This window comes from Ciconia boyciana, chromosome 3 (genome assembly GCF_034638445.1).
Source record: "Ciconia boyciana chromosome 3, ASM3463844v1, whole genome shotgun sequence".
NCBI classification, from domain to species: Eukaryota; Metazoa; Chordata; class Aves; order Ciconiiformes; family Ciconiidae; genus Ciconia; species Ciconia boyciana.
Genome location: NC_132936.1, coordinates 106,266,687 through 106,410,865, shown reverse-complemented (window position 1 = coordinate 106,410,865; position 144,179 = coordinate 106,266,687). Strand labels below are relative to the sequence as shown.

At 41.9% G+C, this 144,179-nt stretch overlaps 2 protein-coding genes across 2 annotated transcripts in view; both read right to left on the bottom strand.

Moving 5' to 3' along the window:
- Positions 1-58,050: 58,050 nt before the first annotated feature.
- TGFB2 (transforming growth factor beta 2) lies at positions 58,051-124,925 on the bottom strand. The gene is made up of 7 exons (XM_072856964.1): positions 124,014-124,925; positions 81,551-81,714; positions 67,008-67,140; positions 66,779-66,889; positions 64,239-64,413; positions 63,515-63,668; positions 58,051-61,585 (listed from the first exon to the last, which is right to left on the bottom strand). Exons 1-7 carry the CDS (start codon positions 124,354-124,356, stop codon positions 61,427-61,429), a joined length of 1,239 nt encoding a protein of 412 aa, XP_072713065.1. The 5' UTR covers positions 124,357-124,925; the 3' UTR covers positions 58,051-61,426.
- An 11,862-nt stretch (positions 124,926-136,787) lies between these two features.
- The window catches only part of RRP15 (ribosomal RNA processing 15 homolog), a 24,933-nt gene continuing 17,541 nt past the window's right edge, over positions 136,788-144,179 (bottom strand). The window contains exon 5 of the mRNA XM_072856962.1: positions 136,788-139,241. Coding sequence (XP_072713063.1) covers positions 139,089-139,241 — 153 coding nt within the window. The 3' untranslated portion in view covers positions 136,788-139,088. The remainder of the gene's footprint in view (positions 139,242-144,179) is intronic.

Below are 144,179 nucleotides of genomic sequence, written 5' to 3'. Positions count from 1 at the left end.
TAACATTTGCTATGTACTTTTTTCATCACTTAATGAGATTATACAAGGCTTTTCTACTACTGTTTCTAGAATATTTGTTATAAATGGTTTTTAGACCAGTTTTTAAAGATGTAGACTTAACATACATGAATATTGTGGTAAAGAAGGATTTTTAAATAACTAAGATTGGTAAACACCTCTGGGTCTAAGGCACATATTTACCTGTGTCTATTGCACTTGATTATCTCGTTGGATGAGTTAAACACTGCTTTGTTTTATTCTTGTGTACAGTATAATGAAATAGAATAATAATAATAGAACAGTTATATCTTCCTATCCTCCTCTTTCAACTATGCCATCGTTGCTCTTTTCTCCTTATACCCTTCTGTCACTTTGAAAGTCTTGTTAAGACCTTGTTTGCTCCAGCACAGAACTGATAAGAAAAGCAAAGGTTTACATTGTAATTGGATGCTGGGAAAGCAGAACTGCAGAAAGCACTGGGAAGATAATGGCATCCTTTCTCTGAGCAAGTCCTACCTTATCGTCGGAGAAATACTTTTGATTTCAATGAAGAAGAAGAAACTGCTGATTTAGTTTATATTAGATAGGACATAGTACTTTTAAACACAGCTGCCAATAGAGAAGATTTTTATTATAGTTTGAGCTTATAGTTTGAAACACTGCCCAGTTTTTAATTTGTCATGAAACACAATGAAATTGCAATTAATGCTCTCTTTCTGTGAGTCACAAGGTCAGTTTGACACTGTGAATAGTTAAATCATCCTTGGCAAGAGTCTTATTCTGGCATAAATTCTATAATGAGAAATCCAGATTACTAGCATCATTTGAAATGTGAGTGCCCAGCACTTAATCTAGTACCATTTGGTTTTGCACTGAATAGTAACGCCTTTAATGCAGTCATTAGGGATGTCTATGAGATTAATTGGTTTGACATTAGGTATTTTCCTTTTAATTGCGCCTTTTAATATCTGTTCTTTTCAATAAACAAGCAATTGCAAAGTCTTCCCAGCTCTGCTTCTTCAGCTTCTTCAGCTCAACTGCTGCACGGGTGGGAGGGACTCATTTCAGCTGGCTTCACACACCAATCAGTAAAAATGCATGAACTGTCCCTAAAGGCCTTAAACCACATTTCATTGAAGAAAACAGAAACACAAGATCTGGCCTTCTCCCCCTTCATGGTCTTTGGATTTTCAGTGATTGCCTAATTTAAGTCTTCAACACTAAGATCATCCTGTGATACTCTGACTTAATAAAACCTTCCTCTGAGAACCGAATTAGAAGTGCCACAAGGGAGAGCTTATGAAGCAGAATGCTACTGGCTATGAGTAAGGGTATTAGTATCTGGCGTTATGCTGTTTGGGCCACTTTCTCATCTATGACTTGCGCTGCTCTCTTCCTATACCTGCAGCGTTCAGCTTGGTCGTGGCTCTTGCAAGTGCGAGGGAAAGTGAGTTTCTCTACTGCCTCTGGAGCATCCTTAAAGACAGAAGCCTCCCAGAGTCAGTCGTGGTCCACCCAGTACGCTGGGAAAAAGGTTTGCTGGGCTAAGACTAGCCTCGTCCCAGCGTACACTTGCCCCAAGCGACAACTGCTGCCACAGCGCAACCTGACGCCCCATCACCTTCCCCGTCCCTTTTGCCCACCTGCCACACAGAGGAGGCGATGCAGCTCTGCAGAAGCTGTGTCACCCCCTGCACGGGGGGAGATGGCACAGGGAAAGGAAGGGCCAGATGTTTCCCCTTATAACTCCACAGCTTTGTGTGGTCTGCCTGCATTGCCATATGTGCATTAAAGATTAAGACTATGTGGCTCATATACTTAAAGCACTTAGTCTGATTAAAAAATAGGGTCCTCCAAAGTCTTTGTAGCTGTACTAGTCTCTTCATAAATTGTCGACATGCTCCAAAGTTCTGTCAGAGATGAGGAAAGAACCAGAAGGGTTTATGTCCACAAAGCAACTTTAACTTAGCTGTTATCCATATCACACACACGTAATATCTTGAAATAATTTGTGCTACTTCCTTCATTCTGTATTTCAAAACAATGCTGCACATATTGTTTGGCTTAAGGAATAGAATAATTAAGTGCATTTATATACTAATAAAAGGCCAGAAAAGAAATGCCTCCCATTTTTAATTTGACTCTCACAAAACAGCTGTGATTCTTTTGCATTCCCATGAACCATCAGTGTCTAGCCAATGAATTCATTCCTTAGTAATATGCTTTCAAGTATATGTCTAAAAGTGTTTGCAAAATGAAGGTAACTGCTGTCTAGGTCAATCCTTCAGTGTTAAAATGGCTATGTTTCCCAAAGGTATTGTCTGTTCAGATTACACCCTCTTCCAAAAGCTAATGACTTTAGGAATATGAATGTCTAATTCGGCAATGCCCTGCTTGAGGTAATTTTTACTATTGCCATTAAAAATAACAGGAATGATATTGTGTCAGCTCTAGGGCCCCCTGAAGAGGCTAGAAATTGTAGGGTGCAAGAGAAATTATAAAGTAAAATGAAGATGGAGTACAGAGAAAGCAGCTGAGCAGTGCTCTTGCACCCCACGGGACTCCACCGACTGTCATACTTATGACTGCCACACCGGTGAGTTTTTAGCCAGTGCATCTGCCAGACAATTCAGTTGCTAATAAACCCGTCTGATGTCCATGCTCAGGCTGAATTCAGCAAAACAGGATCGAATAGAAACAGCAATGACATGTTTTGGAAAGTTGAAAATTACATTTGTGGTTTTTTTCAGCGGAGGTTTTCCATTTTTCATCCATCTGGAAGCTGGTGAGGGTGCCCTCGCCTTGGCTGCCATGAGCTGATCTTGTCAAGGCTTATTGCAGCTGTTTGACTGCTGCCAGTTGCAGCTCGGGGGTACCTGTGTGACGTTGATCTGGCTCTTCTCCTCATCTGCCCTTCAATCCAATGCAGCAGATGCCCTCTACTAGGATTTGGGGGCAGGGGAAGGGGAAACAGCTGGAGCAGGACCCAAAAACCAGCAGAAGATTATTTTACCCAAGACCATTGTGATTTCAGAGGGAACTATTTTTTGTTGCTTGCCTGGTCCTTAACAAGGTGCAATATAAACCTAGAGGAAAGGCAGTGTGGTTTTCAAAGTGACTATGCTGTACATCAAATGTTCTTGATGAGACAGATGGTCTTGGGATAGATGGTCCAAAAGTGCTGGAAGCATGTAAAAGGTCTGTACATGTGTTTTATGGACCCTGAGCACACATACAACTAAATGTAAAGAGATGGTGTCAGTGAATTATTGACCTCTGTGGAGCAGCTAGGAGCAATCACACAGCAAAAGCAGATGTTCCATGTGTGCAAGTTTGTAGGCTGAAGCATGACACTTCTCAAATTCTCTGATTTGTTTTGTGGCGGTTTTTTACTGCTCCTGCAACAATATCTTATGGAAATTTTTCTGCTCAACGTGTAAAGAAATGTCTTTCCTTCGGTTTTGCATTTCTTGTTGTTAATAAAACTTTTGAGCTAAAAAGCTTTTAAGTTTCAAAACTCTTCATGTTCATGAGTGTGAATGTGTGTAGCAAAGCTGAAAGACTGTAGTAGCACAGTGAATCTTATGAAGGTCCCCCATTAAATATATCTCCTAATTCTGTTGACTTTTACATACTTATAAATGTTACCATTAATTTCTGAAGTTCTGCTCAAAACAACTGACTCTGAATCAAGCAGTTAATCTGAAATAGGGGGATGTTTAAAGTATGAATGGATGGTGTCTAGGGTCTCAGCATCTTGGCCCTACAAATACTAGTGATCCCTGTAGCAACAAAAATTAAAGGACAAGATTTTCTTGAGGAACAACTTTGGAAATTGCGCTCGGGATAAGAAATCTCTGTATCTCCTTCAGTGAAGATCAAGATTTTCTCACAATCCCCTTAATGGTCACATCACAATAGAAAAAATCAGCGGAAGAGGTCAGCTATGGGTAGTACAGCCACCCTTTGGCCAGCACACACAGAACTGCAGAGAGGATCTCTAGGACTAAAGTACACATTGCAGCAGGTGCTAAAGAGCTCTGGTTTTTAGGGATCAGCAGGTCATTCACATCCCTCTGTGGGTATCAGCACAGCCAGGGAGGTCTTTTAAATATACTCAGATGTATAATAAAAGAACAATGTCTTGACACATTTCCCAGTAGGCACTGGTAAATGAAGCTTACCATTCCAGCCCAGTCCTGCCCTGCTCCCCAGCTGGGGGTGGTGGGATGGCCCTGGCTGCAAGACCCTCCCCCATGGGAAGCCCCCGCGGTCCCTGCGCCCTGACCCCAGGGAGCCACTGGCCCACACTGTGCCCTGACAGCTTTAATCATATATGAAGCTTTTTTAATCCAAACTCAGCTAAACCGGGGTGTTTCCACCCTTTCAGGGACCACACATGCAGAGTGATTTGCCTTTGCCCCCTCTTTTCCCATCCCCAGCAAGCTTCCCCACCTCCCCGTCAGCTGCTCACTCTGAAATATCCATGTGGAAAATGCAGTACTGAAAGTACGTGTGTTAATTTAACCCATCATGTATTGTGATTTCACAGGTGGAAGTCAGTATTGAGCAATCGAGTAGCTTCAGGCACTTTTCAAGCTGTAGGTGCTTTTCAATCATTTAGGGAGCAATTGCTGTCAAACAGCGGGAGGCAAGTTTGGGTTTACTAAGCGGTGCAATATGTGTTCCTCGTTGGAGGATCTCACAGCACAACGGCGAAAATATGAATATGTTTTAAGTATGATCATATAATTGATGCTACACGTATATTATGTATGACAGCAGTAGTGTATAATGCTACTTAAGATCCATCCTAAGGTGGATTTTGAAGCCATCTCAAAGTATTTGAAGGTCATAAACACCACACAGGGAGACAAATTACCTAGGGTAGTGTAATACGCTTATAACAAGGAGAACTAGGATGCAATGGAACAAAGTAAAATTCAGGCTGCATATCAGGAAAATTTTCCTAACAGCGAAGTCTATTAGCCTGTGGAATAGCCTCCCAGGGGAAGTGGTGGAAGCTCCACAGCCTGAGTCATTTAAAGCTAGACTAGAAAACATTCGAGAATAATCCTGAATTGGCAGAGAATAATCCTACATTGGCAGGGAGATGGAAAAGATGACCTAATAGGTCTTTTCCATCTCTAGCTTCTATGATTCAACCAAGGTATGTTGCTGTGTGTTATGTACCGGGGCATGCCCAGCCCATTAACTCCAAGTTCCACTTCAAAGTGGAAATCTTGAAATTTTACTTTGGCTGCAACTAACTTTGCCATTTCAGCAGACAGTGAAAGCTTTGTGTTCCTAAAGCATTTGTTCATTTTTAAGGCCTGTGTAGAGAAGGAGAATATTAACAATAAATTTAGAACAAATTGTGGTTTCTTTTAAATGAGAAAGATCTTTTCGTTTCTTTTGATTTTTTTTTCTCTTTTCCAGCATGGCACTATGAGAGGCAGCCCTCTGACCAGGTTCCAGTTCTATCTATATATTTCCACATATGTTTCCATCACGATCATGTTTGAGTATCTGATGCACATAGTGTTGCAAGGAGCAGCACTTGGTTCACAAGCAGGCCTGAATCTTGCAAATGGCTGAGCATTTATAGGCATATGAGTCCACATTGCTGTTCCCACAGCTATGCTGGTTAAATACATCGACTCAATGGACCAGACTCTCAACTTAGTGTGAATCACTGCAGCTCTACCCACTGAGGAGCCGACTGGCATGGTTTTATTGTAATAAATAGTGTGACTTTTGATGTGCTGCTGGTAAAATGCACTGGAAAAGATCCTCTAACTGGCCAGGTTTACCTTGCATCACTCGCGCAGCACAACGCAAATGCGATCTGCCCAGAAATGGCTCGTAGGACATGTCCCCTGCCAGGAAAGCTCTGCACTTCCAGAAAACTGGCAGATATATCACAGCTGCTTCCCGAGCCCTCTGCAGAGTCGGGGAAGGGCCAGGGCCAGGGCTGGCATCAGCGAGCAGAGCTCCTCTCTGGTAACACTCATCCACTGGCATGGCTCTCCGCTGCGGAGCAGTGGGGCATGGAAGGGGGAAAGCACCTAGTCCATGAAGTCCTGTTGTTGAATGTACTTTGATATTGTGAGAAATAACCCCTTTAACATCTGTTCCTAAGGAGATGGGTCCTATGCCCAATCCTGATTTCAGCTATCTCTCACTATTGGAAGGTGACAGGAGAGATCCAGTGCCCCATAGACCTGGTTGTATCAAGGTCTTCAGCTTGGCAAAGAAAGGATAATAAGTTCTGCTACTGATGCTCTGTGCTGGTCTTATGTGTCTCAATATAGGGCACTTATTTTGCTTGGTGAGGCCAACTCACCATGGGAAACACTTATCCAAGTGCTGTGGGTATTACTAAAACTTCCTGACATCAGAACTGGATGGCTTCCTAGTTCAAACCAGAGTTACCTCGAAAGGGTGCCTGCAAGGCTGCCTTATGCTCTCACCCTTGTGGAATCTGTGGGCTGCGTGAGTGTGAGGACACTTAGCAATTATTTACAAGACTGAGTGTGTCGTGCTGGAGGAGTGAATACCCTGATACTTCTCTAAGCATCCAGATCTTCATTTCAGTCTTCTCAACCCATATGCTTAACAAGTGACATCTGGCTCTTCTTGTCTTTATAGCACATATTTCTCTCCATCCTTTTCCAAGGAGGCCCTTATTTTTTGGAATAGCTTTACTGGAATCACAGCATTTAAAGATCAAAAAAGTATTGCTTCTGATATTGCATGAGAGAAAAATGGATGAAAGGGAGGCTAGACTAAAATGAAATAACCTTCTCTATCAGGAAAAATATGTATCAGTTCAGAGGTGTGCTTAGGCAAATTACTGCACAATCTTCCTCTTCGCTCTTTCCCTGCTTCTTTCTTCTGTCACCATCCCTTCTACTTGCCTGTCAATTTACAACAAATTCAGGTTCTATTTCTTTTTGCAGTAGAAGCCTTCCTTGTTTATAGGATGCCTGACATAGTTCCAGATATTCGGTATCTAGAGGAGGAAGAGGGAAATAACAACTGTCCCAGGAGTCTTCAGTTGAAAATGGGTATATTGCACCTGCTATTGCATGCTGGTTTCGACAGGGACCCAGGTGAGGAGTCCAAGCTCATAAAGAAAATTTTGAAAGTCAGTGCATTTTCTGGGTAGCAGCATAAACATTATATCTGGCTCCCTGTTTCTTCACCAGATATTTTGATGGCTAGTAAGGGTGGGATTTTTTTCAACCTCTTCTAGTTTTGGCAGTGACTTCAGGGGGAGAGGGGTTATTCCAACACTGAGCCCATTTGGAAAATCTCACCTTAAATAATCAAATATAAATTAGATATCCAGGATATTATCTGCCACATTCAACATCAGCTGCAAGTGGATCAAATTTAAGTCCAAAATAGGAAATAGTAATCTGGAACACTGCTTGCTCTCAAAGCAAGCTTCAGTGCCAGGCCTTGCCTCAACTCCAATTGCCAGGTCAGGAGTGGTAATGCAATATCTTTTAGGTCTCCATGCTACAGAATAAAAGCTTCTCCATGTGTTAAACTTTTACTGTTTGACCTCCTGATGCTGGAAATGAGCACTTGTTAATGTTAGAGCAATAACTTGCAGCTTTTGCATGCAAGGAAGTTTAACAACACTAGCATTTAGACTTTAAGCCATTTCTATGAACCAACAATGATTTTGGGTGTGAAAGAACTGCTTAAGTTAATGCAATAACATATACTTTCGAAGTCTGGAAGTGAAAATTCTACATAGGACCAGCATCTTTCCTAAATCAGGATTAGTTGTAATTACAGTGTTACAGCACCAGATTGGACTCTGATCATGCAACAGGGTAACATCAATTAGTCATAAATAACTTCAGAAAAAACAAAATCAGAATGAGTGTCATACATTCCTGCTGCAATATATATCTGCAAAATTTTTGTTGTGCAGAGCGTTGTTATCTGACAAGAGAACTTAAAGAAGGAACAGCATAGCATCTCCTCATTTTTAATTGCAATGCTTACTGCTAAATAAAAACTGTGAATGGTGGTTTCCATAATACTAATTTATGATAGCAAGCCTTTATTAACATAAATATTTCATTGTTCAATGAGGACATAAAAAAATAAATTGACATTTTGGCAGTCATTCAATGTTTTTGGGATCTATTTTATAAGATATTTTACTGATGAAAATGTGTCTTAAAGCCTTAGCAATATGTTTGGCTTTGGTCTTTGGCAGCAGAAAAGCAAGAATCTGAAAGCCAGAAATGTCCCCAGAGCATGCATCTATATTCCTGCTGTAGGTCTTTAGAGTTCTCCTTTTACAGACAATTGGAAAAATGTTTCAGTGGCTGTTTTCTGATACATTTTGATTTGTATATGAGCAAATCTCACATTTCTACTGTCAGACATTCCCATGTTTTATCACATTTTTCTTAAATGATTTTAAAGAAATTGCATTAACTCTTCAAGTTGACAGGAGTAAATATTGGCATGATAAAAATTTAACACTGATTTCACAGATATCACCATCTATTAACTTTCTGGGGAATTTTGTGTTGGCTAATGAAAATACAACAGGGGAGAATCACTTATGCTCAACGTACATTTTACTTTGAAGTTAAGTTTATAGAAGGCATAATATACAGTTGCAGAGAATATTTGGAGATAAGTATACACATTAAACTTTCTTGAAACTTTCTATATCTGAATATGTCTAAAAATAAGGACACATTAGATACATTAGCATCCTAAGTAAGCCCATTATGAGTAGAGCTTAGCACTTTCTTAAAAGCTTAATATAATGCAGTGCTAACAATGAATGACAAAAGATTAATTCTGTACGCTGAATGTCGATTGGAAATTTTCTTCTCTGAGACTGTTTTCCAGTACTTACTTAGGAGAACAGCTTTCTGTACTGCTGGTAAAAACTTGTCCGAAAGTTGACATACATTTACTGTAGTATAAAAATCAAGAAAGGGAACTGGCACTCAAGAGTCATGAAAACAAAAGCAAAAGTCAGGAGAGTTCATCCTGATTTTAACTCTGCATTGATGTAGTGATTTGGATTCTCCATCACCCATATTAAAATTTGGTAGGCAGGTCCACAAACAGCAGGTGTGTCAGTTCCCAGTATGGTGACACCTGCTATATTTTCCTGAGCAAACCCTACACCTGTGGTGTAACTATTTTTTTGTTTGCTTATTAGTTTAACTGTTTAATTGTTAAATTTTGTGACAGAAACTGTCTTCCACCATGACATACAAGTTTCTGACATCTAATTGCCTAATATAGTTAGGCACTGTTATTCAAAATTTGGCTTTAAAACATTTTTTCATAAACATTTTTTTATTTTATTTCCTAAATAAAAATCTAATTAGCTAATGGCTTCAATGAAATTGTCTGGCTGTTTTGTTTGGCTTTCTGATTTCTGTTCTCTGATTTCTGCTCTTTTGGGGACAATAGCGCAGAGTAAATTACTGCAGGACCACGTTTCCAATCTCTTTTCCGTACACAGTCACCCAGAACCTTAAAGCTTGTTCCATAACAGGAAAGGAGCTTAGTGACATCTCTTTAATTAACAACAAACAATATTCTAACTAATAAGGCGTGTGCTTACTCTTAGCACTCTGCTTCCATGTCACACCCTTTCCTCTCACAGTTCTGTTTATTTCTGGGACAAGATATTCTCTGCAGCACTGTCTTTTCCTGTGTTTTGAAAGCACCTATGCCATTTTTTTCACTCCTGTAATGTAAAGAATTAATACTTCTTTTTCAGAAGTAAGTAAAAAGAAAAGCGTTGGGAAGACAGGGAGGTGGAAGGCTATTTCTGTGTGCTGGAGTGGCTTGCAGCCTGTAACAGATGTTCTTGCAGCAGCTGAGAAGAAACTAATAGCTAAACAAAGAGGTATTTAACTTCACACTACATATGCTTGGACAATAGGGCCTTAGGCTTCAAGTCTCCAGATACTTGCGTGCATTTAAGCAAAACATTCCAAAGGATGCATTACATATAATTTGAATGCCAGGCAGAATGATATACAACCCCAGGCTCCCCTTGTCTAAAAGCTGAAGTATTAATACTCAGGTGTTCATGCCAACGGTGCAGAGGTGAGAAATAGCAGGTGACTGGATAGGCTACCTAGCACAATAAACCCCATTCTGAGCAGGAAAAAATATGCCCCCTGGAAAATACTAACTGTGCTAAAATCTGCTCAGCCAGCTTGCTATTGTTTGTTATAGTTAAAATTCATGCAGAATTTTAAGATTTTCGTTCTATTCTGGTGGTAGCTTGGGACAGGAGAGTTTGAGCAGCATTCAAGTGGGCACAATCTATCCTTTACCTTTTCCAAACAGGATGCAAAACTTTTCATGGAGACCTCCCTGTACAAAAGGTGAGTATGAAATTCCTCCTCAACCCCAAAGCAGACAGTGCTTGGGGCGCATGATGTCTGTTTTACTAGGTGCGTGCACCAAATCTCACTCTTTGCTCCTCTCAAAGGTACTTTGCTCCTTGATAACATCGTTAGGCTGGCCTTTCAGAGTGATATTTATCAGGTATTGGATCTCCTTGGCTCAGAAAAGGTTGTTTTATCTAAGAACCGTGCTGATTCTGAATTGGGTCATTTATTTTTATGACAAGCTGAAAAGATGAGGAGACTATGTCTAACAACTGCAAGAAACATTGCTTACACTATTCTGTGGTGTTAAGCACGTTGTTAAGATAGTTTCTGTTTTATATAGTCATGGAGCAGAAGCGAGGGTGAAAATGAAGGAGCAGAGTTGTGTGCCAAAAAAAACTTTAATATTCTTCAAACATATATGATCTGAAATATGTCATCATCATCTGTGTCATTAAGTGCTTGTGGGAGATTGCAAATCTTCAGGCAAGTGCTAAATGCTGTTTTCTATTTTCCTCTAAGTCAGTTATAAGAATTCTCTAAAGTGTGGGAAACATAAATCTCATTTAGGTATGGTAGGAAAATTTGTATTGGCTTCTGTTTCACAGAACCACAGAATCGCTGAGCCTGGAAGGAACCGCCTAGATCATCTAACCCACCCCCAGCTCCAGCAGGGTCAGCTGGAGCAGGTGGCCCAGGCGTGTGTCCACTCAGGTTTTGAATATCTCCATGGAGATATTAATTTAAATAGGCTCAGCCATAAAATAAAACAAGCCTAAACCTGTGGAAAGCAAGACACCTGGCAGGAAGCATGGTGAACTAACAAAAGAGGGAAAACTACTGTGCACAGAAAAAATACGTATCCTATTGTTGTCTGTAAGGACAAGGGCAGGCAAGTGCCCGAGAACCGCATCCATTTCTCTACAGAAAATCTGCCAGAGGGATATCCTTCATCTCTTACGTGCTCTTGAGATCGTCGTGGAATGAGACATGGCATTCGAATGTAAGGCCCCTGACACAAAGCCTGGAAATGCCTAAGATCATGGTGAAGCAGGAATATGCTCATCAGTGTTTCTCATTAGGGTGGCACGTTGCTATCAAGAGAGCTTACGTCATGTCCACCCTCTCCCAGAAGACGCTCCCTTTCACTTATCTTGCACCAACAGTATGGGCTTTTCACAAATACAGAGCATGGTCATGGGCAGAGGAGGGGACTGCAGCTGTGCAGAAGGTAGGGTGGTGTGGACAAGGTGTACAAGGGGTGTGCCACGGCACGGGGCTGTGACGTTGTCCATTGCTCCCTGCATGAGGATTTGACTGTGTAGGAGCCTAGCTGTGGAAATGTGCATGTGTGCAATGCCCTTTGCAAGCAACAATCACAGAAATCCCACTGTACCCTGAACAGGGTCTTCAAACAGGAGTAGTCATGTGTTTGCATGTTTTGGTTGGGTTTTTTTTTATTCGGAATGTAAAACCCTTTTAGAGGTAATTCCCTGTGAAGGTCATTTTCTTAGGAGAAAAGTCTTCTTGTGTTTTACTTTAATAGAAAACATGAAAGAACATGATTTCACATTTCTGCAGAAAGTACAATATAATGTTACAAATAACTTTATGGAAGCAATGCGTCTGAGAGCAAAGTTTGCATGAGGGCACACAGAGGGTTACAAGCACAGGTCCCTAGTCATGTGAGTGAATAGCTTGTGACATTTGACGGTAAAAATGTGAGCTGACTAAATACCTAAATACCTTTACTGACTAAAGCCAATAAAATTATTGACTTTCAAAGTGTACAGGCTGGCAGATGACATCTAAAGGGAATCCCATTATGTCTGAAGAATATCTTCCAGCTGGAGTTATGGCATCCATGACATCATGCTTTCTACCTGGAAGAAAAGAAAGAACTAAGAAAAGGGAAATAGGAAGGTCCTCTCTGTCAAAGCCATGAAAGAAGGGCAGTGTTACAATAGAAAATAACATCAAAATGGTTAAAAAAGCACTAAATTTTTTCCATCACACAGATTTCAGTAATCATGAATCATACTGTTGTGCAAACATACATCTGGCATTATTTCTTTCAGTACTGAGTGCCCACATATGTCTGAGTATATGACACTCTGTGCTTGTCAAAGGTCCTCAAATTTTTTTTAACACGTCAGTTCAGTGACAGCACAATTGGCTAAAGAATGAGCATAATTAACAATGGTATGTTTAATATTGGTTTATGATTGCCTTCTATTAAAATAGGATCTTAAGAAAGCATGACAACACTAACAATTGTAATTACCAGCTTAGCTGGACATACTACAAATGTTGGACCAGAAAAAGAGATCACTTCCAGGTGCGACAGGGGATTGCATTTCTTACTGATTCTGGGTGAAGAAAACTGAGGTTGCATGTGTTTCAGAAAAGTTGCATACAAAACTAAAGTGGATTTTCTGAAATAACGTTGAAACCAAATGTCTTTGCAAGTCTATGTTTTTAACGAGTACGGGAAGGCAGCAGTGGTAATTTCTGCAAGCATATTGTATTACTTATTCTTTACACAATGACACAATAAAAAGATTGAACAGCTCCAGCCTTAGTGGAGGCAATATGCAATACTTCACTAAACTGGTTGCCTGGAAGTGTTCTGGAAACTTCTTAATTATAGACAGGGACAAGGGTAACTACAGGACTTACAGACCATTTAAAGGATAATACACAGTTCCTATATGCTAACAGCTAGTACAAGACTTCTGGGGATGAGGGACTATGGGGAAAATATAAACCTCATGGCTGCATGTCATAGCAAATAAAAGTGGCTTAGAGGTGAAGGAGCAGGATGGAAATGATAAAGTCCTATTCATGATATTTTTTATTTATGTATGTCTATCAAACACAAATTATGAAATCAGTAGGGATGACTGGAGGTTTCTCAGTTGCATGAAGGCACTCAGGTTTCTGTTGGTGGCCCAGGGAGGAGATGGGTGGGAGTGAGGACACTGAGGAGACAGCTGTGGTCCACAAAGGCATGTGGGGATGTGGGTTGTGGAAGAGCTCTCTTTTTCTCAGATTTCCTCTTTTTTCTCCTTGAATCTGCAGCACAGGCCCTTCAGTCTCAGCCTCCGTCTGTGCATGGCCTCTTCCTTATCTTGTGGCCTACCACCTTCCCTGTCCCTTCCTATGCATTACCTTCTGCCTGGGCTTCCTATCCAGCCCACAGGGCAAAGAAGGAATTGGGAGAGGAAAGGGAAGAGATATGGTGTCCTGTTGCCATGATGCCTGAACACTGTTTGGATGGAGGAGAGGTGGAAGGAGTGTGGGTGCAGAGAAAAAGAAGGGGGAGAAGAGGAGGCAGCAGTCCCATGGGAGTTCAGCCACTGGGGGTAGAAGCAGGAGTGCCAAGCCACCCGCCCTGCCCTCCTGCAGCAGCCCCTGCTGCCCCCCATCCCTGTCCCTGTCCCTCCTTGTGTGCAGAAGCAGCAGAGTTTGAGGCAAACACACACACAGACACGCTTGTTCAGCGTAACCCTGTTGTCTTGGGCAGGCTACATCAAGGTCCCACTCTTGGCAGCTACATCCTTCAGTGGTACACAACACCGCTGTCATGGTTTAGCCCCAGCTGGCAACTAAGCACCACGCAGCCGCTCGCTCACTCCCCCCTGGTGGGATGGGGGAGAGAATCGGAAGAGCAAAAGTAAGACAGCTTGAGAGTTGAGATGAAAACAGTTTAATAGGGAAAGCAAAAGCTGCGCACGCAAGCGAAGCAAAACAAGGAATTCATTCACTCCTTCCCATGGGCAGGCAGGTGTTCAGTCATCTCCAGGAAAGCAGGGCTCCATCACGCGTAATGGTTACTTGGGAAGACAAACGCCATCACTCCAAATGTCCCCCCTTCCTTCTTCTTCCCCAGCTTTATGTACTGAGCATGACGTCATGTGGTATGGAATAGCCCTTTGGCCAGTTTGGATCAACTGTCCTGGCTGCGTCCCCTCCCAGCTTCTTCTGCACCTGGCAGAGCACAGGAACCTGAGAAGTCCTTGACTAGTGCAGCAACAACTAAAACATCTCTGTATTATCAACACTGTTTTCAGCACAAATCCAAAACATAGCCCCACACCAGCCACTATAAAGAAAATTAACTCTATCTCAGCTGAAACCAGGACAACCGCTTAGTGAGGTTTCCTGCTGTCCGAAAGCCTGTCGGGAGTACTGCACCACCCTGTAGCTGAAGAACAGCAATCCAAAGATCAGGTCCCTGTACCTGTCGAGGAACCTGGATATGAGCTGTGGCTTGTCTGCTGGGCAAGTCCCTTCACTCTTCTGTTTCCTGTCTTAGTTTTCATCTGCCAGGTCTATTCAGACTGCTGTGCTTCTGAGTGAGGGACTGCATGCTAGCACAGTCATCTCGGTTCAGGCTGGGATAGCACTGACAAAAAAAAGGCATTATTCAGCCTGAATACACACATAGCAAGTAGAAGTGGTAGCCCCCTCCCTGTCACCAGTCAGAACTGGGGTCCATCAGCTGGAGTCCTTGCCAAGTTTAGCAGATGTAGGTAGGAATTAGTCATTGCGATAACAGGGATTTAGCCCACGCAGAGCTCTGTAGAAGAGGAAAAAGCCTCTTGAAGTGGACCGATTGTCATGGTAGGCAATGTGGCGTGGGGAGAACACTTGTGTGTGGTGAGTTCCCGTCAGGGGCTCTGCTTCGCTCCTCACAGCTGCACTTGCAAGGCGAGATTGATTGATATATGTGTATTTTACACATTAATACAATGCAAGAACAGCCTGTGTCATGTTCCAGTACCTCAGGAGATAAAAGATTACTGCTGCCAGATAATCAGATAAACCAGGATGCCTTAGGTAACAAAAGATAATTGTGTTAGGCAGTAAATCATACATAGACAAATCAGGTAAAATTAGATACCCATTAACAAGTGTATTTGGCATCAATTAGCCAATTTCATTTTTAAGATATAGTGTTAACTTTAATTTACAGCCATAAAGTGTTATTTTCTTACCCAGTATTTATATGCTGTCTGAGGTTTACTGACTGTTGACCGAGGAGGCGAATATATAAACTTGTGCATGGTAGGCTGCAGGATTTGTCCTATGCATTGTCCCAAGAGTGTTTTAATCCCTCTTCAGTTCCTTTTTCTTAAAAAAAAAATCTGTCACAAATTGCCAAAACTCTGTGCATTGCTGGAAATCCCTCACTTGGAAAACTTTCAAAAGTACACCCATTCCCACTGAAAATTCTTCTGGGCTGAGGAGGATGGATTTCCCTGGAGGTAGCCAATGCTGGGCCAAAGTCTAATTCTACCAAAGAGAGGTCACGTTGACATAACTCTTTCAGAAATTTTTAAATGAAGAAATGTACCTGAGGTGTTTATGTTAAGGAATTTGTGTAAAGAAAAAAAAAAAGAAGATTTTGAAAACTTTTAAAACTCTATAAAAAGAAATTTCCAAAGGGCAAATTATAGTGTTGTAGGAAGGGGTATATTTGTGCATCAGCTCCAGCCTGCAGGACACAGCCAGGAAAGCTCCACAGCGTGTTGTGAGGCCCATATTGTCAGCGGTTCCTGAAGGTTCCCAGTTTGTCAAGGCTCTTCATTTCTGGAGCAGAAGAATTCAAATTCTGTTGCATATACTACTGTGAAATGGCTCTTGCGTACAGTGCAGTAATCATAGTTCCTGCAGAGCCACAGCTTTATTAATTGGCTGCAGACTTTTAGATTTTATTTGTAGAGTTTTGTAAATGTTTTTAATAAATCTTACGGTCTGATTCTCATTGCTATAACAGCTCCAGTATTAAGCAGACACAAGGCATGTCTGCGTACCTGCTACGGAGCCAGGAGCAATGACCCTGGTAATCCAGCTCTGAATTCTGGCCATGTGTCAGTGCATATATCTATAAACATACATCTACATCTATTTCTATCTCTAACTCTACCTCTATCTCTATCAACTATATATCTATCGGTATCTGGGTCTGTATCTATATCTATCTATATCATCTGTATCTACATCTATATCTAATCTACACATACATATGAGTACATCTCCACTACACAGTTTGCAAAAGCAAGTGTGGCTGTGTAACCGCGATGCTGAGCTCAGGCTCATCAGGTCTTTGGAAAGGTCTAGACAGACAGGTCAAGCAAAAATGTATAAACCACTGACTCCTTAGACACCTCTATCCCTGAACCATTAATGTTGTTTCACAGCTGAAAGCAATGGACTCAGTGGTTTTGGACAGGGAGAAGTATTGTGCTGCAGGCTAATTTTAGATAGACAAATGTAAATATATGAAATGTAGCACAGCCAGGACACTAGGGCTACTGGCCTTATTTTCCTGAAAAAGGCAAGGGGTACATATTAACAGTTACTGGTCAGGATCCAGTTTTCTATGTGATGAGCATAACGTCCCTAGCCCTGTACTGTGTGCCCTACCACCACTCTGGGACTTACTCATCAGTGTCTCCGGGAGGTGAATGCTCCTTCATGAATCACCGGCAGACACGGCTTCCTGCAGCACCTTCCTCGCAGCCTCCCAGCCAAGCCCTGGCCCAGCCACTCCGCCCCGGCTCACCAGCTGCTCTGGCTGTCAGCCACCCTGTTCCCTACAAAATGTGGTTTTGTTTTACTGGAGGTAGACAGCTGTCAGTCACTTCATGACTTTAAATAGCCTCTTTAATACCTAAAGTAGTCTGATAATGAGCAAAATAATTTGAGAACGTCAATCTTTATGACAAAAAATACTTACATTACCATTTAGAGAAAACTATATGAACCATTAGCTTACCTAGTTTAAACAACCAATGAAGAAAGGGTTAATAGAACAAGCCAATAATTTATTAAATGTTATTTGCAAAATTTTTCTGTACAATGTTAGCAAGAATTCCAGTTCTTCAGTTGCCTGGCAGAGACCAGACAGAGTTCCTTGTGTATATTGTTTTGTACTCTGAATATATTACAAATTAACTGTTAGGTGTTTAGAACTTGCAAAACAATCTATTTGAAAGAGAGCCTGGCCGCATGAAATGTGATTTGTAAAAAGAAAAAAAAAGTTATATTATGTTTTTAAACCAGAATCTTGTTGGCTTTTCTTTAAAGTCAGATAATCATAAATGACTTGACTGAAAGGATAAATAATATTTGTACTGCACGTTTGGATACAGAATGCCACCCACAGATCAAAGATTACACTCACACAGATTTGCAAGCCTAAATATGAAGTTATATTATGGACTGAGAAGCCAGTCTACTCACATGTGTGCAATCTGTATTTTGTAGATATCTAACATTAGTTAGATGAGAAATTTTTTGGATGAAACCTTAATAAAATAGCTAAAGGGCTTTGACTGCAATGAGTATTGATGCTGAGTTCTGGCTATTGTTCGGAGACAGGACATTACAAGACCTTGAACATATAGGACAAAACAGTCCCTGTGCTGGGAGACGTTTAGCCTCTGGCAAGCTTTGTGCGTATGAGCAGATCATGCTGTCCCCACTGGGATGCAACTGAGCTGGAAATAAAGATGGGATGACTGCTTGCTATGCAGTCCTGTAATAATCAGAGGGGCCTACAACTTAGCCTTACATATTATTCACAAATTAGTTCAAATGCATTGTACTGAATGTTGAATTCTCACCACACATTCTTCCAGCATGGAAACATATGATATAAGTGCCAATGATTGATGAAACCTAGGGATACACAAATACAAAAAGTAAAGGGAGATGATGTCCCAAAGACTAGACTGTGATGACTGGAAAAATAAAAATTAAAAATAAGGGTATGGGATTCCCTTTCACATACAGTATGGATTCTTGAAGTACTCCTAAACTGTCCAACTGGCTGAAGATTAAAGAAGACTGGATGGAAGCTCAGTCTCTGCGGAGTTTGCCTTGGGTATTGTTTACTTCTATCTGTGGGAGCTAAAGCCACAGCAGACACAGACACAACAGTGTCCAGTTCACTGGCGCCCATTAAATGGAATGTAATATGAAGGTGTGTACTACTGCTTGTCAGTTTTAGATTTGGATAAACCACATGATATGTGATGGCAGCAGGGAGTCTGTGTATATTTAACATATATACATGGTTAGAGCATTGCTACCAGAACCAAAGCTCCTTCTGGAACTGGCAGGAGAACAGTGTAAAATGATTCACCTAAAACCCAAAACTCACTGAATCTTTTTTTTCTTTTTTTTGGTTTTTGGCAACACTTCCCAAAACTAGATGGAAAAAAATTCCAGTCATTTAAACTTTTTTTTTAAATGTAAAAACCTTCAAAAATTCTCAACATGGATAAAACTCCAACATTCCTTGGACTTGCAAAACTAAGGTGGAAGTTTCTTAAGAACTATAAAAAAATATTTCCAGGCTAGTTTTTCTTATGAAATTTCAGTAATTTTGTTCAATAGGACTGTTAATCTTAGGTAGAAACAGGGATTACAGCGCTAGATGCTTCAGAATAGAATGACAAAGAGTTTCAGGGAAAAGTATTCAATCATGCTTTAAATTTCTTGGAGGGTCAAGATGTGACATATTAATACAGGATAGGAATGATCTATATAGCCTTCCATACTATCTATGCATTAAAAATCAATGCAAGAATCTGCTGAGGGGCTACATTGTGGCACCACATAGCCAACATCATTTCTGTGCATATCTGTTTACCTACATTAAAGTCTAACTTCCTTTCATGTAAAAAGGAAAGTACACGGATACTTAGTACATTGTGGATAAATTACCATCCATGTCTAACAATTTTATTTACTACTTATTTGAGTTCTTGGCATCCTTTTATTTATCAAGCACCAAAAAAATAATTCTTCAGTCTCTTTTTAGTTAACTACTATCTGTTTATCTATTACCTTTCCAAAGGTTTGCACCATAACCAAGTCACTGTACCTGCTAGCTGTTGTTCTGCATTTGTTTCATCTTGTCTTTTGGCTCTGGGGCAGAAAGAGTGATCCAGCAACAAGCCATTCAAATAATGACTTTAGTTTATTTTCAACACAGCTAGCTGCTTCCCCAGGTTTCTTCACTGGAACTAAGAGCCCAAATAAGTCTCATTGTTTCATGGTGATGAGAGTTGTAACATAAAAAGAGTGATGGTGAAAGAAAAATAGCTTTCCTTTTGGAGACACCAAGAGGTCCAAACAGCAGCACAAAATAGCAGAACAGGAACTTTTCTATGACATTAGTTAAGTTCCATGAACCTAAAAAAACTTAATTTCTTTTGGTGCATGCCCTCTCCAAATGCTACACCAGAGCAAGGACAAGCCAACAGGGAGCTATTTACAAATTACTTAACTAGATCATTGCAGACTGCTTTCCTTCTTGAGTACTTATTTAATTACTGGATCCAGAGCAGTCTGGGACAAAAGCTGCCAAGACATGGAGTACCGTGGAATTGTACCTACTTCCCTTGGGTCTGAGTTCAACTCTCTCCTTTAAATGTGGAATTGATAGTAAATAACTAGTAGCAGTATGTTTTGCTTAGGTGAACAGTGAACATTATAAAGGCTTTCAGGGGGCACAAAGGCCTTCGTCTTCAGATACACACCCCAGTAACTGCAACTATGTAGCCTAGCATATGCATTAACTGGTGCAAGACAGGAAGGGAGATGTTTGCCCATGTATGAGAGCAACACGCTTGCCTGTTCATGGCCACTGCAAGCACTGAGATGCTCACGCACATACACACACGGCATTGATAATGGGGTTCAAAAGTTTGCTTAAACATTACCAAAAGGTAACACTTTAATGAATAGTAAAATGCAATAAACCATCAAGACAGGGTTATTAAAAATAAGTAGTGAATGAGGAAGATGATGTCTTATGAGTACAGTAAATTCCAGAGTTTTAAACACACATTGTATGAACACTAGAAAACCTGAGACCTAAACGTTTTCCTTGTTGTTACTAAGAAAGAGATGGGAAATAGGCTGCGCACAGCCAAATAAATAAATAAATCTATAGCTTTTCACTGTGGTTCCTGACAAAATGAATTGCTACTCCTATGTGCTCTGACAATATGGTGCAGTGCCTCTAATGAGTCATCGGTATTAGCTCCACATTCGGAGAGTATCCACACTGTCTACACCAGGGGACCGATCCTGGAATAGCACCGCACATCTGCGAGACGTAGCGTGCCTTCCATTATCATGGTTTTAATTGGCAGTTGAAAGTACACAGTTCCTCACAGAACCAGACCCGAACAAGTGTTTATAATATAAAACATGGGAAAGCAATTTGCCTCCAAAACATTAGTATGAATTGCTAAGTAATCTATTACAGCAAAAAACACAGAACATTTAGCGCATGTTGGAAGGAACAAGCCAACTACACGGTACCTTTTAAATCAAAGCAATAGGTTCCTGAGGAATGGTGTACACATGCAACAAGACTCATCACTTAAACCTGTCATCTCCCCAGGCATATGTCTATCTATGGATTACGTGGTTCAGGCTGTATCTCATTAAATAGTATTATTTTGTGCAATTTTTTTTTTTCCTTTTAGGATACTGGACATACTAAGCCACTGCGGTGAAGCTGCAATACAATAAGGGGTAAAAAGGTTCAGGGAAAGTATGGTGTTCATAAACTGCTGACAGACAATACAGATAGACCAGTCCAATTTTTTGTTGTTGTTGTTATTGCCTCTTCTAACCATTGGCTAGGAATCAAGGTAGTGTTGCTCTAACAGTAGGCATATGTCCAGGACTTGCTTGATGGGCTAGTGTCATTCCTCCACCCCGATCCAATCAATGGACTAGTGTAATTTCTCCAACCCGATCCAATCGTGTCCCTGAAGAAGAGATGCTCAAATGTAAGGGCTGTGAAGAATGTTGGTCAAGTTGGTAATGAAGGGTAGAGAGAGGAATTCGTACTTTCACTAGCTCCTCTTTTTCTCTTTCTTTTCTGCTCCATATTTGAAAGCTTGGTACTGTAATCAGTGTATTGGATTTGTTCTTGTACAAGCACCCAGGGGAATAACCCAGGGGAGAAAATGTCTGGGTACATAGTGAAAGAATATATACTGTCAACTTTAAAAAACCTGAAAATTATGAGTTGAGCCCAAAAAGTCATGGGATCAGTGTGGAAATTACATGGGCTTTTGTCTGTATGTTAATAATATGTTTGGGTTCATTGCATTTGATGCCTTGTTTTTGAGATTTTAAAATTACTTTTTCAGACAACTCCTCTCCCCATGCCTCCCAAAAATACTCAGCTCAATGTGTTTTTCTGCATATAATAGAATATGCATGAAGCAGTGCTCAAGATAACAAGTAGGCTGGTAAGGGACAAAGGCTGTTGTTACAGTAAATCTTTATGCAAGCAGGCTGCTCAGGCATGCACATCATCACAGCAGCCTCTGCTTTCCATCCATGGTTCCTGCAGCACCATCGCTGGAGATCAGACACCCCTTCCATGTTCTTCTCCCTGGCAGGTACTGAGTTTGCCAGCATGCCAGGAAGTAAGTGGGATTTCAAAGCACAGATGAGAAGACAGATTCCTGACTGCTTCAGCAGCTGGGCATGTGTGTGTAGAAGAGCTCCCAAAGAAGATGGGAGAAACTGAGGCTTATTCCAGACGTGCTTATATTGCAAGAGGTGGTTCTAACAGTCTTCCCTTAAGATACTTCATGTTTGTGATCCACACCCTTATTCAATGGCACAGTGCTTTGTATAGCCTATGGGTTATGCAGATGAATATAGTACTGTCCTTGAAATGAAAGCAAAGGTTTTCATGTAACACTATGATTCCAGCACGTAGAAAGAGAGTCAGTATCATGAGACTCCAGATAAAACTGAGAGTAGGAAACAAGCAATACAGGCGGGGATTGATCTTCATCAATATTCAGCCAGGGACGGAACAAATTTATTAGGACTACACTGTGACAGCTAGGACTGCCACAATAGCGTACGCGAAGTGCAGTCCCTAGGGATGTATGCAAAGGGGATATTTCTCTGAGGTGCCACTGGCATGTGCTGTTCTTTTCCTCCTCTGTAAGGGTGGCCCTTTAAAATCAACATATACTGGTAGTTCTTGACCTTTCTAGGATCAGCCACGATGGCCAGAGGTTGGGAGGGAGCCAAGCCTACACCCATTCCCTGACCTTCTTGCACATCTGCTGTGAGGAGAAGTCCGCTCCCAGCGATCAAGGTCCAAGGCCTGTTTAACACACACGGTGTAATAAGATTTCCTAATTTTTCTTACTCCTGCAGTCTTTCAGTCCAACTCACAACCGAGTCCCAAGAGTTGTCTTATTAGAAAGCTGAACTTATTACTGACATTCCTTTTACTTTAAAAGTTTAATTCAAATAGTTCTCTGCAAGTGACAAGTTTTCTCCCTTCCATGTAAAAGTGATACAATGTGCTGCAGAACAAAAGAACAAATTTTACAAAATTAAACATAAGCAAAGACTCATCCATGTGAATTCTACATAATCCAGCACATCAGCACGTCCTGATAAGCAGAGCTGTGATCTCAGGTTTTAGACCCATTAATTTTAAAGACTAAGCATTTGATTCCTTCTCGCTGAGCTCTGCGAAGAGATAACTGACATCAGTTTTCTTTGCGTCTTTGCAGTTGTTGTAACCTCATTATTCTTTGAATTATCTTGGCAGTTAGTCATTTTTTAGGTTTAGTTGGTGCCATCTCGTCTGTAGAGCTCTACGGTTGAAAGTACAACACAAAGAAAGGTCACAGCACAAAAGCAAGTCAGTCTCCATCTTCTAGCACTTGTAGGACTCCTTTTATTTCATAATTGTTCATTTTCTACTACTTGCTTTTGTTTCTTGGCAATTGCATGATTTCATCCTGCCCATGCAGCTCATGTGAATGTCCCGTGAATGCTAGAAAAGTTCCCTTTTTTCCTTCATGCTGCCTGTTTTTACCATTTTTACTGGAGCTCTGTAATTGGGGTGAGGTAACACACCCTCATGACTCAAAACAGCTAATCTCCAAAAGCACAATAACCAAGAAGCATAGCATACATTGGCTTGTCGCTAGAAGTTGATATTCAGCAATGAACTATTAGAGGATTTAAGTAAAAGATTTTGCCCTCCTCCCCCCACCCCTGTCTCTCTTTAGAAAATAAATGTCTGATTCATGCAAAAATAATGTATGAACCATTTGCACTGCATTAAAAAAATCTGCTTGTTATTCTGAGACAATTCTGCCTTCTTCTGCCTGGAATCACGCTGCTCTGCTTCAGATAACTTAGGGGTGAGCCAAAAATATAGGGCAGTATTTGCCAAAATATAGAAGCTAAAATTACACAAATGTCGGGATAAAAATGGGAAAATGCAGTTTCTAATAGGCTTTAGAGCAACTGCGAGAGCAGGAGCAACATTCCTACAACAACTGCTTCCCAGTGGCAAGTATCATTTCTATACATGCAGTAATTGCCATTAAATGTTATGCTATCACTTGCCAACAGCGTCTACAGAGCGGTATCAGCGTGACCGCAGCATTCCACTGCACTTAAAATAGAAATTAGCAGCGGTAGGTTCATTCTTATGGTCTAAGGGTGGGTAACAATTACTGGCCATTGCAAGGTCATTCGATGTGAGATGGCTTCTTTGTTCCACGTCCACTGTAACAGGGAGGAGGTAGCTGCACTTATGCTGTCTCAGAAATTTGCAACCCTGCTTCTCCTTTCATAGCTCTGCTGCCTCTCAGATGGAAACTGTACTATCAGAGGACTGGTTAGTCATCAATATTCGTGAAGCACTTTTTTCTCATGAGATGGAAGGAACTCCAGAAATATAAAGTATTAGTAATGCAAATTACTGAGCAGACATGCTCGACCATCTATTGTTTTCTGTGTTTAATTTCCATCTCCAGCTGAATTCGGTGGGTTTTCAACATATGCTTAAGGTTAAATAGGCTTAAAGGCCTTTTCTGAATTGTGATGCTTTCTAAATTAGGAGCCCCATTAATTGCTCATCTTGCAGAATGGAATTTAATTTATTTGGCATATTCTAAATCACTTTCCAGGAATAAGTTAAATTCTGATTACATGCATTCCCAACTTCTATAAAACTCTTTTTGCACAGATTGCTTTCTTCTTCGTAAATCCCTATTGGATTCACAAGTTCTTATTTCATTTCACTTCTCTTCATATATTTTTAAGCCTCTGAGGTCTAAGTTCACTTCTGAAGTCAAATGGGTGAAATGCTGTTGACTTTCTGGCAATTCTGAAAGTGACAATTTTCTCTATCACATAAATTACTGTATTTCCTGTTATTTATTTTATGATACTGGTATTTCACTCACACAATTTTTTCTGTACCCATAAAATTTTCCATCTGGGATATAATTTTCTAATCCTTCTGTAAGCCCATGTATTTTGTTTCACCTCTTACAGAAATTTAATATTGTCAATCTGCAGTATTCTCTCTCGGACACAGATGATCTAAAGCTTACTTCTCAGTAAGGAAATCATTGGCATACAACCCGCCTGCACACATACCACCTGAGAATGAGGAAGGTGCTACAGTTTAAGTTATTCTCATATGAAATCATCATCATATGCATGAACTTCTTGCGGTTGAAAACAGAGTCTTTTTTTTCCATGCAAAGAGGAAAGTGTGGGTATCCCTGGAGTTCTTTTGCAGGGTTAAGAACAGAAGCCAGTCATGGCCTGACTGAGAAAAAAAAAAAAGAAAAGAAAAGTCAAGTAGATTTTTTAATAGCTGAAAAAAGTACAAAGCTTGTGCTTTTGCTGTTTTGTCCCAGAGGAACAGTGAAGTCTATACAGCCAGAGACCATGCAAGAACAAAAGCAGAGGCATCATGTGGATAAAGTTACATGCTGATAATAACTCATGTGATGCTATTTTATTATTGACAGAACAAAAATGGGAATAATTTCTCTTTGTTAGGTCAGTATTTCCAGTGGCTTTATCATACAGGCCTTATTTTTCCCTAAAACAAGTTTGCAGTTCAATTTGTTCTGCATATAGTAAGATCCTATTTGAAATTTCCTTTTTTTTTTCCCCTAACAATAAATTCCCTGATTAATTTCTCTTTCTTTTTCCTCCTTTAGAAAATACTAGTTATTTTGCCACTACTCCTCAAGACTTTTATGTCATCCTGAGAAATGTTTGTTTGGAAAAGTCTCTTAGTAGTGGTAAATTTATTAGCCTGATATTATAAAACTGTTTGAGAGCATTCAGCTAACAATGATCCAAACATGTTCTTTGTCGAGGCTACAACTCACTCAAACAGCTGAGGCAATGAAGAGAGAAGGCAGGGAGGGTCACGATTAGGGATGAAATGTGTTCTTGAAAGTGCTGCCTGCCTCCACTGCCTCCTGGCATATTATTATAGGGAGCTGTGATCGAAGTGCTGAGTGTCACAGCAGTGATATATTTGCATTTCACCAAATAATATTAGATACATATGGTGCCCTTCGCTTTGAAACTTTACCCAAAGACTTCAGAAACCTTGGGCCAGTTTTTTTTTTTCCTCAGAGAAGATACTGCACACTAGTTTTACTGTACTAATTTCAGTGGAAGAATTTCCAAATTGTTCCAGGAGTAAGAGAAGAGGATTAGGTCTCAGCCTGCTCCTCAAATATTTTTGCTTGATGGACTATGGAGATACTTAAGGTAGCTTTAATTGAATTATCTCAGGTACCAGAAGTAGTCTAGCCAGAACAGCATGCAGCATGGTACAGGCTAATTCACATTTGCAAGAAGCTAGGGTTATTAACTTTTCTTTATTATTTGGTATCTGGCACTACAGAACATTTTGCAATTTCAATTAAATGGAGCATTTTAAGATTATGCTAAACATCTTGCTCACTTAGAACCTTGAAAACATCTTCCAGCTTTCAGCAGCTTATCTAAAGACAGCAGTGTGCAAAACAGAAAGGTAATAAAATACTGAGTTTCAGGGGATTCAAAATCACCTTCAAATTCATTTTCCTGTTGATAAACAATTTTAATAAAATAAACTGGGAGGGGAATTTTAAAGAATCCAAAATATTTCATTCTGGAGGTTTTTAACTGATTTTTTTTTTTTTTTAACTTGTCATTTATTTATTTATTTACATTTTAAGAATCTGAAAATTCATTGGAACACAATTTCAAGTTACATAAAATATTTCCAATGGACCCAAAACACATTTCTTTTTCTTATTTTTGTGCGTGATTTGCACATCATAAACATACATCATCAGTAACAATGAATTCCTATCGGGGAGACGCCTGGCTCAATCCAAAGCCTTTCTCACCTCAAGCAACTCTTTGAAGCCAGGCAAAAATGCAGAGGGAGAGTGGGAGGGAAGCACATGGGACAGTAGAGGGTAGAGGTTCTGTAACAGGAAGGTCAGTAAAAGCGGCATGATGAGGGTATTTCACTAGGTGAATATGAGGAGTATCATGCTTCTCTCACTAATTCCTTAAGGCAAGTCTTATCTACATAGTGCTGAACATAAAAAATAAATAACAATAGTCACTGCTCTCTTAAACTGCTCAGAAGAGTCACTGAGTCAACTCAGCTGAGAAATGAAAAAACCCTTCTGAACCTGCAGCAAAGAAGCTAAATTCAGGAAATCTTCCCAAATTCTGTTCTTTATGGCAGGACTGTAGAAAAATATATTTTTTCCTCTGAGGTTTTAAATTGTCTTCTGAAGAATATTGTTAACAGAAGGAAATCATCTGTTGAATGACTTATAACAAAGCAGTATTTGGCTTGTGCAGTATTCTCAAAGACATGTAGAGTTTTCATTGTAGTCAGCATATTAATATATGAAATTGTAATAATGATTTATTAATTAGCTGAGACTGTCATCACACTTTCTATAGTTAATTGAAATGGCAACCACATTGGAGTCTGTTTTGTCTCATGTTCTCCCTTTCAGTAAAATCAAGCAGAGACACTTTGTTGGCCATCCGAGATACTTTTATCTTTGCCTTCAAGGACCCTGGGGGAATGGAAACAGGGAAAGAATATGGAAAGAGGATTTCTACCTCATGATTTTGAGACTTTCCTTCAAGCCCTGCATTTTTTTCCCCTCCCTTTTCCTGTTCAATAAGATATCAGGAGAGAAAGTGAGCAAGGGGGGTGGGAGGGGAGAGAGAGAGGAAGAAGCATTGGTTTAAACTTTTTCCAATGTCTAAACACTCAAAACAAAAGAGTTATCTTTTAAGTTTTTCTGAACCAGGATTAGAGATGGATTTTTCAAACTATAAAATGAAGAAAGTGAGTCTGGTTTTCATGTATTCACAGCAATCATCTCCAATCAGTAATTAAAATAAAACAGGGGAAGGAAGGCGTTTCAGTACACAGGGAAGCAGTGTCCCTAAAAACACCCAACGATATAACAAAAAGTATTTGCAGAAACAGATGCTAAGTCAATTAATTCAATTTCCTCCAAAATACTTACTGTGCTTGCCAAAGTATAAGACAGGGAGAGAGCTTATCATGTCACAGTTCATACCTAAAATATATTCTTAAAATTTTCAAAGTGTTCCTTGGAGACTCAATAGTGAATCTTATCCTTAGGTAGTTACTGAAGATATATGGGGGCAGTGAATGCTGAATTTCAAACAGGATCTACTAAAAGCTGGTCTATCTTGAAACAACTTTAAATAGTCTTTATTTAAGTCCAAGTGCTCCTTTAAATTAACTCTGACAAGGTTTAGCAGAGAACTGGAGAATGAAGCAAGTAGATGAGAGTAGATGAGTAGGATGAACAGGGAAAACACACATACATTCATGAGTCACATCCATAGACTGCTGCCCACAAAGAAGGCAGCAGCTGTGCTACTGGAGCTTGTTTTCAGTGCTTCATCTAACCAAGCAGCAGAAGAGGCAAATCTTCATTTTGGAAGAAGGTACGCAGTGTATTTTTCCCCACAGTCAAAACATTCAAAACTATGCTTACTTCTGATTAAAATGAGAAATTCCACAAAGCATATGAGATCACCAAAGGCGTTTTTAAATACATGTACAGTTACTCTGCATTAATGAAACATCTTGAAGTATCAGGGAATGAATGGCACTGCACCACTGCATCTTCCCCCTGTCAGGAGCTCTTTTCTATTACACAGTCTAACAGACACAATCAAAGATGGTTAAAGCATCCCACAGATTTGTGCTTTGTCTATAACCTCTTCCCACATTGTAACAATTTGTTAGTTGAGTGTAAATCTGATACTTTTGGCTTGAAAACAAAGTGTTAGACAATCTGCAAACATGAGCTCATCACTTTGGGCAAGGTGAAAAGGGTCTCTGATGTGGTATACTCATTGTTGGCCCCCAGATATTAGTCAAAACTCTGAAAGGAAACCAGTTTTTAACGTGGTGTCTATTTTCCTTTTTGTTAGCCTTTTTTCCATCTCTGACTCGTTCACACTTTGGTATGTAGCCACTCTTTTCTTTCTCTTTTTTTGTGTGTGTGTTATGATTCAGACTTCTAGCATGTGTTATCAAGCAGCTGTGTCTTGTAGGGAGTCTGTGGTAAACTTGAGTGAGGACGCATTTTATTTCACCATTTCCCATACTCTACCCCTGCCTTTCCTTAGCTCAAGTAGCCTTCCCTAGGAGCAAACATTTACACATACTGTGAAAAAAACCCAAATATGGGAGAGCATTAGACAGCAGGAATTCCTTCCCCATCCCTATACACAAAGCAACTACTTTATGCACTGCTGCAGTTTGTTGCATCAAGCAATCTATGCAATCATTTATATAGGGCTATATGTTAGATGTTTGCACTTCTAGATGGAAGTGGGAAGGGTACAGGCAGTACTGAGCATCCTATATGTGTATGTAGGTAGGCTGCGAGTGTGAGGCACCCTTAGTCCTTGTGGCTGTCGAGTGCAGCTCTCAACGTGACAGGAAGACAACCCACAGTCCTTGTGGAACGAGGCTTTCCCTTTGGCAGGTACACAGGATGACAAGGATGACAAACTCACCAAAGCTAAAATTCATAACAGCTGCAAAAAAAATGACATTTCCTGAACATAAGAATTTTGGTGAAACCTGGTTAAATTCTCTTCAGGTGATCTACTAGCACTCAAGTCTTTTTTTCACACATCAGAGTGCAAAGTGCAATATATTCCATCTCCAAATACAAAGAGTACAAGTTTTCTTAAATCATCCTAAAGAGACATACAGATGTACAAAATTCAGGTATCCAGACATAGCTTATGGATTTTGATCAAAATCTTAGAGCAAAGAAACCTTTTCTTTATTCATGGTTTCACCTGGCTCTCAGTTTTGTTTTTTTTTAAAAACAAGCAAGCAAGCAAACAAACAAAACCTTGACATGAACTTTGAGTTAGAAAATACTTTTTCTTTTTTTTTTAGTTTAACTTATCTATTTCATTTTTCCCTTTGTTGCACCTTTTTCCAACCAGGTCTACAAACTGAGACATCTGTCTAAACTCATTATTGGAATCCTATTAAACAGGACTACTGCCTCTCTGCAGACTTGTTACACTCAGGTTCTTCCTCACTAGATCCCAGGCTTATCAGGTAGAAAGGACATCCACAGCTGGCCAGCCTTAGGTAAACCAGTTAGCAAGACATCTTTTTGACTGACCTCCAACTTCTTCAGGCTCACGATGAAGTCATCATTCTGGCAAACCGGGAGAGAGAGGACCCTAGTGTCAACAAAGCTCAGCTCTTACTAAGATTGGAAAAGTCTGAGACAAAATGAAAGTCAGCAAAGCCTCAGATGTCTTCCGTGGAGACCTCTCAGTAAGGAAGATTGCTGAGACAGAACTACTGCAAGAGACATGAGTTCTCCTAACCGGTTTACTGAAAGCCAGTAAACTTGGATCAGAAGCTGGCAGTAGACACCCTTATACATTAATCATTTTCCAGCACCTTGAAGCACAATAGCATGTCACTAATAGCACACATGCCCAATGTTTAGAATAGAAAAAAATAGGAAACACCTGTGGTAACCCTGTGGGACTTGGCTCCTGTATGTGGACCACTGCAATAAAAAGCATTGCAACAGTATAGCAGTTCCCTTTAAAGTCTGTGGGTTCCGAAGGTCTGCTATTGCTGTCTCAGAGTATCCCCTGCTTAAAAGTGTATAGTCCTGGAAAGGATAGGAAGGGGAAGACAAAAGAGACAGAACAGGAACTTGAGCTGTACAGCTACCTACAAAGGACTATTAAAAAAAATGGTCTTAGCATTGTCAAATGAGTGTCTGAGACAGAGTGAAGACTATGATGAACTGAAGTTTTTTTTCAAATCCAAGTACAGCTTCAAGAAGAAGAGTGGGGAGAGTCTGTGCCTGTGCAAGTAGGAAACGGCCGAAGGGATCAGGCTAGAAAGAGACTTGGAGAGAGGTTCTCTCTGTCAGGCTCTGGGTCCAGACTGGGAATGGAATGGACTCCTGCTAAGGAACTGGGGAAACAAAAAGAGAAACAGATTTTAAATGAAGCCCTAAACCCAGGAAAAACTGCAAATTATAGAAAGGAATTGTCAAAGAAACTGTCTCTTTTTTTTTTTTTTCTGTGAGACCTTTATGAAAGCGTATTGTTTTACAGCTGCTGTATCTGCAGAGGAGGAACTGAAGGATGGTCGCAGTGCAGCACCACGCCACAAGATGGCAAGAACCAGAAGCTGACCTCAAACTAGAATTCAGCTATAACAATGCAATTACATTAAAATTTTAGGATCCAAACTACCAAAAATATAACGTTAATGAAACTGGAGGTTGTTTCAGAAAATTTATCGTTTTTTCTTTGCTCTTTGGCCTGTAGTTCTTCAGACAAAATCTAATCTTTACAACACATCACACACAGAAGTGACTAATACCCTCTGCAGTACAATATCCTCTGTGTCCTCCTAATTGTCTGTTTCTTTGTTTGAAGAAACATGTGGAAAATCTTGTTTTCTCCATCACCACTTGTCTTCTTAGTTTCTTTCACCTCCACTTTTCCTCTTTTTTTTTTTTTTTTTAATTTCATGCCATACTTTTTCTAGGTCTCTCCTGAACTTTAATAAATTCTCATCCTTTTTAACAGCCTTCTCAAGTCCCTGAGCATATTTACTTGCTGTGTCCCAACATTTTCCTTTTTCTGTCCAACACCAAGTGAAAGACTACTCCTTTGGTCTTTAGGGGATGCTGAGTCCAAGCTAAGGGCAATCACTCATTGTAAGATTAGAATCTGGAATAAAAGTTCCGGGAACATTATAAAAAGCCACAGCTCCATTCATGGTTTCAGTTTAGGTCTTTGGGGACAAATGTCTACACTGCAAACACAGCAAACCCACATAGCATTAAGATTCTTGGTCCTGCCTCAATACAGTGGTTGCATTAGATCATCTCTTGCAGTCTTCTTCCAGTGGTATGGTTCTCTGATAATTAGCAACTGTGTTGATAGAGTCAATGCAGAGGCCAAACACCACAGAGGAGCTGCTCTCCTCCCTAAGGGTTGGATTGTGGCTGAAATGAATTGACAGGCCCGTGGTAGACAGTTTGCACAGTTGCATGTGTTCCAAGAGATACTCTGCAGCTGGCAGATTTTGCCAGCTCCACATTTACATGCAAAATACTGTTCTTAATGAGGTTGGAGTATATGACCTCCTGAGGTGTTTTCCAGCCTCATTTATTCTATGAGTCTATGAAAATTACATTAAAATTACATTTAAAGAACAAGGATTCCATAGAAAGCTTTCATTTCATTCAAATGACTTGATTTCTTCTTAATAGCCTCTCTGGGGAATTTCCGAAAATGTTGAGAACGAAACTTTCCCCACCTCTGCTTCGTCAGGTGACAAATGCTGGCGAAATAACCCTCAAGCAGGAACAGGCTGCGGCTCTCACCATGCCTGACTTTGCAACCCTGAGCTCACGCTGAGTGGTGCTTGCTCCTTAGAGTCATTTCGTCGAAGCCAGTGTGAGTCCAAAGTACACTGCCCACGCTGTGGGTCAGGACTGCGTGTGCTGTGTGTAAGGGCTGAGGAATCTGGCACCCAGCACATGCAATCCGCTGTACAGTCGGTCCCAAGCCCAAAACAAATACAATTGGTGCACTTTAAACATCTCGCCCCTTTTGTGAGCATCTAGCGACTACAGCCTTTATTTGTGTGCCAGCCTTTTCACATTGCCTGAAAATTTCAAACAATTTCATAGCCATGGGAGTGCTAATTAAAACATTCAGCAGTTTTACTGTCTGAGCAGTGTAAATATGATGTAAAAAGAAAATCAAAGAGCATTTACACAGATGCATACTTGTTCATTGTAGCTATAAAATCTAGCTGCAGGGACCTGGCAAGAGCAAGAGTCTCTTATTCTTCAAAACAAGTTATTCAGCAAAAAATAAGACACCAAGCTTTAGCTTGGAAGAGTTATTCTTTGTTAGGTTCATTTTTTATTCATTCCTCCAAAGCCACACTTCCCTACTTTTTTCCTGGTTTATAATACTGGTCACTCAATTTACTGCTGAAATGGGTTAAGAGATGATTTGAAACAAAATATTTGTTTCACACTCTTGAGGTCACAGTCCACACACAAAACTTTTTTCCCTTTTACTCATGCAACAGCCTCTTTTGGTCACTGAATCCCAGTCACAGGGAATAAAATCCCCTGAAATATCAGTGACAGGCTATGCCTAGGGAAGGCATTCTGGGGTATCTTATTTTCCAGCGCTGGTTGATGTTTCAGTCTGGGATTTCAAGAACACTGACTACAGTTGTTTACACTGCAAAGAAAGGAGCTTTTTGATCAGGGGAAGCTGAGTCACTACTCCCTGTTAGTTTTATCATTTTGCAGAGAGCGAGAGCTGATGCCTGATCTTTCTCTGACCTTTTATTCAAACTTTTTTTCTACATTCCCAGGCTGTTATATTCTGTTTAATCATGTCTCTTTGATATTCAGAAGAATCAGATACTTTTTCGTTTGGTGTTACATGATGTCATAGGCAAAAGCAGCATAAATCCCATGAGGTTACCCTCCGGTCAAAATGGTTCACTGAGAGGATGAGACTCAGTCCTAGATATCTTTTCTGAGTCCCGAGCTATTTTCAGGGCTGGGGCGGGGGATTGGGGGGGCGCTGTTTTTTTGTTTTGTTTTGTTTTGTTTTCCCACAGACATCATAAGACAAACAGATCATGGGTCAGGTAATGTAAGCAATAGGCTGCAAAACCATTGCCAAAAATTGTAACCACCCAATCGTCTCTGAAGGAAAAAAATTCATTTAAGTGACACATGTTAATAGTATTGAATTCAAAACACTTGTTTTGACATCCAGATGTTGGAAAGTGCCATATCCTGATTAACAAAAATATTTTCTGGTCTTTCAGATCTTCCTTCCTTATTTTGATCACAATTCAAGTTTTGGAGAAATTCTTTCCCACTACTGTCCACTGATCACATCACTGAAGTATTTCAAAATTTTAACTTGTTTCCTATAAGGAAAAAATGGAAAGCATAACCACAAATATTTATGTTAGTGTCAGTGCTTATTATTGGAAGCTTAGTTCAGTCTGCTGCAGTGCCATTGCAAGAGCATACCATCAGATATGGCATACAGCTCCTCCAGGCATTTAAGAACAGCATCAACACACACGATCTTTATAACCTGGGAAAGACAGAGTATCCTAAATGGAAAGGTGTGAGCGACATGCAGAAATGTCCCCATGCAATTACTTCTAATTGGAAAGCTTTGAAAAAGTATGGCAGTATTATAAACAGGAATGAACTCTAGGCATAGGTCGGCTTTGGAGTGCCTCGTTCATAGAAAAAATGAGAGAGCAAGATTTTGATGTTAACTCCTTCAGAGCAGCCACTGCCACTAGTGATGCCCTGCAGCTAGGTGGTTGCTTAGCTGTCTGCTGCTATATCAGGACGCTGAATTTTCCCGTAAGATGATGAGGAGGGAAGGGGGGAATTTCAGGGAGAGGGAATTTAGGCCACCATACAGTAAAGCCTGTTTTGCTTTCAATACTTTCTAAGGATAGAGCAGGTAAATGGTGAAATTCCCAAGTTTATAAAATTGTATTGACTGATAAGATGTGGGCTGTCTTTTTAAGAGGAAAGCATCACCAGTGATCATGATGCCAATGCAGAGTTCCCTTTCCACAGCAGGAAGCCTGTGTTTCCCTAGCTGAGTGCTGTGTGCTCTCCTTGTGGTTGTCCATTCTTGTGGGGATGGCATTACTCTTAATAGTGATAAGAAATGAAAGACACTTACACTACTGAATTCTACAGTAATAATGAAGAATATAATTATCTAAGAGAAATAGGTTTGGGATAGGAGGCTTAGTAATGTTTCCACTAGCCTGCCTACTTTTCTCTTTTCCTTTAAATATGGTAGCCTAGATCCCAGTGTTATCCCTGTGACAAAAGATCCTCATTGTAGTCTTACTGCTGTTGTTGTAGTCTTACTGCTAACTGTATTTGATAAATAAAGCCTTACAACAATAGCGGGGGTTTATACAATGTTCTAGCTTGCCTTTTATTCAGTGTCAGACTGCTTTACAACAAAGGCACACAATATTCCCCTATTGCAGGAAAGCCTTCTCCCACTCCTCCTTCCCAGGTGGATAATCTCTTTTCAGCTGGGACAATAAAGGCCCTTCTTTTGTCACAGGTTTTCAAATCTACCAACAAAGGGAGCTAACTGCCAGGAAGTTATTGAAATACAAGGGCAATAATGACAACAAAGACAGACAGCATCTCAGTAGCCTAATCAAAAGCCAAAAGAAGTCTGGGGCATGGTCAAGAACAGAATTCAAGTTCCTCCCATCCTCAGATCAGAGCCATAACCACAACTATATTCAATTTCCCTATTTAATATATTTTGGTACATTTTCACCTATCAACCAAGCAGCCTCATTTTCCGGAATTTTAAGGTTTATGGCCCATTTCAGTTTCTTCCTTTACTTTATGGGAAAGACACATTGCAAATATTGGGCAATGTCTTGCAAAGTCTTGTCCTAACCTAACACGATTGAACAGTGTGGGAGGAGGAAGTAATGACTTCCCCCTGACCTGTGTAGCTGACATGAAGTCTGCCAAGAATCACAGCCTCTTTGCTCAAGGGAACACAGAAGCAACTCTTCAGAGAGGAGGAGGGGAAGGGGGGACAGGGGGGGACGGGGGGGGGGGGGCAGAAATATGTCTCTACCCCCTTCTGTGCTCCATGTGGCAGAAGAGAGTGGCTGCACCACTTAAAAAGAAGTAGTAAATTCCTCTCCACCTTTTCTCCCCATCAGTAGTTCACTTGTGAAGGGTGGGGCGGTGTAGCTTTGCGCTGCTGCTTCCCGGATTGGTACGGTTTTGCAGTGCCCACAACATGGGGTAGCGTATAAAACACAGTCTAGCCCATTTGGAAAAGAAAATGGTTTTCCTGCGTGGCCAGAAAGACAGAGCTGTGCTGTAAGGATGGAATTTCACAACAGAACAAAAATAAAGCACAACGCTGTTCCAGAATTTCTCGATTCTTATTCTAAACAGTAATAAACCCACCTCCCAAACCCCAGTCCGGACGAAATATTCGCATTCCCTCCACTCTGGTTACAGCTCACATCCCTCTTAATACCTCTTGCTCTGCCATGAACTATTTGTATAAGAAAGGCTTATGTTTGAACTGGAATTGGCACAAATAGTTACCCACTGGATATTCCTTTTCTGCAGAAATCTGATCTCTTTCAGTGCTTCACAAATCACAGAATCCACTGAGGACAGAAGCCTGTGTTTTCTTCTCCTCCAAAGAGAATAAAAAATCGTCAGTAACCCTGACAGCTTCCTGTAGTGTGGCTCTCGCAGCTTATTCCAGATGAGCCGAACATTAAACTTGCCATAAAAATGTTATGATGGGAGGATGTATCTCCCACAGTACTCAGAAATTATTTAGTGAGTTTTACCATCATCACCCCCAGGCTGTAACCATTTCCCAGCTCTTCTGAGAAGTGAAAACAGTAAGAATAAACTTAAAAACAGACCATAACAATGACAAATAATAGCAACAATTATCATAGGCAGCAAAAATGACCCAAACTGAACACAGAAATGGCCATTGCTTCTGGGTGCTTTGTGAAGAACTTGCCCTCACCTACTTGGGCACAGGCAAGCCACTGAGAGCAGTTTGCAAGGATTCCCCCAAGTCTGTGTGCCGGCAGGACTAAGTGGCGGCAGGGAGGCTGGCCCTGTGCTTTTAGCAGGAGGATATGTTTTATCCCTGCCTCCACCACATACTCGCTGTGAGATCTTAGTGACTCAGCTGGCCCCAGGTTCCTCGCTGTGTAAAGCAAGGCATGCTCTCTTTACTCGCTCTCAGCTCACTTTACAGTGGTATGTACGAAATGCCCAGCAGAAAAACGAGTATTCGTAGTCTTTATTGATCGCTGTGAATGATCGGCCGCTGACATCTGTCAGGCTGCCTCTGATTTTGCCAGTGATTGCCAGCTAAGGATCTGCCCCCTATGGTTTTCTTCTCACTGAGCAGCTGCTGCTCCTTTATAGTCTATTGGTTATGTCATCATTAGCTTTTTAAATACGGGTAAGGAACCTTAAAAATGCTTTATGCTCTCAAGAGATCTGGAATTTCTCAAGAAAAAAAAAGTTCTGATGTTTCTCAAGCCTCCCTCCCTTTCCCCTTCTGAAAAGGCTTTAAAAATGTGGAATGTTGTGGGAAATTACTCAGAAAGTAATAAAAATGTACATGTAAAAAAAAAAAAAATTCTAACTCACAGCTTCCTTGGCTGGAGTGATGTCCCAGGGCTGGATCCAGCTCAGCAATGCTCTTTGGCCTTTCTCTAGTTTTCTCTTTCCAGGACCACATCCCTCATTTAGTCTCTGCTTCCAGGACCCTCTCTCTCACCCACACACACCACATAAATACACAGACACATGTAGCTCTGACACACATTTCTTTCTATGGCACAGGATACCCCCAAAGCTTCTTTTCTCTTTTACAGAGTTCAAGCAGCCCCTGTGCAGAGCACCTCCCTTCTCTGCTCTCTGGTCTCCAGCTAGATACAAACAGTCCAAAACAGAGTTTATTTACTGGATCTGCTTTTTTAACCATTTGGTCACTGCATCATTCATTTCTCCTCCAAGAATATCTTATCAAAAGCAACAAAAACCCTTCTGGAAAGTACCTGATGTTCAGGTTTTTTTGTATTTTGCAATGTTATTTTACACATACAAGCTTATAGCTCACCAAAATTTCTCTGACAAATAACAACTGAAAATAACTTTAAAAAACGTGGATGTTGTAAAAAACTTTACAAAAGGACTTACTAAAGATTAAAAAATATTTAAATATATAAAAGGGAGTTACTTCAAAGTTTTGCAAAATAAAAACAGCTCTGAATTTTATGATTTTGGTAGCAATTTTAACTTTCTTATCCAGAAGTCACTTCAAGAAGTGCAGTGTTCGGAGCTATATATATGTGAGTCACTCTCTCCACCTCTTTTATACCCCTAAATACTTCTGCCATTACCATTTACCAAATAGCATGCTGTTAACGCCTTTTCCATAAAAAAGAGAACATTTTTTTAATTGAAAGATCTATTGAAGACGATAATTACTATCCAAATGAATATTACAGACTTAAGCTTGCTGACTTGAGGGTCAGGCTGAATTGAATGACTCACATGCAATTCAGCGGTGTAGAGATGGGCTTTCAAAGCCAGTTAAAAGCATGAATTGAAAAAACATTTCATGATGAGACCCAATTCTAAGCATGCAATAGGAAGTTGATTAGAGTGCTTGCATGCTTAAATACAGGCTTTAGTACCTTGCTTGGTCATGCCATAAATGAGTATAGCTTAGATACGTAAATAGTTTAGAAAACACTGTGTACTTAAAATAACTTTTTACCCTTTAAAAGCTCTTGTCCATTTCAAATTTTCCATCTCTTAGGCGGTATTGCCATTGAAGGACACAGAGCGGAGTATGCTAAGCCCCTGGGGCTGCACAGCTCCTGCAGTAACCTGCTCGACGTGCCCCTTCCCACCACTGCGCGTGGCCTGGACTTGCTCTTAATGAGCAAAATTCCCACCACACTCTAGGCACTGCTAAATTCCCACTCAACTCTGCCCTGGGAGATTTAGAGAGGGGGTTAAGGAGGAACCTCCACAAAGGATGAGTTTCACCCACTAAGTGCTTCTGTTTTGCCACTGCTGTTGCAAAGCCCAGCTTGCCACTGCACATGGCCTGCAGCCCAGGAAAGGGAGCTCCACAGCTGAACACAGTAGCAAAGGCAGAAGGTCTCCCAGTCTTTTAAGTCTTATCATTTGCAGTCATTTATTTAAATTTTGGAGGCACTGCTTTAGGGAACACAAACACTTCTGGATGCATAAGTCCTCGCAAGTCTCCCGTGCTGATGGGAACTGAAAAGGGGTCACACTTTCTCTGCACTGCGCTAGTTTTTCCAGGTTGATGGCCAAGACTGACACTATCCTGTTTTCCAGGATGGGTGTTCTTCAGATGAACAGCTCCCCAGTAACGCTACAAAAGCAGTCGCAAAGAGAGAAAGCTGTAGCATGTCTCTGCTATTCTATCACATTATGACACTGATGTATTTACAAAAGTATGGTGTTAAACTTAGACACAAGCCCAAAGTGCTGCTAGGCATGCTACCAGGCTGAAGCAAACTATCTGCAGACAAAAAGGAGCCAGCAACTGCCTCGCATGGCATAGTTTCAGCAGAAACCCTCTCCTTGGCATGTGGGAGCTGGCTGGGGTCCAGAGCCAGGGACAAGGTAGGGCTCAGGGGGTCCAGGGTTGCTTCGTCCTCTGCCTCTCCTGCTCTTCACAGCATGACGAGCTCTGTGCACAGAGACATGGAGATGGGGAAAATCTGTTCATCACTAATATGGAATCCACAACTTCTACAGAGGCCATGTTTTTGTTGTGAAATGCAATAAGAAGAATGGAAAGAGGCTACACTCAAAGCAAATCAATACCTTTTCCCCTCATTTTTAAATTGTCTGTGTAACTAAGTGTGTTTAGAGTCTCACTGGACACTTAGAGGAAGGGCGTTTTCACACAGCACATTTACTTCATAGCTGCATTGCCGGTGTGAGGGTTCATACCAGGTACCAAACGCTTCCTAGCAGGGAAGAGTGACCTTTCTCTGTACTGTGGCAAGAAGTCTCTTACAGATGCTGATGTGACCGCGGTGGACTCAGAGTAGCTACACATGGGCACCTTGTCAGCTGTGATCAAAGAAGCACTTGCCAGAGCTCAGCAAACAGGGATGTAAATGGCTCTTTCCAGTCCCCAGTTTTTGAACCACCCTTCATAAGCCTTGATCTGGATGAGCGCTACAGCAGTGGAAGGTCACCCAGGTGATTAGAAACCCTCTATTTCTGCATCTGCTTTCCAAAAATTCTTCCATCAGAAGAGACCTTCCCAAGACCAGAGCCACATAGGCTTGTAGTAGAGGTGCGAAATGGCAAGAGAAAAGTACACAATCAGGTGTCCTGATACCAGAGGGGTCATTTCAGATCTACTCATACATCTGAGAAGAGCATTGCACCCACTGACTTCTTGATTAAAAATGCTTCAGTCGCTTTCTGGAAAGACGGAGTTCTGTTAAAAGCTGCTGCCACAGAAATCCTTTGCTAGTTCCTGCTGCCAGAGCAGGGCTAGAGTTTGCAAAGCACATTTTAGGCACCCAGCTCCTACTGGCTTCTAGGGACTCTTGGAAGCCAAACTCCTTGAGGTGTTTCTTCTCTAAGACACCGTGGGGTAATTCAGCAGGCTGTATATACCAAGTAGAACAAACTCTGACATCTCTGCTCCCTGTTGTAATAGTCCCTTCCTGTGTGCTGTTGAGTACTCTGACATCTAGAACACTAGACAACTACTAGTGCCATCACTAGGAAGATGTCTTTTCTAACAACTCTTTCTGAAATTCCTGGGATGGGGCTGAGAGTGTGCTCTAGGGCTTCATCTGCACTAGAAGCAGTTTGCTGGTATATAAGGTGTTGGCTATGCATACAAAAAATATAGGCTATTTCTGCCCCAAAATGACTACAGTCTGAGTGAGAGGAGATTTACAAAACCTATTTGTACTGATAAGCTTTTGTGCTTGTGCAGCAAAATAATTCTCAAGGAAATTGTGTTGAGGTTTGACTGCAGCTGATAATTTAAAGTTAATCTAAATAATATTTGCAGATGAGAAAACATGAAAGTATGCAAAGGAGTACCAACAGTCCGCTACAGAGAGTTCTCAGAGCAGCAGCCCAAAATTATTATGGTTTGCTGGTAATGCCACTCATGCTTTGGTAGTGCAAGTCTAAATATAATATTGGTGGGCATTGGTGGGCATTATTCAGCTGCCACAGCTTGTCACTACCACTATATATGACACAGAAACCAAAACAACAACTCTGTACTGACATCCAAAAATCTCAGTGCTTTTTACAAATACCAGCTACATCTCAGCTACATAAAATGCTCAAAGCCTCCCAGAGAAGAGCCTGGAGTGGACAACAGCTGTGCTTGTCTTTTTTAAAATTCTAAGTTCGGGTTTTGCAGTTCGTCTGAAGGAATGACAGTAAGCATTCAAAGAAAAAGATAGGTAATTCTATAGCTGATTGTACTGGAATGTCTTGGAAAAAGAAACTCGTGGAATCACTGAAATGTGATTTTAGTGCCAGTGTGAAAATTACATCCAGATTACTTCGCTTGAACATTAATGACACCGGAGAGACAGGCAATATTAATTGCAGTTTGTGCTATAAGCTAAGAAATTAGTGAATGCACCTGCCTTGCATAAATGGCAGTGCTCTGCCTGCTATGAAATTACCTCTAAAACAAACATAGGCACAATTTACTGAGGCTGCTTGCATGTCAGAGAGAACTGCTCCACATGGCACAGGGAACTGAACTGCGCAAGGTGGCTAGTACTACAGCATTTGAACTTTATAGTGGATGGCAGCCAATCTAATGGGTAATTAAGCAAAGGGCTGTTCTACTACTTAGCTTTAACGAGGACCGTATTCCAAAGGTTGAAAGTATGGAAAAGTATTTAGATACGATTTGCTGAGAGAATTACAAGCAATCTCAGTGCATACATAAGGACGATGCCGAGATGGAAGAATAGCTGACCATTTCATCTGAGCAAACTATTACATAACAGCTAAGCTATAATAAAACCCGTATTCCAAATCAAATAAGTCTCCCAGACTGCTTAAAATGAGTCACCAACAGCTTTATAAACATACAAAATACTTGACAAGGAAGTCTCTGATAATTTTTTAGTAATTATGTCTGTGAATTGTTCTCTGTTGACATCACTATTAGAAATGGTTTCCCATAAGTTTGCACTGCCTGTTAACATCTGCTCATTAATCACTGAGGCTTTGAATATTTCTTTCATTACAAGTTTATTAGAGAGTTTACATGATCCTGAATCTGTTTGTTCAGAGAGATGTTTAATTAGTACAGAAACAATAGCTGAAGACAATACAGTTTTATTTTGTATGGATTTTTATGGCCTCAAAAGCCTCTTAACAAGACATGATTTCACAAGACAGTCACAGATGATGAAATATCTGTGCATCTCAGAAATTTGTAAGGAACAGAAAAACATTTTTCATGGACTTCAAGGACACTTTCAAGCCTTGTCTGTGGTCTGAACAAAACAATAAAAGTTTTGCACTGAAGTATGATTTGGAAGCAAATGCAGAGCCAAAGCTAGGAGGTCAAGCAGTGTTTTCTTAAGACAGTCCTACAGGGCTGATACAGTGAACAGATAAAACTGGTCTAAAAATGAACATGAAAAAGGAAGGATATAATCAGGGCCCGAGGAAAGAAGATCAACCCCAGGAATATGATTTTTGAGGATAGAGGAGAGTCTAACAGTTACAACACAGTGTTTTGGAGGCAGGAAGGTCCTAAGTTCAACGGCAGCTAAAGTATCACCACAGGCAGTTCACTTGACCTCTGTGGTACCTCAGTCAGCTAAGCTGTAAGACTGGCTTCCATGGAAATCCAGATGTTGCCTCTGAATTAAACTGCCCTGAGTAAATAAGTTACCAGAAGAACTGCATATCTGAAAAATGCCTTAGCCAGAGGTTACTAAAGGATATTACTAATGACAGACAAATGAGGAACATCAGAGACTGCCATATTTGTAGATACTTCAGCCAGGGATGCTACTTTATGTAACGCTTGGAGGAAAATAAATAATGAGTTTCATTACACTTTTAAGAAAAAAAAAAAGCCCCAGTGCAAAGACAGATGCTACTGTTAAATGAAAGCTAAAATGCTTTCAGAAACAGCAAACCTATAGTGGTAACTCTAAGTCATTTTAATAGGCTATAAAAGTGCAAATGAAATCCCACAGTCCATCTTGCAAGACACAAAACTAGGGCCACTCATGGGCAATGCTTATGGAAAGAAAATGTTTCAGATGCCCCAGTAAACTCTTGTTCTGCACTACCTACGAAGAGGCAGATGCCAGCCTGCTCTCACACAGACAGAGAAAAGGAATTGGTGCAAAGAGCCTCTGAGGAGCCAGACGGGAAACCATGGTGACTGTCCCAAGGCCCTGACCCCAGCCCAGCTTCATGCTGGGAGGGTGTATGTGAAACCTTCCTACAGGCAGGTCAGGTTGTGTGCAGATAACCCCACTCAGTTTTGCATTTCATAGTCCACCTAGCATTTCAGCCTAGAAATTACTGGCTGGCAGCAGCTATCTTTCGTCTAGTCCCACAGGAAAACATAAAGACGGTTTCAAGCAAGTGGGAAACTGGAGCTCTGTTTTCCTTCATTATCTGTAACCTGCTGGGTGAAACCAAACCCAGATCATGGCACAGTGGCTGCACTGCTCTCCTCATTAGCACAATTAAGTACCAAGCTGAAATAGATTCCTAAATAAATAAAAGAAACACAAACTACAGGACAGCAACCAAGGCTGTCAGAAGGAAATGTTCTTAGTGGTAAGCTCTTTGTCCTGATGTGGACCCACTGGTCTGTGGCTCTGGTAAGGGGATGGGAGTGGGGCTGCCTGCCATTTGCTTCCTCTGGAGAACAGTTTTGTAGGAAAGAGTGACAGTAGAGGGCAATAGATGATGGTAGCTGGATGCAAGGTACAAGGGACAGGCACTATACAAGGGACATAAGTTATTTTTGTCTTTATCAGGACCAAACTCCTTAATATAATAGTTTGCAAGAATAACTCCATGACAGTCACATTTATGCACTGTCCACAGCTGAGGACTATATGTAATGTCATAGCATGACCATATGTAGCACCTGCATCATGGACTAAACCACAGAAGGAAGAAATGCAGTCGATGGTGATCATAAGCCCAAAGACAATGGGCAGATCTCTGGGTCTTATGATTATGTTTTTCAAGTCCTCATGCTTGCTTAACTTTTATTCTCTTTTTTTTTTCCCTGTAACTCCTTCCTTCAACAAGCAGAGTGGCAAGAGCTCCACCTAGGATGGGTTGCTATACTGGAGTGGGATGGACTTCAGTGTTTACAACTTTCTTCGACACAAGCAGCTTTGGTTTGAAAATAGTGTCTAGAAATGAACAGGGATTTTGCCATTTTTTTTATTACGTGCAAAATGCTAGGAATGTTTAAAAGTAACAGTAACCAAAGTAACAGGGAATAGGAAATAGGAGAGACATTTATCCCCTTAGAAACAGCTTTATTCCCCTTGCATTTCTACAGGAGCATAGACGTTTTCTGTCTGCTTTGGCACCAAAAGCAACTTTTTCAAACATCAGGAATTTTTCTGCCTTTTACAAGGGCTGCATATATTGGATGTGAGAGCAAGAAAATGGACTTCAGTTTTTAAAACACTTTATCACTGCTACCAGCAGGACAGTGTAACAAATACGACATTCTCTTGAATGAGACAGGCTGCTGAAGAAATATGTAATTTCACAGCACTCCAAAGTCTTTTTTGTGCTTTGCAACTAGTTCCTGCTTTGTCAGATCCTCTCATCTAATGACATCAAAGCAGCTCAAAAATGTGGACTAGGTTAAGATGAATGTATGTGTCACTTGTACTCCCCTGGTTGGGAGGTAAGTACAGTTCAGCATTGGAAAACAGGCATTTTTATTGCGACAGTGATCCAGCAAAATCAGTCACAAGGGACCTGATCCAAAGTCCATTAACATCCACGGAAGATGGAAGTTTTTCCACTGATTTAACAGGCTTTTATTCAGACCTGCTGCCTCTTCTACAATATCCATCTACTCTGATCTTTCAAAGAGAAGATTAGCACAAAACAAAAGATGTACACGCTGCCGTGAAGGTCATACTCACTGATCGGCTATAGCATATGCTGTAGACAGAATTTCGTGTACCTCGAGTTGACATCAGGAGCAATTTGGACTTAGAGAAGAGTATTGAATAACAGGCTTTTAAATACAGTAATTATAAGCTCTTTGAAACAAATACTAGCGTTGTGATTTGGGAAGCCTGAGGAATTTAATCAGCCATTCTTGATCTAATTGCCAGTGTGATTTTCACTCTATCAGATGTGAGTTGTAATCGGTTTTGAAAAGTTTGACATATGATAGGCTTCTGGGTTCTCCTTATTTATATGCTTTATTTATTTTATCAGACAACTTTCTAAGCACAATAGGTAACTTGGTCTGAAACTCTCACCCTTTTTGCTAGGACACAGTGAAGTAGGTGCTGAAATGACCAGAAGAATGGCTCTGGAAAGCTATGACAGCTAGTAAGGGATGAAGTTTTGATAGTTACAAAGGGCCAGAAATCACTTTCTGTTAGCATCCAGTATTTTAACTTTAATGGAGAGAAAAGGGATTCTTTATCTGAAATCCCACAGTACAAGGACAACTTCAGGAAAATGAAAGGAAATGCTTCTTCCCAGAGTGGAATTCATTGCTGCAGGAAACACTGGAGTCAAATACTGTGTCTGGATTTCTACAGGACTGCAGTGGCACTACTAATAACAACTGTAATTTCAATATACAGGCTCAATCCTGCACAAATAGAGTCCTTGCAGGATCTGGGCTTAGATCTGCAGATTTGCTGAGGCAGGAATCTGTGTTCAGAATTATCTGTGCAGACAATGGAAAGAGATAAGGAAGGCTGAGCTGGCACAAGTGTTGTGGGAGGTTCCAGCATAAGTTGATGCCCCCCATCAAAATACCAAGGGTTTTTACTACCTGGCTCAGGTAAAACTCTCCTTTTTCAGGTGTGGAAATTGCAAGCATAATTGTAGTTCAGGGGTAATACATATCACAGTCTTCTGTCTCTCCTAAATTCAGCATGACACAGGGACTTTGAAAAGAGCAGCAACCTGGTCGCATTATTTGGGTCTGATCATGCATCTGCACCTCTTCCTATATGGCAGAAAATGGGCAAGTGCTTTCTGTCAATGGAGGAGTGCAGAGAGGGGAGCGTAAGAAGGCTCTAAAGAAATGTGATGCAACACGACCTGGGCCTGATCCAGAGCTCAGTGGAGCCGATGGAAAGACTCGTAATGAGCCTTGGATGCCGCTCCGGAGGGATTGTAACCGTGCTCCGCGGGGAGCCCAGGACCCACCTTCACCAGCTGCACAGCGTGCCCTTGTCTTCACAGCAGGTGGAGCCGAACCGTGCTGAAATGTTGTTTGTTATTGTTATTGTTATTGTTATTATTATTGAAAGAAGTATTTTCACAGCAGTGAAGGTCAGCTACGAATGATGACTCACTTGCACCGCAGATCTACACAAATAGCATGTGCTAAGATTACCATCTGGTATAACAATCTACATCACAAGACTCCACATTTCCTGTTACCCAGGGTAAGTAAATTTCAAGCATGAGGGAAAATTTTAGCAAGTTTCCCCAAGTACCTTTGCAGAAAGAATAATGTGGCTTACACAGAGGGGGGAAGAGAAAGGGAAATTATGAGGTAAACGCTATTCCCCTCCCTCCTGCTCCCTCATCTCCCAAGAAGAAAAACATATTAAGTTTGCAGTTCTCATTTCTATCGTATTTAAAAAGTCAAATCTATGTAATGAATACCTGCCTGGAGGGAGTCCAGCGGGATGCTGACAGCCAGGCTTTCTGGACACTGTGTGAAATGGAGGGTGTACGTTTCACTCGCTCCCTGTCTCTCCCTTTTTCCGTCTCTTTTTTTTAATTATTTATTTAACATCAGGACCGCGCCGTGCGTGCCACCACTGCGAAGGGCGTTGGATCCCAGCGGCACTGACGGAACTCTCCTCTGCACCCCGTGGGGCTGAGCCTTGTGGCAGGAGCACCGCCGGGCCCATGCTGAGCTGAGCCGCCCCCAAAATGGAGGAAGGGCCCGCTCCTTCTGCCCTGCCACAGCCTGGCCTCAGGGGATGCGCACACAGGCGGCCCGTCTCACTGGGGATGCTAGGCAGGCAACTTTCTAAGCAAGGCACAGATAAAAACACAGACATGGAGCAAACTGGTGTGTTTCCGTGGATGCCATGGCCTGGCTGTGGTGGCAGCTGTGGGTCTTGTCCCGGCCAGAATGGCACTCACTAGCGTTGTGTCTGCCCAAGTGAGGGAGGGGGGAAGAGGCTTTCTGTGACAGTGCTTAGCTTACGCATGCAAGGTGCTGGAGGTGATATGTATTCCCTGGCAAGGTTTCCCAGTGCCACTGAGCCTCGCCCTTCTGTTTCCATCCGCCCTATCTGCCCTTCCCATCACGCCCACGCACGGGAAGGCCACATCCCTGCTGGAAGCTCAGCCTGGGGCTGAAGCCGCCTCCCAGGGTGAAGCTTCAACCCCGCAGCCTTTGTGGGTTGCCGAACACCACAGCTCCGACCCTCCATCTTGCCCTCCAGCCGCGGCACTGCGTCCCTCTTCTCGCGGGTCCCGGTCACCTCCCATGAGCCGGCTGCTGGCCGGCCAGCCCAAGGGACAACGCGGGCCGGCTCCTCCTCCAAAGAGGCTCCCAAAACACATGGCTCTGGGATTTGGCAGGAGCTGAAAGAAAGACCCGAGCCCCGGGAGGAGAAATAGATAAGTCTTTTCCAGACAAAACAGAGGTGAATAAAACAAATAAATAATTAAACCTGGGCAAGCCACTGGATGCCAGAGGCGCTGCGCATGAGTGAGGTGGCTGGGAATCCCCTTTGGGATGCTGGCAAGCGTTTCTTTGGCCTCTGGGAGTTAATGATGTCTTTCACCATGACTCAGTGCCGTTGAACATCAGCTGCAGAGAGACAGGCCTCTGCAAGGACAAGACAGATTTCATCTCTTGCTCACATTTCAGCCAAAATCTAGCACTTGGGAGAAGGCTTCTTTCTTTCTGTTCATTTGTTTGCGTGGTAAGGGCTGCAGCTTGCACTGTGGCGGAAATACCAGGAGGCAGGGAGACAGCTGGGTAAAAAATACAGAAACAAAATGCAGAAGCAGAAGTGCCCTTCTTTCCCAGCCATGGGTACCCCTCCTGCCTGCCCTGCCCTGCCCTGCCCTGGCACACCCCTTCCAAATTTCCCATCCAAAACTCTCCTTTCCATGACTCACACATGTTTTAAGCCATTTCAGGGTCAGTGCTGATGCCCAGCCTTGAGCAGATCTTCAGCCAGGATAAGCTGGTGTAGCTTTGTCAAAGAAGCCTGAGATCAATGGGGGAGAAAACCCTTCTAAGTGAGGAACTTTGTCTCGGTTTCCTCCACAGATTTATTTGTCTATCTTGCAGTGAAAGGGAAAAGGTCAGATCAGTGAAAGGGAAAAGATCAGATCTTCCTCTATGCTCTGTATAGATCTAGGACTACTGTCAATGCCTGCAAAATAACTGCTGCTTTCTGAATTAAAAAAGCAGTAAGTAACGCAAAGATCACGAGTTGAAACTGCACAGCCCGCTTGCTCCCCGTTTTAATCCACAGCATCAACATAACTGTAACAAAACTGGGATCTATATATAATGTAAGCTGGCAGACCTTTGCATATCAGCTTCTGAATCTCCATGAAAACTGCAGCCCAGTGGTGCCAAAAGGAGAGATTTCCCATCCTGCACGGGCCATTCGGTCCAAATAGCCTGCCAATGCAGGGGCTGCAGCTCAGAGTAAGTAAGAAATCAGACAGCGAACATGAGAAAAGACTCAATTGTTATACATTGGATTAGATATGGCCACCTTTTTTCCACTATGTGATCTAAGGAACCCTTAGAGAAACTTCAAAGAATGAAATGCAAGAACATGTATTTGCATGAGCCAGTAATATATACAAAAGCACAGTAGTGTTCCCTGTGACATGCAACACCTATTGAATATATAAGCTAGTACCACCCAAAGTCAGGCCAACAACAATTTTGTTTCTCATTCTGGTTTATCAAAGCCTGGCTCAGACTTGCACTGATGTAAATCAGATCTCCCTTGAAACCACTGGACTGAACTAATGCAGCAAACGGAGACCCAGTGTGAAGGCTCAGCATGCATCAGGACAGTTTGAGATGCGATACAGTCGTACATAACTTCACCTCTTAGTGAACTAAGGCAAAAGCTCCCAAACCCCCAATTAGTTTTATATAATTTCTTTAAAGGATGATGCACTGGACACAACAGATGGGAAAAATTTCAAAGCAGGGCAACTGTAGGACATTACACTTGCCTTGAGGCTGAAAATTGGAGGCATGGGGGCTGCATTTTTAATGGTATTTTCTTAGTTTGTAAAAACATTGCCTAAACCCATCTCTGAAATCTCAGTACCAAGAGTACAGATTTCATTAGCAACCCTGCAAGAATAAAACTGTGACTTCAGCACTTCTGAGTTATTCTTAACATGTGAGCCATTTTCTGGAGAATCCAAGCCTTTGATCAACTTTATGAGAAATACCTGTGACAGAAAGAAAACATTTAATGAGCCAGAGATGTCAATTATGAGCTTTCAAGCAATTTTATACCCTATATAATGCATATAAACCAATATAGTTTAAAGGGTATTTTACCATTCTATAAATGTCCTAAACTATCCTTTTTAATATTTCAATTTTTTTCATTCGTTTGTTTCAAAGCATGAAAGATAAACCGTCTTCACATGTTCATGGTCTTTCATGGCATAAGGGAAAACAAATTGGGAACAAACCAGCAGAAGTGCACAAAGATTGTTAATTTCAAACAAATGAAACACTTCTGTATTTTTTATTTTCATCAAAATTTGTTCAGATGGATAAGCAACTGATGTTGGTTTTGTGCTTTTTATGTTTTGCTGCTTTTTTTATATTCTCCTTTTTTGACCATTGTGCTTCAGGACCTGACCCTGCATCACCGATATTAAGGAGAAACTTACCACTGACTTTCGAAAAAACATGTTCATTGGTCAGCATCTTTGAAAGATGATTTTAGATATCTTGAGTGTTGGTGTTTATTTTTAGATGTCTTCCAGTGCCTTGGTTTTTAGAAAATGCTGAATTCCAGTCTCCTGAACTGCACAACCATTATGTGACTCAAGGACAGACATCCCAAATATCTGTTTGCTTTGGTAAGTCTTGCTCTTTAGTCCTGGAGTTTCGCAAAGCTGTCCATCAGCATACTAAGAACCCCTGACCATAGATATTATAAGGAGTGATAAAATAATTTTACTTTAGCCATTCAAAGCTCATGTAGACCAAATTCCACTTTTTACCATTATCAGTACACTTTGAGAAACAACAGGATGTTTCCCTTATGCAACTAGAAAAATGTCCTGGACAGAGAAAATGTTAAAACTTCCAAATTAACTTAGGTACTCAACCAGCAGACAGGCTAAATCCAGCTGCTTTAAAAGTGCTTTCATTCCTTCACAGTCTCTGGGCCTATCTGTAATACCTTATGCTTCCATTTTGTGAGGTTTCTTGCAAAACATATTAGCCTCAGTAAGAAATCTTCCAATTCCCACGGAGAATTACATTTCAAAATGATGCTCCGTGCTAGTAAGCAATATTTTTCCTGGGCTTCCACATATGGCAATATTTATCTTCAAAGTTTTCCTCTTTGGCTCGTAGGCTGGTTTGTAAACCAGATGGTCTTGTGTGGCCTAATTGTAAGATGATTTGTTGTGTGATTCAGTAGCATTGTTTATTTGTACAGTGGTTTGATGGAATTTGTAAACTGCATAATATTGTTTTACTGTGTTTTCTTTTATGAAAGAGCCACATCTTGCTCTGGCATTTGTGGCGGCGATTATAATTAAACGTAGTTCTCAAGATACTTTGATCTCTGTTTGCTTGCTGCATTAAACTAGTAACATAAAAACACAATATTTCTCATTTAAGCAGGGAACCGGTGCTGGATTTGAAGGCTGAGTGAATGCACCAAATTTTATCTTAAAAAAACAGAAATACAACAATCAAACAAATAAGATGTTAACTGAATGGTGGAAATTCGATGGCTTTTCAGCAGTCTCAACTTTATGATTTACTTGGAGCTAATGTTTTTGGCCCCCTTTTACAAGCCTCTTTCATATGGTTTCTGCAGAGATGTCTTCTTTGCTTTTTTGAGACAGGAATAGTTTTGCCCTACTTGATCACTGCATATGGTTACTTGTATTCATATAAGTATTCCTTAGCTGTGAATATATTTAGGCTGCCAAGTCTATAAAAAGATCTAAGAGCTTTCTGGCCTTCCCACTCTGTTTCCATCATGAAAGGTGCCTTCAGCGGTCTGGTTGGTTTCTGGTAGGCAGACTTGTGGAGGGGTGACTGTGACTGGGAACCCAAGAAATACTTTGGAGAACAGGGCTCCAAGCTTAGGAGATCGGGAGGCTTCTTTCACTTTGAGGAACCCAGCTTCAAGCCAACCCACTTTACTCAAAGCCACATGTATGTCTCCTAGCTATCAATGGTCTATATGGCAAACTGATGGACACAGTTCAATGCCGTACTCTTTTTCAAGAGATGTCCACATCAGACACAAGAAAATCAACACCATGCATTCATGGCATTGATACAGCCAAACCTCAAAAGACAGGCTGCAGCAGGAAGAGATACAAGAATCAGATTTGTCCTTTAGCCTCTGGAAGCAGTTCCCTTAAAGCAAATAAAAAAATTTTAGTATGGATTAGGAATTATTTTAGTACAAAGATGCTGAGTATGCAACCTCTAATAAGCAATTTACAACAGATTTGGAATAAAGCAGAAGAATCACAATCTTCTAAACAAATCCTGTAATTATTCCAGCAGGAAATATGTGTGCAATGATGATTCACACAGAAAGAGTCTGATTGACCTTTATTTTTTATTTGGACTTTTGCTACTTTTCATCCCTTTATACAAACACATTCTGTGGCAGATTACTCCTGAAAAGATTTCAGAGGAATAGATCAAGATTCAAAGACAGACAGATACCAGTAAGTAACACAAGTTCATGATGAAGCTGAAACTAGACTGCGATGAAGCTACTCCCACACAATGCCTAGCCAGCCTAAGGATGTGTCATCATTTTTTAGTGCCTTGACAGGGATAGTCACAGATATGGCACTGCTCTTGCACTTTCCTAAGCAGGCCTTTGTTTGGTATAAAACCTTCTCATTCTGCCTGTTCGTCTCTGGAGATGCAGCCTACAGTTCTTGTTCTTTGTGGTAATTTTTTGCTGAATGAGATTCCTTCACGCTTAGATTTTCTCTTAGGTCAGGCAGTGGTTGAACATCAAGACATGTCTGAACACGGTTTGTCTTCTGCTGGGATCTACCTTATCTCAAAGGGCCATCATAGCTTTATTCTATTGTCAGGTTGCCCCTACTCGGCAGTGAATAAAAGCCCAACTGGAATTGAGAAGCACAGCTAAAAACTCCTTTAAGAGGCATCTGCCTTCCCTTCCCATTAGCTGGTGGAGAGTATGGGCACTGAGGTGCTTTGCCCTCTTATCACAGACAGGAGGACTGGTCTGTTTCTGGAGAGGATTCTCATTAGGACACTTACACAGGTGGACCAGTTCATGCTACAATTTTTTATTTTTTATTTTTTTTTTTAAATTTCTGGAGAGAATATTGTCAAGGCTGTAAATAGTTTAGATGATTAGCTATTTCTCTTTCCTCAGATTTTTTTTCTCAACAAGAACATGAAAACCTGACATTTTCATTCTTGTTTCTTAAGTACCAAAGAAAGAAGACGACAACTGTTTCACTTGGGAGATATTTTTGCTGTATGCCGGAGGCGTGGGGGAGAGGCCATTCCTCTGAAGAGAGCATATTCTCCATCGAAAAGCTGCAAAGAGCACAACTTCATTCAGTGCTCTGTTTTGGTTATTCTGCAGACTCAAGTAGATGTTGCCGTATTACTTCAACACAGCTTATGGTTTCAAGCATTTCTTTACAGTCAGGAACACTAGAAACTTGCTTTCATGTTTGAAATGAAAACTGATATACTAATCTAACTATATGACTCCAACAACCTAGAGTGTGAATGACTGAATTCTGCTCTCAAGCTGAGCTATGAGTGCACAGCATTTCTGATTGGAGAGTATAAGGCAAATATACTTACCTGTTCTCTCAGAAGTCAAAGATATCTCAACAAAGTCTGATAAAACTTTGCAGATAAATTTATCTCTGGGCTGAATTCCAATATCAAAAGTTCAGCCTGAAAATTATTTGAGAAAGCTATAAGCAACTGAAAAGGACAGTCTCCCCTAGCTATAGCCATATAATATACCCATGCAATAAATACAGCTCAAGAATTGAATCCAACATTAAAGAATGTTATTGTCAATACTGTTGGATGAGATAAAAATGACAGCAACACCTTGTAAAATATACCAATTTAAGTGATAATAAGATCAATTTCCTTCTTCATAAAATTGTCATATTCTTCATTTTTCTAGATGTCAAATATAAACTCAAATGTGTAATACAGATGCCTTCATGTAGGCTACTATGGCAATCAATGTTCAAACACTTCACAAACACACATGCTTTGTGTGAAGCCACCAGTAAAATGGCAAACTGAGCCTGACTGTTCTTAGCCAAATGACTTTAAAGCCTGGTTTGTCCCCTGTTGAAAGAGTTGTGCTGGACTAAAGCTAAAGTAAGAGAGCTGGGAATAAGACCAGTCAGTTCAACTCAGTTGCCTCCCGAAGTAATTTCCTGCATCCAGAAACACAAGTTACAAAAACAACCTGTTATTGCTGGAGTAATCCAGAAGTGAAACAGTCTCTGAAATTTCCTTTTTACCTCCCAGGAGCCATACAGTAAGACTGCTAAGAATATAACTAGTGAAGCTGTCCAGAAAGTGCAAAGACACTTAGCAAATAGAGGGAGAGGCTTACGAATACAGAAAAAAAATTATAAACATTGCAGTCCCATGCAAATTTTAAAGAGGTCTTTAAATTTATATGCACCAGATTAATCTATGCATCCACAGAAATTGATCAAGCATGAATTGATTCTTTCCTTTCTTGCTATGTGCATTCTGGTTTGCAGGTGCGTAGATGGGGTTTTCATATCTGCAGCCTGTGACACATATTTTTGCATATCCATATTGATCGGCTTCTGAGGATAGATTTCCCCTGGCGTGAGTGAGAGTCACTGATTACTCCTACACTGCTTACAAGGGGGGAGGAGGTCTGATCAGTGAGATAATTGTTTGAATGAGTCCATGAGGGTCTTGTGGAGACCGAGACACAGTATTTTTGCATTATTTACATGGATGGCCCACTGTTGAGGTTGCATTTGTGGTCCTGCTTTGTGCCTAGCCTGCAGAGCACCTGGCATGTTACAGCACTGCTTTAAGGGTCCTGGCACTGGAGAAACCCAGGGGTTTAATGCTTGAGATCTCTTCCTCAGTCCTTGGGATACTCGCTGAGATTTCAACTACCTGATAGACACCATCTGTTACCACAAAGCAGTGGAGGAACTTTAATACTAAAATAAGAGATAGAGACCAGGAGAGAAGTTAGGGCTGCTTAGCTACAGGAAAAGTTAATTAAGGTCTTGTTAACAGCTCATTTAAATTATGTCTCCTGACTAATAATGATCTCAAAAATGTATCGGTGACTTTCAGTTATTCCTAGGTAAATTCCTACCTCCCTAAAGATGCCCCTATTCCAAGACAAAGGATGAGAAATGGGAACAGCCCTTTGTGCTATGGAAGCACAGCCAAGTTCAAAGGAAAAAGTACAACAAAAACCAGTCCAGTTTTCCTGTGGCTTTATGTAGGGCCTATACTTTACACTGACATAAACCTTCTGTTGTGTTCATCTTTCCTGCTCCGCTTTCTGTGACCCGACTTTGCATACACCGGTGGGCTGTATTTGACACTCAAGAGCTGCAGTGATTCACCTCCTATATTATCCATCATAGCTGGATATCAATGTGAAAAAAATAAAGTCAGGTCATATTCTTATTTACAGTCTTCTGGCTTTTTTTATAATTGAGTGTTTCATAGAAGAACCAGAGGAAACAATGTCTTTCAGAATATCTCCAAATCCAGCTTTCCCTCCCAAATATTCACAAATTGATCCAGACCACCTCTTTGAGAAAAGGTTACACACTGCAGAGGAATGCATAACTTGCCCGTGAACTGCTGCATATTTTGTCCTTTGTATTTACATTTTTCCAAAGGGAAAAAAAAGCAGGTTTTTCCGGATAAAGATATTTTCTGCTTTTGATGGATGAAATTAGTCTGCATATCCTTGGAGACTGCCAACAAGTTTACACTAGGAACTGGAATGAAGCCATCAATTTGTTTCATATGGGTTCCATCAGATGGCAAAAAACCCATCACATAGTCCCATAATGCTGGTCTTTTAGTCACTGAAGAACGAGGTCACCTAAGGTGTGGTGTCCCACTACTGTTTCTCTCTGAACCACCTTGATATGTAGGGACACTTTGACTGTCTCTGACTGCCATTACTATGAACGGCAATTAGATTTATGCTTGGGAAAAGAAAATACAAGACTATTCTGTGAGACCTGCATCTGGCACGCTCAGAGCTATTTAAGTGCAAGAACTTCTGGCATCTTAAACTAAAAGCCTTACACACCCAGCAGTGAATTTAGTGATTAAAGTTTGGTTACAAACCAGTTGCAGGGATTGGACTAACTGAATTTTGTAAAAGTGGTTCAGGTTTGAACACAACATCAGAACCCCAAACACCTGATTTTCGACTTTGGTTAAATGTGGACTCACATGTTAACATCTTGGTTTGATCCATCTCTAATTAGCTGGATGAAATAGTATGTAAGAACTGCTTTCTGAGCCTCATGGCATACTTCACTGAACAAAAAGAGACTCGGGTCCCATTTGCCATTTGTATCTTCCTTGTTCCCTTTCTTGTGGCAAATGTTTTTGGTATGAGTTGCATGGATCTTTTAATTGGGACCTGCCTACCGTATGTGCAAACACTGCTGAGACCCAGAGATCAGTGACCACTCACCCTTCCTCCATTCCTGCCATCATCTTGATTTGGCACTAAAACACCTCATTCAAAGGAAATATTTGTTTCTTGGACCACCATATGTTTTAAGAAAGGTTTATACCCCAGGGGTTCTGTATTAGATTCCAGCAGGTTACTTCATTAAACGAGCATATCAAATTTGATTGGAAGTTCTCATCAGCTTTCTGTTCCATTTAATTTTATTTTTATACAGATGAAGAAATTACTGTTACACCCATACCCACTGACAAGCCAACTACATTACTTCACATCTACTTTATAACCACATGTAATTACATAACCTCTTGGTTTATTTTCTTCCAGAACTCATGGCTCCTCATAGAATCTGTTCTGTCTGATCTAAGAGGCAGATTTTGGCCTAAAAAATGGTTTTCAAGACATTTACATGGTTTGGGTTTTTTCCTGTATTGAATATTCCACATTTATTAACCACAATTTGATTCAAGCAGAGCAGCAAGGGCTTCACTGATACAGTCTGGAGAGGCTGTGTTAGTGAAAGGAAAAGACAAGCCCAGCATCAAAATACTCTGCATAAATCTCATTATCGTGGGAGAGCTTCCATCTTTTCAGCCCTATGCTATAAAATCTCTCTTAGCACACTGTGTTCCCTCTACTTTGTTCCTCTTCAGTTATAGGCACCACAAGCACTCTCACATCTAAAATTTCCAGTCAACATTCCTCCTCAAACCCTTCTGCTCTTCATTGATTTCAGAAATACAGCAGACTGAATTGCAAAGTATTCTCACCTCACTGCGTGAGGGCTACCTTGGATAAGAATGGGGCTGACAGATTACATTCATGTCAAAGCACATAGCTGGGTAACTAAAAATAGTTAGAATGAAAATTAGTATCTGGCAGTTTTTGCAGGGCCATAGTTTTATGCTAGTATAAACTCACTGAAATCAATTAAGGCAGATCACTGTAAGGCTGGAACGTACTGTGGTGAAGCGGCCCCTAAGATTGTTTTTAATGCTCATCCCAAGTTGCATTCTTAAACACATATTCACAGACCACAGGGTCCATTTGTTATAATTTATCACAACAACACTAAACAATCTGGCATAAACATATTCTTTCATTCGTGCCAAGAAATGCTATGCACCCCTTAGATCCCAGAGAAGGCACCAGGAAGAGCAGATGTTCACCCCTTCTTGTCATCAGTCCCTGGTCTGGAAGCATTCTCATATATGATTTTATCAACTTTAAAAGTAGTGATTCAATCCTGCAGCCCTTCCTCCCATCAGTTTTATTTATTTAAGTGACTAGAGCTGCAGAAAGTCTGATAAAGAAAAGCTGCAACACCAGGCTCCTTAATTCTTATTTGCTTAGATAATGCAACTGCATATTGCAGAGTGCATGGAGAAAGACAACTAGGGAATCCTATTTTCTGTCCAAAAAAACCACTTCCACATGGCTACGTGGCTGCTGCTGGCTAACTGAAATAGCGGAGGCAGTTGAGCACCAGTGTTTCTTGCACTCTTTTAGCCAATGACAGAAATAGTGGTTGGGTTGGACCACGACTGTTCGTAGATTCATGGGGGTGGGCAGGGCTCTGCGGGGTCTCCAGCCCAACCTCCTGCTCAGAGCAGGCGCAGTGGGAGCAGGCTGCCCGCAGCCTTGCCCAGCCAGTTTAAGAATCTCCAAGGATGGAGATGTCATGCCCTCTCTGGGCAACCTGTTCCATGGCTTGGCCACCTCCACTGTAAAAATATTTTCCTTTCATGAAGCCAGAATTTGCCATGTTCCAACTTGCGTCTGTTGCCTCTCCTCCAACACCTCATCTCATCCCATTGTAGACTATTTTGTACAACATACAAAACCAACAGTTTCACTGAGCTCTACTGAAGGACGCAATGGCGTGGGACCATTTAGTATGGGCATCATGAAACAGATCACCTTCTTACCTCCCACAGCACTACAGAAATGAGGAACAAACTACTTTGAGATCCTCTACCAGAGAGGAAAGCCCCCAAACCTGGTGCCTGCAGTAACAAGACTGACAGGGCATGGTTCTGGTGATGGATCAGGCATAGTGGGGCCATGAGGTAACACCGCTCCTGCCCAGGGCAGTACCTGTCCTGCACACACATGGGACAGCGCTCCTGCTCAGAGCAGTCAACCAAAAGCCACTTCTTGCCTATAGACCAAGACATATACTGCAGTGGCTGAGGGGAAAGCAACCCTCAAAGCAGACATGATTCACGCTCACCCTGGATGGTTGTTCTTCACCTCAGCCTGTACCGGACCACATCAAGGTCACGCACACTAAAATCACACACCTAATCAGGCTTTGCAGGGATTAAGCTGAGCCAGAGCTGAGGAATCTCCAATGCCAGAAGAACGCTGCCATACGAAAGCAACACCAGCATATAATTGAAATAATTTATTTACCACTAGAGCACCACAAAAACAGACATACAATGTGTTAAAATACAGAGTAATCGATCACCAAAGTACAACACAGCTGTCCTTTAAGTTCCTTTTTTTTTTCTCCTTTAAACCATGCCAACCATACAATTGTATTGATGCTAAACACATAAAAAATGCTGTCCTACCCCACCCAGCCAAGTGCTAAGATTCCCCCTCAGCCCCAGTCAACCCCTTGGGTCTGATCTTTCAAGGTGCTGAACACTTCCCACCAGTTCTCAGGGACTTTGCTCAGACAGCGGCAATTACCTTGTTGTGGTAAGGCCTCTGGCACAAAGTCCTTGAGCTGTTGCAGACCCATCTAAACATCATTCGAGGGGGATTTACATCAGACCTGAGCGGTGCTTAGGACTCACATCACCCCACTCTGTAGAGGGGAATTTCACCCATGAGTTCTGCACATTGTAGGATCAGGCCTAACATCCTTGGTAGTTAAAGGGAAATACATGCCTAATAAACAAACAAAAAAAAATTGTAGGAGCTCCATAATAGAGCATTTCAAATACTATCAGTGCATTTTGAGGAAAAAAAAAAAGTATTAAAAAAAAAAAGTATTCCATCTTGGGGTAATGACTTACAGAAATGTATAGTTAAATTTAGAGAAAAACTCCAAACCCAAACCACAATTTTCAGCTGCGTCCAGCGCATAGTGAGTATAGTTGGACAACTGTGGTGTCTCCTATTCCACTTTTCAAAGCTTCAAAACCAGTTTTGAGCTGCATTCCCATAGCAGAGAATTGCAAAAATGTTTTTAAGTTTTTTAAATTGTGTTCATCCTTGTCTCCTTTCCTGTCCAACAAAAATACAGTTCTCATACTGAACCTGATAAAACTAATTTTGCTGCTGTATACAACAAAATCCAGAGTATTTACTACCCTGAGGAGTTTCACTGAGTTCAGTGCATCTTCTCACTGGAGTAAGTCTGGCTCAAGCAAGTGTTAGCAGGACAGATTTTTCACTTGTTCATCTCAACTCACTAAATAAATCAGAAGTCTAACATACCTCCTCCTCTGCGCTGAGTCAATGGGTGGGATTAGATCATCTGTGGGGCTACGTTTCCATCTAGGCGATAAGCACAGGCTCTACCGAAGTCCCAAGGAGCTGCGTGTGCAAGCCGCTGCGGTACTTCAGTTTTGCATCAGTGTTCTGCTGAAGCCAAAGAAATTGCACTTCTTAAAACTGGAGCTGACAACATCAAGCTCAGGAGCGTCCTCCCGACACCGCTCGGGTCAATGACAGAGAATGTCCTTCTCATCCAAGTAGTACGTTTCTAACACAGTTTTCCAGCTTTGCCGTGCAAAACCATTCATCATGTGAAACGAACTGAATGTGCCTTCTTCATGACTTTTTTGTTAATTTAGGTTGAGGCTTTTTTTAAATGAAGAGTATGATGTGGATTTTTTTTTTCACTCCCTCTACAATATTCAAACATGTAACAACAACAAAATCCTAGGAACCTCATGTTCCTTTTTCCTCTTCTTTTTTTAGAAGAAGCTTTAATGTGAACTCAATTGCAAAAAAATTGGCAAACTCACAAAAATCAAGGGTCTGATCCTGCTAATCCTTACACACACACCAATAGCCTAAAGGGGCCTGCCGTGCCACTGCAGAAGTTAAAGGCAAACCTCTGTTACCTGCAGTAGGAGCAGGATTGGTCCCACGGACTAACTGTGGGGGCAAGTCCCCGCTGTGTGCGAGGCCGACGCGCAGCCTCTGACCGCAAACCGATCCCGCTCACGCCCCACCTGGGGCATCGCCGCGGCAGATGCTTCCTACCAGCCTTCTGCACAGTGGTGAATGTCATTCTCTGCAAGGGTTTGCCTCGCCTCAGCCAGGCTGGGACATCTCTTCTTGCAACACCTCGCTCCCTGCCCATCTGTTTGAATGTCTATAGCCGAAAGGAAATAAAAAGGTCTAGGAATCCGAACCGCATCGCGATTCAAGTGTTACAAATGGGGACAACCGAGGAGGGAGGGGAGGAGGGGGGAAGAGATCGCTTTAATCCATCCTTTTTATAAAACAGAAAAACAAATGGAGTCAGGTAGCTTATGTCATAATGATGAACAATATACAAAGCACATGTATAGCAATTATTATAAAACATGTATTTGTAGTGCAAGTCAAAATATAGGGACTCTACTCATACTGGCCAGCTAGAGGGAAACACATGATTCTGAGTGATCAAAAAGAGCCCCAAATTCAAATTCAAACTCATGAGAGCTGACAGTATTACAGAGTACAAAAATATGGTGAAAATTTACACATTACACATAAAGTACTTAATTTTTTAATAGTTTACAAATAGAGATCTACAGATATGTTTCCAATTAAGCTGGCTTTTACTACCCACCTATTGTAATACTCTAGGTATGGTTACATATACCAAAAGAACAAAAAAAATCCCATAGCATAGCTATACAGCAACATATTAAGGTCTGAAGATTAGACCAGTACATGTTAAATATTTCACTGGTTTACTAAACTGACATTTTAAATCATTTACAGTAAAAAAAAAAAATCTTATAGACTTGTCTTTGAGACTGAAACAGAGTGTCCTTTATTAGTAAATTATTCAGTATTTAAAACAAGGGTTTGAGACCTTACAAGAAGCCTCTCTAGGCAGCTGGCATGAAAAATAAGGTATTTTAAAGGCAGAGTTTCTCAATAATGTAATAACTGATTTCTATTTTAATCAAACTAAACTAACCATTACTTTTCTGATTCTTTTGAGCTTGTGTTCCTTTAGGCTTTATATGTGTTTCTGGCAGCTTATTTGGTCTCCACTTTGTCCACATTGGCTGGTTTTCTTTTTTCCAATGGCGATACAGAAATGTTCATTTGATAGTTTTTACACACAAATAAATAATGCACTGTTAACTCTACAACTAAGAGGAATGGGTAGGATGCCTATTGCGTAACAATACAGAGAGATCAAGTAAGGCACGGGACAGATACAGCAACTCCACTTCATGGGATTTTCCTGTTTTTTTCCTTTCACATAGTAACACTAACAAATTTCTTCCAGTGTTTATTTTTTAAAAGGTTTTTTTTTTCTTTAACTTTGCTTCTTGTCTATCTCACACTATGTGTAGGTGAAATGTAGGATAAAGGCCTTCAATGTTTTGCTTCAGATGCCAGTTTAAAAAAAAAAAAAACAAAACAAACTTTCAAACAGTTCAGACTAGTACCGCTTTTTTTCTTCTTTTTTTTTCTTTTAACACTGATGAACCTGGGTTTTCATTTTTCTTTCTTTCCTTCTCGCTCTCTCTTGCTTTTTTTCTTGGTTATTTTTTTTTAATACACACACGTCATGCTGTTTCAGGGGTATCCTTTAGCTGCACTTGCAAGACTTTACGATCATGTTGGACAGCTGTTCAATTTTGGGTGTTTTGCCAATGTAGTAGAGGATGGTGAGGGGTTCCAAATCCTGGGACACGCAGCACGGAGAGGCAGAAGCTTCTGGATTTATGGTGTTATACAAGCTGAGCACCTAGAAGGAGAAAGAAAAAAAGAGAGATTAAGACAGCTACCTCTGCCTTCCTGCCACTGCAGAGCAAATTCCTTTCTGCACCGCTTCCTCCCACAGCACCCGAGAGAAAGCCCACTGAAAGCAGTATGAAGATTCCCGGATTTTACTATTTTTTACGCTTCTCCAGTTCAATCTGGTGTCACAATCTGCCTGAGTTTCTTAAGGTTTCATCCATACAGTCTTAAACCTCAGAACAGGTACATGCCTGGAGCCTGCCTTGAAAGCATAGCCCTTTGAAACAACATGCATACTGTATTGACGTGGAAAGAAGAAACTGAAAGGTTTTTATTTGTGTCTTCAGATTGCCATTTGCTGTTACAGGATTTTGGCTTTACAAGTGCACCAAAGGGAGAAGAGAGCCCTTCAGAGCATAAGCACTCCTCTGCTTTTCCTCTCTGGTTATGTTTTACCAAGTTCATTAATGCGACCCTGCAAGCACCAGGACTCAAGCTGCAGTAACTCCTATTGAGAATCAGCTGCGGTGAAGTTAGCAGCGCTGGTGCTTTATGTCACGTTGGATTCATATGCATGGTTCTCTGCAAGGGAAGTATGTAGGATTACCCGCTGATGATGCATAGGTATTTCTGAGGATGCCATTAATGTGTTAGCCAAACACCAAGTGACCTTTTCCTAGAACTTCAACACAACATTTCCAGCTTAGAGAGACAGAAGATCTGTTCAGGACAGCAACACTAACTACTTTATTAAGCAACTTCTGACTCCTTGGGCAACTATCCAAACCACATATTTGTGACCATGACAGTTATTCTTCCTCTTTCCTTTAAAAACAAGTGCTGCTCCAAAATGCGTACACTACTACTCCACACCAGCACGGAAACATAGTTACCTTATTTATACCTCTGCCTGCTGACATTGCTAATAGTACGATGCCACAGCCAGTGACAGCTACAAAGGATATCTATACCTGGCTCTGTAAGTTCAGGAAGAACACACTATCATGGCTTTACAGACCAAAGGGAAAGCAAGCTGCCCCTTGGACACAAAGAGTCCTCCCTGCTGGCTGACATTGATCTGGTATTTTAAGGGAGACTAGAAAAAAGGGGAGATATCATTCTTAGTATGGACCTGAGGGTGAAATTCTTACTTCATGAGAAGTGCGATGCAAATCTCTGCCTCTTGCATCTACTGTCTAGACATCCTTATTGACAGTTGAGAGAAATAAGCACTTCACAGCAGAATACTACTCATCCTAAGGCAGTTAGCTAAAATACCACATCTAATCCCTAAAATAAAAAGTCCCATCTGAGATGACTATTGGTTCTTCGGCATCCCAGACACAAGGTTCCTCCTTCGCATATACATTTTCAAAGTACAAGAATGAATACATCTTTTGAAGTAAAAGAAGCACGTCTATCAGAACATTTTCATGAAATTCAGCATGGTAGCATATCAGTAACAATGAAAAATGAAAAATGGCAGGTCATAAAAGTAGGTGATAATCAGGTGGTACAACTCGGCCCTTTTGTTACTCTGACAGTGCCTCCCTCAGTGCCTTTGCTGACCAAACTCATTGTGCCATCTTCCACTCATGCTCTATAATGAAAGGTGCCTTCCCAGGCAGCCTCCCAAAGCTACGCCAAGCTCATACTCATAAAAAGCATTCAGTCCTTCTATATGTCACATCGATGAACACATTAAAAAAAAAAAATCTCTGGGCCAATACATTCCTACTTCTTCAATACTAGCTTGAGGCCATGTGTGAGTCCCTCTGTAGGACCACATTTCATCATCCTTAGTTACTGAGATAATAAATACAAGCTTTGGGCATTGGTGCTGATGTTGGGCATTGGTGCTGATGTCAGTCCTAGAAACATGTTTCACCCTGCAGTTATAAAATAGAAGCTTAAAATTAGCAAAATCATTACTTACTCTGCTGTGCTGAGTATCTGAGCTCCATAAATATGGGCAGGCTCCTGCACAGAAATTAGCATGATATCCTTTGGGTTCATGAATCCATTTCCAGCCAAGATCCCTCTTGAAGTCAATATAAAGTGGACGCAGACAGCAATTATCCTGCACGTTCCTGGGAAACAAAATACAAGCACATCGGTCATAACAAAGACAACACAGGGAATAAAAATAATCCAGTTGCTTGCTCCCTGAATGATGCTTTACAGGCAGGCAAGTCCGAGTCCCAAAAATTCACAACTAAATCACATCAATAGTAGCTTATACTGTAACTGAAATCAGATGCTTAGACATGGCAGTACTTGCTTATACAGACAAAGCTAATGGTTTCCCTGGAGGACTAGTAAGTATTTTTCTCCAGGTCCTACCAAGTGGCCTCTCTGAGTAGGTGAGCACAGCGGTGGTGATAATTTGGCTGTAATTATGGGGCTGATGGGTCTGGGAATCATCCCAGATGGAACTCAGCTTCTGCTTTCTAAGGCCACAGCCTTCCTCATCTGCCACTGTCTCTGCAGGATTGGAGACTGCTGGGCAGATACCTGCTGCACCCAGACCCCATGGGTCTGTGAATGAGGGCCCGCGCTCTGTATAAATGCCAACCGTAAAGAAACATGATAAGCAACTGCATTACACCTCACAGGCTGGTACTACTACGTAAGTATACTGCATATGGATGCATAGTTACCTAAAACAATAGGCAGCATCTAGAGCACGCTTCTTCCGCCGACTGGGCTGTTGCGACTCAAGTCTGTAGGAGGGTAATAACATTAGCAGAAGATGTGGGGTCTTCCCACTGTATTTTTTCCTATTGGACTTTAAAGCTTTCACATCACCACTGGAATATGTGTAGTCATCAATACCTTCAAAAAATACATTTTGGTGATAAACATTGTGTTGCTTTTTCTTCACAAATTAAATAAACCATCTCTTTAAAAAAATTCTCTCAGAAACTGGGCAATGATGGTGTCACGCTGAGCATGTTTACTGGGGAAGTGGGGGCAAATTTCAACCCAAGACCCCTAAGATATTCACAGTTCTCATGTTATCTATTGTATCAGCCCTCACATGTTCACAGCCATTTAATGGCATTTCAGTACATTTACCAGAACTGTTGAAATGAGTAACAGAAAAGATTACTTCAGTCACTGCATCTGCATTGCTTAGTTTCAAATGCCCCAAGCAGTGATGCTTTTGTCACTTCACTTAGGGCAGTATTCCCATCTTTTAACAGCTATGTACCTTTTAAAACCTTGTAACACCATTAAAGCTGCTCTGGATACTTCACCTGCATTTCCCACTGCTTACTTCCATCCCATTAGTTTTTCTATCACATTTACCTCTTTCTAATGCTTGTAAATTCTCTGTCTCCCATTGCCAGTTTATTTAAATCTACTAATTTTTCCCAGAAAGTCAGTTATTCTAGCCCCTTCTTTTGTATGGGCATGGCAAAGATGTTGATCAAAGTATTTCTTCTTGAAGTGGCAATCAGTGACCTTGCATTTTGTATTTTCTCTTGAAACATTAACTGCCTTACTAGCTTCTTATCATGGCAATAGCACAGGCAAAAGACTCAAGGTATTAGCCTTTCCTAAGAGTCCAAACAGCTCGTTATGCCTATTGCTAAGAGCCTTTTGAAAATTAACCTCTTGAACCAGATAATACTATCTAAAGAGAAAAAGATATGCTTTTCTTTTTGTAACATTTGCAATTACAGTGACCAAATATCATACTAACAATTTTTTAAATACACACAATGGCTTTAATCATATGTACAGTACATGTATTTAAGAAAAAATTCCAACGCAGTGAAACAATGGTTAGAAAAACTTAATACTTGACAAGAAATATAGCCAAATCCTTGGAAAACAAATGAACCAAATCATGATATACTTTAGTAAATGAGAACTGTATAAACAGAATTTGGGTGGGTTCTAATATAGCCATAGCTTTATATGTACTGGTGGATGATAACTATAGCACAGTCAATTAAATAACATTTCCCTTTCTGAAACTGAAACTTTAATGGCTTAAAAACACAAGGGAGCTTATGTGACCTTGATATATTTACTCTATATCACCTTGTCTGCTGTCCATAAGAACCATAAGAAGCCATAACCCTAACTACACACTGTTGCTTATTTTTTAATGCCCACTCAATCCAACCTTTTAGTTTTTACCAAGTTGTCAGCATAAAAAATACTTTGTGTAACTAATATACAAATATGTTACAATAAATTCTACATGCCAATGTAGATATATAGAGATAATCAATGTTAACTAATGTAGTCCTGTTGACTTCACCTGAGAATCAGACTTCCACTGCTGGAAGCAGGAGCACATAGACAGGCACACCATTGCTGTTTCTTCAACCCACAATGCACTGGCAGTAAAACACTGTAGGACATTTATACAAGTCTGGCACCTATTGTTCAGCTCTTCCCAAAGCGACTGATGCCATTGCTTAGAGTAATTTAAAATATTACTGATATGACCAGCAAAAAGAAAAAAAAAAAAAAAAAAGAGTAGCTGGTGATATTTAGTGTGCCTGAAGAGCTGGAAGTACATGTGCAGGTACTTACAAAGACTGGGACCTTCTATACTCAGTGAGGACAAAGGAAGGTGCTTCTGTAAGCAAAGCAGCCAACTGTTGCCTTACCTATACTTTGGAAATTTGCCACAACAAGTATTGTTTAACACTCATAAAACGCACAATGCTCACACACATATCTGCTGCAAGAAGCTTAGATGCGTGCCAAACACCATTCTAATCCTACTTTCCAGCAGTAGCCTTCTCTATTCAGCCTGAACCGTTACAGTGCTAGGATGGACAGCAGTCAAAGGGTTTATTTTGAAAATATTCAGCAAGTTTTCTCATGACTATCCAACAGTGGATGGTCTATTGTGCAACAGTCTTCCCTACATCCAAAATTGTATGTATATCCAGTGTGCATGCTGCAAACTGTAACACAGACACTGAAGGACATCGAAGCTGCATGCATGGAATGAGATGGCTTATTCATGCCATCTGGTTTTAGAATAGTTCAGCTAATACAGTTTTACCCTTGTGCCTTCAATACCATTTCCTACCAGCTGAGAATCAAGATTCTCAAATGAGCAAGTTTTCAATCATCTGAATGCCATTTAGAGAGGCAGTAACAGCTCTTTGTTTCCCTCCTCAATTAGTAAGTACCACAACATTTTAAAAAGTTTTTTTTCTTTTGTTACCTGCAAATCTTGCTTCAAGCTCCTCACTTTTATTTGGGATGATATAATTATTGGAAGGCACGAAGGTGCAGCATGGACAATGTAAGCTTATCTTAAATCCAAGGTTCCTATCTGCAAAACATAAAAGTAAGTGGAGTTGGTTTTTACACATGGAATGACCCTGAAATACCGCTGAGTTAATGGAGGAGCAGTTGGGGCAGGAGAGAAGGCAAAGAGCACTTGTTGTCACCTCTGTGATGGAGCCACTCATGTACAGCCTCAGTGACATCAAAAGACAACCATTCTCCTTCAGCTCTTGTTTTAACTACTTTGCTGTCGATGTAGCGCTGTCCTGGTGATGATACTTCTTTAGATTTTAGAACCTGCAAGAAACAACAAATATGATTGCCTAGAGGTTAACATTCGCCTGGTTTTTATTAAAATGGACCACCAACATTATAAAATAGCAGAAGAAACTATTACAGCTCAAACCTCTATGCACCAGATGTACATTCAGGCACGTTTTCAGAAAGAATTTTCTTAGGGTGCATGGGGAGAGGAAGGTGATATAAAAACACCCTAATGAAATCAGCTTATGCTCCCAAGCAAAACATGCCATCACATATTCCTTCTTAGGAGAAATCACACAGAAAGACTGCCCTGAAAACTTGTCCTGCAACACAAGTGGTCAAGAGATCATAGTAACTGGAACATCAAAAGAAGCTATTTTACCTTCTTCAGTAATACTTACACTGGTTAGAGCATAATATCAGATGCTAAAGTAAAGCCTGTACAATGTAGTCTGTACACTGAAGATATTATATTGCTCACCCATAACTGATCTGTATGGTATTGCCTTATTTATGCTTCCAGTCTTCCCTCTGACTTCAGGTACAGATACATTAAACAGAAAAAAAGTTATTGTCCACACAGGTAACCTGGGGGCATGCAGAGACAGCCTAGTGTGAATTGTGGGCACACATGGATTTGTGCAACAGGCGATGCTGCTTCCATCCAAACTTTGATGCCAGCTGTATTTATATTTGTGTCAAAAGTTTCAGCAAAGCTTGCTACTGAGCATGCAATAAAAAAATACCTGTACAAAAGAAACCCAGCTTCTCCCTTTCAAGACACAGCACTGCATGCCTAGAATTTCAAGTGCCCACAGACTTCCTCCTATCTAAACAACTCAGCAAGTGCCTTCCCATGCACAAGCATAGCCTGCTATTATTTACCCTAACTCTAGGATGAAAAGAACTGGACTTTTGGCTGCTAACAGGTTTCTAATTTCCTGGTTATTACTATGTTGATAGTTTTGCGATGCAGGACGCTGAAATGCCATGCAATATTAAGTCAACTCCAATCAAGATACCACATGATAACATCACTTTGTTAACTTTTGGCATGCCAGCTGTGCAACTTCTTATATTGTTTCGGGCTCTTCCTCTCTTTAACCAACCAAGTCCATCTCCAAATGAACAACTGACAATGTCTCATTGTTTACTCCTATTTTCTCAGCCCAGACCAACCTGACATCTAGCAAATGTTGCTGGAATAAAACAATGGTGAAACTGCATAATACATGTAAAGAAAAATATTTCAAAAGAGGTGTGAAATTGTGTCATCATGATAAAATTAGGCTTTTCATAATTAAACACAAAAGCAGGCTTGAAAAGGCCAGATTCTGTCCAACATGTAGAGTCTCCCTATTTATTCCAAGGGAGTGCTGGACCTCTCAAATGCCAACAGTGCAGCTCCCACAATAACATTTGTCTTATGAGAAGAACAGCAGCATGACAAGCTCTTTGCCTTCCTTCTGATCAACACATTTAGCAAAAAGACATGAGAAGATGTTGGTCCCAGTCCAGAAAATTACTAAGGGCCCCTAGCAGGCGATGCCGAGTTCTCCAGTAGAAACTGAGGGCATGCAAGCATTGAACACTGGGACTTCTTTTTATGAGGCAACCTTCAAACAAAGTGTTTGAACAACTGTTTACAGAGAGTCTGGCAGCAGCAAGGGGACTACCATTGCTCAGAAGTGCCAGAGGGATGAGAGAATCAGTAATCAATGCTGGGAAAGTCCCAGAAAAGTACAAATGTAACTTTGCCTTCTCTTTGGTCTTTATCAGGTCAACTCAAGTGTTTCTGAGGATGTAATGCAGCTGTCATTCTGCAAAGATGTGTTGGGGCGGGGGTGTGTGTGAGGCAAACGGGACACAAGAACTTGGCTCATTTCTCTTCCTTTCTGCACAGTCATGTTTCCAAAGACTCCAGAAACTGCATACCTCAGTTTTGGCAATGATGTAAGGATCTAAAAGTAAGTAATGTGCCAAAAGCAATCTCCTGATGTTAACTATAATTGGTCTTAGATATGTTCTGAAGACTCAGCTGTGCCTTGGTATCCAAAATAAAATTTATCTTTATCCCATTCCCATTGCTACCAAAAGACAAAGTCAAGGGCTGGCAGCATGCACCTGGCATGAAAGGGATTTGTAAAAGTACAAGAAATCATCACTGCATGTATCCAATGGTACAAAGAACATCCATCCTCACTGATGAACAAGAAAAGTGTTTGCAGGCTTCAAAACTGTAGGACACTGTGGGACAGGACGGACGCTGTGGATTAAAAGAGCTAGATATTATCCATACTCTGATATCAGAAAATAAGGCTTCTCTCCATATTGTTTATGCTGCATGTTCAGGAAGCAAATTATGAAGAATGAGCTAAAAAGTCAGAAACTAAGTATGGCATAATTTCCACAATTGACATCATGGATTAAACAGGCACTAGTGGTTTTTAAGCAAAAGGCTGTTAAGTGTGATGAGTGTCATACTTGGTGAAATTAGCAAGTCTGCTTCAATCTCCTCCTGGGCTGACTAAGTATCTCTATAGTGTTGGCGTGATGTATGATCTTAACAACCTGACTGCTTGTAAGCAAGAATGATCTAGCCTCACCATTTCCATTTTTTCCTTCTTTTTATGTTACATTGTTGCACATGTGGAACGCTATGGATGATAAAATCCTAGGCTGGATCCTCAGAGTCTATGTCCTCCCACAAAATAACCTGATGAAGGACTCTCCACTTCTTTTCCTACACTGCATTCTACATTTCCATCCACACTGAAGCAATTGCACTCTACATGGTGGTAAATAAAGTAGCCTCTTTGTAGGAACCTATCAGAAATTTTTACAGCTACAATACGTTCTTCAAATGAGTCTTCCAGAAATTATTACATGAGATAAGCGTTTTAGGTTTTCTCTGCCATTTTCCCTCTTGGGTTTGCTTATTTGTACTTTGCACTACATTTCTGGTCTTACCTTCCCCATCAGGAACACACCTTTTTCTTCCAATACAGCCTCAAGCCTATATTCCCATTGAAACATTTCTCTTTCGGTATTTCCAATACTTTCTTCCTACTAGATGAACTAGTTTAGTTGCAAAAAAGAAGAAAAGCCTTTTCTGTGCCTTGCAGCTTTTGTGCTTGAAAGCTTGTCTACTTCTTCCAACTATACTGGTTGGTCTTAGAAGAGATACTACCTTTACTTATAAACATTGCCTTGCCTTGCCTATAAACACTGCCTTACCTTCATGCTTAGCCCATTGCAACCACATCAAACACTGTTATCAGAAATGTTGCTGCACAACTTGTATCTGCAGGAGCTAAATGAAGGCCTAAAAAGTAGGCCTTTGTGCAAAAGAGTTTTCAATGCACTAAAAATATTAACAGAAGGGGGGGGACGACGGACCACAGGAGAGAAGGAAGACTGAGTTAAAATTCCCCTTTAATTCTTTCTCATTTCCTTCTAGCACCTTGTCCAAACACTGCCTCTTAAAGAGGCAGAAAGAGTTTGGCATGTCTATGGCTCATGACGTGGATGGCTAAGGCTTTCGGTGTGGGGGGAGTACTGTGCATCACCACCTGCATGTAGAGCTGACAGATTCAATCACTTGCATGAGTAGGAGATGGAGTTTCCACACACACGACCTCACCTCCCTCACTTACGAGTGACACATTCAAACACCTGCATGCACAAGCAGGTGATGATGCACAACAACTACATGCGTGCAGGTGCGAGCATGCACACCTTCACACACGCGTGAGTGAAAGCTCAAAATCAACAAACTCAAAATTCAGGTTGTGCAAAATCTCTGCATTGTCTGAACATGGGGTTGTTCTTCCAGGTATATCTGTTTATTTGGTCTTGCTTTCAACAGAGTGATAATGCAGCGGTGCCTTTTCTAATAAAGGATTACGCAGGGAACATATGATGTGATCACATTATGTGGGGATGAGCTGAATAGGTAGAAGTGTTACCAAAAGGTTATCCAGCAGACTTCTAGCCCTGACAGCAGAGTAATTTTCATTCAGTAGCAATGCTCTAAATTCTAAGAATAATTTATTTTTGTCTACCTTCTTTTTGTACGGGATTCCTCCCTTTCACAGGAAATCAAATAGTTAGCTAAAATGCTTGTTAATCTGTTCTTGACAAAGTATCTTGTACACTTAAGCCCTGCCTTCTAGCTATCTTTTTCTACGGGCACTGTTAACCTTCCCCTCATCAATTTTTTTTCTATTATGACCCTTCTTAAAAACACCTGGGGAAAAAATTATCTTACAAATACCCATGAAGGATCTCTAGATATCACACACATGCAGCTACTGCCAACAGATCAAGGCAAAACAAGCACATGAATATACAAATAATGCAGTTAATTGCGGGAAAGGGCTCATGAAGCAGCCAGATGCAAACAAAGCATTGCTCTTGCTTGTACAGCTACACATGTTTAGGAAGACCAGTCGGGGGTCTTGGTGATGACAGCACTCACATGCCACCCTCATCAGGCCTGCCAGATTTCTGGTATTTTATAAATCTCCTTGAAGTCTACTCTCCATTGGTTCTGCAAAGGCGTTCTGCTTAGTCTTCAGGGGGAGACCCTCTGCTCTGCTGGCAGGGATTTGTCTGTACTCCTCCTCGTCCGTTAGAGGAGGCTGGACCATGATGCTATCTTGGAAGCGTATCCCAAATCACCGTGACCAGGGCATTCAGCAGTGAAAAGCTTTAGTTTTATCACAAACTGGTTTCAGAAGAATGACAAGTGAGTTTCCAGAGAATGCTGATCTCTAAATTACTTCTTCCACCTGCTATGCTTATTTTTCAGATCAACTGGAAAGCATTAACTGATTTTTTTTTTTTTAATTTAAGTGTCAAGTAGCTGAAACCTTCATTAAAATACTGGAGGATGAAACTGTTTATTTATATGCACACACGTTTATACTCTCAAGTAACTATCACACAGTTCTGAGTATAAAATAAGGACAAGGATTGTCTTAGTCTGTATTTTATAAAGTACACTGAGAACACTACATAATTCATGATAACAAACAAAGCAGAATGTTTGCAAAATTAACAGAAGCATGGCTTCTTTAAAAAATGGGGCATATCAGAGGCTGATATAACCAGAGCAGCAGCATTTGGCGTCAGTGTAATTATACTGGTTTGAAAACAAAACCAAAAAACCTACAAAACCCAAGACTCTGTTAAAAGAAATGTAATTATTTTGCTCAAATTTTCCTTTGCCTACTCCCCTTCTCATATATATAGGCAGCTAAAGCAGGGGATAACTGAAAGAACACATTAGTGTATGTATTCTAGACAATAACCACTGAGAGCAGACGCCAGAACAGCCCGTCTTCATGACTCATTACACACATAAAAGGAAAAAATTTGACAGAAAGACACACTGGTTCTTTCGAATAACTAGAGCTCCAAAACAGCAACTTGCTTAGTTTATTTCAGATTCGATGGTTTGCCCAATAACTACTTCTAGTCTTCTACAGTTACCACAATCAAATGCAGAATTGGAAAATTACAATTAAGTATAATTTACAGTGGAACAGTTTTCGCTAATAAATTCATCACCTCCCCAGCAAGCAAACAAACAAACAAAAAACTGAATGTGGTTCAGCAGTGATGATACACAGGCTGATGCATCAATGACATACATCTGCTGCAGCCAAGAAAACCCTAGGCACGCATCAAATGCCAAGCTTTAGCAACAACAAGGGCATTTTATAGCTAGGTTTGAGAATTATGGTCACCAAGTGTTAAGACATATTTTTGGCGATTTTTGGCGACTGTTTTCTTAAAACAAGTTGATGAACTTTCAAAACATAATAATAAGATCATATGGCCACTTAAAAATATCTACCCTGTCTGCTGCATTGCCCTGGAACTTGGGATGGTCACTGCTGTCAGCCAGCGTGGGTTCTGTAATCACTGAATAGCAGTAAATATGGCGTTATCTTGTAAAAACCTGCTATTAATCTGTTTTTCCTCTCCATTCATTCTGGACCGTCTGATCTCCTCCCTCCAGATGCTGCTGGCTCCCTGATAACTTCCTTCCTTCCCTTCTCTTCTCTGTCATTTCAGACTCCTGTGATGTTCTTGTGTATTACAACATCTTGGCAGGCTCACTAATCTTTCTCTGACTTATCAGTCATTATCCATGGTTTCCATTGGAACTTCAAGGGCCTTTTAAAATAATGGAAATAACCTGACATGTACTTCTAAGTTCAAAGTAAATAAGCCCAAACAATGAGATCCAGTGGTAAATGATGTGCTAATGCTGGTTAATATCAGAGCAGAGATAAGTTCAGCTATGCACAACACCATGGCTGAAAACTGCCATTTAGGGTAACCTCTTCTGAACTACAAGAAACCTGCAGGGGACTCCAGCCTAACCTTCTGCAGTGGAATAACCAGATTCCCAAGGTCCGCATATGCAGCTGCTTGTGGTTTCCAAATTGTTACGTACTATTCACCCTACTGAAAGATTCACTTGCTGTCTGGTTCCAGATTTCAAAGGTCTCCTCAGACAGCTCTCAGGGACTTCATCCAACCCTTTCTGAAGCTTAAAGTTAAAAAATGACCATGCTAATTCTCAATCCTTTCTCACTCCCTGGTAGAGTTCGAGGTCTTTGATCCTATCTTGGACACAAGGATAAGCAAACCCTTAATTCTGTTGCAAACCTCTCCAGTTTCTTACTCATTATAGGTGGAAACATATGTTGTAAAGTGCAAAGCCTCCATATAGCACCTTTTCCCAGATAACTGGGAATCTACTGGCTATCAAAATCTTAGCTTCTTCTTATCACTGCTAGTGCAAGAGACTGAATGTGTATTTTTTAAAAAATTCTCAGTGCAAATTTTCAAGCTCTTCCTGTAACCACTTCTGCAAAAGAGTAATTCAGACTCTGCCTTCAGTGCTATGGAGTTAAAAGGGCTTTACAGCCCCCCTGCTTATCAATGGAAGTCTTTCCATTACTTGCAAAGGTCTCCAAATCGGGCTCAAACCGAGGGCAGAATCTTTAGAGACTAGTATATAAGATGCAGAGCTCCTGCCAAAATACAAAGGTATGGAGTACTTGCCAAAGTTTTTAAAAAAACCATAGCTCTCTGATCCATCTGCTCAGAACTTGCCAGACACGTTCTTCATGCAAACTTGAAAATAAAAAGAACATATTGCACACATAACCCAACCCCTTTTATATCTGGATGGGCTACAGCTGCAGTAGGATTCTCTTACAGCGTTGGCTGCTACTCGCTTAAAGGTAAAAGAAGGTGAAGTGCGAGGGGGCTAAAGAGATCAGCGGCTAAAGAAGGTCAAAAAGGGAGGGGAAGTCAAGTATGTCACGGAATCATTGACTGACTCATTGCATCGCCCTGTGGTGAGGGGATGAGCTCCGGGAAGAGAATGGATCCTGAGAGGGATTTCCTCTCCATTTGTTCCCCAAGCAGGGCCTTCCTCCTGTCACTGAAGATACATGTGCAGTGTAAGTTGGGGATACAGCCCTGAGGCTGTTCAGTCTGATTTATGTTTAAGCAGGCAGGAAGACTCTGCATTGTATAAGCAATAAACAACAACGGAGGGTCTGGGGTCCTTCTCCTGGAAGATTCTGAAATATTGAGTGCAATTTCCTGCCGTTTAGGAGATTTTAAGATAGCTCCACAGAAAGATTTTATATAAAATGAAGCAAAACAAAAAAATCCTGTAAACTTATCTAGCATTTAGCTTTAACTTGCCAGAGGCGCATTATGTTTTATTAAAATATCAACAAAGAGGAGCCAAAGTCAACAAAACCAGAGTGGGTTCTCCTGTCTTCTAGCCAAATCCCCTAGATCCTGCAGGGTACTCCTGTGTTCATCTCCCCTTTACACACAGCACTCCCAAGCCCTTCTTCTTCCTTGGTCCTGTCCTTGACAGCCATATCTCATGTTCACATGCATTTTACTGCAACATTTTGGCATGCAACTTTCTTTGCTATCTGAATATTTGGACTTACTGCTTCTTCTAAGATGCCGTCTTCTTCCGCAAGTCACTCCTTTTTCCTCCCTTCCTCTTGCCTGCATTGCTTTCCATAAGTCACGATTCTCCTTGTGGTTTTCTCTTCCCACCACCTACAGGCTTCCACCCAAACCACTCCCGTTCTCCTCCATTTTCTTCCGTCATCTATTCTTCTTCACATAGGTTTCTCTCCAACAAAGCTTCACATTGTTTCCTACACCTCCCCAAAACAGCAATACTACCTTCCCCCCTCCAACAGGCTCCCTAGCGCAAGGCCAGCAAGCCAACCTGACGTTCATCAGCCCAGTAACTACCACCCTGCGGTGCTTGGTTAAAACTTGCTCGTGTCTCAGTGTAATACGGGCTTGGCCACCCCACCAGACTGCAGCCCAAAGAGCAGGAACCCAAACCTAGCGGCTGGTTTCTGACCCATGTCCTGCATTTCTACACTCCCCATAAAGTACACGCACCATGAACGGCAAGAAATCTATCAGCTCAGTGCCCCACATTTCTACGCACAGCAGTGTCAAGCTGGGAGTACACGCTGGCTCGTGCCAGTAGCTAATGGGGATATTATATACTTCTTCAAGTCGTCTTCAATTACTGCTCTGTTCCTGGCAAGAGGTGGCTGCATCTGAGATAAGCTCTCAAATCGCAGTGAATATGACACAGCAATAAATACTTCCCCTCACCCACGCTCACAGATTATTTGCCAAAGGTACTCTATACGTGGTCTCCAGCGTACTGACTTTTTTTTGTAGGGGATACAGTATTTCAAACAAAAAAAAGGATTCTGGAACAAGGAGAAAGCAGCAATTCGACTGAAATATACTGCAAATTAACTTCCTCTGGTCCTGAGCTGTTGCTGAGGGGGCCGGGGAAGGAGGAGGAGGTTGGTAGAGTAGAAAGTTATTAGGTCCACACTTTATACCGAGTTTGGTTCTTCAAAGAGCACTGTACGTTTGCCATTTAACATAACCTTGTAACCTTTCAGATTGCAAGAGTGTGGTTTCAGGACAGCAATACATAAATTGTGAGATCCAAATATACTGCTTTAGATGTGGGTCACAGCAACGGCAGTCAATTAAAATCGAATGCCCCAGGTGATATCTGTAATACAGACATCCTGCACCAGCTCACAGCCACAAATCCTGCTTCCTAGTATTTTCTTCCGTGGCATTAGAGACGGCACTTTTTGGCACGAAAAGAGAGCAAGGCCCCTCTGCTCCTGATTATACGGAGATCAGTCTGGAGTAGCTCTGCTGCAGTCAGTGTAAATTGCCTCAGATTTGCACCGCGGAGATTTGGCCCAAATCTATAGTAGCTTGCTCTAAACGTATTCCCTAACTGAAAAACAAGACAAAACACTGTCTGAATTGAAGGTATTTGAACAACCGACTGTGGTTTAAATTTAAATCTGACTCATAATGGGGTAATATGTTCCACAGCATCTTCCTCCTCATACCTCCAAGCAGGGATTGAGGCCCTTAAAGAAACGGGGGTTACCACTGTCTGGAGCGTAACGGTTCTTCCTAGACCCTGAGCAAGCTCCACAGGAGCCCTCGGCATGGACTGGGCCCTCCCCAACATGGAAAGACCAAAGGTCTGCTCCTGCTTGCTTCAAATTCTTCATCGCAATCCGATGTCCCCCCCAGGCTTTAACCTGGCGCCGTTCATTTGCTCCAACCCTGTGCTTTGATACCTTCTGTGGTACATCGCCCCTCATCTGCAGCCTTGGATAACAACAACAATAAAAACCAGTGCTTCGGCTGCATTTTTCGTGATGCTTTATGATGTGTCAACAAAACATGGCACTGCTTCCATAGGAAGCAATTATTACCTGTTATTGTTTGACCGTCTGTACATAATAAAAATACCTTAAAAACAATGCCACAATGCTCTCTGAATGACAGTTTTTCGCCCTGCAAGGGTTTCCACTCGTCCAGCTTTGCGGTAGTGCCTATTTATTTTTTGGAATGCTTATTCATAAAAGACAAGCTTTTTTTTTGAAGGGTGCAGGGACTTTATTCATAAATACAGAAGCACCTTAATAAAAGAAAGATGTGATGAAGTCTTCAAAGCAGGCAAGAAAACTGATGAACAAAAACATTCCCATAACAACTGAGCTTTATCTGATCAAATTCCAATAAAGCCTGCATTTGGCATAAATCTTTAAAAACATAGCAAGGGCCACTGGAGGATGCTAAAACCTGTTTATTTAATATTATTCCTCCTCCCTCCCTCAAAAGTACTTTATCCTCTGAATATTTTCTGAAGTCTCAGTGCATGTTGAGAATTGCATGGAGCGAACGCGGCGCAGTGGAAGGACGGGAGGAGAAGCGCAGGAGAGCGCTCGCTGTGTCTGAGGTCAGGCTGCTTCCTTCCTTCCCTCCCTCTGCCTTCCCACTCTCCAATGTGCTGATGATCAGCAGCACCACCGGCAGATTAACCCTCACTTTCAGGCAGGAGAAACAACAGAAAAGATAGTGTCTTTAAAGAATTTACTTCTCTGTGGCTTCACTTAACTAGAGCCAAGAAGAGACAGAAGCTTTTATGCCAGCCTTATAAAAGAAACCTAATTCCTACTTCTATGAGTTTTAGTATTTTCCATCCTAAGACTACTTAATATGTGCACATGCAGAACACACAGATGTGCCTGACTAATCCTTAAATACCAAGAGAAGTATTCTGGGTGAAAACAGACATTAAAGAAACTGTTTCTGCTCTCGGGGATTACCACTCGCCCACTGGGTTTGCGGACGCATCCAGGGCACCTCCATGAGAATTAATCTCCAGGACCTACTGCCTGGAGAAACCCAGGAGGCAGCAGACCTGGCAAACAGATCCACAACCACTCACTCCCAGCATAAATACGACAGGGTGCTCTCTGCTCCAACCGTGACTCTGAGGTGGGAACAGGGTCCTGCTGCTGCTGTGCTGGGGGCTGGGAGCTGGGAGCAAGGGGCCACAGCCCTGGCTTGCCACACCAAGCAGCCCCAGACTGCCTTCCCAGAGTCAGTGCAAACAAGGGCTGCAGGAAAACACAAAGTCCTTTTCTGATGTGGTTTGGAAAAGGGAGCCAAGTATAGCCCGAGGAAAGCTTAGCCGAAAAGGTGCAGTCTTGCATTTCTTCTTTCATTTTAAGGGGTAGATCTGTAAGGTCAGAGGACCACACAAAGAAAGAATCAGGAGGAGAACCAAAATATTTATATTCTGCTTGCTTATTTTTTCCATTTACCCTGCACATCTGTCTCTAGCTGTTCCTAAAATAGTCCTTCAGAGTAATATTGTCCTTTCTGCACCAGTGGTATATATACTACTACTAAACTGCCACTGGACTAAATCAGAGAGCTGTTGGAAAGCAGTTAGGAGACTTGCATGTGTTCAGGGACAGCCACTTTCCCAGTGAACCACAACAAGAGAGCTCTGACTCTCTCCAGAAGACTTCTGCCCCTCTCTTCCTGCTTGACTGAGAAAGATGAGGGGACACGGGAACAACCATTCCCTGAAACTGCAGGTATGAGAGGAATTTAAAAAACCCTCATCAAGATGATCTCCTCAACAAAGCAAAACACTAGGCAACCTGAAACTTGGTGGGAGGAAGGAAAAAAAACAATCCTCTAATAATTAAATGTTGCTTATGCAAGACGAAAAACCACAGTGTTCCTTCTGGGCACAACAGCCCTGGCAAGCCCAGCACGTATCTCACAAGACAGGAAGCAGTGCTTATGCACGGAGGAGGAGTGGCGGCTGCACATGCCAACTCCACCAGCAATCTCCTCTGTGAGGCTCACTCCCCATGCATGGCTTTTCATGCTGGAAGCAAAGATACCTGAATAAGTCTGCAGCCCTTACAGAACATATTTGCCTCTCCCACTTCCACCGAAATGAGCATCTTCCTCATTCTCCCCTTTCACCTGCCACGTTTGTACATTCTTCCACTGCTAGACACCCCTATCTGCACTATCAATCTCTTATTACACAGCCTTGAAGCTCCTCTAGCATTGCTGTGGCACCAATGCCTCCTACCCATCCTTCCTCACCTTCAGCTCCTTAGATTTTCTTCTTTCTAATCTGTAAAATTAACATACTAAGTTTTAGGATGCTTTCTATAGCACTGTCTTACAATACATCATAGAATCATAGAATATCTCAAGTTGGAAGGGACCCATAAGGATCATGGGTGCCTCCTCTTCCATTTCTCCCTGCTTTTGCTTTTCCTGTTAAACACTGCACGCTAACCTCAGGCGTTGTGATGGAGATTAGATGCAGCAGTATTTAGGAACTCTGATGCTCCTGCAGTAGAGCGGCTGGCAAGAAACCCACGCAGTTCAGACCGGCCATCACAAAGCTAAGATAATACCTCCATACAAGGTTTTGGGGAGAGCTGCATACACGATTGCAAGAAATATATATGACCAAAGGAGGGAAAAAACAACCAGCAGAAGAAGGCTACAGGAGCTTGTAAGAAGTAAAGCAGGGAGAGGAACTAACAACAGGCAGCTTTTATCATTTTAATAGGTGCTCTGCAAGGGAAATGCTCCAGAGACAGCTTGCTTCTCTACAGGCAAAGGAGCAAAGTAACATGCCTAAAATATGCCTGGCACAAGCACACACTCAGAGCTTGCTGCCTTTGGCTTGCCTGTTACTTGGTGGAGAAAAGACCTAATCCTACAATAACCTGCACTCATTACTCACCTAACACTTCACTCAGTACACCCCACCCAGCCTAAAAAAGAAACTGCCTTACTCACCAGCTATATATTTATCTAAAGGATGCAAGTACCTGCCCTGGATGCAGGTGTCAGTCATTTCCATGGGCACAGGCTTGCTGGAGTCAGGCTCTCTCAAATAAGCTCCAGCTGTTTCTCATCACAAGGCGAAATCCCAGCCAAGCAAAGGCCCTTTCTTCCCTACGTCTGCTGAACCCTTTGTGTCCCACGTTCCTCAAACATGGAAAGGCAACGAACCGAGCTCAGGCAACCACAGCTGTACTCCTTTCAGGTGGCTCACTAACAGCTCTCAAAAGCAGAACAACAGAAAGCCCAGAGATGCCATCAACTCCTTTTAGGATGTCTGAACAGTGAGGTCAAGCCAGAACATACAATTGTTTCAATGGGCTGGTGTGACAGCATCATAGGGACTCATGGTGTAATTCTCAGTGATGGCTGTTATATATAGACGACACCAGCGACTCTCATTAAAGATTCCTAGCTTTCTCTTTTAACAAATGACACGTTATTTACTAAACTTTTCTGCCAGCCTGTCCTTGGGAAGGAAGGCAGTCAGGTCGCAGCTGTGAAGCCAAGCGCCCAGTGATCACCTGTGGACCTGAACCACATTCAACTGGGAATCATGCTTCTCCTACGTTTAAACATTGTCTGAACAGTCCAGTGCGCCTTTTCCTGCTGTCAGGTTGGCTTATACTGTCACTTCAGCAAGCATGTGAACCCAAATTCCCCCCTCTCTGCTCCAAGTTTGGCTTGCGCTTGACCAGATCAGGCAGGAAAAGGTGAACGTTGAAAGTGAGAGAGAAGACTAACTCAAATTTGCACCCACTGCACCTGACCCGGACCCTACAGTGCTGCAAACCCAGGGCAGTGCTCAGGCATAGCTAATGAGGGCAGCAAGAACAGAGCTAAAGAGGGGCTCAATACACTTTTACAAGGTGGTATCCCATCTGGCAGGGTTTTCAGCAGAACAAGTCCTGGCTTGCTGGAACAACCATGAGTTTTACTCAGTATAAAACTGCTGGGAGCTGAGCCCCTTTTGGTTGCTGTGTTTCTCGGCAAAGTGAACTATGCTTTAGATGAAATATGCTCTAGACAATATTTGCACAAACGCACAGACTCCACGTAAGTGACTTTAATAGCTTTAAAGTCTTTAAAGATTAAAATACATCAATCTTATCAACACTCAGGAGTGAGAGAGTCATGGGGTCATTTTCTTCCTCACTCCTCAATCCCTGAATTCTCCACTCCCTTGCCTCAACCCCTGGGCTACTTATACAGAAGCCAGGTCTGAAACTGCTAAGCTTTGAAACTCAATTATTAACAACACCATTTCTGCGAGGAACGGTTAACAGGCTTCTCCTGAACACAGGCCAGAGAGAGGAATTTGACTTCTGTGTGAACTACAGTACAGGCCAGGTGTCGGGAGACAGAGATCCCGGGGATGACTTTTTTCATGTCTTGTTCTGTCACTTATCATTATATGCTGAAACTTTGGACTCCTGAGGCACAACTGCTAGAAAAAGTTTGTGCATTTCAGCTTCATATGATTTTGAATGAAGTCCTTTCTAGGAAAGGCACGGGAAATAAAAGGCTACTTTGGAAAGACGGGACTCAACCGCTTCTCCCCATGGTTTGTTCCACCTGCTAGACTGGTACAAAGCGGGTTTGCTGCAGAAAGACAGGGAGGGACGCGTGCGAGGTGCCACTGTACCTGGTACAGCTCTATCCGCTGCTCCGAGACCCGCGCCTTCGAGTTCTGCAGGCGGAAGACCCTGAACTCAGCCTTCACCAAGTTGGAGGCATTCTTCTCCATCGCTGAGACGTCAAATCTGACAATTCGGAAGTAAAGGCTGTAATAGCTCGGTGGGATGGCATCTGCAAGAAGGCAGTGTGATTTTAGTATTTTTTTTAATGATAAAATGCATTGTTCCTTCAAACAGTGTAGTACAAGACAGCCTCAGTAAGGGAAATATCTGTAGCATGATTCAGTTTTCAATGGCCATTTTAATATTATTAACAATTTAATACAAAAAAACCCCAACCAACACCACATGTGTCTGATTATGGGAATACCATATTAACAGAGATTAACAACTACTTCCAACTCTATTTCAGGTCATGCATTTAAACCTCCCCTCTTTCAACATACTGGTGGAAAATCCCGGACGCTTATAAATTGGGAAAAAATCATAGCAGTAGGTAGCTGGCAAATGCCTTCAGACTTGCACAGACTTCACAGGGATCCGCTAAGACGACAAGTAACAGCGACTCATCTGATCTGTATGTTCTCTGAAGCCCATTTCCCCCCGGAATATGGAGCATAAATTAGCCAACTTCAGATTTTGTTTCATATTTAGTTATTAAAGGATTTTATTGGAACAAAATATTCATTCTGATTATAGTGACACGGGCAGGAAGAGAGGAGGGAGAAGAAAGGGAGGGAAAAGGCAAGCAGATAGTAGACATTAGAAACAGAATTACATGAATTTTGACCACTTGGAAGCAGTAAAAGACATCAATGTAACCACCCCTCACTACATATCGGGGGGAAAGCAGAAAAAACAGTGGAAAAATGGACTCAAGTCTTCAACAACAGCATTAAACATGGCAGTTTAGGTTTCAAAACAGTCTCTTCCTCCTTCCCAGCTGTAAACCCTGGCTGAGGCTAAGCAGCAAAGCTCTTCTGCACAACCTGGGTTACCCTAAAGGGTTCAGCGATCGTCTGAGGCCTTTCCACCCCGTCCTGGCCGGCAGCACGAAGAGAAACCCGCGCGCGGCGCCCCACCACCCTCCTGCACGCGCGACAGCCTCCTCGCCCGGCTGCCTGGCAAGGCTCGCCGCAAACTGCAGAGCCAAACTCAGAGAGGAGTCGGAATGACTCAAAGGCCCTGAGAAAAACCTCCGTTCAGACCGAGGGAGAGGTTTGCTCTTCTCTTACCGTGTGAAAACTGAAGTGGGTAAAGAAAAAAAAAGAAAGGGGAAAATTGTATTTGGGGGGCGGGAGGGGGATTTTCAGCTGAGGAAGCAAAGCTCACAGGCCTCCCTGGGCCCACGTGAGCAGGAAGACTTCAGATAATAGTTACAAAACACAAAGTTTTCCCACTAGTCATGTAGCCCAGGATTTGCCATGCAGTGGCAGGAGATGACAGCATCGACGTTAGGGAGGTGAGCAGTTCGGCGCCTGTGAAAGACCCAGGCCTTGTCCGAAATCCCAGCGAGGCCTCCTGCTCCGCTGCCTCCCTCGGCTTTCCAGGCATCTATCAGTCGAATAAAGTACCATCTTCTGGAAGATACCTAATTCTTAATAGCTATAATACACACAAGTTACCATTTCTGTGTAAAAAGATGGGAGAAGCCAAGTCCAATACATTCACCTTTATGTCTAACTACTAACAAAGGTGGTTGGAATAAATCCAAAGGATTTGGATTTGGATATTTAAATATTAAAATATTTATGCATAGCAATAAGACATATTAATAACTTAAAGACCTTCTTCCAAATATTTAGTGTTTCTAGACTGGCTACTACTGGCTACCAAACTTCTGAGCACCGCAGCAGCTCCCGGCTACGCGAGGCAACACCACTTGCAGTTACACATTTAATAATCCATTTGTTGTAGCTCTTTGAATAATTCTAAGTTCAAACTGACTACAGAATAAATACCAAGTACAAGTCAGTCACACGAGGAATAAAGCAAATTTATTCTGCCTTCACAAAATTCACAAACACGCTTCCTCTACATAATTGAGACAAAATCTCTTTTTTAAATTATCAGAGGTAAAAACTCTTAAAAATAATCCTAGCTATGAGAAAATCTTTGACAACAAAGAAATAATCTCAGCCTCAGCTGTAGATGCATTATAACGGAGAGACGACAAGTTCTCAAAATACTTTAAAAAAATCCTCTGAAAGAGTACTTCCCAAAGCAGACCCCTCAGTATGGTCAAACGGGTAAGAGGTATAAATATGAACAGGAAGCCCCAGGCTTCCTTATGATGCAATTTCACTAAAGAAACAAAAAAAAGGTTCTAAAATTTTCACATCTGCAGTGCTTGAAAATAAACCCCAAAGCATCATAATCAGTATTCTTGCCTACCAGGCTTATTGACAGAAAATTGCTACAATCTTACAGTGAGAGCTCAAAGAAAAATGGATGCAAAGTACCCCCGCACCAGAACTGCTCCTCTCTGCCATGAGCAACACATTAGTGCTGGTCTCCCTCAAAATACCAAATGAAAGTCTTTTGAGAAAAGCTTAACTTTATGCAAGGATGATCTTAATTTCAATACATCTTGCAAATTCTTATAAAAGCTACTCAGTTCACAGATTATATCCTCATTTAAGAGAGAAATAATCTCTTCAACTTAGTTTCCTGCTATAGGAAACTCCAAGACTACTACTTGTTCTTCAGCCAAACCTAATCCTACTAGGAATATAACTTGGCATAATAATATGTATATATAAGATCGATGCTTCCAGGATGAGTTGTAAGTTGTCTTTCCCTGTCATTTATTTGAGGCATCAACCTACCATTTCATTCCCTGTGGACAAGCCAAACTAGCAGTCAGCCACTTGCCCTGGCACAGACAAACCCTGTCCATCTTGACTTTATTTCAGATTGAAAAGTCCTATTTAACTGTCAGTTTGATTTATATTTAGCTTCTAACTTATTTCTAGAATTTTCTTGTGCTATATTTGTAGTCTTTCTTTCCAGTTTCTATATTTTAGATACCATATATTACAAATTTGTAAATACATATCTGAACGGATTTTCCTGAAGCATCTCTGCATTTACATTTTTTCTCTCCTTCCTATATAAAGAAGATAGACAGCAAAGGAATACTCTTTCAGTGTGCGTATTTCTGTGTTTCAATATGTGCATTTATATACACAGCAAATGAGTATTCACTTTCCACTGGAAGGCAGGCATGGGACACCCACCATGAACAAGAACAAATTCTTGTCTTACAGAAGTTTCACCTCTCTTATAAGGTAGTTTTATATCTTGCAAAAACCCACATAAGAAATTTGATTTCTTTATTCTATCATTCACAACAGTATCCACGGGAAGTCAATTCAGGAAAAGGCATTATTCATGGACAGCTGAAAAAAATAGGGTTTTTTACTAGCTGGAACCCTTCCTCTGAAAAAGAATGGCTGACTGCAGAATTGGGGTTTACGTGAAAATTAATCAACATTAAGACTGAGAATTGAGACTTGCAACTCTCTTTAGGGGAATGGAAAGAACCCTATGGAGTCTACAAGGTTTTGGATTAGCCTTTAAGTGATCTCAGATGCTGCAATTTATCTCTCTTTGTGACTCCACCTTAACCTGACAGTTGTATCAATTCAGGCTCAGTTGGATACCTCTGGACTCCCCTCTGGTTTTGGCCCAATGACTCCAGTAGACGCCAGGATGACTCTGACCAACTTAGTCTGCAAACACAGTTACCCTGCTGCAGACTAGACTCCTTAAGTATTCTTTGAACCATTATCATTAATGAGTGGAATTAAACCAGTATGTTTCCTGTAGCTAGGAAAACACAGATTTCTTTTGTTTTGGAGAGAGGGAATAGTAAATGCAATGAAAGATTCCATTTTTATCATCTTCAAATTATTCATTAATTCAACCCTCAAAAAACTGAAGACTTCCAGCTGTAATAATCATAATCACAATCACCACAGTACAGTTGAGACAAGAGTTATAAAATGCAGTCGGAGAAGGGGGAGGCAGCATCCCTCCTCCCCCCTTTAGCCTGCTGAACACTGAGCATCACAAGTTTAGCTTTTTTATTCTTTTGTTGTTTGTTTTTTTTCTTGAACAAGCTGAAACTTCATCAGCTGCTTTACACAGGGCAGTCTAAACTGCCAGGTTAAAAAGTATTCTGGTATGTGAGTGTTTAAGTGCATAAGGACACTGTGGTTTCTGTGCTTCTTACTGACTTTGTTCAATGTCCAGCATCCTCTAAGCTCCTGTGCCAGCAACTAGGACAGAAAGCAGCCCTGCTCTGACAGAGCAGAAAAGCACCGATGGGAGGGGTGCAGGAGGCCTATCCCAAAATACTCCACAGTCTGCAGTACTGCTCCCGGTTGGAGCATCGTCAACAGGAGAGACTGAACACATCCTCTGACTGACCCTCCAAAACAGCACATAGACCTCCAGGCATCGCTCCTGGGAGGAGAGCAAGATGGAGTCAAGCTCCCTTAAACTGAAAGTGGGAATGGAAGGAGTTTGTTTCATGCTGCAGATATTCCCGCAAGTCAGGAATCTCCTGCATAAAAGGGTGACACTTTTGCTTTCCACAGTTGTGTTTGATGAACTAAGCCTTACATTTCTACAGCTTTCCTCCCAAGTACTGCATGTACTGACATTTCAGGAGAAACAAAACACTGTGACACAGCTCTTCTGAGAGTTGGGCTTTTTGTTCTGCAGAGGAAAAAGACCTAAATTCAATTATATCCAAACGAGGCTTTTTTCCCCCTCTGAATTTTCATTTCTGCTATTGAAACAAAAAAAATCAATTACATGCACAGCCCAAGTTAGGAAATGTAAACAACTTTTCTTTTCTTGTTGGAAGAGGCCAGACAGGCCGACTTCACACATACACCCACACTGGAAAGGCTGAGAGCTTCAATCTAATCCTTCCATCAAGGGCTTGTAATAAATGCTCCAAAGATTTATTTTTATTCCCTTTTGTGTTTATTAAACTTTGGAGGGTTTCTTTTCCTTTTTCTTTTCTTTCTGGTGCTTTGCCCATTCTTTATTACAGCAGCTACAAAACATGGAGTGCCCTTTTCTTCTTGCCCTCTTTTTTTTTTTTTCCCCCTCCTCGCCTTTCTAACTGCAGTACATGAATGGCCGTGTAGTAGGCTTTGAAGCAGCACACGCAAATATTTATAAGAGTAGCTTGATTGTTATTAAATGCAGTTGTTACGCTTTCCACACTCTGGCAAGCTTCCCTAACCCCTCTAACTATTAGGACCATTTAGGCTGTTTAGATTTCAGCTCACTGATAGCAAATCCTACATTTTTTTTTTGTAACAAGCAGCAGGTCCCTTACAACATACAGGTCAACATACAGGTCCCTGCCACGAGCCGGGTCAGGCTGCCTTTAAGGACATCCAGACGTGGCAAGTGAAGCAGCATGCACAAGACTGCTGGAAGGACAGGCAGCTCGTCAGCCGTAACAGCACAGCTTTCCAGCAGGATCCCGTCCTTCCTGTCAGGCACACACGGGTCACAAATCCTCTCCTCTTTTCCAGGGAAAGTCTCTCCAAGAAATTAGAAACTTGTTTAATGCATCTGGGCTCCCAAAGCCCACGGATAATTACTCTGCTTACCCCTCCTGACCCTGACGTGACTGCAGAATCCTGCTGGAAACCGCTTCTCTGCAATGAAAGGGGATATATAAATACAGTGAACCAAAATACAGAGGCCTACAGGTTATATTTGGGAACTGGGATTGGCCCTCAGAGGTAAATCAGTTGTACATCAGCTTTCCATTAGCTCTGAAACTCTATCCTGCTGTGACATGAAGTTATGAGCACATCCATTAGCTAATCAGTGCTCTTGGACAGAAACACTTGCGCCGCTCCCCGCTCAGACATCGCTTCCAGCCTCTTGCAGCAAGGCTTCGAAGTCAAACAGTACAAAAGCAGTGTAAGAGACTTACTCCAGTATTCCAGTTTTTACCTACAAAGCTGCCAATGAGCTATTACCTTTATCTGTCATCAACCATTTGCTACTGAGGAGGGACACTGCACTGAAAGTCAGAATAAAACTGCTGGGAACACAGTGGATAAGGCTTTCAGCTGAGGCCCAATGGCTCTGGAGCAGGTCTTCTTGCAGAACAGGGTATGCATGCACCTACAGCACAATGCAAGACATGACGTACGTGTTCTGTTATTGCACCTGTTTTTGGTGAAGAACTCATACCAGAAACTGGCAGCTAGGCATCTTCCACTGAATGATCCCTAGATACATAATTTATCCATGTCAAAGGGGAGAAGATACTTCATGATTCCACATTCCCCGATACCTTCAGTCTTGGTATTTACTGCACGTGGATATGCCAACACTTAGCAAGAGAGAGAGACAGACAAACACACATAAAGGCAGACAGAGCCTTCTTCACCAGAAAGACAGACACAAAGAGAACAGGTTGGGGATCCAACTTCTGGATGACACTTTTGAACATCAGAACAACTGAAGACTGAAACCACTTCCCTCTTTTCCCACCAGTGCTGACCCCTGGACCTGCCCCTGCAATCACACGGGGAAACCTCAATACAGCTTCACTAAGAGAGTAGATTTTAGAGTCCTGAGGCGATCCCCCTCAGAGAAAAACCAAAGAAACAAAACCTCACTCCTACAGGGACTCCTGCTGCAGCTCTCTAAACATGACTTACTTTCACCAGTTATGCTAACAGAAGCCAATCCTGAAGATGTTTTCTTATTTCAGTAACTTCTTCCTATATTAGCTAACTTTTTCTTTGTAATGAAGAACCTCTGAGCTCCTGATATGCAGCAGGGAATCCATACATGTAATTATTATGCCATAAACTGGCTACAAAGACTCAATAAATGTCACTAGCAGACTCTAGAGTGCTCAGAGAAAAGACACACTTGGCAGTGCTCACATAGCACAAATACATGGTTTATTTTTAATGCCTACACTGTCTCTGTCAAGCTCCACATGTCCACAAATATACACCAGTGAAGGTCTAGGTGGGCATGGGTTTAGAACAGAATAATTACCAGATTTTGTGACATATATCCCACTGTTGAACCGCTTGCTTTTAAAATTCCTCTTTTAAAACACACTAAGATCTATGACAACATATGAGAAGTAAACAACCCCAAGATGTTCTCTAGATTGAAGTTAGGTAGAATGAGGCAAAGATGGAATTTTCTGAAGATATGTTTATGAAATTATATGTTCCTTATTTAAAATCTGACAAGGGGCTTCTGGTTCTGCTGCTACGTTCTCATTGCTTCACCAAGCCTGAATCAAAAGATGACTAGCCAAAGCTATGACTGCAATAGCACAGCGATCTGGTGGTCTGGTTTCCAGTTACCCAAATAATTAATTCCTTCAATATACTCCTATTGCTCTGGAGTTTGATGGACTTTGACACTCTTACGTAATTGTCTTTTGTACTCTTGATTTCTATAATGGTGAAAAATATCCCGCAGTCGTCTTTGCGTCAAAATGCAACTGGCATAGTAAGGACACTGAGACAGTGTAATTAGCCATTGGAGCATCAGAATTCAGTTAAGGTTTAGGTTAAGTTCTCACAAAGACAAGCAGTAAAATGAAACTCAAATCATTGGTGGTGTCCTAGCAAAGCTGCTGCATGGGATTCTTGGTACAAAATGGGTTAAGTCCTGGCTTTGTGGGTCATTTTGAAGATACAAAGAGCATCTTGCTACATGCTCCCTAATTTGTGTCACTTATCTCTACTAGCACACTGGAGCTGGATATGAGTGCTAGAGTGGATATCAAACCCTGCCAAGAAAAGCTACCATTGCCCTTTTAAGGGTGTAACAATACAAGCCATTTTAGACCTATGTATTTTTTTGTAATTCTTCTTCCTGAGCTGGGCCAAATCATGGTACAAGTTCAACTTCAACTGTATTTACATGCTGCAGCTAAAACTTAGTTTGGATGTTCCTTAATTTGGCCTGGAGACCACTGTAAAAAGGGCCATAATTTTCCTATATCAGTGAACTATCTGATTTAACTGAATCTTATCAGCCAGAAAGCCCTCATTTAAATCCTTTTTTCCAATGGACTTTCTCTCTCTGCCACCCTTTCACAACTATTCTTACGAAGCTACTAGTCTTTGTAGGCTCAGTCCGAAACATTGTTTAGCCTGAAAAAATCCATACTACTCATAGCAGCTAGAAAGAAGGAGGACAAAATACGTATTTTGAACAATCACCTATGGCTTCATTTTTTCTCTCCTCCCTCTCCTACAGATACCATATGAAGAAAAACTGCTGGGCCAACATCACATACGTTTGCCCACCTCCTATGAGGTGCAATACGAACAGCCACTAAGTCTGGGCTAGGACAGATCCCCCAAATGAACCCTTCTTGAAAAAGGTCCACAGCTATTCCATCACCCAAAATGCAAAGAGGAGTCAAATTTAATATCAAAGAGAAAAACTGCAGGAGCACTCTGCTTTATCTGAGAAGATGACCGAAAACCTCACACAGAGTCCACGCGATCAATTCTCCTGTGAATGACATGGAAGCATTGCTGCCTGACACACTGCTGCTGCAAGGGGATGGTGAGTTAACGTGGGTGCAGGCTTGCACAGAAAGACCCAGATTCTCTTCCCAGACTGTGCTACTAATGCTCATGTACAGCAATCAGAAAGGAATTAACCCCTTTTGTGCTTTTAGCCAGGGTTTAAAGACTAGTCCAGATTTTCAGGTATTTAGCACCCAGTATTTTGAGGCAGGGGGTTTTTTGTTGTTTTTTTTGTTTTTTGTTTTTTGGGTTTTTTTAATTTTTCCAAAAGCCCCTAGAATGAAATCTTCCAACTGGATGTTTCTGGCCTGATCTTCAAAGGGCCTAACTGTTCTTGTGATCTTTTGAAAATCAGGTTTGGGTTTTGGCACTGAAACGGAGCTGGATCTCTCTTGGCCAGCTAACCCCAGCCTTGGGTGCTGAGACATGACCTTAAATCTTGCCTCCTCCTTGGCTCACTTTGGCCACAAACCTAAAGTAAAAATTCTCTGTAAGTCTCTGTGAGCTGGAGTGTAGCCACATATGTAGAAAATAATAATGATTAAAAAAATTCAAAAACATATCTGCAGGATTAGAGGCCAAACCACTGGGCTACCCAGAAAAAAAACCTACCAAAAAAGCAGAAAAGTCAGAAAAAAACCCCGTGCGTCCTTCCTCTCCCTCCCTTTCTTTTGATATTGCATATCATCTCCAGCCTTCATCTAACTGGTCCATACAGTACTGGTCCACTGGTCCATGCTGGGTGTCAGCGTGATCAACTCCTACGTTTTCCTTGACTGGACCATTAAAGAACAAATACCCCACCAAAGCCATGTGCTGTCAGAGCAGAGACAGCAAGAATTAACCAGTTTATCGAAAGAGATACTATGTGCGATCAAAAAACAATGCTGACAGAATAACCCTTTCCAGAGTCAGGCTGTAAGCACTGTGGCGTATCTCTAGAGAGATGCCACTCTAACCTTCTCTCTGTGCCTCCCCTGTCCTCCATCGCTGCTCATTTGCAAAGACGATTAGAAAATCTGAATGCGTTTAAGGACTGGGAAATACTTAGGAAACACCAACCTCAGTGCATAGTCCTTCCATACAAGCTACAGAATTTCTTTTTGAAGAAATCAGTTGCCTGTACAGGCTGTCCTGAACAAAAAGGAAACACCTGTGGAATGTATAGGAAACACCTGAAAGTAAGGACTAGAGACTGCATGCATGAGTTTACATCTTCAAATCAGCACAGAGTAAATCAGCACAGAGATTGCAAAAACTTGTGTTATTACTACTTTACAGACACAGGGCAGTTGCGAGGCAATTACAAGCCACAATCCTGGTCCTTTACAAACTCACCTGTCCTGAGAGTGCGTTCTGTTGAATAAGACTGAATTCTTCTAAGAAAGTGCACTTTTCTTCTGCAACTCTGAAGAAAGTGAGAACTGCCCAGAAGACCACTTCTGCTATAAAACAAAACTCTCTGAGTATTAGCTTATGGAAGAGTCAGACTGAGCACTGAGCCTCAAATCAACTGCCTGGATCCAAACCTCTGAAGCTGGAGGAGGATCAAAAGCCACTTGAAATCGCTGAAACCTCTGGTTAAAATGAAAGGGGAAACTGTCCAGTCCCTTTCAGGAAAACAAAAACAAAACTCCAACCCAGGCAGACTTGGTGTGACCACTGCCAAATACTTGTATTTCTTAAAAAGGAGCATGGAGTCCCTCCCAGGGGATGGCTCCTCTCGGGACAAAGCAGCACGTGTAGCACAGCCCCATGCCTGATCTTTCTCTCCCAGCAAGAAAGACTATTTACCTATTTGCAAAAGCTGGAGTAGCTGGCAACAGTGGTAAACTAGCACCTCGCATGGCAACACCTGCAAGACCCCCTCAGGTACATGGTGCTCACTGGACACTTTCTGCCCCTGCCGTTACGATTGCTTGAAAATGAATATCCTGAAGAAAAATTCCCTCACGTGAACTCACCAGACCCTCCTCTCTGCTTGCCTTTAAAGCTTTCCAGGCTGTTGGCTTGTTTTCCCTCATCCATGCTGAAATGCAGGGGCTGGGTAATGCGAACACCACTGATGCATTACATGAGAGCTATTTTCAGGTCTAAATTTTGAGCCATTGAGCAATGCTTAATTGGGGTAACCTAATTACTCGGAGTATTCTGGAGAGCAGCAAATGCTGATTTTTCCATTCCGGCCCATCTTTCAGCATATACAAATCTCCACGCATTTTAGAAAGCCTGAAAAGTCTGACCTCAATTCTCCTCTTCTCAAAGTTCTATTTACACATCACCCATCATGCAAAGGAGCCAAGAGGGAATGTAAACACAAACCACACTGCTATCTTTGCTTCTCAACAGAGAAATCTTATTCTTGTAGCAGGTTAAAACATACAGGGTAAAGAAACAGCATAACAGTTTGCTCTCTCAAACATAACCCCCCTATAATCTCACCGCTGCTTACGCAACACTGCAGTCTTAATAGCGAGAGAGAAACACACATCTTCAGATGTGTCCCTCACTCCTGGGTCGGATGCCGTCATAGCAAGCCCAGGAGCATGCCTTCCCGGCAGGAGCTGACAGATCCTCTTCTGCTGGGAAGATGCGCGACAAGCTAACAGGAAAGCTGCTGCCTCCATCAACAGGTGTTAGAACAAGTTATAGAGTTACCAAAGCCTCTCCGCAACCTGAGTGAAGTTTTGGTCCCACTGAAGTCACCCATTCCCATCACTTTCAAAAGGGCCAGGAATTTACCCCCACACTTGTAAGCACAGAGAGGATTTTCAGCACAAGAAAACTGTCTCCAGCCTCTCTGCCTCCAGTTCTCTGTGAATTTAGTTTGCCAACAAAAGATCCTTCAGCTTTCAGTGTTATTTTGTGAACATTCAGGGAAGAACTCCTCCTTTCAAATCCCCATCAGGATCCTTTGAATGAAATCCCAGGTTATCATGTATCACCACTGAAATCAAATATGTAAATAGATGTGTGTTGTGTTTGGAAACTTCTCAGGTATGTACTTTGCTATTCTGCTTACACTGGAATGTAAGAAAAATACTCCTAGTGTCTTTCATCTCTCTCCACGAAGAGCTGCTCCTCTTTCAGCTAGGAATCATAAGCAAGAATTGCAAGTACAATCGCCTATCTCCTCTTAAAAAAAAAGGGGGGGGGGGCAAAAAGAAAAAAACTCACCAGGGCACACAAACCTTTCTCAATGGCAAAGTAAGACCTGACTTGCTGGAACTGTTCAGCTGAGTGGTGCAATGACCTCAGTGACTTAAAAGAGATCAGATTAATGTTCCACCGTTCACAAGACTGACCAACAGTTTTCCTCATAACAAAGACCTTTTTTCTCTTTCATTTCCCAGCCTTTTTCTGGTTGCATGCTACTTAAGTGATATCTTCAGAAGCCATCTGTAACAAGAGACCTCTCCATTTGCAGGCTGAAGAGGCAGACATGATCACAAGTCCAGCTGCATTACTTTTATATCATATTGCTTTACACAGAGACATCGGGATGCTGACTGCAGCGCCTAAAAACCCCTAAGCAGTCATCATACCCCCAAAACCCAAGTACCCTTGAATAATTTTTATTTAAGAAAACATTTTACCTTCTTTTCTCAACAGCAGATTAGGTGTAAGGTTAGATGTATGTACATGTGTTTGACAAAGTCTATGTATGCTTATTATTTTTTTAACAATCCTTCCTCTTCCTGGCACCTTTCTCATGAATTTCACTTGCACTGACAGCCCAGCCAGCAGGATTAAAACTGGCTTCACGGTGTTACCTCAGTGCCAATTTACCAATGAGCTATATTTAAAAAATATATATTGTGCAGACATACTTTATGGAATCCATCAGACTCATCAAAAAAAATTACTTGTTATAAATCCATTCTCCCCGTCAGCATACAAGAGGAGCTTGGCACGCCTACACGCAGCTGCGCACGCTCTGCATCTCTCCCTCCTCCCAGCTCCAGGGTTTCTGCAGGCACCAAAGCCGAGGTGGCAGGTGGGACGGAGGCATCCTGCAGCCTCAGTGGGACCTGCCGTCCATGGGCAGGATGCCCCTGCACCCACAGGTGCTGCACAAGTTGGTGAAGAAAGCAGCACTCCTCCAGCAACGCCAAAGGCAGAGAAGGCAGCCAGCCCACAGGGTCAGGCCACTCACAAGAGCCACAGGATGGTGGTCCTGCAGGGACAACCCAGGTCAGGTCCCCCCCCAGACCTGGGGAGACCAGCGTGGTCTCTTTGGGACCCCAGAAGGCAGCTCCGGTAAGGAGGATCGTGATTAAGCCTGATCCTTGGACAGAAGCACAGGCATACACTTTCAATGCTAGAAATCAGGCTAGTATGTTTATAAGGCTAACTTCTCCAAGAAAATGGACTTAATACTTCTTTTAAGGTAAGCTGTGGTTACCCGTCATATGTCTATATCTATAAAATTAGGCCATTCACTAAATGTCAGTTCGGTATAGCTTGCACTCTGACAGCAAACACGCTCGTCACAGGCTCCAACTTGTGCCTTTAGTGCTGGATGACTTGAGCTGTGTTTTAAGCCCATGAATACACATCTGCATTTTGATTTTCTGTGTAGAAGGGCTTCTAATTGCAAGTATTGTTATAAAATCCAAGAGGATGGCTGGAAATCCCTTGGATATATCCTGAGGATTATACACTGCCACGGCGACGCAACACTATACAAAAATCTGCTTTACAAAAAATGTACCACTGCAGAACAAAGCTGTGCTGGACAGAAAAAAACACAACTGGAAAACATTTTGATTTATTTAAAGAACTAAGAAAACTTTCCCCAAATCCAATTTTCTCCAACAGTGTCACAACAACCACAAAGCCGTCATACATGACAAACTCAGTGGTGTTGAAATCAAGGAAATTGCAGGGAAAAGACATTCTTAGGCTATTTCACAATTCAGTTTAAGCTGTTCATACTGCCGTGTTTATGCACCTCTCTACCTTAGCACAGAATAATCCAAATATCATTTACCTTGTTTTCAAGTCAAACGTTCTATTTCCCCTCTTATTCATCTGCAGGGTGGCTCAACCAACTGGAAGTGAATGTATGCGAGACAAGTGGTAAAATTAGTCTGAATATTTAGTAGAACAACAGGGCAAGAAGCCTACCACTCTGCTTCAGAGAAAGAGCATAGGCATTGGCTTCACTTTAAACACAGTCTTGCTGAAGTCATCCTATGAGCTTTCCTACGCAGCCACGTGCTTAAAAGCTTTCCTGCCTCAGAGCCCCTAGCAGTGAGGGAGAATGGAGTGAATCCAGTCCTCATGAAGTTCCTCAGACTGAGGAGAGCTCACAGGACCAAATCCTTCATGCACTTCACACTTGCAATGTGATTTTTGTTACTTTCCCAACCTACCCAACCTGTGTTTTGGAGAGGGCTCCTCTATGCAGAAGCAATAGCGGGTGATAGCTTTCATGCCCATGCTGTTAGTAGCCTTCCAGTTCAAACTCCTGGTGAGAGAGATGAAAACAAACATCAACTTCCTGCAAGCATGCAGAGATTTACCTGCTGGGCTGAGCTCATCCCATTCATCTCAAGCTGGCCAATGTACAGCCACCTGCTACTAACGCTCTCCAGGCCTCCCCAGCCTGGATTAAGTTCCCATCTAGATAGAGCCATCCAGTCTCCAAAAAAAAATTTTTTTTTTAAATAGGAAGAGTGTACAGTTTTAACTGACAGAAGCTGGTTAACATAGATCCCTTGCACAGAGATCAAATTAAATAGTGCATCCCACAGGACCCAGTAGGGCAGCGTTCTTTGCTCCGTAATGGATGACTGTATTGAGTAAGAGTATACTATAAACCATGTCCTAAGGTGCTTTTCCTGTTAACATGGACCTAGAAGGGGTAGTGTCCTACTGCCACAGGTCTGGAGCACAAAGTACTGCCTGTTACCTATGGCTGCAGACTACCGCACATAAGGTGATGTACCTTTGAACTGCTGTCTCCTGAACAAACCGTGAACCATCCTTTTCCTCCCTCTATCTGCGTACTTATACAGCCCCATGACCACTGTTTTTAAGTGCACGTCTATCGTTCATCGCAGTTGGTGGTAGCTCTTTTACTTTTGCTGCCTCATCTCACTTGGACCTCTCCCATCATTTCATTCCTTTAAACCACTCAGCCATTTCCCCTCTTCAATTAGTCCCTTAAAACTTTCCTTCCTCTTTAAGCTTATGATCATTCTTTCATTAGAGCATTTTGTGGTGCCCTCTAAGGAGAGCAAAACGAAATAAACACCCCACCCCACCCCCAATCACACTGTCATGTTCTGTACAGTGGAGTAATGTACAACCTGTAAGAAACCAAGCCAATGCATAGATTGATAATGAAGGTAACAACATCAAGTTTCACTCTTCTGGAAGAGGAAGAGAGTAAAATCGAATATACAGTCATAAAATATACAAAATTAAATAGGCCTCTGCAAATGAACGTTGCCTGTGAAAATAGTTTCCAGGTCTATGGTTTTAATTACTACATAAATGAATGGAAAACAGGATTAAGGAATTTGCACAATTGTTACACATCATATTTGGAATCATAGCATTTTTTTCAGCTACAATAGCATGAAGACATAATCCAATAAAAACTCCAACTGAACTGGATCCAGCTTCTCCCTGATATTTCAGTTTGGTAGACAAGAATCTGAAATCATTCTCCAGCAGCACTCACATGGGACTGAAACATGCAATATCGGGGTGGTTTTGCAAAGCTTCCTCATTTCTTCTCAGGCTTCGGATTTTATGATTTGCACGGATTAAAAATGTTTATGAGTTCCAGCCATTCAGCTTTGCTCATTTACCAGCTCTGTAAACAAGATTTCAAGCACCGATTGAACCATGGACCATGATCTCCTCTAAAGGAGAAGTCCTCTGAGTAGACAAAGTCATCTGGGTACAAAAGCAAAGTGTGCACAGGAGCAAAAGTGTTAAAACTGCTCTTGTGCCCTTGTAAGAATCCATTCATGTTTGCAAACACGAATGGATTGCAAAGCTTGGAGCTTTTCATCCACAGCTAGAGTAGGCCTTTCATTTCTCCCCCCTTCCTTTTTCTGTTTTTCTTTTACTGCCACACGCATTGATTTTAGCCTGAATAAACTGCCCATGAGTGACTGTTCTTTACATGTCTTCATGTAAGTCAATTACCCAGGAAGAATTTAGCATGCTGTACCAGCTCATTCAAGCTTTTCTTCCTCGAGCTTAAAATCTCCCTAACTCTCCTCTCCTTCACAGGCCTGCTCTTCATCTCCAGCTGGACTGAAATCCAGTAAATATTACACTTACAAGGTAACAGGTCTGGAATGTGAAGCATCTAGAGCTCAGCAGAGTCTCTTCTTGGCATCTCAACGTATGTACTTTGTTGCCTAGTGCCAAACAGTATTCGACTGGCTTTATTCAATTCAAATTAAGATATTAAATCCCAGGACTGTATAAACATCGTTTACCAATCAAAACCATAGTTAAGAGAAATGCCTTCCTAAGGGAAGAGACAACTGCTACTTGCCTTTTTAGAGTCCCCAAAGAGTGCAGTGTCTCGAATAAACCTTTCAATCTGGAATATAGGTTTACATTTTTGTTATCATCTTTCACAAATGAAAGGAAGAGAAAGAAGATAAAGGCTGGTTGGTCATGCTTTGTCCTCCCATAGGAGCCTTCCCTGTGACATTATCATCTGCACAACAGCAAGGACCAATGCATGCAAACCTCTGACATTTTATAAGAAGGTTTACAGAACAGCACTGAGAGCCAGCTGAAGGCCTTTCCCGGATGGAGGGTCTGGCACACATTTGACTACTGCCCTGCTTATACATAATTAGCCCTCCCATTGAACGAATTAGGGAAGCCAGACTGAAGGCATCTGCTCAAAGCTATTGTCCACAGCTAAGAAGGCAGAAGAGGATGCATTTACCTGGCCTTTTCCTTACATGAAAAAGATACTGCTGATATTGAAGAATAAAAACAGAGTCATAAAGCAACAATTACATTCAAATTCTCTTTATAATCAAGCATTATTGAATGGTGCCACCCAAGGGTGCCAGCATGGCTTGGGAAGGAAAACTCCAAGCATTTCTTACCTGCTAACCTAGGGCTATGTCCATACAGGCTCAGTCTTGACAAATGCTAACTTCCAAGTGCTCTGTTCAGAACTGCAAGACCCTCTAAGGCTGGAAAAGCTCTTCTGAATTTAATGTGTGCTCCTACTAACTTAACTGCATGGATTAGACACATCATGTCCAGCACAACAAGTTAGGAAGAGACAGGATTCTCAGCTTAAAAACTCCTTTCCCACGTGAACGCAAGGGCTGGCCATGCCTACATACCAACATGTATTTAGCTCTGAATGGTGTAGCTGGCTACATTGTAAAAACTTCTTTAAACTGACTTGTTCAAGAAGCATTTATAGATCAGGATGGGGAAAAATGATAATACAGTGTCTAGAATTCAAAACGCGGGTAAGAAATAAACCCATCTTTCTCCTCCTTCCAGAGCAGTCAGTGGGCTCAGAACTTTCTCAGTGGCACTGTAACTAAGTGTAAATGGATTTTCCTCTTGTTGCAAATTACAGAACTGTCCACCTAAATGGTTTATCTGGCTGAAGGTGTAACACTGTTGAATTAGCAGCGTCAGTGAAAGGAGCAAAGACAACCCAGCTAAGACATCTACATAATATGCAGAAAGTAGAGGTCTTCAATATTTCCTTTGAGAGGTGGGATTAATAAGAAAAGTCATCTTACTCAGTGATAGAAAGTTTACCTCAAATACAATTTTACTAATCTACATATAGGCTATATGGCTCTCACATTCTACCTCGAGGCAGAAAGTTATGCCTTGCTAACCTAATCCTCAGAAGCATGAAAGCCCACTCCCCTCCTCATGTGTGAGGAGTGCATTTCTCTACTGAAGCTAAGGAAAGAGGACTACTCCATAATGACATGCCTGTAGGACAGCTGCAGTAAGGCTAAAGAGAATAGTAAAAAACCTCATACATTAAAGCACCAGCTGAAGAATCCTTTTACCATTAAGCCTAGTCACTCAAACTGCTCACAGGTAGTGAGACCCTACTGGCAAGTAAAGAGAGATTGCCATGTGTGCAGAGGACAGTATCTTGCCGGGATCTGCCACGGCCACCGGCAGGGAAGGGCAAAAAGATTCCCACCTTCTCCTGTTGTGAAGGAGAGATGGCCAAGGCAATAGACAGATCTCAGCTCAATATTAGACATGAGAGAAACATAGAATTTTGTTAACTAATGGCTCCACTTCAGTCCCTCCTTGTTGATACCAGATCTAGAACTGCGTTGCCCTGGACCAAAATGCAGGTTTTGCCTCTCAAAATATGAAGCAGAAACAAGCAAAATCCCTTTGAATCTGAAAAGACACCAATACTTAGGACAGATGCTTATGCAAGAACCTCTGACTAGTGGGAAGATCATTGCTTCTCAAACCCTGTTGTTCCATTTGAACATTTTTTTTTTAACCCAATGCTAGAAATGTTCTAGATACTGATGACTGGAAGTGATTTATTCCAACAATCTACTTTTCACTCAAAACCACCCTTTTCTGGTCTGATCTAAATTGTGGTCTCCAACCTTTACTGGTCCAAGCACAGTAAGAGTGAGTTAGTAATGCCATTGTGAGCAAGTGAGAGCCTCCCCAGCTCACTCCGGAACAGTGACACAATTTTAAAAACTAAAAAAAAAATAAATTAAAAAATGTATTGCCAAAAAACCCTATAGTCAAGATTTTGAGCTTTTCATGTTCTAATATTTGTTATTGCTATTACAAAACTTTGCTATTTCCAATATTCTTAAAAAGAAAACAAGAAAAAAAAGAAGAAAAAGATCTTTTTCCTGAAACATTTCAGACTAGCATAGTAAGATGTCCTAGACAGCTTTCTGAGTTTTAAAACCATCCCATTTCAAATATTGGTTAATGTAAATCTGGAAAGTTGCCTTGTCTGGAGTAAAATCATATACAGATTGAAAAAGGATTAAGTTTTTTGTTACAATATATGCACTTTTTATATTTTAACCTTCTAGTGTCTGGAATGTAAGAGGAGAGTTGGGGAATAAGGAGAACAAACAGAGAATGGTACAGTTCACTGCGACGGCTGCTGCCGCAGGTACATACTCTCTTTTTCAATACACAAGGTAACACAAGGCATTACAGACACTCGACTGTTATTTTATAGTGTGGCATCTCCTTGTGACAGGTTAACACTTGAGGAAATGGCACAAGTTCATACCATAGTGGGCACTCAGTTCTTGTCTGTGCTATTCATAGCTGAGTGTTCAGGTTTACAAGGCTAGACTGGTTTTCCTGTGTCCAAACAAAACAGCTAGATGGATCCAGTTGGATTTTCCAAAGCGCAAGATAAACGTCTTTCCCCGAGACACTATGAATATCAATCACTCTGAGCGTGGCCACCTGCTTCAGATTCATCTGCAGAGGATTGGCTTCTAGATATACATCACCAAGACTGAGTTTCTGATTCCTTTTTATTGGCGAGTTTTATCACACACCAAAGGAGACATCACGATACCATGGTGCAGGACAGCTCTGCACCAGAGGTACCTGAGCGACAGCGGTACGGACACACACCACAAGCAGGCTCACAGTATTGCCAAGACAATGGAACGACACACAAGCTTAACAACAGATGACTTTTTGCCTGCGATTTTTAATGGCGATTTTTGTGCAATTAATTTCAACCCTTTACCTTCACCTGAAGTTTCACCTATTTTGTTATACAATTTTTGCAATAATTGAAAAAAAAAATTGGCTTCATATTTGCAAGCAACTTACTTTCTGCTTTTTTGGGCACGCATAAATGTTTGAGACAAAATTTGCTAGAGAAAGAGGTGTGCATACAAACACATACACACATACATGCACACGAAGAAACCAAAAATATAAAAGAATATATATTTCAGACTAACAAGATGATATCCAACTAAATATTAGAAAAAGATGTTCTGACCATTTATGATTCAGAAGGATCCAAAACTAACGCAGACTCCAGACAGAGATCACATTCAGTGAAAGAGCTCCACAAATTGCATCATACAACACCATGACTGCGATAATAAATATGGATAGCAATTACAGAGTCAACGTCTGCATTTCTTAAAGATCAAAACAGACCAGGAATGCATCAGTGGCTTCTCAGAATAACCTAAAGAATGATTTGAAAACACATTAGTTCAAAGGAGCATGAAAACTATGGTGGCTCTTCACAGCAAGTTTTAAATTTTCTGCTCTACATGCATTATTAGTCATACTTCCTACTGGTGGGGCTCTGCAGGTATTCAGCTGACCTGTGCCTACAGAAGTAGGGCTCCAGAAATAGCCTTTACTGCTTTAGTCCTATGACACTGGCACAAATTACACAGGATACTTAAACTTCTTAAGAACTATATTCAGCGGGAACATCACACTGGAAAGTAGGTTGTGAAACAGGGAACTGTCCAGAGAGTTTGTTGTTGAGTTGGGTGTTTTGTCTGAAGTACTACTTGCATACCCTGGAAACAGAGTCTTCCTGAACACTGATACAAAAGAACACGTGACAGTGAAATATTGTACATATTTACACAAAACACAGTATGCTTCAGGACTATTGCAGCTCTACCCAACCCAAGGCTGACCTACTATCAAAAGGGAAAGCTCCACATTTCACCAATGGAACTTCAGAATTCACAATGAAGGTGTCTTCAAAATGCACACGCGAATTACATCTATAATGAGGAGGTGGTATCTTTTTCCTGGCTTTGTATGTTTGATACACAGACATTATAACACTACAGGATCACACATTCAAATGAGAAGTATGGGACACCAGCCAACCACCCTATAGTCATGCCAAGTAACAAAGAACAAATATTTGCCATTTTCAAATTTACACAACAATAGGTTATTTTACATACACAAAAGCATTACTGGAACCTAGAAGGTGCAAAACCATAATAAGAAGTAATCACAAATACTAAAATGACTGAGAAAATAATCCAAAAAACTGGTTCAACTGCAAGGACATGGCAAGACAACAAGGGTTGACAGTGTATGGCAGATAAATGTGCTCTCAGACTGCAAGAAAAGATGAAAATAAGTCTTTTTCTACAGAAATTAACTGGGATATCTTCCTGTCAGTGCTGGACATCTCTTTCCATTAGGATAGTGTCAAAATGGAGAGAAGTCAGAGCTAAGCAAGGACATCTAGCAGCTCCAGAGTCTGATGAAAGACAACAAAGACTGAATACCTATATGAAAAGTAATGGAATGGGTCAAAACTCAACCATACAGAGACATCTGAAGCATGTAATCATCCAAAAGTGACAGCAATTTTTAGGACAGTAATATCATTACCTTTGGTCCACCTTGCTCACTAAAGAGAAGTTATGGAACTGCTGCATTACTTTTTTAGGCACTCTTGGCCTCAGGATGATAAAAACTGAGAACACGATTGAGTGGATCAGAAAGAATAAAGTGAAGAACTGAAAAAACCACCACACACACTCCCCCCTAGCCCCCCCCCAAAAAAAAAGAATTAGCATCTTTTTAGACTGTGATATTCAGTGTAGTTTTCTATTTGGTTTAACGTGGTTCCATATTTCACCTAGCTGTAGCTGGCAGTTAAGTGTCTATTTCAAACCAATAACCCAGGTGGCCTCTAAAAGTAGCGCAAATGGCAACTTCCAAAAACTTTTACACTTGGCCTTTAAAAGTAGACTTAATGAAAAAGGACATGCCAGCAATGGTGGGGAAACAGAGTACTCTTGTAACCTCAACTTCTATTCCACCATGTATATAGCTGAGTCCTTAACTGTACTGTCTAGAAGGAAGGAGTAATCAGTGACTTCTCACACAGAAACACCAACAAGTTTTGGGGAGATTAAATATGGCATACCTACCCTCCAGATTTGCCACTTATAAAAATTAAAACTTTGCAGTTGATTTGAAAAAGGAATTAAAAGAAATACAATGCAAGCACATCAGAAGCAGACTCTGTTCTCAGCTGGCATAAATCAGGGCAGTTCCCCCTGCAGTGGACACAACTGCTTGAAGTTTTGGCAGCTAAGGATTCAGTTCATTAACTTGTAGGTCATTTTGAAAATAAGTTGCCACAGCGCTAATCTAAAGATTAGGTGAACAGCACCTATTTATGATAAATTGCATCTCTGGTTAAACTGTGGCACCACTTGCCTAAAGCACTGCAAACCCATACTACCCCCTTCTCCCTTGCCAGCTACCTCAAGGGTGGAGGGAAGGATGCCTGGATACAGCAAGGGAGCCACTGAGACTTGAAGCAAAAGGAAAGAGAGAGGAAAAGTAAAAAAGATGAGCTCACATGCAAAGTAACATAATCCATGGGATCAAATATAGGCCACTGGAAAAAAATTATGCTCAGAAATCCCTAATAATCGGAGGAGATGAAGCACCACTGTCCTAGAGACCTGGGCCAGGTACTGTGCTGGCATGAAACTCGAGTAGTCCCTATCCGAAGAAACAAAGCCCAAAGAACCCAGAATATTCTGTTTCTCATAAATATCAATTGTATGCTCTGGAATAGCAAACCTAGCCAATGTTGTACACTCAGTTGGAAAGATGATATGGCTTTGTTTTGATTTCTTGAAAAGAGTATGAAAAAGTTACTTCTTAATTCATTTGGTTATTTCAAAATAGAGGCCTGAGAGAAAATGCTTAGAAGTTATTTCTCCATTCTTTTCATAGCTTCCATTTTTGAAAGGGCAACAAACCCTAATTCCATCTGAAAAAAGAACAACAATAATAATGCAAGGTGGGGAGGGCCAGAGCTGAGCTCTATTCTTCTCATTTGATAGCCTCCTGTAGGCATCTGTGGAAACCCCTGAGTAAAAGATAGTACAGAATGCTACTCATCATCCCTCGGACTGATTTTTAAAACAATAAAAGGTATGATCATGACACTGTTCAAATTTGACAAGTGACTTTCACACACAGCCAGCAACTCAGTTCACTGTTTGCAATGTATTTCGACAGAAGGGATTCCCAAGGTCTGTCTCACTTCTCCAAGTACGTAGCAAGGTACAAACCAATTAATTGACCAGTTGGTGAACAAGGGCCACAGCACAATGTAAAAAAACCCCAGACGCAGATCATGATTAGAGGCAGAGACCCAGGCACAGATGCATTCAGTCCCTCTCTCCATTCTTCCACCTTTCTTATACAAGCAATGCAGGTCTAATGCACACCCTTGGATGCAAAGGACTGTGGACAACTGCACATTTTTCTACGCTTACCTAAACTTTTGAAAAGATCTGCCACAAATTAATACATTACTCCTTATCTACTTTACTGTTCACCTTATTGCTTCTAGTAGCAATTACACTTACATATAAGAAAAGACAGTTTTAAATATAGTGTCAGGTACGTAGTACCAAAAGGTTGGAACAGAGAAACCTATGCTAGCTATTAAAAAAAAAGGGGGGGGGGGGTGAGGGGAATAAGAAGTAGTGAGGAATTAAAGCCAGAACAAGAGTGGAAAAATATTAAAACAAACTATTTGTTAGCACCTGGAAGAAAACAAGGAGTTGAGTAACAGCTCACATGGACTTGTCAGAAGCAATCAGTGTCCAAACAACCTGAAGTGCCTTCAGGACTGGATAACAAGCTTTGCAAACAGAGGCGAAACCACAGGTGACATTTATCCTGACTTCAGTAAGTTTGGACACTGACACACCCATTAGCAAATGAGGGAGATATGGTCGAGACAAAAAAATACAGTAGGTAGGCTGCAACACTGGAAAACTGCCCTGAAAAAGTTGTTATCAGTGGTTCCTAGTTAAAAAAGAAGTATCTACCCAACTAGGTTCTGCAGAGGAATGAGATTACTACAGAGCTATAAAACACAGGCTAACGAGTAAATTTGGGCTGCTCAGCCAAAAGAGACTACTGAAGGTGTTACATAAAAACAGTCTTCAGGTATGTAAACAGCTGCCACAAAAAGCAGGGAAATGATCCATTTTCCATCTCCATGACGGATAAATCATGAGTAGTTCTGAGCTGCTGCAAGGAAGGTTTGTGCTAGATATCACAAAAACCTTTAGACATCAAGGACAACAATGATGCACTAGAACAGGTTGCACAGGGAGGCTGTGGTAGTGACTGGAAGCCTTTAAGAAAAGGTTACACCCATACCTATCTGGAATATCATGGCTACAGTCTACACCCTCTTCTAATGCAGGGCCAATGGAGCAGCCTCTTCAAGTCCCTCCAGCTCTGTGTTTCTTCTGTGATAACTGGCTGTTGGCAAACAGCTCACGTTCCTGAACGAGCTTTATGAATACATCTACTGATACCTATGTGCCTCAGTTATATTTATACAAAGTAATTCCGGAACATATGTCATTAGGTCAGGTCCCAGAGGATGCAGATCAATACATGAACTCTACTAACATCGACAGACCTGCCCTCCAGCCAGCCAGAGCCGTGCCCAGTATGCAGGAAGGTAATAACAGCTGGGAGCATGAAGCTGAAGCTGCCGTGCACAGAGAGCTCCCACTGCAGCCAGAGTGAGCAACAGGCTTCTAGAACCCTCCCTGTGGGAATGATTTCTACATGCTATTAATTACAGACATACAGACAGATTAACTTAAAAATTTAACAATGTTTCTTCAAAGCATTCTGTTTCCTGGGTAATGCACTTGGAAGTCTGCTGCAACTATCCTGCAACTCGCTAATAAACCATAACAGCTCCTTAAGATAAAGAGATAAGCCTTGTGTTAAAGGCATTTATACCAGGATATTTGAAATGTATAATAATACAAGTATAATGAGTAAATTCTCCATGGTATTAATATCAAGTTAATGCTTAAAACAACACAGTAAATAATTATAACTGATACTCCATCCCCTGGTCTTGAATTCCCCAAACTAGGATGCTATGTTGTACACTGCTTTCCTCCACTGGTGATTCATTATCTTGGGATTGCTTGTTTTATTGCTTGAAAAGTTATATTCAGTGTGAAGAGTGATGGCGAAGTTTTAGTAAAATTACTATGACATGCTCTTCTTTTTTTCCTTAGTCTTTGGCATTATTTCATGCTAAACTTTGAACTTGCTGCTTTCACTGATGTGCATTTCAAGTTTAAAGCGAAACAGTCCAATAGCTGAAGCCAAAAGTTTGACCTCCATTATAACTGTTCTAATCTTCTGGGAAAATAGCCTCTTGACTCTAATTTCTCTTTTCAGGCTCACCATGCTGCTGATGAGAAGTAATAGTTATTAGGGTTGTAAGGCCAAGATTAATGTCTGGCCCTGGGAAAAAAAAAAAAAACCAAACCACCAAAACAAAAAAAAAAAAAACCCACACCAGTAGCACTGAATGAAGTTTCTCCATTTCTCATGTACGATCACCTCCTAGATAAGTATGCTGGACTAGCGCAGCTGCGAGACGATGAACACTACTCACATGAAGAAATATTTGAGATCACATGAAAGTCTCTGGTTTCGAGCACACATGCCTTTTGCAGTGTAACTGATTATACCACGGATCATCATTATGTGACTTGTCAGTATAGACGGGAAGGTCTGTAGGGCTGGGAAAAGTACTGCAAGATCAACAGCGCCTCACACAACAGGGTCCTGATCTCTCACTGGGGCTTGAGCAACTACTGTAATACAAATATTACGGCATTCTTCACTATGCCTCAATTGGATAGTGTTGTTAGATGGATGCAGCATGTTTCTATCAAGAAATATTTGGCCGTGCTTCTACTGGAGTGAAATGATCCCTGTAAATACATGGACAAATTGTGGTTGGCCCTTGGCTCCACACATCAGAAAACCTCTCTGTCAGCAGCTGCAATATGGGGTGAAAGTTGGCTGATGCACTAGCAGGATCAGAATGGGAGCAAAGAAAAGGATCTCTGTTACAGGAGCTGTGGAGAGCCCTGACTCACTAAACGTGGGCAGTTACAGCCTCCCCAGCTGGACTGTTCCTACCCATGGATGTTTTACTTAGCACCTCTCAATAAGACGAAGGGGGGAAGAGGGGGGAAGGAATATCCAGAGTGAACTTCTTTCTCTTTTTTCAATTTTTCCGGCATATAAGAACAAGACTGCTTTCACGTAGAATTTTTTCTTTGGTGACATCAATAAAAGTTTAAAGTTCCTTGTCAAAAGTGATGAAAAAATTATAAACAACACAGAATAGCTGCCAATGCCCTTGAACTAAGAGTGTTCATGCCTACCTGCTTAGCTGTCAGTACCCAAAAACAGTACCACTGCTTCATAATGCTGAAAGTAAGATGGGTATTTTGGTATTTACTTGAGGTTAACAAAATCTCTAAGGCAGAAGGATCCCAGGCTCTCACAGGCTTTCCAACTTCCAGTCAGAAACATGAATTCTTACCAGAAATATTCTGAAGGAGCAAATGCCATTTGTGCAGCACACGTGATGTATTTGCTCTTGGTGGTATTGGCCACTTTTAGACAAGTCAGGCACCAGCAATTTTTGCATCCAACCTGAGGAGCGTTAATTGCAACAATCTGAACTAGAAGTTTGTAAAGCTCATCTCACCATACTCAGACTTTCACAAAAGCTGATAAAACAAAGCCTGTTCCATATGTCAAACAATTTCTTCCACCTTGGAAAACTGCATGGGAGGATGAGAGAAGTTTCATCATGACACTGAGGCTTCGTACTGCTTTGAGGTTTCCCATCACTGTTGATGCAAGTGTAGCAATCAGCTCCTCAGATGAGTTACCTTTTGTCACCAGTGGTTCTGTCAGTTGTGACTTTAGGTCAAGCCAGAAACCCCTCATCATTTGCTGACTTCACCCGAGGTTCATGGTAAAAGCTGAACCAGTACAGAGAAATATATCACTTACGAAGAAGGCAGAAGAATCCATAACATCTCCAGATACCTCTGAAATGCCTTAGGAAGAAGGCAAGAAAACAGTGACAGATTTAGGCATGTCAGACTTGGAGGCAAGTAACAGAAAGCCTTCTCCACAGGAGTAATTTTCACACTGGGACCTCTTCCAAAACATGTCTGCGATGAAACCATGAAAGAGGATAGATGCTTCCAAACTTCTTCTCGGAGACTTAGAAAAGAAGTCTTCTCATTCATGTATTTCTGATAAAGGCCCCAACAATGGAGACCAAGGAATTAAGTTTAATTAGGTTTTACCAGGAAACCTGCAAAACTTCATTTCAAAGAATACGCCACGAAGTAAAGCATTTGCAGTGTTGCTGACAGCAACTTGTCTGCAGGTCTCCAAAGCCAGAATGCAATGGTGAAGCACTCCTCCTGCCCAACACTTTACCTCAGCAACAGGGCTCAGGTACTCTGCAACGCTCAGGTCTCCAAAACCAAACCCACAAATCCAAACATACCCAGAACTTTGGGGGCGGGGGGGGAAGATACAGGAATCAGAACATTACAGCGTGCATCCAACCCTAAATATGCTAAATATAAGAGAACAGGATAAACCATAGACCTAGATCCTATTCTTAACAGAAGAATCAGATGTGGATGATTATCAAAAAGGGGATTCATACAAGGTGATAGTGATGGTGGCCAGGCATGTGGGAGCACCCATCTTCCCTTACTGGGTATTCAAAATCACACACAGAGAAACTTGTGCTGGACTGCCCAGCACAGATTAGTATTTTCAATCTATTGCTATTTATAAGAGCAAGTTGCTCTCTCCTCCTTTTTTTTTTTTTAACAAGTGGGCCTCACTGCTCAGCTATTCTAACTGGAAGATTTAAAAGTGGTCAGGAAATTTCAGGACTGCCTTGCAGAAAGCGGAGGAGATGAAAGCGAGTCCCACGGCACAGGCTCTGTTCCTCTCGCCCCACCTCTGCCAGGAAGCGCTCCTGTTCCCCTGGCAAGAGGCGCATCTGGCTGCCTTCTCCTGCTCGGCCAAGGGTCCAGAGAACAGACTTTCCAAACTACTCCCTGGCTGGAAGAGGAAACTAAAGCAAGTCATTTTCAAGAAAAGCAGGTTGGATTGTCCAACCCTTTCACTCTGGGGAGGAAAAAAAAGAAGATGATAAAGGAATTATACAAGAAGTAAAAGTGTACCGGAGAAGGAAAGGCAAAAGAAAACTGTACATTTTTTTGTGTTGCAGAGAAGTCAAGATTCACAGACTCAAAGCACAGGCAACACAACTTTAAATGATTAAGATAAAGACAGTGGGTAATAGATGAATGTTAGAGACAGAGGGAAGTGAAAGTTTTTAACCACATTAAAATCATGCAATCTTTCCTGCTTCATAACAGTAATTACAATTAAAATGATTTACACCCTGGTCCGGTGTAAATCAGGAACAGAAAAGCACAGAGACTGTAAACCTCTCTTAGAGAAAACTCTCCAGCCAGTAGAAGTTAGTGCCACTAGGTGCCTGCATGCAGGAAACGCGCACCTGCCTGCTCACGTGGCGGTACTCAGCTTTCAACTCCTTCCTCTACTTTTCACCCCAACTGGCCTAGGAAGCTCCCAAGCAGCTCATTTCTGAAGATCCCTAAAATGCTTCATGGATTGCATGGGAAATGTGGCTGCTCACTGAGCCCAGAGACTACTATGGAGACGGACATGGAAGGATTAGGAGTTGCAGAACAAACAGTACAGTACAACAAAGGCTGGAGGAGCTCATCTGCAGAGCTTCATGTACAACTAGTCCCAAATCATGCTATCAAATCATGGCTATCAGAGAGAATATTAATGTTGAATATCTGATCATTCTCTTTTATACAGTAACTTGTCAAAACCAGACTGTTCCCTGAAGATACTTGCTGGAGTTAGTTCCAGTTTAGTGTTAAGAGGATGGCCTCAAGGAGAGTATCAACTCTTTATTATTTAAGAACAGATATTCCTAATTCCAAGGTCCTTTTACTAAGTCCCAGTTACTAGGATGAGTTATGATTCATAGTGCCCTCTACACTATTTTTAACACAAGTGAAATTCCTTTATAGGTTAAGGGCTCAGACCTCTGGGTGGGGTAGGAAGAACACCTCCACTAACTACTTTGCGCCACGGAGTCACCAACGGAGTCAGTGACTTGGAGGTCTCCCATTTCTTGTGCTATTGAGCATGGAAAAGAAACCCCAAAACATTATTTGCCTTCCAAAATTACAGTTTCTGGCAACAGAACTAACCTCACAGCTGGAGTGTCTGGCCCCTTGCTTCTCTGAGGGAAGAGCTGCCAACCATACGAGCACTAGATAACCCATCACCACCTACTTCCTCCTCTGTAGTTAGGAGCTGTGGGTGGCACTACTCCCACCAGCACAAGGGCAATCGACTCTGTCAGGCCACACCTTTATATCTGGTTCCTGCTGAGATATGGTAACTCCCTGATCAGCTGGTTTCTAGAAACCCCTTAGTTTAGGCCCCTGGCAATTCAACAATTAAGCACCAGTTTACCTTGAAGATGGAACTGAAGTGCTCCGGTTACCCAGATGTAACAGGAAAGATTCATAGCTTAGGTAGAAGTGATCACCTCATGTTCTGCACAAAATCAAGAAGTCCCAAAGAACTGCACACATTCAGGTTTAGTATTATGAAGGAGACAGTCATACAAAGATGAATACAATGATGAGCTGAATCAACTGGACAGAAGTGTTTACAGAGAAAACTGGAAAGAATAATGGACATACGCTTAGTTTGCTGGACAGGTAGAAATGACACAGTTCCACAATCAACAAATAAGACCACTCAGGTCAGAAAACTGTCTGTGACAGAAACTGAATGCAACCGTAAGAAGATAAAATCAAAAAATGCAACTATATATTACAAACGAAAGTAATAGCTGCTGAGAACTACTACACATCAGAAAATAAGAACTGCAGATAACAGATGAGAAAAATCAAACGGGCGTGCCAGCTTCATGGCCAAGAAACTTAAAGATGAGATTTACTTAAGTACTAAGGAAGCTTAACAGTGATATTCATCCATTACAAGATAAAAACTGTTGAAATAATGATACAGAAATATGAAATATAATAATCATCTTTTCACCTTATGATTGCCTGGCTTTTTTATCTACAGAAGTATTTTTTATTCCAGCAGCAACTCAGAAGGTCTTAAAACAATAGCTACTACAATCAGACATTGTAAAACAAGCAAGACCAGATAACTTGCATCAAGACTTTTTGAAGAGCTGTCCAAGGAGCTATCTAAATTATTAAAACTGGCTTTCAATAAATCCCAAACACTGGAAAATATCTTAAGGATTTGAGGCAGAACATATTTGCTAATACACAATGCCTAAACAGGTCAACCCATGCTATCTCACATATACAGTCAGCCTTATATTGTTCCCAGAAAAAATACGCAAAGCGCAGGAATGAGAATCAGGTCAGAGGAACTAAGGGAGTATAACCAACAACAGCTCAAGAAAAACAGATCCCACTGGTCCAGGATCTTAGGGAGGAAGACTGGTAGTCCTGTTGATAGGACAACTGTTTTAATATAATGTACTTGGGTAGCTGCAAGACATTTAAGCTGGTGCTACATAATGATTTCATTAGGAAACAGGAACAACAGGACACCAACATGGCCAGGCAGTAAATGAATCAAAGCCTTGCGTTTTTATGAGACTCAAAATACAATAGTAGACAGGAAACCATTATTGAGAGACCAGATTCTAACAAGGTCCCATAAGGCTCACTTTACTGCACTCTACTATCTAATATTTTTATCCATCACCCAGAAGGAAACTAAACCATTATTAACCAACTGCAGATGAACTAATGATATGGATGTGACAAACAATGAAGAAGATGCATCACAAATACAGTGACTTGAATCTTGAATTATCAAGATGTACATGTCAGTAGAATCAATATGAAAATACAACTCCAGGACAGAGAAACTAGACCATACTTACAGAGTAGGGGACTCCATCCTGAGAGTCAGCACCTCTGAAAAGGACTTGGGGAGGGGGGGACCCTGGTGGATAATGACCCAAGTATGAATTTTTACCTCTCCTTGTAGAGCTCCTGGCAAAGTTACTGCCAAAATTAGCTGCATAAACTGTGTAATACTGAATTAGAGCAGAGTCTGCAAAATGCATGTACTTGATAACGGCACAGCCACTGTTGAAATACTGTGTCCAATACTGTTGTCCACAATCTCAGCAGCATACGAATAAAGCAGAGGAGTTTCAGAGGGAAACTGTGAGAGTAACTGAAAAGGCTAGGAAGTATCTCAAGGAGCACAGCATATTAAACTTAAGAGAGCTGTGGCTCGATCACAGTCTATGGATCTGAAACACGCTCAGTCGGGTAAAGCAGCCCATGCTGAGCTCCTGGCTGCCTCACTGCAGGGTCTTCCAGCAGCCACGCCAGCTTGCTCTCCGTCAGATCAGTTCCTGTCTGCAAAACTTCCTTCTCCTGCAGGTGCCTACAGAATGCCCACAAATTTGATAATGGGTCTTCAAAACAGCAAGTGAAAGTTTAAACCAGATTCAAATGCTAGAACTTGAAGCTAAACAACTTAAAACACAAAGAGGCTTGTTTCTAGTAAATGTAGTTAATCACTGGAATAATTTACCAAGAGTGGTGTGAACTCCCTTTCAAAAAGGAATTAATTCAGCAAAACTCAATAGCCTGGAAAATGCAGGTAGGGAGATCAGAAGACCATCATGATGGCTTCCAGCTTTTTTAATCTGTAGGTGTCCATTCTACCAAAACTCAAAGCCTCCTATAGCAACGTCAGTCTCATCCTTTCTAAACTACAGTATGATAGCAATTAGTCATTAGTTATGAGTGTGAACAGACCTGGAACATTATACCCTGAGAAGAACATCTCGCGCCTGCCGAGATGAGTATCTCCTTCAGTTGTAAGGCAACATTCATGTTCAATCAGAAACCTGCTTGCAGGTCCGGCTGTCATTACATTAAGGCACTTTATACTCTGACATTGTAACCTTGCCTTAAACAAGAACCAAGCTCTTTGGTTTCATATCCCACATCAAATGGCTTGGGATCAAATCTCATCCCAACAGGACACAGGAATTACCACAGATAAAATATAAACCAGGCTTTTTTCTTTTCTTTTTTTAAAAACAAACAAACAAAAACCCAACAACCTGTGGTGGATGTTGAGTCCTCCCAGGCTTTGAAAAGTATATAGTAGTAGTAGTACAAACTTGATACAGAACAGCATTCAGGACATTTCTAATCAGCAAAGCAGATTTACCTGACTCAGGCTTCATCTGAATAAAAGGCTGGGATCCTCAAAGGCTACAAAGGAACCACTCCTTTAGGTGCTGCTTAAAACCCCGGCCACAAGGACTGTTGTGCTTGCCTAAACAATCACTGCACAGACTCCAGTTTCAACACCACAAGGAAAAATCTGGAGTGGCTTTACTGACCCAAATTAAATTGCTCCAACTTTTCATCCATGCAAAAAACATACCTCAAAAGTTAACTCATTATTTTGTGAGGCACTTTGAGACATATCAAGTCAGAGAGGCTTTATTTAAAACCACATGCACCTTCATGCTATAAGCACAGCTCCTGTTCTCAAACTACTTGGCTTTCCAGCTTGTAAACTCAGCATATATCATGCAGCAAATTGACTTTCAGAAGTTGTTCTCCCGGCTCCAGCTCTATTTAGAACTGACTTTTAAGATTTTATTGATAACATAAAAACACCTTGTTGGCTTAGCCCTGACCTTTCTTTACAGTCCACTGCACAGGGATTTGCCACATTCTCATTCACAGCCTTTAGATTCTTCCCTGCTCTGGGCGCTGAAGTCTGATTTTGCACGTGTTTGTAAGAAGCCTCTGGATGTGGAGTGATGAGCTTCTAGACAAAAACTCGCTGTAGGGAGGATGATAGAGATATACGATGGCATGTTTATTTGCCAAGACCTTTGCAGTCAGATGGTCATTTATTTTAGATAGGGGGAGGTGTGGAATACCTAAGAAGTACAGGACATGAACTCATGCCTCCTTCTCTGCGTTCTGCAATTCTTGCCATATTGCTGCCATATGCTGTTCACAGATGACATCTGCCATCAAATGCTTCTATCAATAAGCTACTAAGGTGTTTATTTTTAAAAGTGATTCTTTTTTTTTTTTTTGCACAGCCTTATGCAGAAGAACATCTCCAGTGGCAACTCAATAAAAGGGAAAGAACCACATTACAGTAATAGGTCCCAATATATCTTGAAGATGTGGCCGTTCCCTGAAACAAAGGAATGGCACTTAATACCTGATCCAAAGACTTTTGCAGTCAATGGAAAGACTTCCAGTGTTTTCAGCAGGCTTTGGACCAGGGCCCTTAATCTGGGGAACATACTCTCAAAAGGCAGAAAAATGGAAAGGTTTGACTGTATCACATGTATAGCTGGCCTTGTGGCAAGTGTGCATGAGGCAGATTCCTTTCCAGACTCTACCTCAACAAATACACTTCCAGCCAGAGAAAATTAAGTCTCCCAATAAAGTGGGTAAATAATAGGACTCCAACTTGGAAGGAGGTAAGTTCCTTCAGACACATGATATTGTTGTAACTCAGTCTCTGGCCACCTTTACAAAGATCTCTTTTTCTAGATCCTTTTGGGGCTCTTTTCTTCCCCGATTAGCAAGGGGAATGTGAAATTTCCAAATACATGGCTCCTAGCATTGGGGAGAAATGCAAGCTGGGATGGGGGAATCCAGATTCAAAGAGGGAGAGAAAGCTCAGACTCCCAACAATCTGTTCCGAGTCCATCCTAACTGGGATGAAGCTGCTCCCTTAGCTCCCTTGCTTTCCAAACTGTATATCCTGGCAGCAAGCCTCTCAGTTCCTATCACACCACCAGATCAGAACAGCAGATTTATTTTCAAGAAAGCTGGAACTTGTTCCTCACTCACAAACCTAAAGATGTATGTATGTCTGCTGCAATAGCCTGCCATTATATGCTAGGTAAACACACAACAAGCACAACAAATGAAATGTACAGACATCTTTCAGCGTACCTCAATGTTGAAATGTGGCTACTTCATTTCCAAAGCGTGCATCAGGAAAAATCTGAGTATAGAGCAGTGATTGGCACAAGACATATGCAGCCCTTGCTCTGCCAGGGAGGCCCAGAGCCAACTACAACAGCCAAGAAAACTGGGCTGGATCTCTCAGAGATTGGGCGAGAATGAGAACACCAAAGATCTGCAGGGATCCAACACATCTCCAAGCAGTTTAAAACATCCTATCATGTTGGAGAATACAATATATCACTCGTCCTTCCCCGAGGGCATACATCCCCTATACCCCCTGTAGGCATTTGGATGAAGAAATGAACTGCCAGTACTGCATGTGTCAGTGGACCTGACCCCTGGCATCCATAAATTTTGCTTACCAGGTATTCATTAAGTGCTCTGTTTTGGTATTACCCAGTCAACTGGATCGATTCCTGCATCAAACCCTCAAAGCATGAAGGCCAGGAATTGCGATGCAAAGGGCAGAACTGCCCCTCCATCGTGACATCCATGGGGGAGCAGAGACGCTTCTCAGCTTTGCTAACTTGGGCCACCCCTGGGACCATGCAGAGGTGGGACAAGGAGCAGTAGCCTGCCACAGGCTCTGGTGAATGCTAGACCCCGACCACGCTGTGCCTGCCAACCACTTATGCCATTATGTCAACCCACTGCTGCATCTGAAGAGGGTAAATTTGCTGCATCGTTTTTACATGTCACTTGGAAGATGGAAAGTTCTGCAGGTGGTGTTCTTCGTAGCGTACATCTTGGCAGTCCTAGAGAAGATCTTTATGACTGTTTGCCCAAAGCCCCAAAAAAGTCATTTTATACATATTGGACAATGCCTCCTCAAATAAGCAAGGACTACTCTCTGTACAATTTGAGGTATTGGAGATCATTTGTAAACACAACTGTGGGCTCAGCACTAATAAGTATTACTGTACAGAAGTCTTCATCAAGTACGGGATTGCTAGGTACTCTCTGACCACTTCAAAACAGTCAGTGCTGCTAAGATCTATTAGTCTTTCAGCCTCCTGAGTACAAAGTCCACCCACAGGGTTGGGGTTTTTTGTGGGTTGTTTTTTTTTTTCCACCCCAAGGAACGAAAACCAGCATGTTCTGATTCCTATCTTTCAATCATCACTATGGTAAAGATAAGTTACCATCACTATTTCAGCTGAGCTAGCTGCTGAATTGCAAATGCTATACGTAAACAAAAACAAGTAGGAGAAGGAACTTCAACAGGCTTAGCTCGCCTTTTAAAATTCAAGGCAGGGGTTTAAAAGAGATTAAGCCAGGGAAAACATTGGATACTAAGACCAGCCAAATAGGGAAAAATAACGAAGTTGTAAGCCTGAAAAACTGAAATGGAAAGAATGACAGATTTACTGCTGCATTTGATGCACATAACCACTGATAGACTCTCCCCAGGAAGTGTTGAAATTACCATCACTGAAATGAATCCAGAAGCTAAAAATTAAATTATCTTTCCCAGAACATTCCAATTTGGGCTTTGGCAACAACAGATGTTTCAATGCTCTTAAATATATGCACGCGCGTGTGTGCACGCATGCACACACGCACACATATACTTAAGTACAGTATCCTCTTTCACGCAAGACCTCCCTCTTAGTTTTCACAAAGTCAGACTGAACTTACGGGCATTCTGCAAAGTCTTTTCTTCAAAGTCTCTGCTCAAATGCACAACTGTCAGATTAAGCAACGCATAAGGAGTCTTACAGCAACTCCAAGTTATGAATGAATGGTTATTTGTGAACTCGCCTGTCAAGACAGATGTGGTATTTGTCAGTGCAGCGTGGGTTAGATATGGTGGGAAGGAGCCAAACAAGCAAAGTGAAAGGTCAGCATCACAACATTTCCCTTTTTCTCCCCTCTGTTCGCCTAAAACGATGCCACAGCTTTTGCTGAAGTGTAATACAGTAGTCTATTTTCATGCAACCTACCATGCTTATTTGAAAAGCAATATTCACACAAGAAAAGTAAAAGAAAAATGGTTGCAGAGGAGAGAAGAACAGGAACATTTTGGTGCAAGAAAGCTACAACAGAGGGACAAATCCAAGACTGACATAAAACAACACATCCTTGGAAATTTGATGATACTTGAATCAAGACTACCCTATAGAAGTTGAAACACAATGCATTGTTTTTCTTGTATTAAAATGTAGTATTATGAGGATCACAGGTTAATTCATGTTGGAAGGGACATCTAGTCCAACCTCCAAGCTCAAAGAAGGGTCAGCTATGAGGTCAACTTATCATTTATACTTTATACAGTTATTTATAATAACCTGAAGTCAGCATCACACTGTGCTAGGTCTTTTATAACAACAAAAAGAGGCTCCTGCCCTAAGGAGGTTTCAGTGGGAAAAAGCTCAGCTCTACAATGAAGATCCTGTATATGTCAATGAGCATCACACCTGAAATTAAAAGGAACCCTTGTTCATTGTCCAAATTAAAACCTGAATGAGGGAGAGACGTTCTAAAGATCCTCTCCGCACTCTCAGCCATAAATCTGCTGCAGGGATGCCTGTGAGGTCTAGCATCTCCTGGAAACCAAATGTGGATGCCAGAGAACCCAAACAGCAACACAAGATGTATTTCAGTGGAGCCTGTCTTGCCACAGAGAACGAGCAGTCTCTCTGCGCTGCTGCCTAAACTCATCCCACCTGACCTCCTCCACAAGGAGCCAGGAGCTTTCCAAGCAGCATGTATGAACTGCTGCGCGGTTCCCTTTGGAAAACCTGGCTGGTTTAGAGAACGCTGTGCTACCCAAAGAGGCAACTTCTCTACTCTGGACCAACTTGCAGAGCACCAAAAACATGTAAAAACCTGCTCACCAGACAGGTCTAACGAAGCCAGGTCTAGCACTTCATTTCTCCAGGGCTGATCCTATGCCATTCGAGCTAAGAGTACTAAACAGGCTCATGAGTCATTCATAAATCCAAAAACAACTGGTCACACTGGAAGGAGATAAAACACAACTCTTCACACTAAGGTTTTTTTCAGCTCCTCATCCTCTTGTCACAGACAAATCTTTGAGTTTCTCCTCTACGCCTTGCAACTGTATGTCTTGTACAGTTGGGTGCCCAGCCGCAGTGACTTAACAGCAGCAAGGACAGCAAGGACAAGCGTGGGGGAGCTGTTTTAGGAAGAAACATAGCGGCTTTGGATAGACTACTACAGGAAGCCAACCGACAGTGATGCTGGAGCTAGGCACCTACTAGTCCACACCACAGATTGAAAGCGAAACAAGCAACAGCCTGTGGTTGAAGGCAGGATACAAACCTTCCCTAAACAAACGACCAAACCAAACTTTTTAGTCTAAACAAATCAGCAGAAACATCCGTGATACAGTATTACATTAAATAATACCTGGGGAGCGTTATCATCCTCAAGCTAAAAACTGACTGCTTGAAAACATGCAGCATGTGGTTTCACAACAGGAACGGAAACATTTGTGTGTCTTCACTCATGACTTGTTTTGTCACCATACCCTAGGGTTCCTCTCTTTATCTGTAATACAGGAGCAGTCTAGCACAGACACTGCTAAGGCAAAAGAAGCCAGCTGCCCAACAGGGTCAGCCTTCTTCGGGATCAAGGGGGTACTGAAGAGCCTCTTCTTTCCTCTCTAAAAGATCCTGTAAAGCGTTTCCTTCTCACTGGGCTCTGATGCCCAAATGACAGATTTCAACACAGCGAGAGGGATTTGAACTGTCTGGCTTTGTTCATCCCTGAAAATGCGCCATAAACCAGGCCCCAATTCAGGAAGCTAATTAGGCATACGCAGAGCCTTAATGTTAATGAGTCCATTCATGTGTGTGAAGCTCCGTGCATGTTTTCAGAGCCGTGCTGAAGAAGCTCACCAAGGATGACAGCCAGGAGTTCTCATTCATCTTTTTGCTCAGCTCTGGTGCAGGCAGGAATCTCAAACTGACAGGAAAATGCTGGAAGTAGTAACTTCAAAGTAACACAGTCATCCTGATGACCACTACTGTTCTCACGCAATGCACCAAGGATGAGCAAGGCTAAAACCAAAACCAGCAGCTAATGAAGATGATGCTCTGCTTTCTTCGCACAGTCACCTACTTACACCCAGTCCTGCAATTAAGTGGAGCCAGCAAGAGTGGCACGAGCTCTGGGCACTCCCTGCGCATCTTCAGCCACGAGCAGAAGACAAGGGCACATTTCCAGATAGGTCTCTGGCACTGTAAAACATTCACACTGCCAGCGGGCTGGGGGGTGGGGAGCAGCGGGGGCAGTGATGCACATCTAACCTTTTCACTCACCGAATTAGAGCGAAAGTGCCTCTTTAAAACAGACACCAGAGATAAACTCAAGGAGGGTTATGGAAAGGACTCGGGAATATAGCCCTACCTTTCTGTCTTGCAGGTCTTCTGACCTTGCAGCGTTAAAGAGGGGGGTCATGGGTGTTTTGCTTTTCTGTAGGCTTCATCCTCTGGAAGAAACGCAGGGACCACGTACCATGCCAGACCGGCTTGTGGACCTCCCCCGCTCCCAGCCTGGCACGCTGCTTACAGCAAGTCGCTGGTGATTCAGAAGGCAGGCAGGAAACACACGTGGTGCACCCCACCATCTGCTCCATGTGAGGGGGAGTGGAAGAAGAGAGCTCTCTTTGATTTCAGCTGCCCTTGGTTAGTGCACCAGAGCATGTTATTTTATTATCCCTCTTAGTATGTAGAGGACTACTGTCCAGAAAATCACCCTGCCCCTTTTTAAAGCCATTTGCAATGTCCTGGTTTTTTTCATCACCACCTAGGAAGACTGCAGTAAGTGCCATTCACGAACAAGGAGCAAGGAACTGTTCCTCCCACATCTCTCCTTGGGGAAGCCTTTGCATTGCTTCAGGTCCTCTCTGCAAACCAGAGAGTAAGCCTGGCGAACGCCTCCTACAAGAGGTGCTCCAGAGCATGACCACAGGACCAGCACAGCTAGAAGGTTTTAAATAAGGTATTCCTTCTGAGACTGTTTCCATATCATTAACAATATAGGAAATCCGGAAAGTTCTGTGTTCTGCTAAATGCAAACGCACGCGAGCCGCGCAGCCATAGCTGTTAACGTCGTGGTAATGATGCAGCCAGTGCCGGCAGATGCGGAGCGCAGCTGCTCCTGCACGAGTAATTCTGGTACCCTGAAGACAAGGAGCCCACATACGTATAATTGCTGGTAAATTGAGTCCTTGTTGATAAAGTAGAAGCGTGTCATTGTGCCCAGCCAGTTTATAATGTTGTCTTTCATGAGGCGAATATTCAGCGGAATGACAGTCTATGTAAAGCAATATTCATGGTACAGAGCTCCTGAGAAGACTAATCATACCACCCAGTGCAGGCTGGAACCCGTGGTGGCTCCTTCATACTAAAGTAGTTTAAAATCCATGCAAAACCAGGCACAAACCCAAAAGAACTGTGATGACAGACCTATCTCCAAGAATGCAGAAAACTTAAAAATTTACCTGCATTAGCCTTAAGCCATCAGTACCAACCAGCTCACTGACTGCGATAAAAATTGCCATGAATGAAGATGACAGAACTGGGCCCCAGGTCCCGCATACACGTGTTGCCTGTTTTTCTCGAGTATCCCAGTTAAGCATTAGTATTACAATTTGCAATCCTTAACTGTGCTGGCATTAAATTTCTATTTGTTCTCAGTGCAATGGCGATTATCACCTAGCCTCAAGTAAGTAACTAGCTTAAGTATCAGGCCCTAGATAATCAATGAAGAACTGGTAAGTAATAAACTTCTAATGTGACCCAGCTTTCACAGAAATCAGTATTAGGCATCTACTCAGGTAACTTTGCCTAGGCACAGAATGCGCAAGAACTCTCTCTGATGTTGTGCTCAGCTTCCATATCCCACCTCCCTCTTTAAACTGCTCCATAAAACAAAGCAATTTCTGACTGCCAACTGGACTTAGCAGAGTTTCAAACTTTCAGTATCTAATCCATGCCGTCACGAGCACAACGCAGGCAGGCATGCTTGACAGACAAAAGCTTTTTGTTTTTTCCAAACCCCTTTGTAGTATTTTTTCACTACTTTTTACATCTGTTGGTTTTGGGTCTGGCAGTCCCTGACTCGCGGAATTTCCACATATATTCTGACCTGATGTGTCTTTAACCTCAACTGGACTGTCAAGCCAGATGCCAGATGCCCCCTTACTTCCTCAGTGCAAACCATCAGTAAACCTTAGCATAACTTTACTTTGAGCCTTAAACTAACAGCATGTGAAAAGATTAATATGAATAAATTCAAAACTAATCAGATCTCTTCTTTAAATGTTGACACAGTATTATTTATATCCCATAAATACCTTCTTGACTAAAATTCATCCCAGGAGATTGGCATCTTGCCAGTTCTATTCATATTTACTGTATTTATACAGTACAGTTGGCCAAGGATAATATTTAAGACAAAATATGCCTTAGGGTATATACAATATCTCTTATAGTTTTCCTTTTAAATCTCCTCATTGCTAAAAATATTTAGTCTGAACTTTACAAAATGCCCCACAAAGACCTATCAGCGATCTCTAGTGATATATTGCTGACTATGAGTATAATTAGAGCATATTTGTAATACTTGGGTTGTAGTCAGTTACTGAATGCTAACAACTTGTGGTAAAAACTGAACCACTGATCTTTCCCATGCCTTCCTTCCAGCAGCTTTTGACCTCCAGCGCGTTCACACTGATCCCCTTCTCCCTCCTGCCTCCCTCGGACGCAGCAGAAACTGTAGAGTTAAAAAAATTCACTCCGAGATGTCTAGGAGAAAGCGCCCAGGGCCGCCAGAGCTGCGCTTTCAATTTCTTCCTTTAAAATATGGTGGAGCGATTTCTTCCTTTCTGTCTTTTTTGGAAAGGTTCGCTCCATCCAGCATAACTAGAGAGCAGTGGAAAAACAGTTAACCTACTTACTCTGATGTTAGCGACAGCCCTTGCACAGTAGTACTGGATCTGCTGCTAACTGGCCCTCCGATCCCAAACGTCTGATGCACTCTGTTGGTAGATACCTGCAATCTCCTTTGCTCTTCCAAAACCTCTATCGATACTTCAGTACAAATCTGGCCTCTGACAACATTTTAAAAATAGATCCTCTTTTGTCAACACCATCCAAGTCACACACCACAGATATTTTAATTTTCTGGAAAGTACGCGGCTGCATTTTGGACTATTGGTTCTTTGTAGTTTGCTCATGCGAGGAAAAAGGACAGATGTGCTCAGGATGGATGCGTTTTACAATTCTCGGAGACTCTCTGTTACAGGGTCAACTCCTCAAGCCAAGGCACTGCTATGGGTCTTCCTAACCTTTGCCCATAGGCGCTCATTCCTCTGCGCAGGGCATGATCTGATAGGTCTCAAGACAAAGTGCTGACTTCCACCAAAAACACCAGCAAAATACTACAGCATACCAACGTGGGAAACAGGCATGATTTCTGTGTTCTCACTATGGCTATGAATTATACTGAACCTCTCTGCTCATACCCACTTGGCTCCAAATACACATTTAAAAAAAAAAAAAAAAAAAAGTATTTCTTCCCCGAGGGTAACAAGGGCAGAGTGTATTTATCACGGCTATTATGCATGGTGCCATAATTACAATAATAAAGTGGCTGTGACTGCCAGGATGTCCTGTACCTGATGCTGTCATTTAAGAATAAAGGAAGAAAGGGAGGCAGCTGCACCGAGCATGGGGTTCAGATACCTTGGCTGGCATCCTAGGACTATCACACACAAGACAGAGCAAGCCCCAAAGCTACAACTTGCTAAACTAAAAATAAATAAGGGGAAAATGCAATTAGAAACTCTAGGATAAAGTTACCAAGATGGCTGCATTATCTATTTAAGCAAGCGGTATGTGCTTTTCAAAAACAGACAGCAAGTATATAGGGCATCAAGTGGCGGGGGAGGGAAGAGAGAGAAAAGCAAGCTAAATGAAAAGAGTAGGGACTAGGTTTTGGATATGCGAACGGTGAAGTTATTTTCTGCTTCTGGTATTTCACTTTCCTCGGTATGACGATGATCTAGATTCTTTTAAGGGAGTGCGGTGCTTATTCTTTTTTTTTTTTCTATACACTTAAACTTCACTACCAAAACAAAAAGGCACGTCTTTATGATTATTAATAATTCTAAGTGGATTTGGTCAGCACAGAGCATTTGTACCCTTTTTTTTTTTTGGTGCAAAACGTGGCGTGGATCACCAGAGGGTCGTTAAAAACAGCAAAAGGCAGACGGGCTGAGACAGGTTCCAAGAACCAAGGCTACCCAGAAGGGAAAACTTTTTCTGTACCTGAAATGTAAGCACCCATGAACTGAAACGCGAGGCTAGTTAAAGTGGGAAGAGGAGGGAGGATGTCCATGTCTCTGTCCTCTCTGAGCACCGATCTGAATAGCGGTCTGTGGGACAATGCTCTGGAGGGGCGCAGACAGAAGAGGAGCCGGTGACTTTTTTTTTTTTTTTAAAGACCTCCTTTTCTTTTCAGTTATGGAGAGATGGAAACCTGCCCGACCCAGACACTCCAAGGGAAACAACAGCAGTGGAAAGATATTGGCTCTTTTTGGAGGCTGCACACGGGGCTGCGGAGGAGCTAAACCCAGTGCTGGGGAGGGAGCGGGACCCTGGGCCGGGGGGGAGCTTTGCTCAGGTACGTGGTGGTGGAAAGCAGAGGCACCTTTAGGGACTCCTGGGTGACTTCCAAGGGGATGGGAAACCTCGCGAGTCTGGGGGGACAGCTGACCCCCCCCAACCCACCCGGGCATGTGTATACCCCACCACCTAAGAGATGCTGAGGATAAGAGCAAACCGAGCACAGAAGGCAGACTATGATGCATGGGGCTGGTATTTGAAGGTGCTGGGCACTGCCAAGCCTCGGGGGCAAAATTACACACACATGCACAAACACAGAGGACTTACTTTCGGGGTAAAAAGGCTGCATGTCTATTTTGTAAACTTCTTTGGCATAATACTCCTCGTCGCTCCTCTCCCTTTCGCAAGTGGCGGCTCTGTGGTTGGCTTTCTCTTGCAGCAGGTCCCTGGTGCTGTTGTAGATGGAGATGACCTCCGGGGGCACCTCCTCGGGCTCGGGGTACTCGTCCGGGGGGCTGGTGAGCTTCAGTTTGCTCAAGATCTGCCCCCGGATCGCCTCGATCCTTTTGCGCATAAACTGATCCATGTCGAGGGTGCTGCAGGTAGACAGGCTGAAAGCCACGGTGGCCAGATCCACGGTGAGAAACACGCTCAGGAGATAGCAGTGCATTTTAAGTGTTTAAATACAGCGCCCCCCAAAAAAAGAGTGACTTTAACAACGAACAACAACAACGAAAAAAAAAATTAAAAATAAAAAGGGGATGTGTGCAAACAAAGGGAAGATCTGCAGACAAAATGCAGTTAAAAACCGGACTGCAAGGAGGACCTGCAATCGAAAAACGCACGGGAGGCGCCCGTGAAAAAAATACCAATAATAATTAAAAAAAAAAAAAAAGGCGAGTTGCTACAACTAGACAAAATTCGGGGTGGAGCGAGCCGGACAGCAAAAAAAGGGGAGGAAAAGCCCCCCGAGCAGATAAACAGACCTGCGGCTCCAGTAAACGGGAGAGAGACTGCTCCCAGCGCGCCGGCGGAGCGGGCTGCAAAACAACAAATTGACGGGAAAACAGGAGGAAAAGGGAGGGGGGAAGCAGGGGGGGGGATTACAGGGCGCTGCCGCGGCCGGCGGGGAGAGGGTGCCGGCGCGGCGCTGAGCCCCGCCGTGCGCCCGCGGCGCCCGGCGGCTCCGGGCGGGCAGCGGCAGCGGCACCGCCCCGCGCCCGGCGGCGCTCAGCCCCCGCGGCGGCGCCGGCAGAGGCGCGCACGTGTGCGCCCGGCTGCGCCGAGCCCCGGCCCCCGCGGCCGGGCGGAGCGGCAGGCGGCGGCCCCGCGGCGGCGCCTGGCCCCCGCGGCGGCGGCGGCGGCGGCAGCGAGCGGCGGCGATCCTCCGTCCGGCCGCGTCCCGCAGGCTGCTGCGTGCGCCCCGCGCTGCATGCACCGACCCACCCCCGGCCGGGCCGCTGCGCGCTGCAGAGCTGTTTCCAGCTCCCTCCTCTTCCTCCTCCTTCCGAAACGCCAACCCCACGCCGCAGTCAGCGAGGCAGCGCCGCCGCCCCGACAGCCTCCCGCGGCTCGCAGGCGCGGAGCGGCCGCCCGGGGCTGGCCGCGGCGCAGCGCCGCTCTCCCCCGGCCTCCCCCGCGGGGCTGGGGCTGGGGCTGGCCCCGGCGGCGCGGCGCGCAGCTCCCGGCGGATCTAGCGCTCCGCCCGGCGCCCCCCGCCCGCCGCCCCCGGCCCCTCGGCTCTCCCTGCGAGGAGGGGACGGGTGCCAGCAGATAACATCACGGCCGCGCAGGGAGAGGGAGATTTATAAGGTCTCCCCGCCCCACGTGCTCGCCTCGCCGCGAAGTGACGTGGAGGGGCTGCGGGGAGCGGAGAGCTCCGCCGGCCGCGCCGCCGCCCGGCTATTTATTCCCCTCCGCACAGCCGGCGAGGGACTTGCCGCAGCCTGGCCGCCGTCCCCGCCGCCTGCCGAGGTGCCTCACCCCCGGGGGCGGGGGGGAGGAGAGGGGAGGCAGCCCGGAGCCGAGAAGAAAAAGCAGCTCCTGCCAGGCTCTTTCCTTTTTAATTCTTTTTAAAAAGGAAGGCTTTAATGTTTCTTGCCCCTGTTATTGAAGTAAGTGGGCCAAATCCCACCCTTGCTTCAGAGGAAGAATTACACGCCTCTTGGAAAGCGCTTGGGTGCGGGGCTGTTAAAGCTTGCAGGGGCAGAGGGTACGGATCTGCCCGCTGCACCGGCAGCAGGCGGGGTTCAGCCCGCGCTGCCCCTCGCCTTGCTCCCGGGTTTCGCTTCCAAGTGCGTTTTGGGCAATTCTCATCGCTCCCCGCTGACAGGCCGCTTGGTAGCGGGGGCTACCCGCCGAGCAGGGAGGGCATGAGAGATGAGGAGGATCTGCTCCTTCGCCGAGGTCTCCTCTCCTGTCGGAAGTGGGAAAATACGTCCTCGTCTGCACTTGACAGAAACTCTCAGCCCCAAAGGCTTCGGCTGCGCCTGTAATTCCGTTTTTCCGCTGCCTCTTTTGGCCACAACAAACATCACGGGCTCCCTCCGTGCCTGCTCCGGAGCGTGTACGTGGGGGAATGGCTCGTGCTTTGGCCTCAGGACAGCTGCCCTCGGGAAACTACAGTCTGCTAGGCATCCCTCAACTTTATGCCATAAAGCTTTTCTCTCACAGCCCATTTATCACCCCTGTACATCAACATTACCTTTGTAAGAAGTGATCCAGTAGCCTTTTTCTTCACCCTCACCCATTTTAGCCCTATATTCCCTTCTCAATTAAGTCGTCGCAGGTTTTACTTGCCAGGAGTTCCCAAGCACATCCTCCTAGGTGGGACGAGGCTGTTTCTGAAGAACCTCCGCTTTGTTTCCAGAGATGAAGAAGCATGTACAAGAGGTACTCAAAGGGCCACAGGCATTCAGAAGCACAGCTGGGCCATTGCCTGCAGTGTTACAGGTAAAACACACGTGCCAGAAGTGAGATAGGATGACTGGGAGCTATTTGAAAGCACAATGAGAATCATGCAAGACATAAACCAGCCAAACACCACCAAAGACTTTCTCTGGCTGACCACATCTCAGGAACCATCTTCTTTCTGCAAAATGTTCGAATGTTTTCTGAAGCTCGACAATGGCAGCCCCAAAATTAAAAGTGAGTTTTTCCTTCACAGCGTGTCTGCGAGGAAAAGTACTTCCTCGGAGCAGCTGTGGCTGTGTGCTGGGGGATGGAGGCACCCGGCAGCACCGAGCTGCTGCACGCTGTTTGCATTGGCAGGGCTCTGCTGTCGGGGAATCTTGCACCAATGCGGCCAGCTAACCTAGCGCTGCTGTGGGTACCAGCAAAGATGAGATTCTCAGAGAGATGAAGGAGCTAAGAAAATATATTATTTACAGGTATGTGTACATGCACAGACTCTGAAACTAATCTTACTCTTCACTCTTTAAAAATGCATGGGTACGTACAGCACTGCAGACACAACCAAGACTGCGTCCTCCTGATGCAAGAGTTAGCAGTGCTTTCCACTTAAATCTATGAATGCCTGCAAGGCCAGATTAAACATCTCTGCCACAACATCACACTTTTACTGCTGCACATGTCAATGTCCTCCTCCTACTGACCTCAAAAACACAGCTGCAGTGTCAGGCATGGCAATGTTTCCAAAATTACTCAAATAAACAAGCAAGCTCAACATGTAGACTCAGCTGGTTTCACTTCTGCAACACACCTGTACAAAACCAAGGGGACAGTTCCTCGAGCTGTTACATCTCACAGCTCCACTGCTAACCAGCTGAGGAATCAGCTCTGTTACACGAGGTACCTCAACCACAAATACTTCTAAAGAAAAGGGTTATTAAATTATTTCCTCCAAAAGCTACGGCTGAAACCATGGAGAAATTCCTTACACAGCATCTACAGCCCTGTAACACACTTTGCTGCTGTAAATGCATTGCCCACCACTTGCCTCGGGGGCTTCAAGGCAGCCATGGGGACAGTGCTCGACACCCTCCTTCCGTAGGAAACTTCCCACCATCTCTCGGGAGACCTCCGCAGATACAGCCCTGCCAGATCGCAAAGTGTTTTGATTCTTGTAAGTTTATTTTTATTCCATTTTGGAGGAGAAAAAAAACCCCCAAACTTTGCAGTGTCTTTCACACATCCTGGAGCCTTAGAGATGCCCCGCTGAAGGCTATCAAACCCCCATGGGCTCGGTGCCCAGCTGGCCAGGCTGCCCATGCAGCCGCAGGTGCTGGAGGTCCAAGCTCCAGAGGAGCCCTCCACATAAGCCACCACAGATCCAAGCCAGGATGACAGTAAACCAGTCTGACAAGATTTTGAAAGTTGCTGAGATTCCTTCTGATTTGGCAAGGTTTCCTCAGAGTCTTTCAGACCAGCTAGGAAAAAAAAAAATTAAAATAAATCTTGGGTCGTGTCAAAAGAGAACAAAACCATTTGCTTCTCATCTGACCCTTTTAGCGTGACACAGGGTGTCAGGCTTACCAGGGTGCAGCTCTCCATTTTGCCTCACCACTGCAACAAAGCTCCATTCCCTAAAACTTTCTGGTATCACCATGGTGATGTTTTTGCCAGGCAGAACTTCCCAGGCACAGCGGCAGAGACCAGCTTCAGCTTCTCCGTTCCAAAAGCCCTGGCCACTTGAGCTAAATCCCCAGCAGCTGCAGAAGGCCCATCACACATGCCTGAGCTGCTCCAGCTCACCCCAGGAAGGGACACCTACTTGCTAGCCAAATCATTCAAATACACATCGACATTCATAAACACCAACTTTCCATTCTGTAAATGGAAAATATCTGGAACATATACATCATGATATACCTGATCTTATTTCTGAAAGCTCTCCCCTGCACATTTAAGGGTTTGTTTTGGGGTTTTTTTTTTTTTGCCATAAAAGTCCTGCAAACTAGACTCTAAGCAGGTGCCATTTCTACCTTGCTAAAGTGAGCAAGGCACAGCAATCAAAAATTGTCAAAAACGACAGAGCCAAACTGTGTGCACTCTACAAAGCTGGATGAAGAGTAATATCATCAGAATTCAATAATTACATGCCCTTCTGCACAGGTAACCCAGCTCCCGCATTCTACCTTTAATTTCAGGACTGCGATATCTGTCAAAATCATCCTAATTATGGCTTTATATTTTAGCCTGAAAAGCTTTGTATTTTTTATTCATTCCAAAATGTTTTTTATTTAATGATTACCTGTTAGTTTCAAAAGCTGCTGGGATTATCAGACACTAAAGTTTAACTCAACTTACACTTGTCTGTTCCTCGTGCCTTCATGAAATGGACTTATCCTGTGGGGCTGCTGTCAGTGGAAGCTTTGTAAGTCAAAAAGCAGGAACGGGCCCTTAGCGTGCACACAGGGAAAGAACAGAACGTACCTGTTTTGGCGCTTTTAATTCAATACAATACTGTCTTTTTATATATTGATTTTTTTTTAATAAACAGTAACTGTTTATTAGAAAAACAGGGACACCTGGAAAGTTACTTCACTAAACGTAAAGGTTTCATGTTTCCTATTAACTTAAAAATTACGTGGTCAGGATTTTACAATTTGTGGTTTCTTTTTAGATTGTTTTGGTTATACGCAAATGTGCTGTGTGAAATACAAAGGCAATAATCTTTCTAAAACTGCTGACGACCAGGCCATTAAGTAAGGTGGCTGGCCACATTTCATAAACTAAAGAACATTGTTGGAAGAGGAATAACTTTTAAAAGTTAAGAGGTGACTTTTGTAAACTCTCACACTGATGACGAGTGCAGGATGATTGCACAATTAATTCTTTGTGGCATGCACAGAAATCTGCAGCCGTAACTGTGGTCATGTAGAATCTCAGTTATTCTGATGCAGGGTGCTAGGGAAAAAAACTTTTGAATTCTCCTTTTTATAAAAATACATGTACGAAGGTTCAACTCGTAGAGCCGAGGTGGCACCTAATAAAGGTGAGGCAAAGAGGAGATGACAAATAATGGAAAATTGTAATATATACCATAATAAAACCTTAGATTTTACTGTTTATTATCCTTAGTGAAGTAGAAGTCCATACTTCTGTGCTGCACATTTCATTAGTGTGCGCAGTAATGCCTGGATGAATTTGAGAGCACATCCTGCTGACCTTACTAATACAAGCAGCCCCACTGCCCCTAGGATTGCATGTCACACAACCACAGCCCACTCTTGCAACGCTCATGTTCCAGAAGATAAAGGCTACTTTATAGAACATGCTGTTTGACACGCAAGACTGCTATCCATATATACATATACATATGTAACTACTTGTCAACTTGCAAATCAAAGGTATGTTTCTGATATAGAGAGAAAGAACCTATTTGTAGGAACAAGAACTTTTATTTTTTTTAAATATTTTTTATATATAGGAACGAATATGTAATATATACTATATATAGTAGGAATGAGAACTTTTATTTTTATATATATTTGACACACACACATATTTATATATTTTATAAATATATTTTATACACACATATAAAAAAGTTCTCGTTCCTACAAATAGATTCAATAACTTCAGTGGAAACAATCACAAGACAGTAGTCAATAGGATCTGGTCCAAAAAGCCATTCAGGTGTCACCTCTGATCCTATGGAATGATACCATCTTCACCATCGAGTGAGAACATAGTATTACAGCAAGGTGTAGTGTCCACACAGCAGTGTATAATCTGTGTGTTTAAAACTGTACCTTAAGACATCTAGAATGCAATTACAAAAAAAAAAAAAAAAGGAACTTTAGACAGGATCCTGATCCCAAGACACCTCAAGCCAGAATGACTAAAATTTTAAGGAAAGGGGGATGTTCAGGAGGTGCTGAGATATTATAGCTGTCCCTTAGAATAACTCGCCCCCCCAGAAAAAAAGTCTTACGGATAAGAGGAAAAAGGGAACAGAAATGAACATGACCATTAGTCTGTATTTCAGTGCTAGGGTTATTATCCACATCTTACACGGCTTGGATTCGGTAACCCAGAAAATAGCTTCCCTGTAGTAAAGTTGCCCTCTCTCTCCTAAAAGCACAGCTGGACATTAGGGGGTCTAGGGAAGCAATGCAACGATCAATGATATAAACCACTTATCCTAAAAATATACATATTTTCTATAAAGGCTGCGCCCATCAGCGCTGCATCCAAAGAGGTTTCTGCTTCTGACAGCCAATTCCCATCTTTAAATCAGTTAAGACTGAAGTCTTGATAAAAATTTTGTGAATGCCAGAGAAGTTCCCCCATGGTTACACCTCCCAGAGTTTGATCCCCTCATGTGCTCTTCCAAATCTGCCTGTCAGCCCTGAGGATGCCACACTAATCTTCTCTGTATCATTCCAGTTTTAGTCTATGTGCCACCAAAAAAAAGGCCTTCCTTAAGCCTACCACCTGTGGTTTTAATCACCACAGGAAATCCTGTTTCCACTAAAGTCAGTAAGACTTAAATATCAGCACAGGAAAATGATCAGATTCACTAACTAAAAATAAAAATAATTTTTAAAAAGGGAGAAATATAACCGCAGTGGTTTATATACCAGAGGGTCTTGACATCTACTTATAAGAAGCATGACAAAGTAAAGACAGTAGAGTAAAAATCATCCTTTTAATCTCGATGTTTGAACTCCTGACCTGCATCTCTCTCTCAGTATTACAGCTGTTGCCTTCTATTTCTGAACTGCTCAGTGATGACTTGGGTTATACCTCATTAAGTAACACACAAATGGTATCTATAAATACTGTATTCCTAACAGAGCATCTACAGGAGTTTATTCAACACATTAAAATTATGTAACTCGAGTTAGAATATGCACCCAGACTGCACTGTGGAAGATTTAAGAAGATTACATACAGAGCAAGATTAATTGGCAGCAACTTCAAAAATGGGCCAGCCAGTAATGCAATGTTTTAAGTCATATTCTGCAGCTACAAAAACCAAACAGCCTTGGGTTTGGAGTCCTGTCTTCTTCACAAACTGCTGGTACAGTCTGCACAGAGGAAAAGCTCTAATAAGCTAATACAGCTTCATAAATGTTTTTCCTAATGGCTTTTAAGCAACATGTGGCATAAAGCACATGTTCAAGATGATCCTAGTAAGTTTAGAGAAAGCAATGTATTGCTTTATATTACCTCAGGGGGAAAAAAAAACAACCAACACACACTCATGCAATATTAAGGTTTTGTGCTATGCTCACAAAACTAGCTCCGGAGAAGGTCTTTGTATTGCCACTCTCCCTTCTCCTCCCAGCCTTACACATTTTAAAACCCATTTTCTATGCCTGGCTACCGAAATCAATGAAAGCAGTATTCTTGAGTGGCTGATCGAACTACACCCTCCCAGAGAGATGGTTTGAGCTTGGTGGCTCAATCTAGAAATAGAACAGAAAGATCTATTTCAGTTCAGCTGGGATTCATCTCCTATAGCAGAACTTTATGTAAAGCCCACCTATTTATGTTATCCCGAAGGCTGCTCTGTACAAAGGTACTGATCGCTGGAAGAATTGGCATCCTTAGCTTGTCCATGGAGAGTCAAAACACTGCTCAGTGCATGACTGGGAATCTAAGGAGAAATTTTATGCTTACTCATAATTGAATGCTTTTCGATTCTGTGATTGTGGTAATTTTGAGCCAGATCTAGATTATTTTAGAGCCGGACTAGAACAGGCCACTGGCTTGGGTCTGGGCTGCACTTGGGAAGCTGAGGAGCAGCACCACCTGCACATCCCCCCGGCCCAACCCGGGGCTGAGCGCGGTGCCCCGTCCGGCCGCGCACCTCGCGAGGAAGAGTTTGTGCAATAGCCCTTTTTAAAGGGAGGCTCTAACAGCACAGGCGATCCCCCAGCTGGGTGGTTTGCATTGGGAGTGTGCTCGGTGAAGTGGTCTGCGGAAGGAGGAGAACCTGAGAGAGCCTCCCCTATCATCCAAGGGGGACCGTGGTTTAAGGACAAAGATCTTTAAAAGCATAAGGAAGATCAAAAGAATTGCTGTGTTATTCCACAAATTTGAGACCCCTGTATTTTCTAGAAAAAAAAAAAAGAGAAAGGTATTGTGCAAACAAAATTTAAGAACAACAGATACCAAGAGTGGGAGAAATATCTTCGTTAAACATATCAAAGCCCAGTCTGTACTTTGGACATTAACTTCTAAGTTTCTCCATCATGGATACAGACTGACAGCTGAAATGCCTACTCACAAATGTAAGTGTCATTTGAACGTCCACCTCATTAACAGGCAAGTCAGAGCTTAGAACAGCCTACACACTGGCTGACAATGCAGATGTCAGACCCACTACCATCCCACATAAAGGACCCGAGTCCACAGACCCATCACTCCAGTCTCTTAAGAAGTTAAAAGTAATTTGTCACAAGGCAGATGGTCCGGCAACATGCTTCAACAGTAACTGAAGTGAATGAGAACCAAAGACAATGGTCTGTCTCTGGTAAGCATGATACTGACATTATAGAAAGACACACAAGTAACTTATTTCCCTTCTTACTTGAACTACCTTCTTTACAAAAAATATATTTCGCTTCCTCTTTAATTCTAGGCAATGACACCAAAACTTAAAATAAAAGAATGCTCCAGCAGTTAAAAAAAAAGGGAATAAAAGTAACTAACACAGCAGATGGAGAGAACAGCAGTGGCACTGGCAATCCTGACCTGACCTGCTGACTGCACTGGTTCAACATCAGAAAGGTGTTCAACATCTTGCAAGGCCTGACTGGTGCCTTTGCTAACACAGCCTGCAAGAATGAATGTCACTGTATCATCCCCCCAAGCTGGACTTGTTTGAGCAACATTCTGTCTGGAAGTATATTAATACTTAGGTCTAATACATTGTTTTGGCAGAGTACTGAGCCCTTAAATTGAGGAGCTCGCCTGAAGATTCTGGAAAATCTTCATAGTCTTTTTCTGTTACCATGAAGTGACACTCACTTGAGAGTTTTATGACTTTTCTTAATAAAAAAAATATTTTTTTCATAAGCACGTAACAAGATTTCAACAGGTACTGTCAAGTATTTCACTCACCTAAAAAACTGTATACAAAACCACACTATCATTACCAACATGTAGCTGTGCGACATCCTTTACTTAGGAACCTTAAGCTCTTTTGAAACTCACTGGGATTATAACTGAGGAAGCAGACCGACACAATGGTGCAAAGACTAACAGCGCGGTTTTGATTGCCCTTCATCTCTAAGGAGCACTGCAAGGTGGAGACTGTATGGACCTGTTACGGGCAGGTATGTCAAAGTCTCAATTACAAAGAGCAGTAAGCTCAGGTGCTCAGCCCTCTAGCAAGTTTTCATTCAGCTGCCTGACTTCAGGCACCCTTCCTGAAATGGATCCACAACAGGATTTGTCCTTGGACGTAGGATACCCTAAGTATAAAGCTGCTTCAAAAGCACACTGAGACATCTCTGCCAGCAGCAGGGCTGGGAATGAAGCCCAGGACTGCAGATACCTGTATTTCTACCTGCAACTTCCTACTCTTCCAATACATCACTGCCCACAAACTTTGCGATTTATGGATCCTTGGAAAACAAGGAAAATCCTCTTTAGAGAAACCATACACAACCTGAAAGTCAATGCCGTAAATATTCAAGATAATAATCGAAACCAAACATCCACATAACCCTGAAAGCTCTTCACTACCATTTTTCTTGGATGAAGCAACACTTGTATGTATTTCCATTCTGAATAAGAATGGGAATGTCCTTAGCTGGGAGAGGAAAACAAAAGCAACAAAGTGATTGAATAGCCAAGGGCCCTCAGTCATAATCTCCAAGATTACATTCATAATGCAGTTTATAAAGGGCTCACGAATGGCTACTGGAATCTTTAAGTACTTCGATATTCAAGCAGGTTTTAAAACTACGGCATACAACTCTGTTACCTTCTACTTGTGATCATACGTGCCTATAATAGACATTAAAGACCTGATTAGTACATAAAATCAGCAAACCTGCTGATTTAATGTATTTAACCATTTCTAAACTATGCATTAAGTTTCTGATAAGAAGTGTAACCAGTGTATCTTTTAAGTGAACTATTTCTATTAATTATTTAGCTACTTCTGAGAACACTTATGTCTGTAAGAAATCCTAGTGGTATCAAACCTCAATGCAAGTCTGATCTTGGCTAGCAGTTCACAATTAACACCACATATACTGAAAACAGAATTAAGAAACACCAAGAAAATGTTGCAAAATAATGCTCAAAAAGTTCACTCACTGGCATGAGAGAACGGGCTATTGAAATGACCGCGGCACTGTGAAGAAATAATGCTTTTTATGAGCGTTCCTAAGACCACCTTCCAAAGTGCCTCTTGGAAGCCATTTGTGCTCATGAGGTCATATCTGAAGGCTCGACAAAGGTGTCCTAATTCATTTTACAATTTGCTATCTAACAGATTAAACACATGGATTTAAATGAAAGGAAGTAATTTCAAAGGATGAAGCATTACACAAACAAAAGCATCTTTGGTATTGAAGCTATTCAGTTTGACTGGGATTTTATTTCAACATGTCCCTTAAGACAGAAAAGCAATTAAAAAGATGCATTTGAAAACAAAATGCTTTGTCTAAAAAAAAAAATCAGCCATCCCTATCAGTCTGAAAACTAATTATTAAGGAAGAGCCTTTATCTCCTAGATCATCATCTACAGAGGTGAAGCCTTTGAGGTTTACATACTGACAAGAGGTTAAAAGCCACTGCTTTAGAATAACAGTAAATGAAATGGACGGTCTTCCACCATCTGTTAGCCAAGAACTTGCCCATCTCCAGTGTCTGCTACTGAAGTCCTATAGTCTAACGTCTTATTTAGCACTAGGATCCTATCTATAACAAGATCCTAAGAGTCTTCACTACTTCGAGCCTTCTCCTGGCGCTCTTACTCCTTACCTCAGCAAGTCTTGAAGAAATCATTGAGCAATTTGCAGGGGCTGGAAGCGAACAACATTGATGACTGCTCTGTGTGGATATTAACTATGCCAGGATTCATTTCATAAGAATGAGGAGTTTGTCATTGTAAGTTGTGCAGAGTGTTGTGTGCCAGATGACTTCTGCCTTCCTCCCTGGAGACAGCTACTGAGCCAGCTCTGAACAGATGCGGCTTTACAGACCACCTTCTTCTGGAAGCATCAGATAGTCAAAACACTTTTATGGCCTCCAAACAATTCATTTCTCTCTTTAAAACAAGACACACACAAAAAAAGCCTTATCTCCACTAGGAAGCAGCAGGGGCCCCAGGCAGCAGCTTCCAGCTCTTTTGTTCTGCTCAACTTGTGAACCCAGGAGAACCTGCCTCACAGCTGCAGAAGTGGGAGCTCTTCCCTCCGTGTTTTAGCAGGGAAGAAAGACGCTGTGGTGCAGTAGCATCAGGCACAACAAGGATAATCCACCACTACTCCCGAAGTGTTTCCCTAACAGCAGGCTGAAGAGAAGCAGGGAGAAGATGGTCGTCTTTTTTCATAGGCCAACTCATGCTTTCCTTGCTGAAAAAGGTTAGCACAACTAACGTGAAGAGAAATTAGACCACAGGATGAGAGACATAGGAAGAGCTGACCCCGTGCCTTCTCTTATTAAAGAAAACTTTGTTGCCTTGCATGCAATCCATAGAATATTAAACTCTACATACTCTGGAGTTGGCTTGAAGCCTAACAAAACTGGAACCACCCCATCCTTATTGGCTTTATATAGATAGGTACAGAAATATACAAAGTTGAGATGATTCATGCTCTCTGGAATGAAGGGCAGCAGTACAGCTTTGCTTAAGCAGAGATATTCCTGGGAGCAGGCAAAACAGACCCAGCACTCTGACGGCTGGGAAAAGCTGCTGAAGGTTGTTCTTGGTAGCTAGCAAAAAGGAAGAATGTTACTGAAAAAGCAGGTAGGGAGGCGGGTAGGGCAGCCGATCCCACAGCTGAGAGAGGAGACTGGAAGGTGCCTGGGCCAAACAGGGTTTAGCTCTTCTTTTGAATTGCTAGTCAATTAAAACAAAACTTGTGAAATAAATTGGCCACCAAGTGCCCAAAATTAAAATATACCGCTCCCAAATGCCATAAGAGTCTCAAGCTTATTTCTCTTTTGGAGGTAGTTACCAATTTAAGTTATTTAGGAGTTTCTTTGCATATGGCACAACCAAAGGACAAGGCAAAGTACAATATCAACATTAAAAAACTATCCAATATACATAAAAATCTGAGTATTATGCTTCTTAAAAGGCAAGAAATGCTCTCCACCTATAGGCAAGAAGTACTGCTATGTGCTCTAAACGAAATGCAAGCTCAAGTATTTTTAGCAATATCGATATATTCCACACTTTTCTTAAATACACAAGTGACTTCAGTGGTTTAATCAAAACATTACTTCAAAAATGCACAAATAAAACTCAAACACCCAAGTATTGTAGAATTATTCTGAAAGTATTTGAAAGTTTTAATAATTACCTCAGGATGTCATAGTTCCTAAGAAAAACTAGATTATTTTCCAAAAGTCCGATCTCAGACAGAGACTGGTGATATCAAACTAGAAAATGACTGCAGATTTAAGGGTGCTGATGTAATTTTTCCACACAGAGTAACTGAACTTTGCAGAAAGAAAGCAACCAACTCTTGCTGAACAGCTATACAGATGTCTAACCTTCAGAAGCTGGGATAACCATATGTCAAACTTCTGTGGTTTTGCCACTTGATATTTTGGGTGTATGCCTTCATTTGTGATAATAAATATCAGGCCACAAACTAATGTCTCCTCAGATATCTAATATGTTTAACACTCAAAACAGCTTGAAAATCTAAACAATTCTGCTGTTAGCTTTGAGTTCTCCTCAAAGAATTATGCTACAATATATACCAGATGAATAGGCTAGGGATAACACAACTATTGCCAGTTGTTAGGATGGGTTTCTCTGCCATTTTGTGTGTATATTTTTTATCCTGTACTATACACAAAGTTCAATCCCCCCTCCCCTCCTCAATGCCTTCATTAGGAAAATCTAAGTCCACTGTCCTACCACACATTTCAATGCTGAAGACTGAAAATTTGAAAGTTGCTCCTAATCATATCTTTCATACAAGCAGGTACAAAGAAAGGTTTGTACGTAAGACATCTGTAGAAACAAACAGACCAGTACTATGTATTTTAAGTATCAATTAATAGGCCCCGAGGCATTTTTTTCACATAGCAAGTGGGGAAATGTGATAGCAAAGTTAAACAAACAACGAAGCATCAGACAGCCAGTCTGGAACAGCGAAGGCTGCAGAATTCAACCCCAGCCTCTCATTTAAAACACCTTAATCACAATGCACTTCCTCCTGTATGCATATGCTTATATAGAATATATTCTTATTATGTACGTTGGCTTCTGCACCTTCACAATCAAACAACTAATTAGGAAAAATTGCTGTAGCTTAAATAAAGCCAATAGTGTCACACTGACATATGTTTTCCAGAATTTGGTACTGTTACAGTACGCACCTAAGAGGAAGGGCTTTTATTTGACCCTTTACAGACCTGAGGAATTAGCATTACAGCTGACTAAACCCACAGGATGTATCTCGGAGGTCCGGCTCCTTACTGAAAAAGGCCAGAACACCAGAACTGCAAATGAAGCAACACTGAACACAATTTTATGCAGTAGTGCTAGAAAAGCCCTCCCTTCTCCAACAAAAACAATAGCAAGGACTGTCCTTTCCTCCCCTACCAGTCTCTTAGCTTATACAACTTCAGACTTGCAATGGAAAAACACATACATATATACACACATACATAAAAATATAAAAGCCAGTCAGTAGGGTCAAGTCTCTCTTTTTACAACTATGTTTCCAGCGTTGTCTCCAATCAAACTAATGCTCCAAGACCAGAACTATCACATTAATGGTTACTTTTCTTTATTATTTACAAAACCTTTCCTGGCCAAAGTAGTAAAGACTCTATAGGAGTCCGATAACTTTACAAGGTGACGGCATTTCTGTGTTTATTGTAAGCCATTTCTATTGCGAATTGCTAACAACTTTTCAAAGTGCAACACTGATTTGGAAATGCAGACACACTAATACATCAATTGCCATGACTAATGTATAAACTTTTAATGACCTTGGCAAAATCTTTCTTTTATTGGGCAGGTGCCACTATTTTGACTGTACAAAATGTTTTGGAAATATGTTGAAAATTATACATGTTTTGGAAAATATTTCAGGATTTCAGTATAGCAAATGTAGCTATATTAGATAAAAGTTTGACATGGAGGAGAAAACACTCCAAAGTTGTGCAAGTCTTTTTTAAAAAAAAGAGACATCCTCCAAGTGTTGTACATTCACAGAATGCTGACTTTTTACCCAAACAAAGTTAAGAAGATAAAACATTATCTTGAATGGTTTTCAGTTTCATTCAGTCACTCTCATCTTCTTGTTTCAGACCACCCCCTTGTTCAATACTGTCCTCTCCATCGCTTTCCTTGTCCCAGTCTTTCATAGATGCTCCCATCATGAAGTCATCACGCAGTATATTCCATTCTGGCTCCCCTTCTGACTTCACTTCACCCTGAATATTTGAGGGGAGGAGAAGAGGGGAACAGAGGAAGATGAGATGAATGTGAAAGGCAGTAAAAGATGGAAGCTTTTCATGCAATCAAAATAACACCTCTCATTCTTACAATTTGCATCAGCAGACCTACCGAGGCCTAGCTCTTTATGCAAATGGTACACAGAAATATGCAGAACAATCATAAATGACTTGATGCTAATAAGCAAACTTGTTTTAATCAACCAATAAAAGAAATATGGAAACAAAACAATTATTCCTCATGGATGAAACAGTCAATCCTGGGCATGGCTTCCTTTATTAAAATCTTTCTTGGCAATCAGAATGGATTCATGATATCATTTATTAACCCCCAGGTGCTGCTTCATTAGAACACTTCTTGGCACATTTCTAAAACACAAATATGGATTTAATAAAGGCTTAAAACCCCCCAAATTTAATATTTAACATATTCTGCGATACGTGAACCAAATCCCCTTTATGTGGATTATTACCTCACTACCTGGGCTTGTCATATGGTGCAAAGCTGCCTCTAGAAGAAACAGAGTTGATCTATACTCAGCAAGCCAACACCACCTTACTCCAAATTTCCTACCTCTTGAAAGTGGATAAACTGAGGCCACACTACACGGACTGGTGAATAATAAAGAGTAAGTGGCAGGAGTGTAGTTTCAGGTTAGCACTGGACACGGTGCTTGGTTGCAGTTCTTCGAAGTGACAGATCATACTTGGGCAGTGCAACAGCCCCATCCTGTGGCAACGGTTTTAAAGAACAGCTTGAAGCTATTCCTACATTTTTACTGAAGGAAAATACTAAAAACTGTTCGATGTACTGAAGGAGGATTTCAGTGGTTTAAGCCTTAGTAGCACAATACTTCTGAGGAACAACGTGGCTCAGTGTCCAGCAGGCAAGCAAAAAATTGTCCTACCAAAGTGGAATCAGGGGCACTGGAAAGAGTAATTTACTTTTGCAGAGTCTTTGAAACAAAGTTAACACAGGCATCCCAGGTGTGCTTTTCCCATTCCCCTGCTTAAAAGGGCAGACCTCAACTGACTCACCCTAGTTTAAGTAACTATCACCTCCCGATACCATACAGGGGATGGGGGTCATCTGTTACAGCATCCTCTGCAGATGCAGCTTTGCCTGCTAGATGCAAGGCACATAGTAAATGTATGATCGCTGTAGACATTTGTTCATGCCGCCTCTTTGTCATGCATCTAGGAATACGCGATATATGGAACCATAGCATGTTAAACCTGATGTCCATGCAATCTTTGGGAGAAAGCAGCATAAAGAATTTAATAGCAGAAGAAATGAGGAATAGAGAATGCAGGTCCATCACTGTACATCTAACACATCATATCACACCAACAGAAGTTATTTGAGTGCGAAAAGTCTGCCAAACAAGATATGTATTTTTTAACAGGTAACCAGAGCGGAAATGCTAAATGTGACCTCTCCTGCAGTTTTTGAAAGATTACTTTCACAAAAACAGGATAATAAGTCTTAACACTTTCCTTCCCAAAAGGAATCTCCCAGGGCCCAGTTTAATAAAGGGAAACTCTACAGCTGTTCCTCAAGATGCTCGCACTGTGTTTGGTTTTGGGTTTTTTTTTTTGTCTTCACAGCTGCTCTCATTAATGCCTACTCCCAAGAGTAACTCTCCCATCCCAGCAATCCCCCTTTTCCCCAGGGTAGTGCCTCCTAACCACTTTCCACCCTTGCAGCAATTCACTTCACATGCTATACCCAGTAAAGCCTGAAATAATCTCAGACAGGGTAATCAATTACCTGGAATTAGAGAGTTACAGATAAGGTAGGACCCTAGGCAGACCTTAAGATGTTCACACGGGAATAATCTGTGTTAGGGCAAACACAGGTACTCTGTTCTGGGACACAAGGAGAGGGTAGCTCCCCCCCCCCCCCCCCCTTTAACTGTACTTCACTTGTTTTATATGTTTACCTTTGCAGAGTACAGAAAGATTGAAAAGATTACAAAAGTCACCAAGCTTTCTTTTTTAATCCCAGACCTTTTATAAATCACTGTTTGAACATGCCACAGAGTAAAATTTGAGATACCTAAATGGAAAAATCCCATCTTCCTTACAAAACAACCCAATTTTCTTTTTTTTTTTTTTCCCAATAATAATAAAACCAACAGAGGTTCCATTTTGTTTTCCCCAGATGCGCAGAACAGGGATTTTTTTGTTTTGTTTTTTTAAACAGCACAGAAGCAGTAGATTACTGTCAGCAATGACAGTGAAAGGCTCAGGGATTGAAAAGCCCAATGTTCAAATTCATCACAAGCTACTATTCAGCAACCATTAGCCCTTCTTTCTGGCTATGTCAAGTGAACAACAGGACAAAAGCAGGACCTCAACAAAAGAGGGATGCTGATCCTCCATAGTATTACCCACTATGTAAGGCACCACAAAGGTTTGAATAGAGTTTTACAACAAGCCCTAAGGAGAAAGACAGAGGTAGCATGTCCATGCCTCAAAGATGAAGATTAAATGCTTGAAAGCAAATATTTAAATCAATTTTAAGCATGCTCCCAAGTGAAGAAAACCATGTTTAGTATCTTCATTCCTAACGTATTTACTGCTCTATTTCCCCCTCAGAATAAAAACTCCCCAAATCTATTGTATCACAAAACATTCCTGGAGTCTTAAGAAAATATGCAGCAAGACTATTTGTATAATTAACAATTAGTTCAACTGTAACATCACTTCCCAACTTGCTTTATGTAAGAATGTTAATACACTTCAATGCCATAATCTGGTTTCATCTAAATAAAACAAAACTGATTCTTGGCACACAGAAAATAAACCAGCTTTCATTCTATACAACCACTTTTGAACCTCCAGTCAGCTGTTCATCCACATCTCCCACATTTCACTACAACACCAAAGTCCCCTTTGAACATCCCCAAACAAAAAGCAGGCTATATAAACATTAGTGTGTAATGTTGCATAAAGTAGATCCTTCAGTAAGCAAGGAGTGAAAAATTCTGGTGTTGCTTTTCCTCCCCCCCTCTCCTTTTTTATACATACATTTGAATGGGTTGGTTCTTTGCCTGAAGGTGTGGCAACCTATTTCAAAAGGTCTGAGAGGCAGCAGTTAGTAAAATCTCTCAGGAGTCACTGGTACATGGTGATGCACTTGTTATCATGAGCTGAAATAAGACAGACCAAAACGTGCAGTGTGGTAACTCTAGTGCAGATACCTATTTGCTGGGACTGATAGTCCAGTTGAAAAGAGATCATATAAATAAGCAAGCGCCATCTTGCCTGCTTGGTGTGACACCTATGCTATCACAGCATTAGCTCGTCTGACACACGTAGGGTTCTGTAGGGGGGACATACTTCCCAAACTAATTCTGGTTTGAAAACATACCCTCTAAAATCTGCACCAGGACAAGATGAAGTGAAATTCTTAGCCAAGTCCTAATTACGACCACCCACCCACCCAACAAAGCTTAGGTCTGTCATCTAGAACAAACAGCCGTCCCTTGCAGGATCCAGGATGGAACTGCCTCCTGGATGCTTTTGGAGGAACCGGTCCATGAAAGTCCCATAGCATCATCAGCAGCTATATGATCCAGATCAAGTTAGAGGTCTCCCTGTTTTGGTTCATTTCTCTACCACTGCAAAAATTTGGAGCTACGTAATTCACTCTTGGTAAATGACATTACCAAGTAGTAAGTATCTTCAACTGAGACCTGCCAAACTCAGCACTGGAGTTGTGGCAGACTGCACTGCCACTCAGGTGGGAGATGGATCCTCTCTACTCCTGAGGTTGTCAGAAGCAGCAGCAGGATACTTGTAACCGCACATAGCTGCTCCAGTCTGCAAATGAGTGCCTTGGCTCAAAGCCTGCTTCCTTTGAAAGCTTAAGGGAATTAAGTTCAGTCTAAGTCACAGGACATTGTCGTTTTCATCTGTTGCTTTATTGGCACAGCAACATCCTAAAACCAGAGCAAGAAAGTTTGCCAGTGCTTTTCAGAACGCTACGCATAAGCAGACCAAAGTCCCATAATGCTTATTGGTGAGTAATGGCATTAAAAGGTATGTCTTGAAATCAGAGTGCACAGATTAAAGGCAGCATTTTACTCTGCTTTCCACCAGCTCATGTCACTTGAACTCACCCCAGTTTCTGCATCTGCAAAGTAGCAGACATACCTACATCACCGTAGAGACTCCCCTACTGCCTGCGTCCCGAAGACAGTAACTGCAAGGTATTAACAAATTAACATTTTTCAGACCTCGGAATTACAGTCAGCACACTGGGCTCCCATGCCTTTGCTCCGTGTACATGATGAAATGCCAGAGCTTGCAGGGGCATCTCTCTTTACCATCACATACTATAAACGTTTATTTGTACCTGTCAGGGAAGGAATTTCTAACATAAATATCTCTCAAGCAACAACTTTAAGCCCTGAGAAAACAATCCTAACATGTCTAATTAATTTGAACTGCCTCCCCAGGTTCCTCTGTTTTGCTCAATACAAACATCTAAGACCTCAAAATACAGGGAAGCCTCAAAATACATGACATTTTGTCCTGACAAAGAAGTTAAAAACCGTAACTGCCAAAACACATTCTCGCATACATCTGACGATTACCTTCCCTGCCAGCCTGCATCTTGCTCCGAATGACTGCTGCTATTCTGTTTCTCATCCCCAAGCAAGTCGGTTTAAACCTAGCTCAAAAAAACCCAGCATAGGCATACACTGAGGTGTGCTAAATCTCAATTCAAAAAAAAAAAAAAATTTGGTAGGAAGGGGAGTGGGGGGGAGAGGAAATGGAAAACAAAGAACACCAGCATAATCATTTCTCCTAAATTTGCTTTCAGGAATATCCAAGCTTACAGGCTAAGAAAATAAGTTCCCTCTAGGCTGGGAAGAAATAAAGAAAACTGCAGCTGAAGTATTTAAA

Bases quoted from the DNA above. Each gene is read 5' to 3' on its own strand.
- TGFB2 (XM_072856964.1), bottom strand. From the start codon at position 124,356: ATGCACTGCTATCTCCTGAGCGTGTTTCTCACCGTGGATCTGGCCACC. The intron at 67,141-81,550 runs GTACAGTGGCAC...TGTTTCTTGCAG, and splicing joins AGCGGATAGAGCTGTACCAG to GTTCTAAAATCTAAAGAAGT. The intron at 64,414-66,778 runs GTAACAAAAGAA...TATTTTTTGAAG, and splicing joins GCTTGAAGCAAGATTTGCAG to GTATTGATGACTACACATAT.